General features: G+C 35.4%; 2 protein-coding genes across 3 annotated transcripts; both read left to right on the top strand.

The window, feature by feature from the left end:
• Positions 1-15,747: 15,747 nt before the first annotated feature.
• LOC149786472 (uncharacterized) lies at positions 15,748-26,266 on the top strand. Of its 2 annotated transcripts, none has more exons than XM_089976927.1 (4): positions 15,748-15,870; positions 19,202-19,905; positions 20,385-20,529; positions 22,305-26,266. In XM_089976927.1, exons 1-4 carry the CDS (start codon positions 15,824-15,826, stop codon positions 22,480-22,482), a joined length of 1,074 nt encoding a protein of 357 aa, XP_089833053.1. In that variant the 5' UTR covers positions 15,748-15,823; the 3' UTR covers positions 22,483-26,266. The 2 variants fall into 2 exon arrangements, with proteins under 2 accessions (XP_089833053.1, XP_089833052.1); XM_089976926.1 differs by lacking the exon at positions 15,748-15,870 and adding an exon at positions 16,727-16,809.
• Positions 26,267-37,002: 10,736 nt separating this feature from the next.
• LOC149786471 (hexokinase-2-like) lies at positions 37,003-102,718 on the top strand. The gene is made up of 12 exons (XM_089976925.1): positions 37,003-37,399; positions 47,839-48,007; positions 49,409-49,548; positions 58,293-58,371; positions 62,363-62,502; positions 65,155-65,260; positions 71,143-71,231; positions 72,881-72,993; positions 79,482-79,637; positions 80,378-80,520; positions 88,660-88,793; positions 100,926-102,718. Exons 1-12 carry the CDS (start codon positions 37,337-37,339, stop codon positions 101,010-101,012), a joined length of 1,419 nt encoding a protein of 472 aa, XP_089833051.1. The 5' UTR covers positions 37,003-37,336; the 3' UTR covers positions 101,013-102,718.
• Positions 102,719-104,045: the final 1,327 nt, after the last annotated feature.

Here is a 104,045-nt window from a genome sequence, read left to right as displayed (position 1 = left end):
ATTGTCTGCAGATTTGTGCAGGTTTTAAAAAACAGGCGATATAATCCCTTAAGATGCCAGTCATTATCATTACAGATGTGGGGCTGATTTATCGACCTCGGCTTCTAGTACCCTCTTCATGTTGTTAGTGTCTTCAAAACAAAGTCTTTAAATCATCATTGTTTCCTTTTAAAAATCAACGATGAAGGAGCAGAAGTTGGTACCAGCAACAGTCCTTACAAGGATACGAAATCACAAAAACCCGAGTCAAATCTAAGCGATTATCTAGAATAATGCTAGCTATAGAAGCAGTAGTTGTACTATCACTCCTAATATAAGAAGCATATCCGGCCGACGAGCCACCAAAACACTGTTATATATATATATATATATATATATATATATATATATATATATATATATATATATATATATATATATATATATATGAACTCGTCCTCGCCTTTTGTCACCTATTCTCAGAGCAATTTATGTGGAATTATGGACTATCCTTTCAAGCATGCTGCGTGATTCTAATTAATTTATGCGTGTGTAACATGATAGACCTTAATGGATGATTGGATTAAATGAAAACACGCAATGTCATGAAGGAGGTAAGTTTATGAAATTAATTTATAAAAATGTGTATATACTCTATAAATTCAAAAGGATTCTTTCAAGCTCGAAACACACGACCGATTCAATTGTTTCACACAAACATTGACAAATGGAAAAACAAAATGTGATTAATATATTCTCATGTATAAAGGAAAGATTCATATAATCTCACAAAATGAAAGTATAATTCACATAATCTCATGTAATGAAAGTAAGATTCAAATAATCTCATGCAGTGAACGTGAGACTCAAAATCTCACGTAATGAAAGTGACTCAAGTGTACTCAACTCAAGCAACATAATCAATTGAAACAAACATATGACTCGTGACTCAGTCATTTGTACAGCTGTATGATTCACAACCACGTATCATTCATAAATACTTGTAAAATCTTGCAAATTGAAACATTTCGACGTGTCCATTGTCAAACCACACGGTTCTCCTGAATTCTTCGGTTGTCCCACACTTGTATTGGCCACACACACCCTTCACGGAAACACCATGCGCACAAGTTTACAAATCAGCGGTCCCGTCCTTGTATGGTCTTGATGGTCACACCTGCTTCCATCCCCATACTGACATACAGATATTCAGACCAACAGACTGATATACCCACACACACACACACACACACACACACATGCATCGACAGCCCTATGGCTGTAGAACAAAAATGGAGAACGTACACTCCTTGACTAGATCCAAAAGACCAGTGTGTCAGTTAGAGAAAACCTTGCCTTAAATCTAGAGGAGAATGAGCATTTCTAACGGTAAAATACCCATGCATACAGTGCTTTTTGTCTTTCGCGGCAAGCCATCTACGACGAGATGTTTGCTAGTTCAGTCGCTTAACTAGAAAAACAATTACCCACCCTAGGTAACGTTGTACGCGTGTACAATGAAAATTATCAAATCGTTCTAAGTTATTTCTTGCCTTATTCTGTCACAGTGTGAAATCAGCATCGGCCATCACAAAGATCAGAGACACTGATATCTGGAAGAAATGAATGCAATTTGAAATGCATGGTTGCCTTAAGCAAGTATTGGTCTATGGAGACGCTTTAGAAGATTAGAAGAAGAACAGTGAAGTGATGCCACAAAGTGTTGTCGAACTTTGGGTAAGAACTACAACGATCCTTTTCAGGGCCTCCAAATCTCTCAGAAACATATACCAGTCAATAACTGCCAAAATATTCTTTGTTTTATGTGCACCTTTATGCTTTTGCATGTCTATCACGACTAAAATTGAAACTACCATGGATACTTTAATTGTATGTGGAGTATTTCTACTCTTTTGTGTCGGATAGTATGATAATATGTCCGTGTGTATAGTGTGTGAACATTCACACTCTCATCACTGATGTTTCTCTGTGAGGACTCATGTCCTCTTCTCTTTTTTAATCCATGTATTTTAGTATATCATTATGATGGCATGTACAGTATATGTATAGAGCTACTTATATCTATATTTATTTAACTCTTGGTACCTGATTGTGTCTATACTTTGTATATTTTTGTTCATTACTGTAAATTGTAATTATAATTTATGATCAAGATATTTGATAGTTAATTTTTGTACTCGGGTATAACATTGTTTTTAAGATATTATGAGTGTAGATTGCGTAGGATCAATAAATATTTGTTGAAGTAGGTGATTATGATTATTAATAATAATATTAATAATAAATTATGTTTATAACTTTAGAGTATGTTTTCACTGACTGGTGGGGACAGATGGACTTTAGAAGAACTGAGTTATTTTCCGTTGGATGGGTTTGATCAAGTTGGTTCTTTTAAGATATGGGATACTTATAAAATGTTACGCAGCTAGTATGAGTAAAATGCGTTTTTCCCCTTGTCCTTATATACAAGTGCGTGAAAATAGACAATTTTATTATTTGGTCTTATTACTTATGTTCTTATAACTTCACCATGAAGACGTATTTATGTTGTGTTTAGATATTATTTGAGAGAAAACATTTGCTTGGATTATGTAACACAATTTTTTCCTGGGTAGTAAGTGTTATTCAGTAATTGGTTCCGCATAAAAAGTATAGAAAATGGCTATTATTCCCCACAGACTTTGCTTTTGTGACCAGGACAGTGATATATTTTAAATTTACATATTTCCAGTGAGGAAACAGACTTGTTTGTATCTTTTAGTTCACATAAAGTTAGAAGAAAAAAAAAACATATGAATAAAGATTAACACGTGTTTCTGTTAAAATAAGACATAAATGACCACAAAAGATTTATAAGTGAGTTTTTCGAGATTTATGATTATACTGTAAATCACTTTCACGAATCAGCCCCCAAATATAGCCTCCCATCATGTTCTCGTTATTCTGTCCTTGGTAGTGACATTCAAAGTCCAGTATATCCTGACAGAAGCGCTTGCCTTTCTCCTCCAAGTACGCTCCCATGTTCTCTTTGAATTTATCAAGATGAGCATCAAGGACAGGGACTTTCAGGGACATCACGCAGACCAGCTCCACATAGTTTTCAACCTTGTGACTTTCCAGAAAGTTCATAACCACTGCGGATAACCTGTTCCAAGCCGTTTTCTCCTTACTAGTGAACATCTTGGAGAATTCATTGCACAACTAAGAGTCCTTGATGCCCCCGTAGAAAACATGACATTAAATCGTTCATGGTATTATAATGTCATATCATCATGTTAGGGTCAGTCAGACTCCTGGTCATATTAAAAAACTTCAATCAAGTTCAGCAAAGAGTTGTGGAATGAAAATATCACTAAAACGAGATCAGATCACAGGTGATCGAAATAAATTATCGCTAATTGAACGTCAACTTAAACATTTCAATAGCACCAAACAATCAGAAACAGGCGTTAAACTTAACCTATACGCGGGTGCAATCAAAGACTCGATTAAAACAGGTGGTATATTTCCACTTCTCGCAGCAATACCAGCGTTAATATCCGCTGGAGCTCTAGCTCTAGCAAAATCAGCTGCACTTGGTGCTGTTGGATTTGCTGGACGTAAGTTAGCAGAAAAAGTAATTGGAAAAGGAATTAAAAAAAGGAGCGGTCTAAGATTACCAGGAACTCCACATCGATACGGACGCGGCCTGAGACTTCCAGGAACAGTTCGTTAATCTTTCCAATGTCTAACTTTGATTTACTTGACGCTACTAAACGATTAAATATCAAGCATTTTAGAAGTGTTTTATGCGTGATTCATTTACCAGAACGACCAAACAGCGTTGAAACTGTTAGCATTAATCTTGATAACAGTTCTGGTCCTGGTACTCATTGGGTTGCATATGCAATTGATCTACGTGGAATTATTTATTTTGATTCGTATGGGTTGGCTCCACGAACAAAAATTTATAAGTTACGTGAAATCAATAAAAACTCCAGTCTGGTATTCAACATTACCATCACAAACAATGACAGATCCGCCAATATGCGGCCGTGAAGAAATTGCTGTGCTCGAGGCTATATCGAGATCAACATTACCGTCTCATAAAATCGTGCATGAGTATACAAGTAGCCGTTAATCGTTTTAAACAGATCTTAAAGTATAATGGTTGATATTTACGGACGATCTTCTTCTATCAAAGACAAAAATAAAGATGATATCGATTTGTCATATTACGCGACTAAGATGAACTTGCCGACATTATGAACCTCTCTGGAGTTGACCGAGACGAAGTTGTTCTTTTCAGGATAAATACGGCGTGTTAAAGACGATTAATATTAAATGGAATGATATAGTTCGTAGAGTTCTCGGCGCTACTACAGATAATATTCCAGTATTTACCAATGATGAAAAAATCAGAGATTCAAATATATCAATGGCAACTATTAGAAATGAAATTACAAAAAGTGGTGCTAATCCTTTAAGATCTACCGGTGATACAATGACAGGTGAACTCAACATGAATGGAAATAAAATAAGATGCCGCAACAAAGCAATATGTAGACACTAACTATAATACAGTATATACTAAATTAACCACGATGAGAGCTGAGTATGACGCTCACGTAATTATGTTTACAAATCTTCGTAGACATTTTAGAAAATTAATGAAATCGCGGAGTAATTCTTTGGACGTCTGTTGACTGTTGACATAAAACTCGTTGATATTAACACAAAACTCAGCGGTATTAAAACAGCTATGTCAGACATTGAAACGATTAATAAACGGTTAGGTGTTATTAGAGATCCTAAATCAGGTTCAGAGCTAATCACGATAGCGCAGAGTAATATCGATGATATTAGAAAAAGACTAGAAGATGTTGTAAGTGGAATTCCTGATATCGTTAAAAAATGTAATCTGATTAAAATTCCCCACAAGCGTGGTATATACAGTAGCGTCTAACCATTGCGCTGAGGTTACCGGTATATCCAGGCTCTCTGCGTTATCCACTGACTCCTGGATCTATGTTATCAATGTAAGATCAAAACGACAAGGAAACATTTACTGTGGAACCCGAAGAAAACAAAACTCGACTTTATTTATTATTGGTGCTTTGAATTAGTAGCTAAATTCCCACCTAATATAAATATAATGAGTCTTCCAATCAACGTTCAGAATTTTAGGTACAATCAAGCACGTGAATGGCAAACAAAACTAAAAAATATCATTGACGAGTACGAAGTAAAAGTAAAAAGAAAATCACAGACACGTACTCGTCGTTGACATAATTATTTATTTAGCGTCTGTTGTTATTGCTGGAACCGGCGCATTATTATCAACGATAACAATGATGGCGCCAGCAGTTAGAACAGTTTGTGTTTCATCCGCCACAACAATTCTTGTGTTCTTAATATCATTGCAAAAAATATGCATGTGCACGAATACAAGATTGCACGATTATGCAGTAAAATTACATACAGCGACGTTAGCATGTTCCAAGTTATTTTCGTTGTTATCAACAAATATAAGTAATAGGAAAATATCAGATTCTGAGTTCACAGAGATGATTAAAATTTACAAGGAAGTAATGAATTTGATAGAATCCACGCCTGATTTAGAAAATCAGGATTTAAATAAGAATGTCAACTCCCAACGAGTTATTGCAACAAATTGTAAATAATACAACTCTGCCAAGAATTACGATGATATAAGTAAGCTCAACCAATCCAGAATTTAGTATTACCTTCCAACTGCGATTCGCGCGTCCGAAATAGCGTTCATGCAATTACGAATACATCATAGATGGCCAAATATCATGTCAAAATAGTTCGGTGGATTACAAGCAAAAAATTCGCTTGTATTTGCAAATAAAAATCTCGACGATGGAACTCCCGTTTGGCAAGTTGTCGGCGTACCTAAAGGTAATTATCAAATCGAATAAATCAATGATGAACTCCAGCGCAGAATAAAATACAAGATAGCTATAACAGTCCACGAACCAACATTATCAGCTGCGATTGAAATATATTTACCTGACTACGTTGTAGATATGTATCAATCATCGATTCGAAGCGTCCTAGGTTGACCTGAAGTTTCACCATAATACCATGGGCCACCACAACCACAACGAGATGAATTTCGTACACAATACGCAAAATACATAACGCATCCGGAATATTTACAAGGTTATCCATGGGTACATCATGCGGATTTACAGAAAAATATTGAAACTCATACTAAAATTACCATAGACGGGAAGAAATATCCCATGACGCCAGTTGCATTATACGACGTTGACACAGAAACTCGCAATAATATTGTTAATGAAGTTAAATTCAAAGAACTCGCTAATAAAATTAGAGAATCATCGCGACGATACATCATTTAAAACATGTTGCATTAGATATTTTGTAATAAGAGCACTTATGATATAGGAGGACACGGAATAAAAAAATATTAGGCAAGTATGCATTGATCGTTATAAAATAACAGAGGAATACTTATCATATTTTATACTACCAACATTTGACATTGATGTGTTTAAGAAATCAGTTAACGACCATATCGAATAATATTTCCCCAAAGTACTCAAGTCATGGAGAAAAATAGCCCCACCACCGGCTATTCTGAAACACAACAATGATCGTACGGTGGCGGCAGACATATTTCACCGGGAATTTTAAATATAAATTCAACGATTGGTGTCAATCTTGTATGCGATACAATTTATGGATCTGACATAATCTTTCTTAATTGTCTAACACGAGCATTTATAATCTTTTTCCTTTGTATTCATGAGACAATTCTGACCTAATTTATTCGATCGCGTGTCAAAGGGAGACGAATTTATCAACTTCCGTTTCCTCCACCTGAGCCAAAGGGTGAAACATAGCTCTCTGAATTAGCTTCATTAATCTGTATTCTGCGGATAGTGTATCTTTATTTTAAAATTTTCGTTGTTGTATTTATTCAAAATCATTAATTATTTTTTCAGGATTTAGTTCATCAGATACTTTTATACCGTCATATTTTTTAATTTAAGAAATAATAGTTCATTACATAACAAATAAATATATTTAAATATTACTGTATTAAACTAGTTACAGCGTAGCATATTTACAGCATTTTAGTAACCTATTTACAGCGTAGCGTATTTACAGCGTAGCTAAGCATATTGACATCACTATATACAATCTTAATTCGAGGACGGCACAACACATATACTACATATTTACAGCATTGTATTAAGTTATTTACAGCATATTATATACAATCTTAATTCTAAGGACGGTAAAACACATACAGTACATCTTTACAGCATTGTATCAAGCTATTTACATCATTATATACAATCTTAATTCTAATTACGGCCCCAATTATTTCAAGCTATTTACAGCACTATATACAATCTTAATTTCAAAGATGACACAACATATATCAAACTATTTACAGCACTATATACAATCTTCTCTACGTTAAACAGATTTTTTGAACACACACACACACACACACACACAATAATCAACCCCGGGAGATTGCAAAAGATAATCCTCAACGTCGTGACATCGTGACATTGTGGGGAGTGTGTTTTTTCTTTTGAGGTTCGAGCTTGGGGTTGGACCCCTACTTATTAATGAAATATATTTTATGAAAAATTACGAAATATCCACCCGTCGACAGTTAGCAGTCACATGATTTGATCGTCGGAACTCGAGTATAAGAGTTCTGCGCTTTAGCAATGCGCTACGTTCCAAACTTACAGATATACGTTTCAGAAATTAGTATCAAGTTACATATGCTGGATTGGCACAGATGATTATACAAACTGCAGAGGGGATTTATTTTGATGTTTAAGTCGACAGTGCCTGATGATACCATCACGAGATGCCTCGTAATTCGTTATGATAGGATACCTCACTAATTCTTTTCCCTCCATTTGTATAATGATATCATTTGTTTAAATAATGATTTGTCTAAATTATTATTTTTAAAATCTAGCTTGATAATCTTTCACATTTCTTATAATTTTATCATTATTATCGGCGTTATTTTTTTTAATCATAATAACTTTTCAGCTCTCTGTATTTTTTACCACCACATTACACACACAACTGCGTTTCACCTCTAACTCCAACACCAAACTTCAAACATGGTTTGGTCCTAAACTCCCTCTCTCCGTACACGTTGTAAATGATATCCGCAGAATTCATTTACACAAGACTAGTCACAAGGAGTTGTAGAACCTATTATAAACCACCTTCATTTATTTTTTGTTTGAAACATTATATATACACACTGATTCAAATTTAAATATATATTTGTCTTAATTATAATATGGAAGAATTAACAAAGATTAAGATAAAGTCTACTAAATATAAATGTAATATTGACAGATTATTCCTTGATTTACCGATGCAAATTCTGGTTGATCCGACGAATAAAAGTTTGATTAATAATATTTATGATGCCAAGAAAGAATTTAGTAATGATGGGGAATCTCATGTGTGGTCGACATTTAAAATCAGACGCAACACCGATGGCGATATCGATGCTACAATGAACTACAAACAAGTGGCAACGATTATTAATTATCTCGACAATCGAAGATATTTTTTCAGAGTGAAGTTTATTATATTAGCAGAAAAAAATAATGATACTTATATTATCAGTGACAAACGTGACCCTGTCCTTCATAATGAAAAAAACAATGCCGTATTAAGTAAACATTCCAAACCAGGAATGTTGACTGGTATTGACAAACCGTATTATGAAAGAGCGTATCCTGCAACCGCGTTTATTCATGGAATTTATCCGATAAATGATAAACCCAGCATTAATAATCTAAAACCGCAGAAATTAAAAAAAAAAATTGTGTAGCCGAACAAGTAACGGAACGTTTCACAAACGCGATACGTGGAAACGGTTTAACGGACAAAAGAAGTAAAACAAATAAACGAACGGGGAGAAGTAGTTAAAGATAATGGAGAACCATATACGAATCAAAGTATTAATCGAAAGGAGATTTGATTGAAATTATTGATCATAATGCGCATGCGTGGACTAATGCAGTAACACTATTTCCACGAAATCGAACTGTTAAATTTTACCAAGGAGATATATTTGATTTTATTAACGAAATAAGTAAGAATGATGCTTTCTCTGCGTTGCTGTTTCAAAGTTCAGGTAATGGAAACTGCTCAGTTTTTACGGCCTAATGGAGATGTTTATCGTACAGAATCTCTCCATGAAAAAATGAAGACTCTTGCGTTGAAATATACCCATGACCCTCACGATGTAAAAGCTGAACAATTACTGAGTAATTGTTTTACCGTTCCATCAGTTGCTGCTCATTTTGCTATAGAGAAAAATTCGTGGAAACCAACACGACTGGATTTTCTTGAAGAAATACAACGCAGTTATGTCGAATACGGACGGTGGATTATGGAATAATAAATACAACTATAGGGATGTTATTTCAGTTGATAGTGTCGCATGTTATCCGGGATGTTTTGTGTTTTTTTAGTATGGGAGATAGTTCTAAGTATTTTGAGCGATTTGGACATCACACACTCGAAATGACCAGAGTATCGCTAAATGGACCATTAGCGGATTTTGACCTGACTGGGTTTGCTTGTATCAAACCATTTTAGTTTGCTGAAAATCTTCATCCGATTTGTTATGTCTGGTTTGGTAAACATGTTTCAGAAAAAATGTGGGTACCAACAGTATTATTACGTTATATGCTGGATGTAAAAATTGTAAGTGAAGCAATTATATCGTATCGTCCGCAGAAAGAAGTTTGGTTACCACAACAAAAGAAATATTCTGATGACGAAAATCCTGATATGACTGATTTTTTAAAATAAAATCACAAAAGATCTTGGCAGAAAATAATCGGTAAATTAACCCAAGGAGGATCGTATGATCATAAAAGACATTGCACAAGACTGATTGTAGATGATGCTGAACTCGATTTTATATTTGCTGATGCAACGAGAAGAAACGTATTTATAAGTCGAAGTATTGCTAATTTATCAGACGGAACTAAATTAGGTAAAATTGTTTGGATGGTGAGTCAGCACGCTTTTCTCATTTAAGGTCTTCAGTGCTCGCGTATGTTTCGATAAATCTATTATCGATGATAAATACGGTTTCCAAGTTCGCTGTCAGAGTCTCTACGGATTCATTTTATATCAACAATAATACAGGATTGCTAGAACAACTACATCTCAGCACGTGTGCTTCATGGGGTGAATGGAGAATAAAACAAGAAAATATGTGATGTGATGTGATGTGATTTGGATTTTTAACGAAACTTTAACAATTTGTCAGTCATATCGCTACGATGTCTGCAATGTGGCAGTTTATAGTGATGTCTAGCACTGGGGCATCATGCTGCAGACATGTAGCATGATGTCCCACCCAGTCACATTATCCTGACACCAGGTCGACCAGTCCTAACACTAACTTCTTAATGCTGAGCGCCAAGCGAGGCAGCTGTTATTATCATTTTTGTAAGTCTTTGGTATGACTCGGCCGGGGATCGAACCCACGACCTCCCGCATCGGAGGCGGACGTTCTAATCATTAGGCTACCGAAGTGGTTCAAGAAAATATGCACAATTATTCTGAATCCGCCGACGTTGAAATTAAGGGCATTCATTGCCAAAAAAATAAATATCAAAATTATCATCTGCACCTTCGGTATTTGATCCTGTAGCTAGACATAAAACAGTTTACCTTAATGGGCCTTGGGTTCTGGTAAAACAACTCGTGTGATCGAATTATTTAGGAATTTGGCATAATTGTATTAACACATACACACAGACTCGTTAGAGAAATGAGGGAAAGAAATATTAAATCATGAACTTACCATAAATTCTTTCGATGGCAGGGAGATACATGGACTTCCTCGCGAATGGGAGAAAAATATATTGCAAGAATTATTGTTTGGGATGAAATATGCACCGTTTCATTAGAAACGTTAAAAATATTTCCTGGTTGGTTATTGACAAAAGATACTGCTGTAATAATGTGTGGCGATAACTGTCAACCACCACCTTTTGTTGGATTATCTCCACATGAATGGCTGAGGAATGTTCTAGATTATTATGAAGAAATAACTGATGATCATAGAGCGCTTGATCCAGAATTAAGAGAGTTTAAGAAATTAATCAGACTACAACCGAATAAAATTCAGTGTGAAATAATGCGTGAAATAATTTCAGAAACTCTTATTAACAATTTTTGGAATTTATGGAGACCAAATGATTTGATAGTTGCAAGTAGAAAGATAGTTCGTGATACACTTCAACAACAGTTATTTATGCTACATAAAGAAAAGTTTTCAAATCTACCCGTACCATTATGTTATCGACCAGCAGATACACGACGACAACATATCGACGTTGATATACCAGATTCGTCAGAGAAACAAAATCTTGTATTAAATGATATTTTCTTAGTTCCTGTCAATGCTGTTGGGAGCGCGTTAAATATGGGGGGAAAAAAACCTCCATGGACGCTAGGATACGCAATGACAATTCATTCATCACAAGGATTAACCATCTCTGATACAAAAGTTTGGATCGTAGATGATCGTATCGAAAGGTCAAACTTAGTTTATCTCGCAGTGTCTCGAGTCAGAAAAATATTTCAGCTGCAGAGAATTGCCATAGACTTCACAGAAAATAATAATCAAACTGCTGGCAATGACAATGATATAGTAAGAACAAAATACTTAGTTATAAACAGTGTGACAAAAAAAAATAAATAAGCGCGCCTTTGATCTCGATGCTGAATTTATAATAACATCGAAACAACAGAATAATCACTGTGCGAGCTGTAACACAGTAATGTTGTGGCAGTATTCAAAATATAATCCAAGACAATTCACCGTTGACAGAATTAATAGTAGTCTTGGTCATACGCGCGAAAATGTGATGCTGACCTGTCTTGAATTTAATCGACGTCGATGTGCTAGTTCACAAAAGAAAATAGGTGGAAATTGTGTGTCTTCAGGAATTACATGTAATCGCTCGCGTACAAATCCACATTGAGGAGCAGTTGAATCTAATCCGCAGATTGCAGATCTACCCTTACATCTTACCATGCTAGAAACGTTATGTGTTGTAATACTCCAAAGAGGATCAGTCGCTCTTTTTTTAAAACCGTTTTCAAGTTCACCAGGTTCATATAAATACCTAACAGTAACATTACCTAATACTGATTGTTTTTAAAAGTCACGTCGTTGTATTTGTATATTTTTTGTTGTTGTTGTTAATAATCGCATTAACGGGTTTCATGGCAGTTGTTCGAGTAATTTCATTTTTTACGGCAGCTATCACATTTGGTAATATTGTAACACATTCGCGAGATCTTATATTTCTCTGAATTATTTCCTTCGCTTATTGATATCCAAATAACCGCTCCGCAAGTGTTCGAATAGATCGTTCAACAATTGCCTGATCACGATGAATTGCGGTATTTCCTCGTCTGATTTTGACATTGTGTTGCTTCATCAACGATAATACTGCAACAAGAAATTCATTGCCTGGATCAACCTGTAATAGTCGTGGCCATCGTAAAGGTCCTCGTTGATAAATTCATTCAAGCGCAGATGAAACTTCAGTTGCTGTTTTAGTTTATAACGGCTCTCCTTCCAACTATCTACTTGCAACGTCAACGACAGCTAACGCGTATTTGTATTTTAATTGACGTCTTCCAATTTTAATAGTATAATGTGCTAAAAATAAAATATCTGCTTGATGAAATTTATTAGCAGTGCTGACTTCAAAATGTGCATGCTGATTTTTTTAAGGTGGTGGTAGTTAATTTGCTATATTGCCTGTCGTGCTAACCATATTGCAGCAACATAACCTGTAACATTTGCTGCATCAGCGAATTTACTAATATCTGCTCTACCTTTCCAATATCCCCTTGGGCTATAATAAATCGATTCCATCATTTTATAATAATCGGTTGATTGATTACCAGTTCCGAATAATAATTTACCTTTCATCGCAGATCTTACCAACCTATTAGCTAATGATTTTCTGAAAGATTTTTGTTATATAGAATTTAATGCATGAATCAACTTCACATCTGCAATATGTAGTTGTTCTAAATTTTTACTTTTATAAGCTACATCATGAATATGACATGCTTTATCAGTCGCGTTTGTTGGATGTTCATCAGGTTTTGGTTGATCTTGCTCATCAAGCCGAATATCAAGTCGAGTTCCAGGACTGCAATAATTATATCCTGGAAGATGTTTTTTCTCCTGGGTATTTAGCCGATGGAGTTCCTGGTAATTTTCCTAATGAAGTAGCGATATCTAAACCAATTTTATTATTATAAATAAATTTTTATTTACTTGTACTACATTTTACATATTTCCCTGTAAGTGTACGCTTTTTTGTGTTGTTATTACTGTTGTTTATTCGCGCGTGGGGGCGGATGTTATACATCGAACACAATATCGATTCATATTGTTTATTGTATCTGTATAATGTATGTTATTGATTTCTCAGCGACACGAAAACAAGAGCTAGTAAAACATATTTAATATTACCGAATTCTTTCAGAATGATAATAATAGGTCCATCTGGGTCTGGTAAAACGCAGTTATTACTTATTTTGATAATGAGATGGATCAAATGGAATAAGTTATATTTAGTGGCTATGTCAGCTGATGATCAGAGATGTTACGATGTACTTAAACATTTTAATCAAATTGCAAAGTTATTAAATGAAGATGGCGATATTATTAATTTTATTACAGATATTAATGAAGAACCGTCCGTAGATGAATTAGACAGATTTATGAATAGTTTAGTTGTTTATGATGATGTTATGCTTGATAAAGAAACAAATCCAGCAAGAATATTTTCTCGCGGAAGGCATACTAATACAGATATTATATATGTTACTCAGAGATATGTACAAATACCTAAATTGATCAGAGATAACTGTAATATTTTAGTTGTGTTTAATGGAGCTGATACAAATACTCTGCGACATATTCATCAGACTTGATGTAGTGGGTATATGGACATGATTAATTTCAAAAACTTTTTTTCAAAGGCACAATCTGCTCCGCATGGATTTATAATAATAAATGTACACGATTCCCGAACACAATATCGTATAGGTCTTGATAAAATCTTTGGAGGAAAGACTGATAATTATAGCAGCAGAGGAGGTGCGACCTCAATAAAACGTCCGGCAGGTAAACGAAAACGCGCATACTTTTTAAAAAACACTAACGACAAAAGTAAAGCAAGAAAATAAACTAACCCAATTAGAAAAACTCTCGGTAAGTTAGAGGTTTTGGTTTGGCGTTGATGACTTTTTTATTTTCATTTTCGTAGGAAGCTTTATTTTTCAAAAATGACGTTCCAGCAAAAGGTTTGTTCATCTCTTCTGCTGCTTTACCAGAATCATCAAAAATATTGTTATTGACAGAATTAGATGAAAAATATATATGAATAGAATTAGATGAAGAATCTTTATTAATAGAAAATATTCACTTATATGAAAATTGTTTCAATGTATGATCCTGATAACTAGAAGTCATTTTTTATTATGTTAAAACTCTTAAGTTCGGTCGCGATGCGTCAATTTCAGAATTTCATTCGATTGTAGTTTAAGATATAATGTATTTTATGCACTAACATTCAATAAAACCTTTTGACTATGAGCCCCCCTCCCCGAAAAATAATCTATATTGATATTGATGGACGATACGTGGACATGATGTCACCTGTTCATTAAAATGTGCAATTTTGCTGCATGCAGATCTTTCAGGAACAAACTTGCGTACACTTTAGTCACATACCGGTAATTGTTAACTGCCATATCTAGCTCGAATTCAAAATGGCCACATTATAGATGGTTGTGCTATTCCATGTGGATTTACAAGTCATCAAACAGGATTTGCTCTGGAAATATTATGTATATTTCACCAAAAGAATCATTCAGCTGACGGCGGCTCCACAACCGCGAGAAGTACTGGTAATTATATAAAATGTACACCGATGAATGCAGCCAAAATTGATGCAAATAAGTGCATATCAGCCTTATTATCACGGGTGAGATGTAGTCCTATAACTTAAAACGTATCACATGTTATTTGTGTATTAGTGCTACCAAAACAAACATATCGGGTGATGTGTCTTACGTTGTAGGACTTTGGTGAGGGGCTGATTTATTGACCCCAATATAACTGTTAATTGGGAGTAGAGGAGGGTGTTACCAGTAGTTTTCCCCTTTTACGTATCGAAACAAATGCTTATGCGTTTCAGAGTGATTTTAATTTTTTTTTTTTTACCAAGCTTTTGCATTTTTTCCTCGCTGTTACAATATACTAGTCACAGGCACTTGACTCATGTGCACACTTTTTGTTTCATCAACCATGACTAAGAGCTCAAGAATTTGTTGAATGTCGGTTTGGTTGACTTACTTCTTCTCGTTTCACTGCAGCACGAATTTACAGTTTTAATTGTACACTAGTCAATGTAATATGCTTCACGTGCTTTCCTTTGTGCGAGATTAAGCCGATAAATGTGCCCCTGGCCCGTGATGATATTGATTTCGGTTTAGGGAATGATATCACATATTCATTAAAACCTGCAAATATCCGCAGCAAATTTTGTCGGCACATATCGGTGTACATTCTATACACTTACCGGTATCTCTCGCAGCTATGGAGCTTCCGTCAGCTGAAGGTTGTTTTTTTTTTTGGGGGGGGGGGGGGCGGTGACATGTACATTATATTTCGGAGCAAATCCTATGCTTGGTGACTTGGAGATCTACGTGGAATCTCACAACCCTCTGTCATATGGCCATTTTGAATTTCGCGCAAGATATGGCTACTACCAATCACCGGTAATCGTCGAAAGTGTACGCAGATTTGTTCCGGAAAGATTTGCATGCAGCAACATTTCACATTATAATGAACAGGTGGCATTAGACCCACATATTGTAAATCATTATCAACACATATGGGGGAGGGGGATTATTGGGCTAGGGCAAGGCTGGATAGCTTAAACAAGGTACAAAATAAATTCCGTTAAGGGCTATAAACAGGCACCATTTATTCACGTCTTGATTTCGTGTGATTATCAGAATATAACACGTGGTTTGAAGATATAAATATTGTTGCTTTCAAACTAGTCAGTAAATGAATGACTCTATTTACCTACATGGCAAAATGACCCCAAACTATATTAATAAACAGTATTATTTGACAAGCAGAATGTTTTACAAATGAAGCAACGTTGTCACATAAGACGGTGTCCATTTTAAACCGTTGTTCCAATATGAGCATTTAGTGTATTATATTGATGCTAAAAGTTCCCTTTAAACGTATTTAACATCTTGGAGATGATGATGAGTTGCTGTTTTAGATCATGCCGAGGTTAAATAAATCAACAGAAGTCTGAAGTTTTATCAATAAAGTACGGCGAAATCTCTGACCGATAAGGTGATTTCATGTTGTCAGATATTTCACCGTACTTTATTGATAAAACGTCAGACTCCTGTGATATATTTTATCGTGTGGTACCGGCACCACCTGCGCGTTAATTTTGGCCTGGGAACGGGCCATTACTACAGCCTCAGGATGCGCATGTCCGGTAACTACCCAATCGGAATATCATTGGCATTTTCTATCGCATGCAAGTAAATAAGGCAACTGACATAGGAAAGATACGAAAGTATTCCGTATGGTAACTATCGCGCTGCTTCCGCAAACACAAAGATGTCTACTCTTGTAATGAATCCAGACGAAGACTTTATTTTACATGGCCAAAGTACATCTTTTTGGTAATAAATACAAAGGAATTATATAATTCAAGATAATACTCAACGAAATTAATATGATGCAGAACTTTTAACAGTTGCAAAATATATTTAAAAAACGAAACAGTGAACTACTTCCTAATTTCGATAATGTTTAAACATTCGGTGCTATATCGGTTGCAACGTCTTAGTGACATTATTGCACAGTGTAAAATCAATAACGGGGTTTCAAAATTCATTGTCGTAATAAGTTTTGAAAGGCATTGTTTGCTTTATGTTCCCTTTAAAACCCCAATGCCGCCGTGTAGCATAAATTTAACTATCCAACCTAACCAATGCTGGAAAGATAGAAATGATTTGATAAAATAGATATCTGACATAAACCGTTTTTTGAAATAATAAAGATGTTAGGTTTAAACGACGTTGAAATATTCAGTTAAGAATTATGAGGTGCCACCAGTTAATGCAATCCACAAAGTCACTCATAATTACGTTCTTTTACGGGAGTGCTCAAAACTTGTGATATGATACATTCCACAAACTCCGTTAGTGACTAAACTAATAATAACAACATTCATATGTGGCACAACTTTGATTTTTGTTTACAATGGTAAGATCAGTAACATGGCTTGTTTACCCATTATTTGCTTCAACGCTATTGTGGTGTTTTTGGGGTACATTTAAAAAACGAGTCAACCCGTGGTGTTTTGTGTGGTTGTGCATCTCAAAAAAACATTATTTTGCTTGGTTATCTTGGTTACTAGGTTGGACAAATGTTGTGCAGCCAAGTTTGCTAAGCTGATGTTTGAAAGATGCTGTGTTTCATAGCAAATTAAATGATTCTTACAAGACTAATGATTACATGCTCTGCCTACAAATCAAAGCATCAACTGACATTTGTATAGTTGACGAAGGAGGATGGGTACTAATATTAGTATTTTACCTGTCTGCGAACAAATGTCAGATTGGGAAAACATCAAATGAGGTTGAAGAAGGAGGATGGGTTCTAATAGACTTCAGATTGGGGAAAACATCAAATGAGGCTGAAGAAGTAGGATGGGTAATAATAGACAAATGTCAGATTGGGGAAAACATCAAATGAGGCTGAAGAAGGAGGATGGGTACTAATAGACAAATGTCAGATTGGGGAAAACATCAAATGAGGCTGAAGAAGGAGGATGGGTTCTAACAGACAAATGTCAGATTGGGAAAAACATCAAAGGAGGATGATATGTACATGATAAAGTTGTAAAGAGAAATTTGGTGGAAAATTAATTGATCAGAGACACAAATATGATAAGTGTTCAACTCTTAAATAGTTAAATAATATTCTTAAGATTTATTTGAAATAAATTAATAACTAACATACACTGTTATTCTGACACCAGGCTGACCAGTCCTAACACTAACCTCTTAATGCTGAGCTCCAAGCGAGGCAGCTGTTAGTACCATTTTTGTAAGTCTTTGGTATGACTCAGTTGGGGATCAAACCCACGACCTCCCGCATCGAGGCATATTTATTAAGAGAAAGAGCTACAAAATGTATAAAGCAAAACACATCAACAATTTGCAAGAAATCGGGATGACATGGTAAATGTTAACAGAAAATGTAATTGAATATATTTCAGATATCAAAAATAAAACTAATGCAGTACAACCATGAACTATAAAGTAGTCCATCAGCCATATACAGTGTAAATACTAATGCAGACAGCCATGAATTGGAAAGTAGCCCATCAGCCATATATAATGCAGTATGGCCACAAATTGGAAAGTAGCCCATCAGCATTATATAATGCAGTACAGCCATGAATTGAAAAGTAGCCCATCAGCCATATACTGTATAATGCAGTACAGCTAGCCCATCACCCAAATGCCTGTGCAAATATGCACAAATGAGGTTTGTCCATCAGCAAACAGTTGTTTAACCCATGAAATTAGTTGTAGCATCTCCAATTAATGGACAATAATTGGCAAGTCGTTCAGAATAAACAAATCAGACATTACCAAGACATCATAACTGCTCTGGTGGCCTAGTAGTTAAAGCATCATCCTCAGAAGAGAAAGGTCATGGGTTCGATCCCTGGCCCAATCACATCAAAGACTTACAAAAATGGTACTAACAGCTGCCTCACTAGGCGCACAGCATTAAGATGTCATTCTTAGGATTGGTTGGCTGGGTGTGCTAGACATCACTATAAACTGCCACACTGCAGACATCGTAGCGATATGAATGAAAACTTGTTAAAGCTACGTTAAAAATCCAAATCACATCACATCTTAATAAATATGATACTGCAGCAATTTTCATGAATTTATTATTATTATTGATATTATTATTATTTCTTGTTCTCAAAAATGAATTGACACCATTTTGACCCTGTAATATGAATTGTTTTCTTTTGTTTTTCATTAGGGAGAAACCTGAATATTTAAACAACTCACAGCTGACTACTACAACAGATAGATTATGTCAACACACCCTGTTCAACCCTACTAACTACAAAGAAAAATATTCAAGATCCATTTCCAGTTTTGACAGTTTGAGTAAAGATCAGAAAAACAGCCTGAATCGGAGTGTTACTTTCAGTGATGATCATCACGACAAATATTCAGCCTCCAATTATGGTCAGCAGAAATTGCTAGATGTTCCAACAAGAAGAAACCATGATGAAGTATTGTATAGATCATATAATGAAGATCGGAACAGATTAAATAGCACACCTTGGTCACCACGGGAGTCAGAATGGTATGTAAGACCCAAGCATTTATCATCCACAAAGGAATATCCTTCTCTTGAGAGTGCAGGAATGTCACGTTGGGCTGGCAAATCACACAGCAGATCAACAGGGACTATAGGAGCAGCCATTGCTTCAGAAATAAAACAGAAGGGCAAAGTCTATGATTCAGAGGAGGATTTGAGATTATCGATGACTTATTTTCCTGTGACATTGGGAGCACCATATGAACTGGAACCTTTTGGAAAGCTAGCACAGTCTACAGCTCTTTCAGAGCTAACAAGACGTTCAAAATCTGCAAAGTCATGGAGGAGTGAGAAATTTGATAGCTCAAAAGAAATGAATAAGTTATTCTTTAGAACTGCAGAGGCTCCCAAAACAGGTAAGGTTTGACCACAAGTAAGCATCTTTTTATAGATTGGCATGAATATTACATACTTTTTAACATGAATTCAGAATGCATTTGAGAGTGAGTTCAGTAATAAAACTGTGAATTTGATTTAAGTCAATGAACATTTATGGGAACTAAATAACAATAATGCCATCTGTGTTAACCTGAAACACAAAGCTTTAATTTGTGTATATTAAAGGTTGATGTTAACAAACACATTTGCTGAGTCTCTTTCAATAATATAGTCTGAATGTTTCTGTTTAGGTGGATGGATGGGATCCTTGAGGTTTGAAATTTAACCCCGTGTAAATTCAGATTATATCCAAATTCCAAATAAAATGTTAATCTACTTACAAGCAGCCCTTAAGGATCCATAAGTGCTCCTTAAAACAATTCCTTGAAAAGAAAGATCAACATTTTTTTCAACCTTAAATGATTAATATCATAAAATATTTTTGTTAAATACATAGGTAGTGCCTCAGTGCTCATGACTTCACCCTATGTGTCAAAACTGGCTAAATTGAGGATGGAAAAATTACGCATTGAAGAAGACCTACTGCTTGAAGCCAAAAGATTAGAGGAGCTTGAAAGAATTAGAGGGCCAAGACCTAGTTGGTAATTCATAGTCCCTTTCTTCTTACACTTTTTGCTAACTACTGTGTATTTGATCCAGCATGACTGTGCATGTGTTACTGAATGCATATATAATATATCAGAGTTAATTTATTGAAAATTTTATGTTTGAATAATTTCATGCACCTTGTAAGGTAGAGATTTCAAAGATTGGATTTTTTTTTTTTTTTTGAAATTGTGCACATCAGTCTCAAAATTTGATCATTTACCTGGGTTTAATTGGGATATGTAAACAGAATATTCACAGACTGGTTCACTATGTTTGTCATGATGCACTTTCTGTCATAAATACAAGGTCAGATGATTAATGATTCATTAATTTGTTTTAATGAAAGTCATAGATTTATACAAGATAATCCATTGTCATTGGTTAAAATGATTATAAATTACTGTGACATTCTAATTTAACTGAGTTAGATAAACATACTTCTGCAACTTTTTTTATTGTTTAAATACAGTCAGTACATTTTGTCCTACTTTGCATGTGTGTATTAATCATTATGTTCAAATCTCACACAGAACTATGGTTCTGAATCATATAATTTGACATATTTCCAAGGTTGTATTAAAGTTGATTTGCCTTTAAAGATTATATTGGGTATGCACTGAAAGCAGTATCAACTCCTGTTTAAATCCTGATTTTCCTGGATCAGTTACTCCATCCATTGATTTGTTCATCCATCCACCTGTCTATGCTTGTTCATCCATAAATCATCTTCATAAATAAAGCTGAGTAATATAACTAAATACATTTTCATACTTGTTTAAATTTTAACACAATTACAACATTATACCCCACCCCTTTGCAATATGTGAAGCAGACAGTATATGGGACAGTGAAGCAGACATTATATGGGATTCACTTTGTCCATATGTCCATTCATCCTTACAGCCTCATTGGTCATTCTACAAGTCCACCACTACTTTATCCATTAAAGGAAAACTTGCACCATGGGTGCCTCTAAGAATAGAACAATGTGTGTAATCAAACTTAGCTGCAATGACCTACTTTTTATGTTTTATGAAGAAAACAAATTAAATTTCATGTCCAGGCCCTAATATATTCTCACCTATAAATTACCACTAAACTTACACATATGGTATATCTTAGAATGGCCGAAGATGTGTAATGTAATTAAACTATGTCACTTTGACCTACTTTCTAGGATTTGTGAATATACACATAACTATTTATATATCCTTCCTGTTGGATAGTGACTTTGATACTTCTACACATACTGACATCAAACTTACACTGTGTATACATCTTGACATTAACATAGCGGTGCACCAAACCTTGATCTTTTTGAGCTAATTTCCAAATGTATGAAACTCGCTATAAAAAATTGTGCTCAGCATCCCTATCAGGAATATACCTTCTTAAGTACTGGACATATTGACTAAAAAATTACGGTGTGCATTTGTGGGATGAGTGAATGTGTTGCACCAAATCTGGGTCACTGTGATTTTCTCTCTAGGAATAATAGTAATTGTTTGTTATTGTGTATTGCTTAAAATTCTTCTGTAGCTGGCCATCTGTTGATAAAGCCTACAATTAGACTGCATCTTAGGACGATATCATTTTATGCAGCAAAACTAGATAAATGTGACCAATACAACAAGCAGGGGCATCTTGTAAACTCCTACTATGTGAGAAGTCCAGTTTATATGTATTATTTCTCCTTTAATGTGAGCCTTGATTTTGGATATTCATGTCTTACATACTTTCAGTCTATATTCTTCATGCTTTTTTACAGGTATGAATCAACAGGACCAGATTTTCACTACGAATCTCATAAGAACACAGAATTATTAAAACTGCAGAAAAACTGGCAGGATCTGATGGACTACAGAGAAGATTTGCTAAGATCTTCCAAAGATTTAGCACGTAGCTATGAGAGAAAGGATCATAGAGAAATTCTAGATGCATACTAATTATTCAAGTTTGAAGTTTGATCACGAAATTAACAAATAGTTTTTCGTTTAATATTAATTAATGTTATCATGACTAGTCAGAGAGTTAGCAGAGCTTATGTATATATCTCTGGCATACATATCCCACCTTGGAGACCTGTTGTTTATGTCTGTATAAATTTCAGTTATCATTCTGGGTGGGTGGAGCTTTTTTTGCAGGAATATTGTTAATTACTGGTACATCAATGTTTTAACCAGGAACGTATCACATTTTGACTCCTGATAGGGTATTTTAGGGTCTAAAAATGTGTATATGTACAAATGAATGTGACTTAGTCTCAGGTTCAAGTTCAAGGGAAAGTTCTTTTTATATTTATATGAACTTGTACTGTCATCATAACTCCACGTTATGATGTGTACTTTCACCATATCTCCAAGTTATGATGTGTACTTTCACCATACCTCAAAGTTATGTGTACTTTCACCAGATCTCCAAGTTATGATGTGTACTTTCACCATATCTCCAAGTTATGATGTGTACTTTCACAATATCTCCAACTTATGATGTGTACTTTCACCATATCTCCAAGTCCTGATGTGTACTTTCACCATATCTCCAAGTCCTGATGTGTACTCTCACCAGATCTCAAAGTCATGATGTGTACTCTCACCATATCTCTAAGTTATGATGTGTACTCTTTTCATGGCTGTTACATATTAACATTGATTTAAATATAATGGAACATGCTGCAACTTCAACGAGTGGGTTTGGATTTTGGAAGAAGGATGACAGTTTGGGGGTCAAAGGTCAGTGGTTAAAGTCTCTGTAAAGGAAAGAAAAAATATGGTTTCATTTCAGTTCTTCACCAAATTTTGTGGGGGACTTGCATGTTGGTTAAGACGGAAGCCTATCGATTTTAGGGTTAAAAAGTAAAAGTTATGGTAACTGATTGGAAGAGAAATAAGGTCATTTTAGTTTTACATACAGACCTGTACTAAACTTTGTGGATGGCTTGCATTGGAGTAAGGAAGAAGCCTATTGATTGTGGGGTAATAAGGTGAAGACCACAGTGACTCAAAGAAAAAACTTTTGATTTCATAATAATTTTAGTTCCAGACCTGGCACCAGTTTTGATCAAAGTTTGTAAGAGCTTTCACTTAAGACAGAGGTAGAAATATCCATTGCATGTGAACCTGAGAAACTACATAAATTGAATGCCAGGCAGACTTGTTTTCACCCAAATAGAAAATATTTTAAAAATTAGAATGGAATTTTATTTATTTTCCAGCAGCACACATTTGATCCTGACATTTTCTCTCTGGATGCCTACATGAGGATGTCTGAATGAATTATCTCCATATAATTCATTTTGGGTGATCGCTGTACATAAGAAATAACATCAATCCAAATGTGTCAGTTACTCATTTGATTAAGTAATCATAGTCCATAGTAACAGCCCTCTTTGTGAGCTCTTAAAAGAACAAGACTAGTGAATGTTTGTCATTTGTCAACACACCACCAGTGGGTAGTGGTTTCTTCAGCTTGACACACTGAATGCCTGTGATCTAGTATTAAACTTTTTTATTGTTCAATTGAAGAAATGGACACAGATAGCATGTGACAGTGGCTGGAGGAGGCTAACATGAGCTAATGGAGTATGGCAAAGAATATGGAAAGTTAAAATAATTAAACCAATCCCAATTTGTTTATTATATTGGCTTGTGAGGTAATTGCTAAACAAAAATCTCATGTGGAAAGCTTACTGATCCCCATTAATTTAAGCACAGTTTTAATAATGGATTAATGATAATGTGAACCAGATAGAAATAAAATATGGATAAGTTTTTGGTTAGGGTTTGCCAACTACTAGAAGGCTGACAGACAACAAGACAGCGTGGAACAAAATTTGTAAAAAAATATTATTTATTAGCTGATCTCAAATAGGTTTTATATGTGTGTGACACTTTGCACTAGTAGGACTGATGATATAAAGTATTAATGTGTCATTAGGACTAACAGTCTTAAGGGACAACTGCAATAATTTACTGGGCAAGTAGAAGAATCTGTTGGGCAACCATATTTGCAGAGCTGGTTGCCCAGGCACAATCATAGATCGTATAAATTTGTGTACCCCTGTTTAAGGTACAGAAGGGGATTATTGATTTGGGGATGGGGTCAAAGACAAATGGAGTTTGCAGAAAAACCTTTATTCTAGAATAAGTTCTTTGACCAAACTCTGTGGTTGGCTTGCACTTAAGTTAATGAAGCAACCTATAAATTCTGTGGACTAGAAATCAGAGGTTATGGCAACCCAAATAAGAACAAAATGCTTTCTATGAAGTAACTTTAGTTCAGGAACAAAGGTAAAGGTCACTAATTGAAATAGCCCTTAAATTATTGATTTATGGAATAATACAAAAAATATGAACATTTTATCATTTTAATAAAATTATGGTATTGGCTTGTCTGGGTTTTGTCTACTTCTTGGTTTCCATAATAGATTTATGTTGAGCTGGTCAGAGTACCTTTAACACTTAATATGCCCATGTTCATTTATACAAAACACCTCCAAAATGTTGCTTTTCGGTTACATCATTGTCTAGAAATCTTCAACAAATGAAAACACAATGACGGTGAAAGGGACAGTCAGCTTTTTAAATGCTCAAATAATTAGCACTTAGGCATTAAATGGAATCATCATATTCTTGGCTAAGCTTAGATTTAAAACAGGAAAGGCAAAAATCACATTTATTGAACTTCATGTCATGTCATCTTACAGAAAGAGAAAAGATTCCTGTGCCACAACCTGATATAAAAAACAAGGAACCATTGAATACCATTGGATTTGGAACTTCATTTTCTGAAAATGAACTGGAGGTCATTTTCTAAGTTTATTTAATGAACTTCTGAACATTTCCATTAGGTCATCAGTATTTACTGCAGTACGTCATATTTTCTTACACCTTACTGAAAATTGGTCTCACTTTTGGAAAACTATTGACTGTCTTCCTGAAAAGGTTTGTTAGGGTCGGCAGGTCTGCAATGCTTCAAGTAGATATGATATATGCTTAATAAGTGTTAAGACAGTTCTTCAAGACTTATTATAATGCCCTTTTGCTAAACCACCAGATATGTCACTTACAGACTTGATTTACTACTTTTCTTGATCCTCCAGCATTGATTTGACACTTCAATACTTACATTGCTAATATTGTATTTTCACTATTGTGGGGAGCCACAGTAGTTCAGTTTGTAATGCGTTAGACACATATTTAAAGAGTTACCAGTTTGATACACACTCTGGCCAGCCTGAGTCAGCTGCCACAGTTTGTCCCTGATAACGGCACTTATTAACCATTTCCACTGCATGATATAACTAAAAATGTGCTGAAAGTGCCTTTACAAACTAATGAATTTGTCCCTGGTAATAGGACTTAGTGGCCACACTCGCTGCACGATATAAGTAAAAATATTTTGAAAGTGCCATTACAAAATAACCAGATAACTAACCAATCCATTATTACCACTCCTGATCATACAACAGTAAAAAAAAATTAATTTCTGGCTCAAGAATAAAAAAGTATTACATTGTTGTAATACTTTTGAATAATGATGCTGAATTTGGTGAGGAGCTGGTAATTGGAATGAGTTTTGTGTAAACTGGATTGGTACTCTATACTATACATGGTTAAATTCAGACTGACTATGGTTGGATGGGGCTTGAGATTTTAAAGGAAGGCATCTGAACATAATTCTACAAATGAATAGGAAACCTGAAAGAAAATGCTGACAGCCACACAGATGGAGGTCTATCTCGGGTTCTGTAGGATAGGTCTTTGTATTTGGAGTGATACCCCGCTGAATCTGGAGGAATTGGAGGAAATATTTATCACATTACTGTATCTCATGGTCTTGATGGCTGCCAGGTGAGAAGCATAAATTTGATATCTCTAAAGCCTTTTCATTTAATGTTATCAAAGTTTAGGGAAATTTTCTATGTGGCATGTTCTAGTCACTGTTGTATCTTATAGTCTCCATAGCAATCGTTTGTTTTTGCATCAACCAGTTGGAAAACATATTCTGACATTTTTAAAACTACTATGGTAATTTAAAGAAATCTTTATAAATTCAAATTGTTAAAAATCTTTTTTTATTTTATTATACATTTTTCTACAATAGTTGTCTATCTTTGGAAGCCTATAAACTGTTTGCAAGTTAAATGCAACCAGGTCAAAATGTCTTTGAACCTGTTTTAACCTGCAAATTAATATTATATTTGATTTGGAGATGAATCTAAGTCTAGTCAGCTATCTCACACACTTGGGCCTCTTAGCTCTAATTTGTGGACCTAGACACATGCTTGGGCATCTTAACCTTGATTTTTAGGTCTACTCATCAGTCTTGCACACACTTGGGCCTCTTAGCCTTGATTTTTAGCCTAATCAGCCGACAAACACTTGGGCCTCATAGGGGCCATCCATTTAGTACGTACGCAAGAATCTGACAAAGCTTGACCCCTCCTCCTACACATGCGTACTTTTTTTACCCCCCCCCCCCCCGCGTACGTATGCTTGACCCCGCCCCCCCAATTCAATAGAACGTTCTATATTTAATCCACGCAGAAATGATCAAGGATTAATAATATTAACGTCTTTAATAAAACAGATAGTCCACAGACGTTGACTGTCTGGCTGCTTCAAAGAAATAAGCTGCGTAAGTTTGTCTAGTGTCCGCTAAAATTCAAACGCCAACTTAACCTAGTCAAACAGGTTACGTATTAGACAAATTATTATCGAGCCCCAGCCCCCTCCCCCCGTTTCCTATGCGTGCGTACATTATCAGTAGACACCCCCGCCATACGCAAGCGTATGCATTTGGGTTACCCTCCCCATCCATGCGTACGTACTAAACGGACGACCTTGATTTGTAAGCCTAGTCAGCTATCTTACACATGCTTGGGCCTCATAGCCTTGATTTTTAGGTCTAGTCAGCTATCTTATACACGCATGCTTGGGCCTCTTAGCCTTGATTTTTAGGCATAGTCAGCTATCTTATACACGCATGCTTGCGCCACTTAGCCTTGATTTCTAGGCTTAGTCAGCTAACTTACACACACCTGGGCCTCTTAGCCTTGATTTCTAGGCATAGTCAGCTGTCTTATACACGCATGCTTGGGCCTCTTAGCCTTGATTTTTAGGTCGAGTCAGCTATCTTATACATGCATGCTTGGGCCTCTTAGCCTTGATTTCTAGGCTTAGTCAGCTAACTTACACACACCTGGGCCTCTAAGCCTTGATTTCTAGGCCTAGTCAGCTATCTTATACACGCACGCTTAGGCCTCTTGGCCTTGATTTTTAGGCCTAGTTAGCTATCTTATACACGCATGCTTGCGCCACTTAGCCTTGATTTCTAGGCTTAGTCAGCTAACTTACACACACTTGGGCCTCTTAGCCTTGATTTCTAGGCTTAGTCAGCTAAATGACACACACTTGGGCCTCTTAGCCAAGATTTTTGGGCCTAAGTCAGCTATCGTATACATGCATGATTGGGCGTCTTAGCCTTGATTTTTAGGCTTAGTCAGCTATCTCACACGTGCTTGAGCCTCTTAACCATAAGTTTACTTCAGTTTTGAGAAAGAAGCAACCATGAAAAAATGGTCATTATTCAAGAGTTGCATCAGTTTCATAATATTTTCTTTTTATTGTCATGCCAGTGAGGAAGAGGTATATAGGATTCACTTTGTTCATCCTTCTGTCTTCCTTACTGATGCTGTAACTCATATAAAGCATTATTTATTAATATTAATTTGTACTGTGTGTGGACATGGAGTAAGCGTGTCTTGTTCACCAAAACTGGGTCACTGTAACCTACTTTCTAGGATTTACTGCGCAACTGATGGTTAAAAATTGTGTGCGGGTTCTCATTCCACAACAGTTTTAACTAATGCTACCAAACTTGTTCTAAAGGTGCAGCTTACAATTGCTGTGTGTTGCTTACCAGAGCTGGTGACAGTCACCTAATTTCCCAGACGTCAAAATTTATAAACTTTGTGTCCATCCTTCCCATCTGGGCCATAACTCCTACAAATTAAAACATATTTACATAAACCTTTAACTGTGTGTGCATATTGGGCTGAACATGCTACACACAAAAACATGTTACTCTACGTTCCAGAAACTATTACCAAATGCCTCAGACCGCTCCAGTGGCCTAGTGGTTAGAGCGTCCACCTCGGATGAGGGAAGTCGTGGGTTCGATCCCCGGCCAAGTCATACCACAGACTTACAAAAATGGTACTAACAGTTGCCTCGCTTGGCGCTCAGCATTAAGAGGTTAGTGTTAGGACTGATCGGTCTGACTGGTCGGTATGGTGTCAGGATAATGTGACTGTGTGGGGCATCATGCTACATGTCTGCGGCATGATGCCCCGGTGATAGACATTACTATAAAACTGCCACACTGCAGACATGGTAACGATATGACTGCAAAATTATTAAAGCTACATTAAAATTCCAACACACTCACACACAAACATACACACACTGACTCAAAATGTGTATCCATGGTATAATGTTAACACACAGTCTATTGTAACCAAACATATTCTGGAAGTACAACATAGGATGGACATGTTTCACACCAAAACTGGGTTACTATATAGAACTTTTCAAGCTCTGTTTCAAAATTGCTTTTTATTTTTAAAAAGTGTCCATCCTCCTTATCAGTTCTTCAGATTTTCAGACCACTGCATCTATTGTCATTAACTTTACCATTCTGTGTATCTTGTGATGGGATGGCATGTGGTGCACACCAACACTAGGTCACTACTATTTAGCACAAAAATGTTGACGATTGGTTCTTCGTTCCATGACTTTTTCATCTATTGTTATAAAAATTACTCTAAAAATTCACCTTAGACTGAAAACATTTCACATTAAAAACAAAACAACGTAAAGCATCATAGATATAAAAATATACAATGACTTAGTCATTTCATTCATCAAAATATATTTATAATTTGATTGTCTCCAAGTAGCCCCTATACAGTATTAAAATTCCAATTTTAAAAATGAACAAATAAAAGGTGTAACGATTGTGTTCACATCTTCAAATGGATTTTACTTACAAAGTAACGGAAATTTACGGAATTATGAAGAACTCATTGAAGATGGCGAACAACACCACGTCTGTTTAAAAAAATAGATTCGTCTAGAAAATATAGTGACCGTTGAACTAAAGAAACTCCCGAGTGGAATAAACTGACTAAGGAAGGAATTCTCCTTTGCCTTTCCGTTTAGTACAAAACGAGTTTCTGTCTGGAAGTCTGTTATTGATCCAGATTATTATGTTTATACCTTTTTCCGGATCGGCGAAAGGTGGTTTCTACACTGTGATTAATGTTTTAAACGCAATTTTTAGGCTTCCGTCTTTGTTTGGATACACTGATTCCACAGCCATATTCAGTAGATATGATAGCGGCACGCTATGTAAAATAGGTTGACGACCCCTGTAGTAGAATAATAATTGGGATTTTGCACATTCAGTGCAGTTATTATTAGTGCCCTAGAGAGCAGTACCAGTCTGGGATCCTGTCGGTGTTGCCTGATCTTTGATTTGGTTTGTTACCATTTAAATACACAGCATGTATAGCGGAGTGCTACACTGCTGGATTCATCAACGTCTAAGTAAGTGAAAATGAATTGATCAGACAATCACCTCCACTCGTACTCTTTAACGTAACTTTGGTATTGTAGTGAAACTGGTACAGAATGGAATTGTCCACTGGGTCTTGATTATGTGTTCATAAATCTCAATTCAACCTATATACAAAAACGTGAATACACTTAAAACAACATGCCCGGGTTAAAACCCGGTAAAACAACATAATCTCTGCAGCTTTGTGATGTGGCTCCTGAATTTCACACATGTGTATTACATTCGATATTGGTAACACCGCGACATTTCTTGTGTGGACCCCTGGATATTACATTTGTCAGTTGCGTATTGGAATTTCAAAGATGTTAATGCTCCCATGATGAAAGTGGTGACTGCCATTTTGCTTTTCAGAATCAAGCAAAGCAATGTTTACATGAAGTTTTAAGTAAAATAGCATTTAATAGTTGAATAAGTTAAGAAAATGGAATAGTTCACGATGATTTCCGATTTACATTTATGTAACGAGTCGTTTAGGTATAATGAACGTCTTCTTCGTCACAGATAACCGTTATTCTCATTGCATAGAATAAGATCGAAACATGTAAATTATTACATTATCTCCAATATGCATTATATTTATGTTATTCATTTGAAAGATATTCTACTACAAAAAGAATATTTTATGATTCTATTTCGCATAAAGTGTTCCATTTCGTTCCATGTCGAAAAAAATACTCCATTGCATATTTAGATCGGAATATCTCTCAGCCATTTCCACAGGTCGTAGCATAAACCTCCGAGCTAATTCATTGCCTATGAAACTATTATTTTGAACTACTTTCGTTTACATGGAGCACTATGAGGGCGGAAGGAGACCAGGTGACAATCGGAACTGTGACGGACGTTGTTATTATAAGATATGTGGTGCTCTCCGCCCAGGGTGAATCATCTAACACTTTCCGATGTTATTGCATTATTTGACGAAAATGGTCCCGCCTACCCACCGAAAGCTTTCGCAATATTCAGAATATCATATTTTTGTTCCGATTCATATTCGGATACATTGGCTATTCATGCGACACAAGATTATGTATCCAGTGAAATATCGATAGTCGGCTAGTAAGCAGAGCTATCCGTTTATAGCAGTAGACACATTGGTTCAAGACTAGTAGAATATCCCCAAAACTGCCTGGATGACAACTATTTTGTATTTCATCAAGCTATTAAATGAACAATGTTTACGAAAAAAAAATCCGCTTACTGCTTACGATTGGTGTAACAATTTCGGGAGGCTGAAATTGTTCGTTGTTTGCATGACTGCCACTCTTTTATAGAACTGGGACAAAATGATTGGCAGTCCACGTTTTGGACCATTTCTGCTCCATAATATGGTAAGCGGTGCATTGTTTTTGATATCTTCTGTAGACAATACTTTAGTCAACACTTAATGAGTTTTGTCCAACGGACCATTCATTCTAGGATACAGAGTCTTAACTGGTAAACCTCCTACAGCCGAAAGGGTCATTATAGTCTATATTGATCAATGTCCACCATCTGTGCAGCATGAAATGAGGGATTCCTCATAGGAGGGAGAATAGTCCATTAACTGGTCGAAGTCAGATCGTGACTTGTCAGTTTCAGATATGCGCAACCTCAGTTCTGACGCAAAACTTCACTCCCCGTCAACGCAATTCATACACAGTTGAAAAGGCAGTTGCCGTCGCCAGTAGATAGCGAAGGTACACCGAAAGAAGACAAACCACATTTGTTCATAATTTCTTGTGCGTTTTGATCTATTTTCACAAAATCAGACGGGATGACCTTTTCCCCCAGAACTGAAAGGACTCAAGGAACTGTCCCTCTCTTGTTGCTGCGAAGCTGTAACTGTCAACACCGTAACAAGACACCTGTGCTAAGCGGCATAATCCTTGATTGTAGTTGTTAGTTGAAGTCCCCATCTCTAATGTGAAGCAGTTGTTGCATACATATGGTACTTTATCGTTTTGATAAAAGATATTAAATTATTCTGTAGATAACTGCTAACATTTGGAATGATTCCATTGTTTGCAAGAGTTGCAAAGTATGCAGCCAGACGTACATTTTAAACGACATGAACCGCAGGGCCAAAATGCTGCTCTTTTGTAGCGATACTATTATGCTTTTTCGAAGACATTGTAGATTTAAAAATCTAGACTGAACTGATAAAGATTTTAGTATATGAACCGACAAGCAGATATAAACTGCAATAAAATTACCGACGTTTATATACAAACCAAGTAACGAAATGTTTATAATGAATGTATCAGAGCTAAGTATGCACTTTTCTGCGCAAGCAAAACAAACACTTTTTGTACTGATTAATTAATTTGGCGGCTCATTAATCAAGCAAATTAGTGCCAGGATATCGTCCATTTTGTCCAATGACGGCATCCTTTTAGGTTTCCCTTAATACATTAATTGGATTAAACTCCCCTGCGAGTCGTCAATAACACTGTAGTCGTTAAGAAGATTAAATTCACGAGTCTTACAATTTGCCAAACAAGTCACCTTTGATTTGCTATACATCTTTGATACTATGATAATTATGCTTTCCAATGCGCAAGCACAACAAAACAAATAAAAATAATTTTGATACTGGTTAATTGTTGTCAAACAATGACACACTTTTCGTTTCTCCTTTAATTAGTTATTTAATTGGCATATTGATTTATTTGTCAAAATTAAAAGTTATAATCGGTTTTGTAAACACAATAAAATAAACTTGGGGTCTTTGCTTTGGCGATGACCGACAAAGGAAAAACTCTACTGATTTTACTCGATACTTATACAATGCATAGTTATACTGATTACTATTTTTGTTTTAATTGTATAAATGTATACTGGTTAGATAACAAGATGGCCGCTATCGCTTAACTGGCTTGAAGCAGCTGTTCTGTATTTTTGTGCCGTTTTTCATGATATATGTGCTTGTTGCCTGTCTTCGTCTACGTTATTGTGTTCATCATGCAATGGCTGTTCAGTTCGTATGTGTTTCCTCATCTCTTTATTTTGGAAACGAGAAAATTAGACTTTTTCTCAGCTGTCTTGCTCCACTGCTACAACTTCTTTTGTTGTTGAACAAACCTCCATCATGTGATACTCGCCAGTCAACCCGTTTATGCTATGATGGACCCTCATTAATTGCTTTACATGACCACTCCTTGGCTCTTCACACTACACTGTGCTCTAGACTAAACGAACAGGGACTACATTCATTATTACTTAAATGTAAACAGAAGCGAAAAAAAAGAAACGTTGTTTCAAAGCTGGCCGGCGTAGAACAGGACGAAGAATTCCAGTTATCTCCCTTATGCCTTTTCCTGCTCAACAATTTAAAAATGCGACCGTTAACTTAGATAACCTAATTCAAATCCATATTAAATCGTCAACCTTTGTGTCAACTATCCAAGAGATACTTTTGCGTATTGCATTATTCAATGCCCAATCAGTAGGACCACCGGAAAAGCGCACAGTCAGAATATCGACGTCTTTTTCCTGACAGAAACATGGCTAAAAACATCAGGCGATGAGCCTAAGTGCGCGGATCTAACACCCACCGGTTACTCCATCAAGTCGTTCCCCGGCCAATCTCGCGGAGGTGGAACTGCTGTCATCACAAAGAATTCAATGATCAAACGTCTTAACCACACCACAACTTTTAATTTATACTACACATCGTTTGAACTAGTCCAAACCACACTTACACAGGCACATTTTTTTCTGCCTATACCGCCCTCCTCCTAGTAGAAAAAACAAGCTGACCGAATCTCTTTTTGGAGCAGTTTCCGAATCTCCTGGAGCATCGAAATTCGATAGGTGGCAACCTGATTATTCTTGGAGATTTCAACTTTTACTTTGACTGTCCCGGAAACCCAAACCGATCAAAACTCCTAGATTCCATTAATATTTGTAACCTCAAACAGTCAGTTAACCATCCACCCATAAACATGGTTACATTTTAGACTGGATTCTTCTTAGACCTGATGATAATATTCTACGTTCCTCCCTGGTATCCCACGAACTTGCATCAGATCACCTCTGCATTATATGCCATCTTGACGTATCAGTCCCTAACCCTCCACCTTTATTTGCTACTAAGAGAAACCTCCGTATGATAAATAGAACCAAACTAATGCATGAGATCCAAGCAAACGTAACAACTTGCCTACCTCATAAAGCAGAACAACTCGATAAATGCCTCCGTTCTTTGCTCAACAAACATGCCCCAGCCACCAAGTGCAGAGTATCAATTCAAAAGTGTTCGCCATGGTATAGCAGTGTTAGGGACCAGCTTAGCACTGCTAACAGAGACCGCCGTAAAGCTGAGAGGCTTTGGCTTTCCACCAGACTCACTATTCATAAGCAAATCTATGAAGCCGCTAAGAAGAACGTCACAAACATAGTCCATGTAGCAAAACCAGCCCACTACAGTACTAAGATCATGGAAAGTTACAGCTGCAAAGAGCTCTTCGAGATTACTAACAAGCTAATGTCAAGGAACAAATGTATACCACTTCCAACTACCTTCTCTCTAGTCGACCTTCCGGACCTGTTTGCCGATTTCTTCCGTGACAAAGTACAAACCATTAGAGATAAGCTTGACAAGACAATTTCAATTGACTCGTCGTCACCATACAGTTGGGATACAGAATTTGAGCGGCAACCATTAGCAGCATTTGAACCCGTCTCTATGGATTTAGTACGTAGAATCGTGATGAAGAGTGTACTAAAGTCATGTGAACTTGATCCAGTTCCAACATCACTGCTGCTTGAGTGCTTAGATCCAGTATTGTCTTCACTAACTGATATTATTAATACCTTTCTCTCATCCGGGGAATTCCCATCATTTTTAAAACCTCCATTATAAAGCCTCGGCTGAGGAAACCAACACTCGACCATAACGATTTAAAGAACTACCGCCCAGTTTCTAATCTTCCATTCATATAAAAAATCTTAGAAAAGGTTGTTCTATCCCAACTTGTATCTCATCTGAATGTACAATATGCATATCGCCCTTGCCACAGTACTGAAACTACTCTTCTAAAAGTAGTTAATGACATTTCTCTCTGCTTTGGATAGCGGAAAGATTACAGTCCTCACCCTTCTTGACTTGTCTGAAACATCTGACACAATAGACCATTATATATTACTTCACCGTCTCCAGGATGTATTTGACATTCATGATACAGCCTTACTGTGGTTCAAGTCCTACTTGGTCAACAGGACACAACTTGTGTCTGCAAATGGAATGCACTCCAGCCCAGTTAATCTATGTTGTGGTGTTCCACAGGGGTCTGTTCCTGGACCTGTTCTCTTCATTCTATATACTCAGCCACTCTCAAGTGTCATAGATCATCACCATTTGTACGCTGACGACACCCAAATATACAAATCTAGCCACCCAACTGAAGTTGATGCTACCATTCAAGGCGTAGAGAGGTGCATTTCTGATGTGAAATCATGGATGGCATGTAACAAGCTACAGATGAATGATGATAAAACTGAGGCCATTCCGATCACAACACAAAGCCTTTATCAGTCACATCCTTTACCTCAAACAATAAATATCAGTAACACCAACATTAAATTCACACAGTCAGTACGAAAAATAGGTGTCATTCTGGACAGTACTCTCACGTTGCACCAACATGTCATGAACATATGCAAGGCTGCATGTCTTGAGCTGAGACGCATCAGCTCCATTCGCAAATATCTTTCAGTTGATGCAACTAAAACACTTGTATGTTCATTAGTACTTTCAAGACTGGACTATTGTAACTCAATTATGTATGGTTCATCTCAATATATACTTCAGAAACTTCAAAAAGTTCAAAACACAGCTGCTCGGATCAGACTTAGAATACCACGATCAGAGCACACCTCCCCGCTGCTCTGTACCCTACACTGGCTATCCATTCGGTTGCAGAATCAAAACAAAATTTGTTATCTGTGCAACGTTTCCCTAAAGGACTCCAGTCCAACATACCTATCCGACCTCACCCATGTGTACACACCAGCAAGATACTTACACTCCTCTTCTGACAACAGTATACTCATTATTCCCACTACGAAAACGAAGTCATATGGACAACGTTCTTTTGCATACCAGGGTCCACAACGTGGAATGAATTGCCCACTGAACTTAGACACAAAGACACAGTGATCCCATTCAAGAGTGCTCTTAAAACTCACTTATTTCGACTGCAAGAACAAGCTTAAAGACCTAATAATGTTCCCGACCTTAAATATTTACAGCATGTTTTTATGTTTTCTAATTTCATGGTGTTTGTTTTCTGTAATAATATCATTATATATGTTTTTTTATGTTATAAGTGTTGTCTCATGTTGTAAAGCGCTTAGAGCTTCTACATATTAGGCGCTGTACAGAGTCCTCATTATTATTATTATTATTATTATTATTATTAGGCGAGAGTGTTTATGGGCATTCTTGTGGTCTCTTGGGTAGTCTTTCCGTTGGCGATAACTGACAAAGGAAAAAAGTCAATAATTATATAATGCGTAATTATATGACTTACCTTTTTTTTTTTTTAAATAGTATATATGTATACTGGTTAGGTGAGAGTGTTTATGGACAGTCTTAGAGTCTCTTGGTGTAGTCTTTGGGTTCTTTGGGCCTTTCCGTTGGCGATGACCGACAAGGGAAAACTCTACCGACGTTACTCGATAATTATGCAGTGCATAATAATACTGATTATTCTTTTTTCTGATTTTTTTAAAAATTGTATATATGCATACCGGGTAATGCTTTGGGACAGTCTTGGGGTGATTAGTCGTCCCCGTGACAGTCATTACAGCGTCTTCCGTAGATACGGTTAATCGACTCTGCATGTCCAATGTCTTAGCATATACACCGTGTGTTATTTTATCCTGTTTTTAACTTGTACAAAGAGCAGACCTTCACTTATGTACACAGTTCACCACAGTGCGACCATGCCTGTATATAGGCCAAGCACTTATTTGGTAGAAGAAGACTTGAACTACATTCGTGCTGTGCACCGAGTCTAGATTCGAGGTATGATCCGTAGGACTGACCTCCAAGTTGCGAGTGGGTAGCTTGAGGATAAGCATAATACTGCTGGAAACAGACTTGTACTTTCCACCCGACATAGGAGGTACTGGCAATACAGTGCTGGGAATAGAACGAATCACCTGTCAAGGATGGAACCGCTGTGGAAAAATGAAAAGTTGGCACTTATTTCCGATGTCGAAAAACGGAAAAAGGTGTTTTATTTACAATGTCGGTATCCTGTTTTCGATAATGTTAATATTTTCATCGGATTAGATAAAGCAGTTGTTTTAATATCCTAAATTGACTAAAGTAGGAACAATTGTCGTCGCGTGTTTGGACCAGGTTTATTCGGACCAAATTATGGGCTGATCAAGTACTGTTAAATTGTGTGTCCTATTTACATGTTTACAGCTGTTTCAGATATATTTCACATTATTGTCATGCAAAGTATTAACACCTGAAAAGATCGCTTATGCATTTACATTTGTTGTCATATATTCATGCTTTTATCCTGCGAGATGGATAAATTTTAAGGCAAATTGTAGGCAAATTTATGAAAGGATAAATGTTTCATACTCCGACTGCTTTTGGACACTGCCGTGCAGCCGTGCAAATATATGGGGTCCTACTAAATACTGCTAAGCCTGACAAAGCCATGCAAAGTCAAATAAAAAAAAATTGTATTTATATTGTTAATTATATTGATGAATAAATTGACCAAGCCGAAAGACTAGTTTTCAACATATTTATGCATAATTAAATGACCGAAAATTGGGAGACCGATTACAAAAAAAATAGAATAATGACAAAGTAATAACAGAGTCTACAAAAATCATACAAAAACTGTTTATTACTTTATAAATTGTTCATTTAACTTATTATCAAAAGAAAAAGAATTTTTTTTTGCAATATAGCCTATTCACACAAAGTCAGACAAAGTAATACAATTCCTTATCCTCACAAAGCCTGACAGTCATAAAAGTCGTATTAGACAAGTGTATTTATATTGCAAATTATATTGACAAATAAATTAAACAAACTGAAGGATTAGTTTTCAACATAATTATGCCAATACAATTTGGCACCAGTGTTTGAATTTGAATAATAAAAAAATTGTATGTAAAATGTATTTTATTTGATACATTGTTCATTTGAATGATTATCAAAAGAAAATGCAACATTTCAAAATGTTCCAATTATACAGTGCCTGATAAAGTCCTACAAAGCTCCACAAAGCCACACAAAGTCTAACAGAGTTGTGTGAAGTCATATTAGAAAAATGTGTATTATAAATTAATTTGATGAATAAATTAACCAAACAGAAGGACTAGTTTTCAACATAATTGTCAATAATGATAAAGTCTGAAGAATTTTAAAAAAAAATTGTTATTTTATAAACTGGTCATTTGACTGATTATCGAAACATAGGTTGACAAACTCAAGAAGCCTTTCAATGTTTCATAAGAGAGGCATACACAGCCTTACAAAGTCATACAAAGTGATGATAAAACTGTACTTTATGAAAGGATAAATGTATCATACTCCAACTGCTTTTGGACACTGCCGTGCTGCCGTGCAAATATATGGGGTCCTACTAAATACTGCTAAGCCTGACAAAGCCATGCAAAGTCAAATAAAAATGTGTATTTATATTTTTTAATTATATTGATGAATAAATTGACCAAGTCGAAAGACTAGTATTCAATGGTTGTATAGTGTTTTTGCCACATAAATTACAAAGAAAAATGTTGGATTTACTATGCACACCATAATGAATGACTGGTAATTGAAAGACAAATTCCAAATTCACTCCATCTCAAAAACGGTATACAGAGTCTGACAAAGTCTTAACTGAAATGTATTATTTTAAAATGTCTGTATATGATAAACTATAGACTTAATTGGTTATTTTTCACACAGGCACACAATGTCATAAAATGGCATGATAAAAATGTGTTGATTGAGTTAAAGGCAGCACGGTCCTACTCACCTATTTGTGATTTTAACAGGCATTGATGCGTGTTAATGTATATCATACAGTAGCACTTAACTACCATATGCTGTAAAGTTTATATCAACAGTAAATAATTTCCATTATTGTAAGTTTAAAAATGTTTATATCCTTGTACTGTGTTAAATAGATAATAAAAAAAATAATGATCATAGAGAAAGCAAACATTTTCTAATTCTGTTATACTTAAAATAATTATCTTGAGAAAAAGAAAAAAAAATATTTCATCTAAAAAGATGATCATGGTCCTGAGAGAGAAAAATAAATTGGGCTGGATAAAAAATATTGAAATTGCACCAAGTAACCAACAAGATACTCATCATAATGGTATGTGTACACTTCCTTTGGGACCTATCTAAAGTGTTTATATAATCAATGATACAGAGTTGCAATGCCAGTTGACACAGTAAGGTAAATGTCATGGTTACAGGGCACACATATGTAGTGTATTTAAGGCTTTGTTGGTGTTGCTGTATCTTAAACCTATTATATGGTTATAAAAATCAATTATTATTAATTAAATTTTAAAATATACAAAAGTGTTTCACGCTCTCTCTCTCTGTGTTGACAAAAAATATAAAGATAAATGCGAAAATCCATGAAAACATGATAATAGAGGAATTTCGCATGTGAAATACTACAATATCTCTGGACCTATTAAGGGTAATGGTAAATGTTAAGTCAAACCAACCAGAGAGAGAGAGAATTTTTGGTTGGTATTAATGTTAATTAAGGCAGAATAATGACTTAGATCAGCTTTAAATATATTAAATTATTTTAATTACCTATTGTTGACTCGTTGTTTTGCTTAGATTCTATTCCATGCTAATATCCAAGGGCCTGCACGTTAGTGCATTGATGAGCGATCATTATTCAAGAATCTTTGTTTATAGTGCTCTACTTTCTTCATAAAACCATCTTTCATGTATAAATCATAAGTGTGACTTATATTGATTTAATCAATGTGAATAAAAATAGAAACTCAAAAATGTAAACAATCAGCTTACAATATGCAGAGGTGATTGTGAATAGGCACAAAAAGACAATACATTTTGTAGTGGACACAATTGGCTGGGATGTGAGTTCATGGACTCGGTCAATACACAGTTGCCCATAGTCAGTCTAAACTCCATTGCAAAGGCAAATATGTGTATTTGTATGTGATATAAATAAAATATATGCATAGTATGTAAGCTGTATCCATAACATACCACTCATTGTGCAAGCCTTGTTTCCTTTTAATGAAAAATTTACACATTTCATGGCATATCATTCATACAGCATACATAATATACATAAATTATGCTAATACACCCTTATTCTGGTTATAAATTTGTGTCTTTAAATTGTGAGTCTGAGAAAGGCCTGGTAAAGTGTTCGCCATTTGTCAGGTTAGAAGTCCGTGAGAGAGTGGAATATATATTAGAAACTGAATTTTCTTTCGATAATCAGTCGAAAGAACAATTTATCAAATAATAACAAACATTTCCAACATGATTGTGTAATACTTTATCAATACTTTATGATTGTTTAAAATTTGAATTTTGTCACCCAATTTTCGGTCATTTAAATCTACTTAAATATGTTGAAAACTAGTCTTTCGGCTAGGTTAATTGATTCATCAATATAATTAACAATATGAACACTCTTTTTTTAATCTGACTTTGCATGGCTTTGTGGGGCTTTTTGTGGCTTTGTTGGGTTTTGTGGGGCTTTGTGTGGCCTTGTCAGGCTTTGTGTGGTTTAGTGTGGCTTTGTCAGGCTTTGTTGGGTTTTGTGGGGCTTTGTGGGGCTTTTTGTGGCTTTGTTGGGTTTTGTGGAGCTTTGTGTGGCTTTGTCAGGCTTAGCAGTATTTAGTAGGACCGAATATATACAAATGTAGGATCATGTCTCTGGGTCGGAGGTCAATTTTGTATATGTATAACATTAGCATTGAGATTTGGCCACAAATATTGGTCACACACAAGAAACAGTTACAGAAATTAAGATTTTTTTTTTATCCAACCAGATCATTTGGGGTAATTCCATCAAGATAATGGAACATTCTGTCCTCAGCACTTGGCTAGTTCTGACTAGTAGGCTGATAAATCAACCCTTCACCACATGTTGTCCATCAGTATCATCAGATTTCACGTGTTGATTTATTGGAATAAGTTCTGACCACAGGAGAGTAATTCTGACCAGTGTGCATTTGGGGAATTCCTATGACTATCCATTAAATTTTTTTAAATCCATTTACCTTTAGTTCCATTATTTTATTACTTTCTGATTAATGTCTTGACATATCATTTTTCTTTAAATTATTCTAGATAGTTCCAAAAGTATATATATATATTTTTTTACTTAGCTCATAATAGCAAAGATGGTTTATACTAGCTCCAGACCCCCCCCCAAAGCTAGACTTTCAATAGATTATGTAAAGTAACAATATTTTCCACAACAGTTAAAGAAAGAAATATAAGAAGGAAATAAAATTGTTTTTTTTTTCATAGACAGAAAAATATGAGCCTATCATTGTTGGTGATTTGGTTGATGTGGTATTTACATTTGTCTAATTGTGTTGTTTTGCCATACCTATATGTTTTAACTATATTTTTAATTTTGTGTGCATTTATTTATATTCTATTGCCATATGTCTTGTATGGTGAGAAAGGTGATATTATTATTATTATTATTATTATTATTATTAAAGTAGATCTAATTTGAAGTATATTTTGACTGTTAATTAATCCAGCAGGAAAATTTAGCAAATTGACCAAAATGGAAAGGATATCACATGTCAGACTTCTTCAGTAAACTGGCATCCCCGCAAAGAGAGCCATATAATTTTAAGTGCTAAATACTTTGATTTTCATTTGGACTTTGCCTTGCCCCCTTCTTTTCCTTCTTCTTCATTATAGACCAAAAAAATAACTGATGATCATATTGTAAAGTTGTACTATCCAAATTCATGTCTGAGCAGGTGATATATGGAGAATGCAGAATGTGTTAAACTCTCTCACCAGGTACCCCAACTAAAACAACTCCCTATTGCAGAGGTTTTGTTTTTGTTGCATCAGTGGAATGCTGATATGACACTGAGGCTGCTATTACTTTTATGACAGATTTTGTTATGTACTTGGGAAAATTACACGAGATGAATTTGTTGAATTACTTGGGTTTTGGCTGTTTTCTACTGATTGAACATAATGTTGATTCTGACCTATCATATTGTTATGTATATTTAATTTATATTCTAATGTTGACTTTTTTCTGTGATTGAGGGTTGTGGATGAAGTTTTTGCATACATCAGGTAGGCACTGAACTCAAATTCAAGTAAACATCTTGTTTATTGACCACATACAATCATGACAAAAATCAGTTTTGTCATGATTGTACGTGGTCAATAAAGAAGATGTTTACTTGAATTTGAGTTCAATGCCTAACCTTGTTTATGAGTTGGTGGAATTTGCTATTAAAATGTCTACAGTGTCTTAGGTCAAGTGGGGATATATATATATATATATATATATATATATATATATATATATATATATATGGGTATAGTAAACAATTATTAATTTCAGTTTTAAGATCAGTCTGTAGAATCATTTGTGTCAAGATATAATTTGAGAGGAATTATTTATTTAAATTATTCATTTGAATTACTTAGTGCTCACTAGCTTTAGCCTAACACATTATTTTGGAATTACTGAGAACTCATTCAAAGATAGTATCTCACAATGGTGAGAAAACTTTACTTGCACATGCAGTGTCTAGTTATGTAGGTTTATGTACATTCATGAAAAATGAGGAAATCTCAGATGATGGGTGATAAAGGATTGTAGCAGATGATTCCCCTATAGCTTACAACAATGTCATACAGACAGATTGATACAGGTATTTCAACAGTGTTTGGACAAAACTGTTACAGTCAGTGGTAATCTTTAAATTGAATCCTGTCTTATCAAGTTTCCCTGCCACATAAAAACAACCCACCCTGTAGATGATTATATTTGTAATGGTTCAAGATGCCAGCTAGGACAGCTTACCATGAGACTAAATACAGTACAGACAACTGATAAGTGGGTTCTTGTGTGCTACATCAGTCTAAGCTGTAGATGCCTTGGATTCTAAGATCCTAGGGAATGCTTTTAAACCTAGATAAGGTGCATCTAGAATATAGAATCTCAGATCAGTAAGAAAACTGATAGAGTTTAAGAGGGTATTGTTATATTTATCACTAGGTTCTTCTTTAAGTCCGTGGACGATGTGGAAATCACTAATAGGGAAAAAAGGTGACCTGTCAGCCCAAAAAGCTATGCTGTTTACTTATTGTCAGCTAGATTGAGCCCTTTGTCTTTTGTTTTTATTTCTACTGAAATGCTGACTTACTTGGTACTCAATTTAATCAGTGTTATATATACTAATGAAGTCAAGCTCTTTTCTTTTTCATTATAAGCATCAGTTTCAGCTAGGACAGGTTGATATCTGGGAAATAAAACAATCCATTTATCAACAGCACTTCTCATTCAAGAGTACCTAGTTCACTCATTCAGTTAAATGCAACATTTAGCAGGTCGTGCTTGTTTTAAATTACTGCACTCCATTGTTTCCAGTAATTTATTTTCCTTTCATTATCTCCAGTCATGTTTTAAAAGATCTTTTTTATATATGACTGTGAGTTATAATTTTTGAAAAGTATATTTTATGGGTGACTGACAAAATGATCTTTCTGTATTTGAGAAAATGATTTTTCCCTTGCAGCCTGTGTTTCAGAACATCAAACAAGGAATGTGATGAATGGTTAAAATATGACCAATAAAGTAGTTTAACTTGAAATCAAAATACTCTGGCTTTTTGGTTGGAGGTACATTGTCTTGTTCAGTGTGGTCACACTGGGAAGATCTGTTGTTAGCTCATCTGAATGCAAGGCCTGTGAAGTGTCAGTTTATGGTATGGACTTTGTCCATTGCATGTTGTCCGGGTATGTGGATACTTTTCTTTGATGAAATATATTTTAAGTTTTGAATTTGTATTGAAATTTGTGTTTCTGCCTTCTGTGCTTTAATTTGTTCTGAAATATGCAATCTCTACAGAAGTACTCATTCAGAGCAACTCGTGACAGAATCTGGAAATAGAAAACTGGAAACAAAGGCGTTTTAATGGGACCACTGTGCAGAGATACATGTTACCATGATCAGTCACTTGCACTCATTGTTACTTGTGGATTAAATTAAAATGTTATTTTTTTTTCCCACACTATGAAATTAATATCTAGTACTTAGACAGGAAAAGGAAACATTCTCTTCTGTATTTACAGTATATATTGGGACATGATAAAATAGTTTTTTTTTCTGTTCCAGAACTTAAGGAGAAACTTCTTTTCACCTAGGTCAAGTGTCTCAAGACTTGAGAACCTCAACAAATTGGTGTTGAATTTGTGCCCCTCCCCCTGACCCTGCACGTTGCAGTAACATAAACAAAAACACTTTTTTGAAAATAAACTGAAAGAAACTAACCATATATTGTTATCATATATTTCTCTTTGTTCCTCATGAGCAGTTTATTAAAGAAAAAAATATATCCACAAACTCCGTATATGTATCCATACTGCGGTGTGTATTGCTTATGTCAGACACGACATGAAAAATTATAGCCAAAAAGACGGCTTCCTTGCTCTTGATAATTCATGATCATTAGTTTTTGTTATTGGTGTGGTAGGGTTTAATGTCATTTTTCAGCGCAAAATAGGCTATACATGGCGGCCAGTATAAATGGTGGAGGAAGAACCTGGGAAAACCCAAGAAAGAACCACTGACACATGAGAGTTAGTTGTTGTTATAGGGTTTTACACCATTTTTCAGTACAGGATATGCTATACATGACGGCCAGTATAAATGGTTGAGGAAGAACCCAGGAAAACACTGGAAAGAACCACTGACCCACGAGAAGCTACCCGTAAGCTTTCTCACATACCCACATTTACCTAGCCCAAGATTTGAACCTATGCAGACAGAGGTGAGATGGCAGTGATCCATAATGGTGAGCGTTTTAGACCACTTGGCCACTCAGGGCACAAATGAACATTATTAATTTCCCTTACTCAGAGTATACATATCTTAAGATTTTGACATTTTTGGATGGAGGCAGTGAGATATTGCCTAAGATACAAATGCTCAGAGTACAGGACATTAACTAATTAACACGACACATTGTTTATTGACATGAATATAGAGAAATGAATCATGTTTGGTTCTACTACAGGGTTTAAATATGTTATCAGACTGAAAATTGGATCTACAAAATCACAAAGAAGAGAGGTAAATGTCAATTGATTCTTTGAGGCCCCTGCCATTCACACATGACACGGTGTAAGGTACAAAATAACCAATTGTATTATATCCAGGTTAACTATATGATAGTATCTTGCACAAAAAAAATCATTATTTGAAAATACATTTACTATGTGTGCAAATAGCATGGGTTACAAAATGTATTATAAAAGCAAGTTATTGCTATGTATACTATTTACCTTGCAGACATCAATGCACGTCTGTACCAATTATGATTACAGATAGCAAGCAATAGAAATCCAGGTGGTGAATAAACACAACCGGCAGAGAAACAATAAACTCATTGTTTGAACTTGCTGAAAGGATATCAAATACAAAGGTTACTTTATTATAAAGCAAGCTGACCGCAGAAGATGACTTTTGATTCTTCTAAGCATGCTGACTTTTGTTTTAAATACCAAGTCGGCCAACGTACGTAAACCAACTTCAGTTCCTTTTTACTTGTATTTACAGGAATTGTTGAAAATAATTGAATCAATGGAACAGTTTTTTAAAGTGACACAATCTAGTGCTTTGTGCATGGACATTGATGACCAGCATTTCTCAGAAGATATGGAGAAGAAAATAAAAATAAAAGCATTCAGTGAATTTGTGACGGCCAGAAGAGATGATGATTTCGCAGACAATATGATATATAAGATGGATGAAACTCCAGTGTATGTTCAGTTCTTTCCTGGATCGACTGTCAATAAGAAGAGGGTTGAAAGTTCAAGAATTTGAATGACTGGTGCAGATAAATAAATCTTACTTTAGTCCCTGTAGTTTCTGATTCAGGAAATGTGTTGACGCCAATGATAATTTTTCATGGCTTGAGGAACTTAAAAATATATTCATGTGTAAGTATGGATCACATGTGTGCCAGAGAACAGCTGGGTTGATGAGAAGATGCTGCAGTGAATTAAAGTGTTTTATCTCAAGTACACACTTTAATGTTTTTTAAAAATAAAATGTAGGTTTTAGTTCATCGTCTGACATGTAATTTTTGAATGATTTAAAATGTGTCCCTCAACTTACAACAAGAAAATCACTGACATGTCTCAGAACATACAGTACACAAAAAATTAGTTGAAAAATTAATTGATTGTGTCTCAACAAATAAGGTGTCCCAATATATATGGTACATATGGTATATATAACACATAAGTTTTGATTGTAATGGATTTGAATGATTGAAACAATATATGTTTGGATATAGACAAAATGATTCTTGATGTTTGGAGAGCCCTGCATAGCATTGTACCGAATGTAGAATCTGGCAGTATCCAATTACAGTATGTGCCATTTGTCTGAAAGCAATGGTTTGTGATGATGATAATCTATTGTATATTGTCTAAAATTTCTTTTTCACTCTGATACTATCCCAGTCTGGCGTGGGGATGTAGAATAGGCCCAGTGGGCCCCTCAGCCTGCTGTAAGAGATAACCAGTGGAGGCAGGAGCTGCAGTGACACACTGGCTAGAGTGCCAAACTTGGGACCAAAAGGTTGTGGGTTTGGATCCTACAATTGGATCAATCCAGATTGGTGACCATATGTGTCATTATGCAAGGAACTTAACTCCAGTTGCTGTACCACAATTTAGTACCAAAGCAGTGCTATCCTGATCATCAGCTGCATTGAATCTTTTTTTTTTCTTCCAGGGAGAAATCATTTCATGTTGATAATTTTTGATATCCAAAATGTGAATTAGGCAGAAATTTTAAATTAAAAGCTAAATATTCATTGTTTTATATCAAATGTTTTAATTTTTATATCAAAATATTAATGATATTAAACAAATACAGAGTAAATAGTAACAGCATATAGGAAGAGCTTAACATGTATAAAGACAAGAATAGTACATTTAATATAGTCCAGTTATGTAGATAATGGGTGAAGAATAAAACTTGATAAGATCACAATCTGGGCTCTTATTGGAAAATTTCATGGTGCAACCTCTATTGTACACTAAATAATAGAACCAGTCACTATTTTTAAGTGCAAAATATGGGACAGGAAATTCTAGTACTGTACACTAATCTAGAAATATGGTGACAGGGAAATTCTAGCACTGTACACTAATCTAGAAATATGGTGACAGGGAAATTCTAGCACTGTACACTAATCTAGAAATATGGTGACAGTTAGGGAAATTCTAGCACTGTACGCTGATCTAGACATAGGAGATGAAAAAGGTATGAAATAAATTAAAAATATCCTGCTTTCCCAAAAATTTAAAGATTATTGTGATCTTTATTTTCTAATCAAGGCAGATACAGTAGTAGCAATAGTTGTTTAGGTTTTAATTACTGTCAATTATATTGCAGGTTGACAAAATCTTGAGCTGTCTCCTAATAGATGATGTAAAGATCCAGAAATTTATCTCTACATTTGAAGACCAGATTAGGCTTGCCAACAGTCCTGATGAAAATCTTAGAAAGCTGACAAATTTATTCTGGGAGAACACATATGTTCGGAGGCTTTTGGATGGAAATGGTGATTTTTAATCAAGTAGCAGTTTGGTTATTGGTATTGTGAAGGACAGGCAAGTGGGAAAGGTGTAAGCTTTTCCTAATTGATGGAAGTAATGGCTAATCAAATCTGCGTACTTTCCATAAGATGAAACTTATTGATCAAAATATTGGCTAATCAAGTCTGCATACTTTCCATAAAACGAGACTTGATAAGAGCTATAAAACCTGTCAGGGTTGACTTAAGTACCTAATAATGGAACACCCCTTGCCCACCATCTGTTCATTGACTTCCATGTCTATGCTGTTAGACTAGGGTCTACATTTCTTATCAAATTATACTAAATTTAACATGACAAAGTGTCTCCATAGTAAACAACAACATTTATTAATGTTTGTTTTATCTTTCTGTCACAAAGTTTGCAACATATTTTCAGAGATCCTTCATGTTTTGTCACTTGAGCCATTATTTCCTGACTTTTTTCTGCTTCATATTTTGGCATGCAAGTACACTTACCACAGACTGTGACTCACATGTTTTGTCATGTTTATTTGGCAGTTGCTTAGATGCGACACTTTTATCAGGAACCTGTTATCACTTATCTAGTTCTTTTATTTAAGGCATGTGTCGAGGAACAAGAACTCATTCCAGATTGTTTGTTCCTTGGACAAGTAACTTAGTTATTATGCAAACCATGTCTACACAAAGCTTGTGACGTTCATTAGAATGTGAATTTATAAAAGCTTGTAAGTCAGACTTTCTTTGAAATACATGCTTTGTACTAACATAGAATAATAAATGAACATATTTGTTTATTTTTTTAAAGTAATACCATTTTAAACACCAAAACACACTCAACATATTAGTTTAAAACTTTACAAGTAATTTGTTGAGGCAGTTTTTTTTCCATGGGACAAGTATATTAAAATATAAAAATTTAACCCTGCAATGATTTCAGGATGCTGTTTAATTTTTGTCATTACAATAAGTCTTTAGTAAACCTCTTTTTCTTCAGAGTAAATTCTTTGATATCAGAGCATCCAGTCATAGCTTTTTATCCTCGTATAAGATGGTCTTCAAGATGGAGTCATGGTTGCTGCAGGAATGCCCCATTCCACCATTTACCAGATGAGGCCTCAATTTGTAATGCAGAAATTACAGATATAATCAATTACATTGAAACCTCACAAAGAAACAAATTTCATCATATTTTGGGAATCGCTTACCACACTGGAAACTTTACAAAACCTTACTTATATTTGACAACCCCTTAAAGATCAGTTCATTGTATATACAACCTATATTATATGAGCAATTTTGAACTTTACTTTTTGTGTTTGTTCATATTCTGGTGTCTTTCATGAAGCAATAGAGCTGACAAAAACATCTTTCTTTTATTTCATTTACACTTGTGTTTTCTTTCAGAAAATGGTGTCTTTCTTGGTATGGACTTGGGAGGAACTAATTTTAGAATTGTCCTTGTCAGATTCATGGATGGTTGTGCAGAAACAACCACAAAGTACTATAACTTGGAGAAGGAGCTTCTGTCTGGCCCCTCTAGTGGGGTAAGTGACTGATATTTTTGCCAGAACTTAATTATTCTCTTTCTTTCCTCTGTTGCCCCCAGGTAGTAAATTTCTACAATAATTGAGTACCATTTTAAAAACTACAATCATATTGCAAGGTTAGACATATAAGAAGCTGGAATGTTTGCTTGAAATTACTAATACTTTTACATTCTGCATACAGCTTTGCATGCTTGCGTGCATGGATGAACAGTACTTGTGCATAATGCATATGGCTTTGCATGCTTCTATGCATGGACAATCAATGTATGGATAATTTCCTAGATACGGCTTGAGAAGATTATTGAAAAACTTCATTAACAAAGATGGCAAAATATCCATTGACCAGGAAACATATTTTTGTGTTCTTTGTTTTTCAGAAGTTTTTTTTTGGTGTATAATGCCACTTTTAGCCCATGATAGGCTGAAAAATGGTATTAAAGCCCACAAAACCAAATCAAATCATTTCAATGTCAATAAGAAGTATTGAAAATTCTCTTGTTGATCAATAGCCTTATGTCAGCACCAATATGCAATACATCATCCCATTTAAAATTACTAAGGGTATTTATAGCTTTCATCAAAATAGTATACAAAAGTTTAAAAAATTTCACATTACTATACAGTCAGTAACATGAATTATTACTATTATTTTTCGATTTTATTATTATTATTATTATTATTGCAATATTTCTGTCATAACAAGATGATTCTTGTGTATGAATGGCTGGATTGATTGTCAGAGTTCACGATAGCTTAGATCAGTAGGTGTAAAATTATATATAATGCTGATTCTAAAGAACTTCATACGTTCTTATTGAGACTTACATTATAGAATTCAAACATCATAGTATTCAAGTAAACTGCAAACATTTGTACTAATGCAAACTTTCATGCTAAGGTTTGCCCTAGAAAATGTTGATTCTTACAGAATCTAAACTTCCAGGGTAATTGTGAGGTTCACTGTATAGAGTACTGATTGTTAAGAATGACATTGTGAGGTTCACTGTATAGAGGACTGATTATTAAGAATGACATTGTAAGGTTCACTGTATAGAGTACTGATTGTTAAGAATGACATTGTGAAGTTCACTATATAGAGTACTGCTTGTTAAGAATGACATTGTGAGGTTCACTATATAGAGTACTGATTGTAAAGAATGACATTGTGAGGTTCACTGTATAGAGTACTGATTGTTAAGAATGACATTGTGAGGTTCACTGTATAGAGTACTGATTGTTAAGAATGACATTGTGAGGTTCACTATATAGAGTACTGATTGTAAAGAATGATATTGTGAGATTCACTGTATAGAGTACTGCTTGTTAAGAATAACATTGTGAGATTCACTGTATAGAGTACTGATTGATAAGAATAACATTGTGAGGTTCACTGTATAGAGTACTGATTGATAAGAATGACATGGTGAGGTTCATTGTATAGTGTACGTATTATTAGGAATGACATTGTGAGGTTCACTGTATAGAGTACTGATTGATAAGAATGACATTGTGAGGTTCACTGTATAGAGTACTGATTGTTAAGAATGACATTGTGAGGTTCACTGTATAGAGTACTTATTGTTAAGAATGACAAACTTTGATTGTGACATTCATTGTATAGACTAAGGAATTCTGAAGAATGACAATATTTCATTGTGTGGTTCACTTTATAGACTACTGTTTTTTAAGAATGACAAACTTTGATGGTGAGGCTCCTGTATATATTACTGATTCTTAAGAATGATGAACTTTCAAAACAAGGCTCACTGTATATAGATTACTGATTCTTAAGAATGATTTAATGATTGCTTGATTATGGTTTTAAGGCACACCAGCACTGTAAGGCTATTTAATGCCATAGAAAGGGTTGTATGTTATATTATTTACAGTTGTTAATAGGTTGATTATAGACCAGCAATAATAAAATCATCCATTTTAAAGCAGAATGATGAGATGGTGAGGTTCCCGATCAATAGGTAATATAAATGATGTGTGTCCATGAATAATTAGATATATAAAGGTACTTGACATCAAAATAGTCTATCATAAAGTGCTTCACAGTAATTGGTTTATTGTAATAAATGCACTTAGGTGATTGTTAAGAATTACAAACTTTCATTGTGAGTTCACTGTGTAGAATACTGATTGTTCAGAATGACAAACTTTCATTGTGAGTTCACTGTGTAGAATACTGATTGTTCAGAATGACAAACTTTCATTGTGAGTTCACTGTGTAGAATACTGATTGTTCAGAATGACAAACTTTCATTGTGAGGTTCTTTGTTGAGAGTACTGATTCTTAAAAATTACAGACTTTCATACAAGGTCTGCACAGTCATTAAAGATCATTGAAAGTCATTAAGAAACAAATACCTCAATTCAAGGCCTTGATAGTCATTGATATTTCACCTAGGTCATTGAAAGTCATTGATATTTCACCTACTAGGTCATTGAAAGTCATTGATTTTTACTTTTAAAAATATGTGATAGACATTAGATCCTTAGAGTCATTTATTTTATGCTGTGTGAGGATTGGTTTGATTTTCCATCTCACCTTAGTGATTCCTCCATAGTCAGAATATACAGGAAGTAATTGGATATCATGCATAGCACCCTTTTCACATGACGTCATTGATGCATGCACACTCTTTCACTTCAGTTTTTAAATTTTTTGCCAAGCAAGGATGGTTCATTTGTGAGTCTGGAAAATGTGCATTCAGTAATAGTTGTTTAGAAGAAAAAGACTTTTTTAAGTGTGAAATGCAAGATGTAACCATAGAGCACGGCGTGCTTTGTTTAGTGTGCAAAAAAAACATAGATTATGCAAGAAACAACATTACTGCTTAAAGTAGCCATGCAAAGGGAAAGAAACGTTATTACTGACTTTGATTTCAGCATTCAGCACAAAAAGCATCCAGTTCTTTGTCATCACTGTCATCTACATCAGAAAGGCTGGTTTAAACTTCGTCAATGAGTTCGATGACTGACAGTAGGGGTGCAGTTTCATCGGTAGGTTTTATGCAGAGCAGTGCTGTGCAAAAGCTGAAGTGTTATGGACTTCAAAAGTAGTAAACAGTCATTACAGTTTCACTTCGTGCAGTGACAGTGTTGTTTTTTTTTTTTTTGTCATTGTTTACAGATATAAAAATTAATCAGCAGTACAGTTGCAGTGACAGGAAGAATGCCTACCTTACAACTTTTGGCACTGCCCCTTACATCAAAAACCCAGCTTAAAAAGAAAGAGAAGGTGCTAATTATGTATTACTCCTTGATGAGAGCTTGTCTGAACAGAGATCTACAGGAGAACCAGATGGCTTTATACTAATATGAGATTTAGAAACAGTCTCCTCTCATTCTGTGACTCTGTTTTGGGGGTGGGGGCATGCTGTAACAGATGACATTTGTAGTATTCATACACCCTGCCATTTGTTTGTACTCCCCCATGGTAAAAACGGAAAGCATCAAACAAATTGTACAAAATATAGTTTTTTCAGTTGTTGATTTGTAATTTCTAACCCAACTTTGCCAAGAGATCCCGAACACTGTTGACTTATTGGCGTTTTATAACAAATGGAAGCTCTTAATGTAGACAAGCAGACAGACTACTCACTGTCCTTTTATGGTTTCTAGAACAGTTGATTTTAGTAAAAACTGCCATTTGTGTCCAGTATTTGCAATGTCTAGTTTTAATATTTCTAAAACTAATTGTATAGATAAATAGGGGAACTCTTTGTTTACATGTGTTCAAATAGATGTAGTTCCAACATTTATGAAATTATTGAAATTTTCAAAGCGTTTGAACTACAGCCCATTTAAATGTGGCCGCTATGTTACTAAAGAAGCTCCTGTTTGATTCAAAACATCAACAGGTTGATAGTTTTTGGGACCTCCTGGTGACAGTCAGTTTAGAATCTATAAATCAGTGAATGAAATGACTAAGTTTTGTGCATTTTTTATATCCTTGATGCTTTTTGTTTTTAAAATTGGCAGTGAGTACAAGCAAGTGGAAGAGTATGCAACCAGTTTGTATCAGTATTTAAAGACCAGGGATACAGAAACCTTTCTCAGCATTCACTGATTCACTGGATGGCCCAGATGTAAACTGGCATGTGTACAGATCCATGCAATCAGGGATTGAAAGCTCGCAGCTGACAAACTGGCAAATGCAGCAGAAGAGAAAGGGACACTCACACTAATATCTCAGTCCAGTGGAGAAGAAAAGGGGAAAAGGAAAAGAAAAAGAAGAGCAGATGAAAGCACTGAAGTTGCAGCTGGAGGAGAGAGTACAGATGCAAAAGAGCAGTTGTTAGATCCCCAGTGCTGCTGTTAGGTGCAAAGGTTATATACACCAAATCATCTGAATAATACTGAATCTTAAAAGATATTTGTCCTAAACATCGTTGGGTTCCATTAAAACCAGATAATATTGATATTTCATCAAATCATGAGCCATGTAATTTCTCCCTTAAACTTTGACAATTTTTACATGTGCCAATTAATCCAATGTTGATTGGCGACATTCATGGGTCAACTGTTTGCAGTCAAAAGCTGGAACACAGGATTTGATGATGTCACTGTTGTAAACATAAGAAGACACCAGCATACAATGTAAGATTGTCTTCAGCCCAAGTTCACCTTTCAAATTATTCCAGCATCCAATTATTCCAGCTTCCTACCTAATCACCAACATTCACTCGAGTGTTATTTTTATTGAATGCACAATTTTCCTTCTCAGATCCACTTTAAAAAAAAGGGGCTTGCCTGTTTTCATTCCCTCAAATAAATTTGTTCACCACATGTAAATTTTGTTCTTAGATTAGTCACTAACGAAATTTGTCAGATGTATACATCACTGCTCTTGGAGCACTCCAGAAAAGAATGGAATGTGAAGCGATTTTGTTGACTAAATTAAGTAGTAATACCTCTAAATTCTAAACTGAATTTTTGAAGATCGTTTAAACCTTACATCTTGATTATTTCAAACAGTGGTTTATATCAGATAGCTTTTTTAACAAATCATTTCCTTCCTTCCAAACTTTAGTTTAATTGGAAGAATGGTGAAATTTATGATAAACGATTATAAATATTATTTCCCTTTAATATTTCATTACATTTGTTATTTCTGTATTGTTTCTTGTATTTAAATTAGGAACTGAAGTAGAACACTTGATAACATGAGCAGTCATTGAAAATTGAAAGTTAGTTATTGAACATTCATTGAATTTCTGTTCGCCTGATTGGTATGTACTTTGTTCGTGGTGTTGTTTACTGTTTAGAGTTCTGATTCTTAAGTAAAAAAATTTATAGTGAGGTTCATTGTGTAGAATACTGATTATGTAGAATACTGATTCATAAGAAGTACGATACTTTATAATGAGGTTCACTGTGTAGAGTTCTGATTCTGAAGAAGTACAAAATTTTATAGTGAGGTTCACTGTGTAGAATACTGATTCTTAAGAATTAAAAACTTGTATTGTGAGGTTAACTGTAGAGTACTGATTCTTAAGAAGTACACAATTTTATAGTGAGGTTCACTGTTTGGAGTACTGATTCTTAAGAAGTACAACATTGTGAGGTTCACTGTGTAGAGTATTGATTCTTAAGAAGTACAAACATTCATTGTGAATTTCATTTTGTAGAGTACTGATTCTTAAGAAGTACAAACATTCATTGTGAGGTTCACTTTATAGAGTACTGATTCTAAAGAAGTACACAATTTTATAGTGAGGTTCACTGTGTGGAGTACTGATTCTTAAGAAGTACAAACGTTCATTGTGCGGTTCACTTTGTAGAGTACTGATTCTTAAGAAGTATACAAACATACATTGTGAAAGTTCACTTTGTAGTATAAGATATTTTATGGCTAAAAATAATGTTAAGGTTGAATAAGTTTTAATTTATTTTGAGGCTAGATTAATGACCAAGCAGATGAAATTTACGTAAATACACAATTTATCATTTATTGGACAATTTATTAATTTGAAAAGAAAAGTTGTTAAAAAACATGTTTTTTTTTATTATAATAAATGGTGGCAGACAGTGAGTGAACATTAAAGTAATATGAGAACAAGATTCTGAACGGAAAATTCTATTTTATTGCAATAATTCTGTTTTGTAGCTCATGTCAGGTTAACCAAATATTCGAAAAATGTTGACGCTTTCATGAGTTACTTGAGCACAAGGTGAAATTTTTATTGCAATAATTGTAAGTGTTCAAGGAAAATATGATAGTACATTGCAGATGATAAAGTTAAGGTGGCAAAACTGTTGGAGTAAAATGATTATCAAATTTTTGCACAGCTAGTGCCTTATGTGCTATTATTTTTCATTGTCCCTTTAAAATGTTGTGCATCCCACAGATTTGAAGGGTGAGGGATCTTCGGTGCAGCACTGCAATGTTGATTATGTAGGGTTGAGAAGATAGAGAATCCATGAAAATCATATAGGAATGAGTAATTTAACTGTGTACTTCGGAGCTTCCTACTGTGGAGAAATTGCACCTTGGTTGTGATGATGTTTGCATGGTGTTGCGATTTTGTATTGCTGTCCACTTGAATATATGGAATAATTTGTTATTATTGTTATTAAATCATGTCTATTAAATTGTAACTTAAGATAATCAATTTATGACCATACTATTGATGACTGATTAATTTTAAATATAATCAAAATAACCTTCCTCAGCTGTGCATAAAATGTAATATACAGTGTGACCCTGCTATAGCATGCTCCATTATAACACAAATTCAGATATAACATGGTCGTGGTGTGGCTCCAGAAATTTCACATTCATGTATTTTTCTTGTACACAAAAAAAATCTTTCTTAAAAGTACGAAAAAACTAAAAAGTTTATTATCATTTTGGGGAAGAGATCTTGTATGAATATTACAAGACAATTGTAGATGATGAAGTAGTTTGTTTCTACTTAAAAGTACAAAAAATAACGTATAAAATGTTTATATTGGGATCGCGTGGGGCTTCGCCAATCTCGCAAACTTGGATTTTTTTCCTTATTGGCAGAAAAATATATCGTCTGGTGATTTCTTTTTATTGGCGACATTGTTGGCTGTTCAAAGTTAAATATACAACCAATTGGTTTGGAGTGGAGAAATTCAGAGGCCCAGTGATAGGAAGCTGCAAACTGGATATAAAATGTGCTGAAATTTATCTATTGTTACATCAACAAATTCTTTGTCCATATTGACAAACCATCTAAACAGTGCATTGTTATATCATAATCCGCTTATCTTGACATCTAGCATAAGCACTGTGTGTTGTGAGATATCCACTTTATTGTTGTTGACATTTCTGGTAACGGGGATCAACTGGATGAGGCATTAAATCGTAATCTATCTTTTGTCGGATTGTAGGCTATTTGCTAGTAATTAATATATTTACAAAGACTGACATTTGTATGTGGATGGTAAGTAAAATTCCTCTTTTCACTCAGAATTAAATTCTTCAGAACACTTATATTTTCTGTAATAATCCCTGTCATCAGACCAAAACACCTGCGTCTCTGTCATTAATTGACCCTTTGCTAAATTTCTGATACATGTGTGAAGGCAGCATTACACTGCTAGCACAAATGTAAAAAGTAAAAAAAAAGTATAAAAAAATACACATCTTATGTATTGGTTTATTCATTGGACAGGGAGGAACAGTAACTAGACTAGTCCAAATGATGGCAATTCCTTTTTAAAACTGTACCCAGATAAAATAGTTTGCTGAAATTTCAAAGGAAACAGATTACCTTTGAAGCACTGATTGTTATGAAAATGTGCTCAGCAAATGGGAATACAGAATCAGTCTCAGTCATGCAATGCAATTATTTGATGTTGCTGCCACAATAAGAATTGGGCATTTGTTTGGTTCTCTAAAGCTGGCCTTTAGTGGTGACTTCAATAATGCATCCACCCTTCATCAAAGAGAGCTAACTACAATCTTCAATAAAAACCAAGAATTTTTCCTCAAAGGAAGTCAGTACCAAACTTAAATAAAAGTAATGGAATATGATATATTTTTGCATTTTACAAAGTGACTGGAACATGTTAACTGTGCTGTGAAAGTTTCCATTTTGCATGGAAAAAGTTTATGCTTACGAATGCTACCAACAGCGGCTTAAAACGCAAACTAACTTTTACCAACTTGGGACGTACTGAAAAGTAAATGTGCTTCATCATTCATTACGTGATTATGTTATGTTTTTCCACTGAATTCAGACCAATATGACCTGTGACAAAATTATTGAATATTTTAAATCTGTTGTGTGCATATTTTAGATGGAATCACTTGTATTATGGAATAATTGTTCATGTATATGTTGAGATTTGCGGGTGAGTACACGGTGTTGATACTCTGTTCATGATATACTTTAGACATGTATATATAAACAGTATTCACATATCTGTACCAATTCTTGGTTCTCTAAATAAAGTGAACTATTATATATGCCTTCTCTGTTTTCACTACAGGTGTATTTATCATTTAATATGCATCGATTTAAAATGGTAACTGTTCAGACGAAGCGCATATTTTACCGCCCTTTTTTTATTTATTATTTATTACCTCCTCCCCCAGCAATTTTTTGGGGTACATGCATCATTTTCTTCAGCTAACTGACCTGGTTTCTTATAACACAGTTCGGCCTATAACACGGTCGGGTTCTATGGCTCCCAACTACCGTGTTACACTGTATGTGATATGTAACATTAAATTTTAATTTGCTGTTTGCTTTCAGATTTTTGAACATATTGCTGTTAGTCTGCAGTCTTTTCTGCAAGAGGAAAAGCTTCCAAAGAATGAGAAGGTTTTATTAGGTAAGCATTTCTTGGCAGTGATTTTATTAGGTAATGTTAATTAGGCAGTGGTGTGTAGGCTTTTTAAAATTAATATCAAGTTTTAAAAAAAACATAATTTTTCTCAAGTCCATGTAAGTAGTAAGGTAAGACACAGGTAACTTTCAAAATAACATTATTAGCTGTTCGTTCACTTTGGCAAGAGAGTTTATGGTATTTCCTGTATTCATCCTGCATTGTGCATGAGTAAACAATTCTTGCAGTTGTTTACTTTATTTATAATTATTGCATTTGTGCATATTTTTAATCCAGTTTCAGTCAGACATGGGATATGGGTTTGTATCATCAAATTCTCAGATAAGTCCAATTATGCGTGAGATCCATGACACAAATGAGGTGAACATGGATCAGATTGTCAGCTGACTTGAGATATATGCTTATTATATCTCTGATAGGTTTCATAATGAGTGAGATCCATGCATACTAAATAGATGATCTTGCATCAGATTAGCTGAGCTTATTAAAGCCATATTTCTTTTCTGATTTTGATTAAAATTAAAGTATGGTCTTTTGTATTGAAAATTAATGAAAGAAATCCATGCATATTAATGAAGTAATCTTGCATCTGTTTGGCTGACCTTTCTATCTCTATGGAGGTCAAAGTAAAACTTGACGTATTAAAGCAAGGGATGTAACCCATGATCAAGTATATTGAAAAATTGCAGGTTATGAAGAGAGTTCTCCCCACCTAAAATGTTTTCACACTTTAAAAATTAATTTAATGATATAGGATTCATAAAGTTCATGTGTGTGTGTGTGTGTGTGTGCATGTGTATGCCGTGCCTGGAAACTACATAGGTAATGTTTGTGCATTTCTGATGCAAAATTAAAATATCTGCATCTTCTATAGTAAGTAAGCTGGACTACTGTATTTGGGATTTGAGAAAAACAACTTCATTTGGGTGTTGCCCAGTAGAACCACGTGTTGACCATATGTCTGCAAAAACACCAATAAAAACTTTTCCCAACAAAACTTACAAACTACTAACAATTTTAAATAGCATTGGTATATTAAAATGCCTGGAATTTGTTCTTTTTATGTTATCTTCCAATATGTTTTATGTTATCTTCCAATATGTTTTATGTTATCTTCAAATATGTTTTATGTTATCACACATTATTTTTGAAAACATTTTGATTTTCCTCAGACTGTGTTTATGCAGGATAACCAGTTTCATTTCATATCCTTTATTACATACTCAGCTTTAAATAACTCTTGTTGACACAGTGGAGGATGATTTCATAACAATAAATCTTTAAGGAATAAAAGACGAAGGTTGTGAGGTGCAGTCAGTTTGAATAAGAATATGTACCCCATAGCAACATTATGCTAGTTACTGGTGGTCTTGATAGTGTTGCATCTTGCTGAACTAGCTTTTTGCCAATAATCATCATGCTCTGATTGCTTTGTTCTTTTATTCCCACTTTTACCTGCCATCTTTACCATCCACCATCTGTTAAGCATAATTTGTTTTTGCAGAGAGAGAATGTGTTTCACATCACATTTCTTCTAATAGAGATGTGAATTGTCCTGACTTGTCTGTAAGAATAACAAAATAGGGATAAAAATGACCAGCTTACATTAAATGTATTAGATGATGTAGTGACAAAGTGGATGCTTTCAATCATCAAGTGGGAAAGAAAAATCCTTGTCATGGATGTAACAATTGATACAAATTTTTTAATTACTGTCAAAAATATTTACCCACCAACACCACCAGAGAGCAGGACAAGGATGTAAACAATTTAATGTCACCTAATTGTTAATGATTATTCATTTGGAGATGTCTAATTTATAATTGATATCAAACTTAGTGTACTGCTACATCTCCATCTAATTAATGATTACATTTTTCATGTACTGATCCTTACATTTAATATAGTAGGTATGACCGGCTCTTTGACGTCTCCATTATCACATAATCACAGCATCAGTTGCCTATTTGTAATGATATTGTTGAACAAAGATCCATCTACTGTCTTTTGTTATTTGCTGAATACAAAATGTCAAATTTGTACACTTTTTTTGTGGAACTATCTCCATTCATATAGAAATAATTTGCTCCATATCTGGTATTTCAGAATTAAGTAATAGGAGCAGTTTGTATTAATTATGAAATTTTGGAAAACTTTGAGATATACCATGATATTTTTGTGACAAAATTCAGTACAATATCCTGGTTTATGAAAGGAAAATTGTCAAATATCCCATTATTACTTCTGGTGGGAAGTGCCAAATGTATTCGGAGAATGCAAAATGCCCCCAAAATTTTTATACATAATGTTTTTTGTTTACTGCCAATAGATAGTGAAATAAATATATACATGTAAATGCTACCTTCAGCTGATTTATTGCACATGCAGAAAATATACTGGATTGCACTTTTTCATCCTTCTGTTCATCCTATAGTATCTGAGATATTTCTGTGTGATAAAATTTCTGTCCTGTCCATTTTGATACATTTCATCCAAACCTATCACAATTCCTACAGAGTTAATGGACTCTGAGGTCAAAATAATATATTATGAGGGTGCAAATAAAATTCAATTATGGAAAAAGTAATATTTTGAACTTTGTCATGTCACAAGTGATATCTTGATTACAAGGTCCTAAATTTGTCATTTCACATGTGGTGTTTCCATTGTAGGGTCCTAAATTTGTCAATTTACACGTGATGTTTCCATTGTAGGGTCCTAAATTTGTCATTTCACAAGTGATGTTTTCATTGCAGGGTCCTAAATTTGTCATTTTATTAGTGACATTTCCATTGTAGGGTCCTAAATTTGTCATTTCACAAGTGACATCTCAATTCTGGGTCTTAAATTTGCCATTTCACAAGTGATGTCTTGATTGTAGGTCCTAAATTTTTCATTTCACAAGTGATGTCTTGATTGTAGGTCCTAAATTTTTCATTTCACAAGTGATGTCTCAATTGTAGGGTCCTAAATTTTTCATTTCAGAAGTGATGTCTCAATTGTAGGATCCTAAATTTGTCATTTCACAAGAGATGTCTTGATTACAAGGTCCTAAATTTGTCATTTCACATGTGGTGTTTCCATTGTAGGGTCCTAAATTCTTCATTTCACAAGTGGTGTCTTGATTGTAGGGTCCTAAATTTGTCATTTCACAAGTGATGTCTCAGTTGTAGGATCCTAATTGTGTGTAATTAGGTCCTTCATGTTAAGTTTTCAATGCAATCAGTTCCTTGAGGTTTTCGATGCATTACCTTGGAACTCAGCTCTTTAAGGTTTCCAGTGCATTGCTTTGGAACTCAGCAACTTCAAGTTTTCATTGCATTGCCTTGGCAATCAGTTCCTTGAGGTTTTCAATGCATTGCCTTGGAACTCAGCTCTTTAAGGTTTCCAGTGCATTGCTTTGGAACTCAGCTTGTTTGTTGCAGAGGTAATGTTGCTATGTATGATGCACTATGAGGGCACTAAGTGAATTTTTTAAAGAAAAAATAAGTAATTTTTATTAAGTGACCATTCCACTGTAGGTCCTTTAGTATTGTGAACTGACTCTAGTATTCTTTATACAGTTATTAGTAGACTTAGTGAAGATGACCCATTTTGTATTTCATTAACAAAATTTTGAAAACTTTTATTGTTTTCAGTGCTTTTACAAATTTACTTTAATTCTCATTTAATCATTATGGCTTCACAGTCTATGCTACCATTAAAATTTTGTTAATAATAGAAGCATTTGTTTTTTTTATCAGTGTAAATGTTCTTAGAAATGGATATACATAAATGTATATAAAATTTATGACCAATTGGCACATTTCTTGTTGACAATCCTTTGGCCATGGTATGGGAATAGGAGAACACTTTATTTGGAACAAACCATCACAGTTCTCAAATTTATCCTTGATTTCAAGTATCTTGAATTGTTTTTGGATAGCATTTTTAAAGAGTAAAAATATTTTATATAAAATTTATTTTTTATTTACAGGATTCACCTTTTCTTTCCCATCTGTCCAGAAAAGTTTAAAGGAAAGTACTATCCAGACATGGACAAAAAGTATTAAGTGCACCGATGGACCTGGTCTGGACTCAGTGAAACTCCTGGAAGAAGCAATAGAGAAAAAGGGGGTTTGTATTCTACTGCAGGGTTTTTATGCCTTGACTGTAGTTATAGTAGGGCCATCTGGATTTGCTCATATCCATTTGTCCACCTGCACATCTATTCATCCTGGCCTTACAGGCATTCATCTTGGCTTTGCATGCATTAATCCTGGCCTTACAGGCATTCATCCTATCCTTGCAGGCATTCATCCTTGCCTAGAAGGCATTTATCCTGGCCTTGCAGGCATTTGTCCTGGCCTAGAAGGCATTTATCCTGGGTTTGCAGACATTCATCCTGGCCTTGCAGTGATTCATCCTGACCATGCAGGCATTCATCCTGGTTTAGAAGGCATTTATCCTGGCCTTCCAGGCATTCATCCTTGCCTTGCAAGCATGTATCCTGGCCTTGCAGGGTTTCATCATGACCTTGCAGGCATTTATCTTGGCCATGCAGGCATTTATCCTGGCCATGCAGGCATTCATCTTGGCCTTACATGCATTCATCCTGGCCTAGAAGGCTCAATAGTACAGAAGCTTCTAACCAAAATACAGTGTTTTTCATTGTTTTGACTTTGACTCCATTTTGATGAAACCATGAGAGTATAATTATAAAACAAAACCACTTGACTTCGGTCAGTGAAAACAACCTGATCTAAGCCAGTGAAAACCACTTGATCTAGGTCAGTTAAAGCCATTTGAACTTAATGTTTTTTTTGTGACAGCCATGTGATGATACTAACTGCTTGTCAGTGTGCAACAGAATTATACATATTTGAAATAAACATAAAAAATAACATTAAAATTAAACATTTATTGAATGTTTGAATAATTTATTTCAGTCTAATCCTGTTTATTGACTAATGATGAGAATAACAGCTCTTGTTATAGAGGTTTTTTTAAAAACTAAAACTAATTACCTTGTGGCCCTCTGTTATTTATACATTTAAAGGAATACTCATCATTCTTATTGTTGTGTTCAGTTTTTATTTGGGTGGATTTATTTATTCAGATTATTAGTCACTGGAAATACAAAGTGCTCATCAATAATATTCTTGGACTTGAACATTAATTTAGAATTATTATGTATTCAAAGAAGAACATTTTGGATTATATTATTGTGATACATCAAGAGATAATCACCACATCACCCCATTCTCAGGCCACTAGCACATTAGCATGTTGGAGACTAAGGCACATCAACACATTCAGTATTGAAACTTATTTGGAATACCACTGGAATTCAGTTGGAACTTCATACATTTGGATTTGTGATAAATTTTTAGGACTATTTGAGATTTAATTCACAATGCTGTAAATTCTTTCTAAATTTTCACTTTTGCATTCCAGGGAAATAAATTGTTTGTTATATTTTACAAAACTTGTTGCTTTTTGCTCTTTTCTGTTACTTAGTTTTATTACCATATAGCCGTAACAGTATATAATTTATAGACAGAGTAGTTTTAGTACAAAATATAATTCCAATGCTATCATTTGTTCATTCAGCCATCATTGATCTATCCCATAATTTCAGTGTGCTTAAGGCAACTTGAAAGCACTTTGAGCAAAATGTTAAGATGAAATGCTGATTGCGTTGGACATTACTCATAAAAGCATAAACAGTGACATTTCTTGATCAAAGCATACTGGAGATGTGTGGCACATAACAACATTATGCTAGTTACTGGTGGTCTTGATAGTGTTGCATCTTGCTGAACTAGCTTTTTGCCAATAATCATCATGCTCTGATTGCTTTGTTCTTTTATTCCCACTTTTACCTGCCATCTTTACCATCCACCATCTGTTAAGCATAATTTGTTTTTGACCTAGGAGACTCCTAACCAGGTGCACTTGATAGCAACTTTTATCCCCCAACCTAGCTTTTTGCTTGGCTTTGATTTGACTGCTCTGTTAAGGGGATTCCCAGCCAGGTGCACTTGATTAGCAACTGTTATCCCCCATGGCAATGAATGGTGTGATCAGAAGGGGATTCTCAGCCGGGTGCACTTGATTAGTAACTATTATTCCACATTGCAATGTCTGGTTTGTGATCAGAAGTTTCTTCCCAATTGTCTGTTTAAGAAATTATAGTTACTGCCGAACATTATTGATCATTGTTGACTGAATAAACTCGTTAATATAGCAGTTAATTAAAGCCAAATAAATGGGACACATTTCACTGCATATGTGAACATATTGTACAAGCAGTGTCTAATTGGTCTGTAACTTTATGTGGGACTAAAAGTGCACACTATGGTCATCATGTGGTAGTGTATCTGCATGCATATTTCTTCTAAGTGATCCATTTATGGATTTTGTTTTTATTGAAGCCCAAAAATGTACAATAATGACAAGAGCAACAAACTAGATTCTTATAGTAATGTGCATGTATACCAAACATAATTTGCTAATACTACAGTAGAACCATGATCTTTCGCTACTCTCGATTACCCACCATTTCCCTGCTTGTTTGTATAGAGGTAAGATATCGAGGCAGCAAATCAAATGTTTGTTTCTTTTTTTTTATACTTATTTGAAATATGTTGACCTTCACCTTAATAAGGTTAACACAAGTACATGTATAGTTTATCAGTTTTGAAACTTTGGTTACAGCAAACTGTAGATACTCTGTGCTAATTTATTAGTTTGTACTAATGACTTGTTTTGCCATCCATACTTCAGGGTTTACCAGTGCCTGTTGATGTAGTGGCCAGAATAAGTGATACAACAGGAACTCTGCTGGCAGGGAACTATCTGGACAAGAATTGCAGAATTGGACTAATATTGGGTATTTCAGTTTTGCCATAATGGCATTTTTATCTTGCATACAAACCATAGGGATGACATGGGTATAACCTGTCCAACAGTGTTGATTTTACATTGTCTTAGGCATCACTGTCAAGTTTTTACATTGCATTAGGCATCACTGTCAAGTTTTTACATTGTCTTAGGCATCACTGTCAAGTTTTTACATTGTCTTAGGCATCACTGTCAAGTTTTTACATTGCATTAGGCATCACTGTCAAGTTTTTACATTGTCTTAGGCATCACTGTCAAGTTTTTACATTGTCTTAGGAATCACTGTCAAGTTTTTACATTGTCTTAGGCATCACTGTCAAGTTTTTACATTGTCTTAGGCATCACTGTCAAGTTTTTACATTGTCTTAGGCATCACTGTCAAGTTTTTACATTGTCTTAGGCATGACTGTCAAGTTTTTACATTGTCATAGGCATCACTGTCAAGTTTTTACATTGTCTTAGGCATCACTGTCAAGTTTTTGCATTTACCTCAGTTTCGTTAATACTTTTGAATTTACACATACAAAATCTGATGGTTGTATTCATCAGGGAGGGTACTGCTTATCGTAGGTGAAAAGAGGTTACAGTGACCCACATTTATGCTACAATGATTATGTTAAGATTTTGCATTTAGCTCATTTTTTATACACTATTGCATGTCCAGTCATGAAACTTGATGGGTGCATTTGTCTTAAGGGATACTTATCACCCTGCGAAGAGCTGTTTGCAGTGGCCTGTTTTTCTGGGTCTAGTTTCTTCACCTGGTTTGTAGATTCTGCCATTGTGGAATAGCAAGGACCTAGCATTCTTTGGATTTATTTTATTTTACACATGTCTACCTACACATGGGTTGGCCCTATTAGTCATCTCTACATCACTGAGAGAACTTCACTGAATAAGCTTAGCACACTTACAACCCAACTTTTTGATTGGCTTTGATTTGACTGGTTTGTTAAACCTGGTGACCTGGCTGCTGCTGACTGGCTTCAGAAACTTTACCCTTTAGTTAATTTGATTGTATTTCCACTGTGTTTCCACAGGCAGACCATTTCATTTCATATCAGTAAGTGCTTTTGTAGAGTTATCTTTCATATTTAGGAACATAATAAAAATATTATAATCAGCATTGTGCTGCTTCGGTGGACTAGTGGTTAGAGCAACTGCCTCAGATGCGGGAGGTTAAGGGTTCGATCCCCGGTCAAGTCATAGCAAAGACTTAAAACATGATAATAACAGCTGCCTCGCTTGGCACTCAGATTAAGAGGTTAGTGTTAGGACTGGTTGGTCTGGTGTCAGGATAATGTGACTGGGTGGGACATTGTGCCACATGTCAGCGGCATGATGCCCCAGTGCTTGACATCACTATAAACTGCCACACTGCAGACATCATAGCGATATGATTGAAATATTGTTAAAAGTTATGTTAAAAATCCAAATCACACACACACATATAATCAGCGTTATTGAGACTCATAAGTATTGCAGTTTTGTAATAGATATATTCACAGTGAGCTTTGAATCAATTTAAAAGTGAAATATAGTTAGAGATTAGAATATTATGTAAAGCCATTGTAATTATAAATGCTTAAGAAAGGAATATTTAATGTGGTATGACTTTCTGAATAGTATGCATATGAAAATCTTTAAAATAGTGATAATGGTATGCAATGCAGTTTGTCCATATATTTCATATAAGAGTTTCACAATGGATACCTCTGTAAGACATTAATAATGCAGACTATTAAATGCCTCAGTAGTTATTATGTGGTGTGATTAAGGGATGTAACTTTGGAAATTGTAGTAATTGATAAACTGTGGATTAAAGTACCTTTGGATGCCTCTACCCCACTCTCATGGAAATGCCTTTGGATGCCTCTACCCGATTTGCATGGAAGCGAATATTGACACCTCTGCACCATTCTCATGGAAGCATGTTTGGATGCCCACTGTAAACATTAGCCATTTTGAGCTGGTTTTCATAGGGCCACCTTAGGGAAAACCCCACTATTAGATACTTCATTCATTGATGTGAATGACTGTTATGTCAGATCATGTGGTCCATGTCTAAGCTCTAGTCATAATCTGCTATTTAAAGTAACTGGGTCAGATTTTCCACTCTCCAAAATGGAGGCTGCAGATTTTGTTCAATAATTTCTGGAGTTTGAACAGTTAGAATCACGACTATTAAAGCTACAATAAGATAAGTAAAGGCTCTGATGCTGATATAGGCATCAATGAGTTCTTATAATTTATCAAATTCAGGTGATGTAGATGTAGACAAAATATGAATGGGTAAATTTCAAATATGAGAAATGGCAGCTATAGTTGGTCACATGGCTTCACTAAAGCACATAAAATATTCTTCCATGAAAAATAATTATACAACTATAACGATCAGATTTACTCCATAATCTTTCAGTAGGTAATAGATGTGTACTGAAAATGTAAAATGGTTAAAATTGATGTTGAACATAACATTTACTACACTACTGTAACAGTTTACTGGCAGTCCTATGTGTATGGAGTCAGTAGGTAACAGGTGTTCATCTTATAGTGCATGGCGCTGTGTAACTTTGGTATATGCAAATCAACTGCCTACAAAGCAGTATGCTCAGTGAGGTAAAGGGAATCCACATGAATATCAGAACAGGTAGATGAATATATCTTTTTCACAATATTTACAGTGTGACACTATGTACACTGGAACCTCGATATCACAGGATAATTGGGGTCCAAAAAATTGGATCATGTTAATAGTGGGGTCGTGTTAATGCGGGGTTTTACAAGTATTTTACTTTTTTCAGAGAACAACTCATTGGCACATGTACGTGTTTTCGTGTCTAATGTATATGATGAATAGGGTGTCAACACCATTTACTATCTTGCCGTCGTGGCATGCAGTTCATCCATAATGCATGTAATTCCATTGAAAAATTGCACACAGATTTACAATATTCAGTAATTTTGTCCCAGGTCATTGTGTCTTAATTCAGTGTCTAATATGTAGCATGAATAGAGTATTAACACCGTTTACTTGCCATCTGATATCATACCATCGGGGCTTGCAACTAATCCATAATACATGTAATTCCATTGCAAAAATTGCATGCATATTTAAACTATTCAGTAATTTTGTTACATATCATCATGTGTCTGAATTCAATGGGAAAAATTAACAGCAAAATTAGGTTAAGAAAGACGAAGCATGTGTACCTTTCATTACGTTCCAGGGTCTATGAATGGTGTCTGTACAAATTTCATACGGCTAAAATTTTCTCATGCGTTTCCGTGTACATTTATCCATTGTAAATTTCCAATAATGAATGCTTGTACGCCTATTCGTTTGAACAACTACAGCAAGATTGATTAACAATCAACACATACTTTCAGTGTGCATATAACTTTTACTTCAGAGTCTCTGAATATCAAAAGAAACATGTGAAAACTACTATACTGATCATTGTGCAAAGTGCAGAGAACGACTTGCATTTGTGAACTTGCATTTCCATAACGGTAAAATATTTTTATAAAAAATAGGAAATTAATAATGAGTTCATAAGCAAACACCATACACATGTAAATCCCGAGAACTAAGTGCAGTAGGCGTGCAATGGTCATGAGTCACTTTTATAAAAAATTTTAAGGAGAACACATGTGCAATTTCATACCTTTTCAATTTCCAGCTAATAAAGCGGGCATTAATTACTGGTTAACTGATTGCATCTAATAACACATCCAAGCCCAGCAAATATGTTGGGCAGCTTTCATTTTTTATGTATATTAAATTGATCAACCACTGCATTGTCTGCTGCTTGGTTGTGTATGCATTTAAAGAAGAAACACATGTTGGCTATTGTTTGAGCAACGATTGTATACAGAATTAATTGAAGACAATCACAAAGACAACATTCTGGCTTTACTCATGGATCAGTAATAAGTAACATTTCCGATAATGTTTATTTTGGCACAAAACTTTAACTGGTGAAATTGTTAAATTTCATAAGCTATGCCATGATCATATTATGTTCAAATTCATACACAGACTCTTCCCCAAAATGATAATAGACATTTTACACACTATTTCTCGTACTTAACAAAAGCAGTTTTTCCTGGTACGAGAAAAATACATGTACATGTATTTCAAATTTCAGGAACCACACCACAATTATATTATATTCAAATTCATTTGTGATCTCTTCCCCAAAATGATAATAAATTTTGTATACACTATTTCACATACTTTTAAAAAAAATATTTTTTCTTGTGTGAAGGGCTATACAAAATTTTATGGAACCATGCCACAACTGCGTTATATCCGAATTACGTTATCGTGGGGCACATTATGGTGGGGTCACACTGTGTAATACATGCAAAATGAAACTAAACAAATTTATAATTTCTGATTTGTAAGCCTGATCAGACTGATTTAGTCAGAGATGGAAACACATTTCATTACTGTGATAAACTAGCCATGCTGGTAACTAGAGATACTGTTTGCTGTTATAGGTAACTCTCAACAGGTTTACAATTTGTTGGATAGCCAGTGTGCATATTTGGTGTCTAATCCTTTAGAAAAAATATTGGCAAAATGTAAGAATGAGTTTCCATCAATATTTTAAAACGATTCCACTTTAAATTTGAGAGAGAATGCTGTTATATTTATTTCATGACTTCTTTTGCCTTTTTCATACCATGGAATGACCCAATTTTCTTGCAGTGTTATTTGCAAATGGCTTACACTTGGGATAAGGCTGGTTGGTTGTTATGGGTTTAACACCATTTTTCAGCACATGGTAGACTATACATGACAGCCATTATATTTGGTGGATGAATAAACTGTGAAAATACTGGGAAGAACCACTGACCCACAGTAAAATTACTACCAAGCTTTCTCACATACCCATGTTGGGCAAGCCTAGATTTGAACTCATCTAGACAGAGGTGAGATGTTAGTGATCTGTCAAGGTGTGTGCCCTAAACCACTCAACTACAAGAGGCCCCCCATGGGGTGAAAAGAACCCTATTGATTTCAGAGTCAAAAGCTCAGAGTTCAAGGTAACTTTCTAGAAAGCACAAAGGTTTCTACAGAATATATTCTTCATCATCTTCAGTCAGTATTTAGCCAGTAGGGTAAGTTATCCAGGTGTCTAACCATTAGGATAAGTTATCCAGGTGTCTAACCATTAATGTAAGTTATCCAGGTGTCTAATCATTAGGGTAAGTTATCCAGGTGTCTATCCATTAAAGGTAATTTATCCAGGTGTATAACCATTAATGTAAGTTATCCAGGTGTCTAATCATTAGGGTAAGTTATCCAGGTGTCTATCCATTAAAGGTAATTTATCCAGGTGTATAACCATTAATGTAAGTTATCCAGGTGTCTAATCATTAGGGTAAGTTATCCAGGTGTCTCTCCATTAAAGGTAATTTATCCAGGTGTGTAACCATTAATGTAAGTTATCCAGGTGTCTGAACAGTAGGGTAAGTTATCCAGGTGTCTAACCATTAGGCTTGCTGACCAGGTATTTAATCATTAAGGTAAGTTATCCATGTGTCTAACCATCTGGGTACATTATCCAAGTGTCTAACCTTTAGGACATACTATCAGTGTCTAACCATTATGGCAGCAGACATCATTTTAGACAAGCTTAGCACAACTTGTGTCATTACATAATAAATTAACACATTTCTCAATAGATGAGATTAGCTTGTGATCAGTTGGGTTTTCAAATGAGCAACACTTGACTGACACTTGGTGGCGGATACTGGAGTTTTGCGATTCATAGATTGTCCATACCAAATTCATTTTGATCATAATGATTTCATATATCCTAGGTTTAAAAAACTATTGCTTCATTTTGCTTCCTGCAGGCACTGGGTCCAATGCAGCTTTTGTGGAGCACGTCAGTAACATAGAGAAGTGGGATTCTTGTTACAAGGATAATGAGGACTCTTCTCTGGTAAGCCTCCATAAATTGGGATTCCTGGATGTAACAAGCTTAAGTAACAGGATAATATAGTAGTTAGCTTCAGAGAATAAGGGTAAAGTATATACTTCTCTTGGCATTGTCGTCAGTGTCCATTTCCTGTCTTGATAAAAGGTTTTGGGCAACAGCCAAATAACTCATTTTTTTAATGGTTAATTTTCAGTAGGAAAATGTTCATTATTAGTTCTTGTTTTCTCCAGGCCATTTTGGGATGGTGCTGAAACATGCCATTCTTATTCCACTAAAATGTTCATTATTAGTTCTTGTTTTCTCCAGGCCATTTTGGGATGGTGCTGAAACATGCCATTCTTATTCCACTAAAATGTTCATTATTAGTTCTTGTTTTCTCCAGGCCATTTTGGGATGGTGCTGAAACATGCCATTCTTATTCCACTAAAATGTTCATTATTAGTTCTTGTTTTCTCCAGGCCATTTTGGGATGGTGCTGAAACATGCCATTCTTATTCCACTAAAATGTTCATTATTAGTTCTTGTTTTCTCCAGGCCATTTTGGGATGGTGCTGAAACATGCCATTCTTATTCCACTAATTTTACCTATTTTCCAACAGCTTGCCCATTGTTAAGATTTACTGGTCATAGACTAGAAGAGCTTATGGGATGACTGTTGTCCATTTTTTGTTTTTTGGCCATCATATATCCATCAGTTAGCACAAGTCTGTTATCACTACCCCATTTGATCTACTTCTAAGATTGTCATGACACTATACCTGCATTTATCGTGGTTGGTAATTCTTTTTTGGATAGTTGGTTCTTAGTCTGTGCCATCAAGTGACATTTGTCTTTTAACCTGTGATACCACTGCTACAGTTTATCTGTTTATAAGAAAACATAGCTTAATTTCTGAACAATGGAGTGTCCATATTATGATACACAATATATTCATTTAACTCCAAAGAGGGGCATAACTCTTGATAAACAGTGATGGCAGAACAACATGAGTACATTGACTTTGTGCCTGAATTGTCCACTAAGCTAAAGGCATCCCATCAAAAGCTTTGGGACTAATTACACATGCAAGATTTATGATATATATGTTTTCAAGATGGTGCATGAGAGTAGTTAAACATATGAATGTATAGTGTACTTGCATGATACACACATGTATAGGATGGGCAGACAAGCCTTATGTAATATGCTGCTTCCATAGCAGAGGTATATGAATTCAGGTTTTTGAGACAACTTTCCAGTAATCATTAATGCCCTGCCAAGATGGCAATATCTGAATCATTGCCCTTGCTAGATCTCGATATATTTCTATGCCACAATACACTTAATGCATCTGATCAGAGTAAAGTATATTTTCTTCCAGAAACTTCTGATGCGGAGTTTAAAATAAATACAATCTTTAAACATTATAACAGTGAGCTGTTGTCAGACAAGATTTTTACATAAGCAGCTATAAAATATTAGCAAATTTTAAGATGTCATATATTTGCTTTTGGGTAAAACATATTTGTCATATTTTCATTGGTTTTATTATCAGTAAGACAGTAATAACTATGGAATCTTTGTTCGTTACAGTTTGAAGTAAGTGCCATTCTTTTAGATTTTGAGATTTATTTTTCATTTCTTTTTTTACTTTAAATGCTATCTTCTGTTAGGTTGTCATCAACTGTGAGTTTGGTGCCCTAGGAGACAATGGATGTATGGATTTCATCAAGACAGAGTTTGATAGAGAGTTGGATCAGCATTCAAATCATGTGGGATCTTACACGTAGGTTATGTAATTAACCTTTTCATTTTGTTTTGAAATCAAGGCTAAGCCAGTACAACAACATAACAATAAAATCCCATTACAATTAGAGTTTTGTAAAAGAAAATGTCTGAGCTGGAAAGTAGATGGTAATTTAGCAAGCAGCCAGTTGATAGTGAGAAGGCTGTGAATTCCATATTTTTGGGAAATCTCATCCTGGGTTTATGTTTTTAAAAAAATATAATGCCAGCACTATTTCAAGATAGATTTTGATCCCTATCCAAATTGCAGTGTGTTTCATTAGCTCAATCATGCTACTTAAAAATCTTAGTCTGATAAAATAAACTCTTCTTTATATATGTCACCCAATCATAATACCTTCAGAGAACTACTACCACCTCGCAAATGCAGCCCTCCTAGATATTACTTTTAACTAAAGGAAACTAAAAGTTGTCATCTGACCTATGTGGCAGTCATGCAGAGTGATCTCCCCTTGGTGTAAGAGTTGGCGGAAATGTTTAAGAACCTCCCAGTTACTACTGGAGCAGAAGTCATGCTCAGTATGGAAGTAACTGCTGGGAGGCTGGGGGTGTGTAGTGTATTATTTGATATTGAATACATGTTTTGAAACTGGGTTATCATTCTTTTTGCAAATGTCCTGGTGGTGTTCCTTGATTGTCGTTTGAAATTCCTTATTGATATCACCTATATGTTTTCTATACTGCATGTTTGATAGGTGTGTAAAATATACAGTGTTATGTTTGGTACCATAACCTCTTGATTTGAAATATAATTGAGGTTTGTATAAATACTTTTAGACATTTTGGAGTTTTCCATTTGCAAGTCAATACTTTATTTGCAAATGATTTTCCCCAAGAAGCTTTGAGGTTTTCTTGCCTTTTGAAAGGCCATTTCCTAATCATCTGTCTTGTTGAGTGTGTGGGTACCATCTTGTTACAACAGTTCCTTCTTCCTAGGCCCTAAGGAATAGTTAGAAGCCACACTTTCTGTGTATGGTTTGAGGGAGCTAGTTTTGTACATGTATACTATTTGTACATTCTTGGATAAGTTTCTGCATTTAGCTTAGTCTTTTGCATCTGTGTGCATACTGTTATACCTTGAATAGTGAAACTTAAGCAGGCGATGCTTCTTAAGAAGTCTTACACCCGTGTCACAAAAGTAGATTTCAGGGATCCACTGATTTCACACTTCACAGAATTTGGTTAAATTTTATATTTTTGGTTTATTTCTCAAGCACTGTTTATGCTGCAGTGATCACATTAGTAACGAAAAAGCTGTAAATGATTTTTCAGAATTCACTGAACAGACTTTCATCAGATTTGACAGGAAGCATCCAGGCTGGACAACTTTTACATTTGTACAAATGATGCCAATGCATCTTCAGATATTTGTCTGTTACTAAAAGTAGAGAAGCCATTGTAAAAAAAAACTAGAAAAGCATTTAAATAACATTTTTAGAAAGTTACCAAACTTGTCAGAAAGGATCAAGGTGAGCTTTCAAGTCTGTACTAATGACACTGATCCACCATCAAAGATGACCACCATTACTTATTATAGAAAAACCTTTAAACTGCTTCATCTCCATAACTGCTACAAAAAATTTGATTAAACTTAACAGAAGGCATCCTGGCATGAAGACCTTTCAGCTTCAAATGTTTTTACCATTATTCTGTCAAATTTGGTCCCTGTTGCTAAAAATAGAAAAATTAAATGCCCTACTTCTCAAAAATTAAAATACTTCTTAACAGAATTTAACCAAATTTTGACAGAAAGTATACTGACTTCTAGGGCTTAATAGTGTTGATCAGCCCTCAACTATGGCTGCCATTATTAAAAATAGAAAGTAATGTATTTGCCAGTTTCACTGTTAAAGCAAGGGCAGTAACCAATGAAGAGGACTATTCACAATCACATGTTTAGGTTTTGCAGACTTCTCTCCATTAAAACAGATCTTTAAAAGTTATATTAGAACACAGGATTTGTAAATTCTAATGAAACAGGTTAATTTATTGAGCAAAATAACATAGCTTAGAGATTCAATTCAGCAATCTGCAATTCGAAGCTGAAGAAAATTATTAAATAGAAATATAACCAATAATACCTCAAGTAGGATGAGATTAACTTGGAAAACAGTGAAGTGTATGCAGTTTTCATAGCTGCCAACCCTCATGATTTCAGCATGAATTTCACAACTTTCTACAGCTTATCACAGATTCATGCCGCATGCCAAAAAAATCACAAATTTCCCAATTCTCAGTTATTTTAAATTTTCCTGTTAAGTGCTAGTCATGATATTGGCAGTTGCCAAAATGGTCGGGTGCTGCAAGTTGCAATATTAGTAAACTGTACCCTATTGGTACAGTTGGTATGGTAGCAAGCATTTTAACGTATTTTAATCTATATGTATAACAGTAATTTTACAAATGCTTTTGAAAGAAACCAGGACGTAACCAGAATTTTTCTCCATGCATGTGTCGCCAACACTGATTGGAATTACCATTTGGTGTTGCAGCTTGAAAATGTCTTCACCACCAAGGGAAAAGAAATGTATTGCACACAAAGTGAAGTTTTGTCTGGAATATACCAGAATTTGGCCATACATTCAGCCATCAAATACTGATATACATCATGCTTTTTGCACACAGTTACCACAAATTTTAGCATAGTGCATGGTGGCAGGGACGATGCGAGGAAGCACATTGGTAGCAAAAAGCACACAGAGGTTGGGAAACTACATGAAGACAGGATTTTCTAGCGATGGAATTTTTTAGATTGAAAGATTAGCATATATCTTAATTTGCTTGAGTTCACAGTTTTCTGCACATGCACTGACACCACCCATCGTTCACTGTTCGATGTTACATCTTTTGGATTAATATCATTTCATAATTAAGCTACACTGCAGTTAAAATGTTTTCACCTCCAAGGAAAAGATTGTATTCCACAAAAGTGAAGTATTCATTGGAGTCAGCAAAATTTGGCCTAGCATTCAGCCATCAAACATCAGTGTACAATATGTGTTTTGCTTAGCAGTGTGCCACAAATTTTACAGTCGGGAATTTGCACAAGGGCTGGTATTGTTGCTTACAATTTACCTGTCAGAAATGTACCATGCAGTAATGTTATATAGTATATGTATGACAGATAATTTGTAAGCAACGATATGAGCCCCTGTGGGCATGTGGCAGAATGATGTGAAAAAACACACTGCTATAGTACCCCCAGCAGATTTCAGTTTTGGCTTACTTTATACCACCTACTCAAGTCCTGTATGTTACCAGTGCTGAAGCATTGTTTGTGAGCTTTCTTGTTGAACATGACCTGTCTTTCTCAGTTGGGGATCAGCACCAATGACAATGAAAAATTATTTCCTGTTGTAAGAAAAAATAAGACAAACTTTATTGCCTCCTTGGGTGCTGAAAATTTGCAACAATTTTAGTCACCAAGAGTAACCAGCAGGCAAGAAGCCTGAAATGTTTTGAAAACGAATTTACCATAGCCCAGTTGAGGAAGTTCAAGACTGCCACATCATCTTATCATGACAAATAGGATGAAGTTTGTGTATATCAGTAAATCTGGCTGCAAATAAAGTAGTACATGTAATCAGTGTAAATAATGTTTTATTTTTATTTTGGGGTTTTCATATAATGCAGTTGTTGTTGTTGTAGGGTTTAACGCCATTTTTCAGCAATATAATGCAGTACGTACTGACCATCAAAGTAGATGGAGTTAGTGTCATGGTATAATTTTTCACTAATTGTGTTCAAAATTCACTAATTTGTATCCCACTTTTCACTAATTGCGAGTCTGGAGGCTTGGCAGCTCTGAGTCTTGGGAAGGAGTTTGCTGTATTGTATCCTTTGGCTTTCTCTTCACAATGAACTAAACTATTGCTCTGATTTCTGCAAACAATGAAAGACCATTTCATGAGTCAACAAAAATCAGATGCCTTTTGGGAAAATACTACCAAGATGGCTCAGCCCAAACAAACTGTTTGCAATGTGTTGATTGCAAAAAGACACAAAACAATAACACTTTTGTCTAGTGCAAACATGTGATGGCCCTGCTTCAACTTTATTTTACTTAAATTTTAATTGAAAGGAGGAATTAAACATGTAGGGGATCATAAGGAACTCCACTCCATTTAGAACATATGCTGCATTTAAACATATTTATAGTTATAAAGGTTTCGATTACCTGCTGTACAAAGACAAAAAATTTGGTTTATCGAATTATTTACTCATATTTAGCTGCACTGGTCACATGCCAGAAGAACTTATCAAATGGCATGTTGTCCATTGTCATTTGTATGTCCTAAGTCAGGTGTTCTTCACCCGTTCATTTGTACAAATTAGTTATTACTTCTCCTCCAGTAATTACTCTACACACACACATTCATCCCCAGGTCTAGTTGGTCCTAAAATTTAAAAAAAATGGTACAGTAGTATGGCCACCTGAATAGCAATGTTGTAAAGATTGTTATCATTACTACTTTGGAATGGGTGATCATATCAACATGGGGTTTACACAGAAGGGCTGATGTCCAGTATGTTTTTCCTAAATGAAAATGGTGTGAATCTGACATCTAATATGGGTGCTAAATCATTTATCTTGAAAATATTTAATTGCTACTGCTCCTGAATGGAAAATCTAATTAAATATGTGGGTTTCACCAGTATACTTCTTATGTCTAATTGGTGCTAAATGAAAATGGTTCTTGCTTTACATTCGGTATGTCCACAGCAACAGTTATCTTGAAAATCTTGTTATTAATACATCTTCTGAATAGATGGTCATATCAGCATGGGGATTTACACAAAAAGACTTCTATGATGTCTAGTTGGTTGTAAATGAAAATGGTGATGATATGATTTCCAATATGACCATCACAGCAGCCATCTCGAAAGCATTATTGCTTCACCATCTGAATGGAAAGTTATACTGGCATGTGGTTTTCACCGAAAGACTTAACATGATGTTTAGTTGTTCTAAATGAAAATGGTTCTGCTTGAACATCCAATATCGCTGCCATAGTAGCCATGTCGTAAATTTTGTAATTGCCACTATGAAAATTTGAGTATATCAGTATGTGGGTTTTCACCATTATACTTTGTTTGATGTGTAATTGGTCCTAAATCAAAATAGTTCAATTCTGACATCCACTTTGGTCACCATAGCAGCCATCTTTTCTGAACAGAAAGTTGTATTGGCATAGGGTTTTCACCAAAAGACCTTTCTTATGTTGTTGTTGTTTTTTTGTTTTGGGGCTTAACGCCATTTGTCAGCACACGATAGGCTATACATGGCGGCCAGTATTAATGATGGAGGAAGAACCCAGGAAAACCCCGGAAAGAACCACCGACCCACGAGAAGCTACTGGCAAGCTTTCTCACATACCCACATTGGCTGAATCCTAGACTCGAACCGCCGCAGACAGAGGTGAGATGGCAGTGATCCGTAACGGAGAGTGCTTTAGACCACTCGGCCACTCGGGGCCCCTTTCTTATGTTGTCTAGTTGGTCCTAAATGAAAATACTGACACACAAACATCCACCGTGGCAGGCATCTTGAGATCTACTTATTTCATCCTGAATGGTTGGTCATATCATAATGGGGTTTTCACCAGAAGATTTTTTTAAAAAGCATCTACTTTCTTTCTGAAATAAAAATAGTGCCAATCTGATATCCAAAATGGCCATCATGATGGTTGTCTTGAAAATCCTGTCACTACTACTCCTAGATAAAGAGTCATATCTGCAATGGATTTTCTGCAGTTGAATTATGATGTCATAGTTGGTACTAAATGAAAATGGTGCCAATCTGAAATACAGTAAGACCACGATGGCAGCCATCTTCAAATCTTGTTAATGCTGCTTCTCCTAAAAAGACAGTCATATCAACATGGAGTTTTCACCTTAAGATTAATTTTGATATCTGTTTGACCCTGAATGAAATGGTACTGATCCAACCTCAAATATGACTGCTACAATGAACATATAAAAAATCTTATCATTAACTCTCCTGAAGAGATGGTCATATCAATTTAGGGTTTTCAACAAGAATGTTCTAATGTTGTTTAGTTTAGTTTGCTCAGAATGAAAATGGTTCTGATCTTTCATCCAGTATAATTTCTGCCACAGATTAATTCCAAAATCGTATTTCTCAAGTATGTCAGAGAATGTTTCATACTCAGCATTTAAAAATAAGAATTGGCTTTATTTTCAAATCCTGGATTGTCTTTCTGGCCAGTGGAGCATTAATTATTTCAAGGGACTCTTGTTTGTATGGCCTGTATACATGACAGTATACTTATTATTAAAAAAATCACAGACAGTTATTGATTTAACTTGCAACTGTTTAGATTTCACCCAGTATATGTGATTTCTTGTGGAAGGTACCCACATTTTGCGGTAACATAAACAAATCAGAGGTTTACTCAAGATGGATTATGTGGATGTCATGATTATTTAAACGATTCTTTACAACAGGTTTGAAAAGCTGTATGCCGGTCATTACTTGGGGGAGCTGGTGAGACTGGTTCTAGTGAAGATGATTAGGGAAGGAGTGCTGTTCAAAGGGAAAGAGTCAGACAAGCTGTTTGAAAGATGGAAGTTCACCACAGCACATGTTACTGCTATAGAAAGGTAATACAAACTTGATCTAAACACATTAAACCACTTTTACTTTGTGTGCAAAAGTATACAAGTCAAAGGGATATTTTTCTTGGTAATGATGGTAGCAGCGAACAATCAGATATGCAAGAAACTAAACAGAAAAGTTTTACAATAAGTTGCCTTGCCTGAAATAAGCATCTGAATTCCTATTGTGTACAGAATAGACTGACACCATAGTTAAAGAATTTTTGACAGACAAACACTGTAGCCGTGTACATAGAATTTTACAGTAACCAAATAGGGTGGTGCATGTACCCTTATCCTTGGACATTTTTTGGTGGCCCTAAGCTAACAACTCACACCTGATTGATGGGAACATGAGAAATTAAAAATCTTCAGGAATTATCTTTCTTATATACTCTTGGAAACATTTATGATTGCAATCCTCAACAAATGTAAACAGTGAAATTCATGACTCTTGAGAAATAAGAGGTAAAATGTAAATACATTTGGGTTACAGGATGTTTCATGATAAATCTGTATGGATAGAATAATTTGGATTTTGTCTTACTTTTGTAAATGACATGTAAAACAAGTAAAACATTAATCTTAAGTTTTGTTTAGTTTAAAAAAAGTTTACATTCTAGTAAAGTTAATACTTTTCTGATTGTTTAAACAAAATGTTAGCTCTGATACCTATTTATCTCAGCTTACGCCTACAATTTTTTAAAATTTTCTCTCAAATAAAAATTCATATTTTTCTGCTGCAGTGACAAAGGCACGGATTCCAGCAAAACAATGCAAGTGTTGGAGGAGTTTGATTTGCTTTCTGCTGCTACAGAAGAAGATGTGATGCTAGTCAGGGAGGTCTGTGCTATAATGTCGCAACGGGGAGCTTTCATTGTAGCTTCAGGTATGTTGCCCTATTCTAAACATGAAATTTCTATTGGGATCAACATTTGATTTTTGCATTCACTATTATCTTGTTGAGTACTGTTCATTAAAATAAAAAAGCAATGACCTATATTTTACACTCCACTGATTATATTAATCAGAAGATTAAGATGTATTTTCATCATTGAAGTTGTTAATTAAATAGATGTGGATGCACTGTTAAATCATTTGACTTATCACATGCTTCATCTAGTAACATTTGGAAACAGTGGCCATTAGAAGCAAGTGATCCCAGTTGTTTGCATTGGAACCCTTGACTGAATGTTTAGGTTACACAGATGTGTTACGTGTTTAGGCTGGAATAACAGCAACACAAGAAAGAGTGAAAACAACAAGCTTTGAATAATATAACAAATAATTTATCTCCCTGGAAAAATACTGTAAAAATGAAAAAAATATAAACTTAAGGTTTTAAGAATCAAATCCAAAAATAATCCAAGAATAATCCATGAATAAAATTTTAGAATTCCTAATAATAAAATGATCTAATGAATTCAAGTTCGAGTCCCAACAAAGAAACTAAGATGTAAGACTATGATGTGTGCTGTATCCTGTTCAGTGATGTTGTCTACAGTTCATTGTAGAAACTCAAGAAATAATCCGGTGTTTGAAATCCGAATAAGATTTTTACGAAATGTCTTTGTTCAAGAATTCTGTATGTGCACAATAATATTTCCAAAGAAATGAATTAAACAAACAAAAATGCTGAAGTGAATAAAAGTATATAGCAAACACAACACTAAAGGCAGTTTTGAAAATACGATTTGCAACCCTTCTCTACCAGCCAAGGCTTTGATATGATAACTATTTCTTCACCTTGGCATATGGAACAGATATTTCTGTACTTTGGGTATGTGAATTTCATTGGATGCAGTGACAAGCCAGTGCATCCAATCAAAATTAAGTTGTTCAAATTTTAACACTGTTCATACATGATTGAGACAAGGGGAGTACACATCTTGAATGGACTGAAAAATAAGCAATTTTCCACTGCCTGTCTGTGTTTGTACAAATACCTTTCACTAAAATACACTTATAATGGCTTCCATATAGTTCATAGTCATACTTTCAATGTAAAACTTACAAAGTATCCTTTTGAATTAATTGTCTTCATCATTTCCAGCAGATGTACAATGCACCGCTGTTTCATGCTATTGGTTAGTTGACATTACATACAAAAGGAGGCAACTCATGAAATCCAATAGATGTTGCTCAGACAAAAAAACCCCACAATTTTCTACTCCCAAATATGCCCCCCCCCCCAACATACTTGTGTTGTGAAAAACATAATTTATAGTTATCTTAGTGAAGAAATAGAAAAAGAGAGAGAGATCTTTCTGGACGTCACAATATAAGCCCATAAGCTGTATAAACAGTAAACCAGCATGCCTATTGCTTATGGAAAACTAAGGGCAGTTTATACATTTGATTGTCATCGATCATGATCAAAAGATAAATTGGTCAAAGATAAAGAAACCCCTTACTGAATTTATTGTTAATGTTTGTGTGACTAGAATTTTTAACATAGCTTTAACAATTTTTCAGTCATATCACAATGATATCTGCAGTGTGGCAGTTTATATTGATGTCTAGCAATGGGGCAACATGCCGCAGACATGTAGCATGCTGTCCCACCCAGTCACATTATCCTGACACCAGGCCGACCAGTCCTAACACTAACCTCTTAATGCTGAGTGTCTAGTGAGGCAGCTGTTAGTAACATTTTTGAAAGTCTTTGGTATGACTCGGCCAGGGTTTGAACCCATGACCTACCGCTTCCGAGACTGACGCTCTTAACCACTAGGCCACCGGAGCGGTAAAATTTATTGTCAGTCACTATGGTGATGTTGTATTATGAATCCTTTGAACAAGCATCCATTCAGTGTCGCAACACGTTCATTTAAAACAAATTAAAGACATTTTGAAAAATCAATTTATTGTTCATAACTTTTAATGATAATATTTAAACTATCTTTATTAAAGATTATTGGCTCATTTATGATCAGATCAGTGGTAATGTTTCTTTGAAGTAAACACCGCTCCGGTGGCCTAGTGGTTAGAGCATCCGCCTTGGATGCAGGAGGTCGTGGGTTTGATCCCCAGCCAAGTCATACCAAAGACTTACAAAAATGGTACTAACAGCTGCCTCGCTTGGTGCTCAGCCTTAAGAGGTTAGTGTTAGGACTGGTCGGCCCGGTGTCAGGATAATGTGATTGGGTGGGACATCATGCTACATGTCTGCGGCATGATGCCCTAGTGCTAGACATCACTATAAACTGCCACATTGCAGACATCGTAGCGATATGACTGAAAAATTGTTAAAACTACGTTAAAAATCCAAATCACATCACATCACAACACATCTTTGAAGTAATATTTTGCTCTATATATTATTTCAATAGTGTGGAAGTATTAATTTTCAAAGGCAAAAAGTCAAATTGCATCTGTTACTCTCGGAAGGATGAGCCATTGACAATGTGAGTAAAATGAGCAAAGTCAGGCAAAACAATTTTAGAACTTCTGGTTGATGCAGTTTGACTTTGTGAAGTGCAGCAACATGGAGAGCAATTTAATCTTTGCAAACACTGCAAACACAGTAAAGATGTTCATCTTTCTTGAATGTACAAATTCTATCACCATGGCAATACCACCAGAATCAGGACAATGCATGAAAGGAAAGCTCAATCCTAAAAGTAACTAACATGTTTCAACATTCCAACTACTGTGACCATTGCATGTTTAACACTCCTCATAGCAATTTTAATACAGTATTTAATATTCTACCACACTTACACTGGTTCCATGGATTATAAAATAATTAGTTATATGTGACTGTATATACTATTTAGATGATATATTTTCATTTGTAAGTCAAGTCCAACTGTGAACAACATATACCCTAATCTGTTGTTGCATTATCATTATGCACAGGATGATCTGGGTCAATTTTGTTTGTTCTTATTATTCCTAAGAAACTGCAAAGACCTAGTTCTCTTGATGCAGCTGATTTTTGTTCTGTGTAGTTTGCAGCTGGACTCAACTCACAGGGAAGTATATACAGTACCTGGGCTAAATATAATCTGGGTGTGCTGGTTGTTAGCCAGGGACAGTTTGCCTTGGAAATATGCAAGCTGACTTATCGTCATAATGGACTGTATTTATTGGGGTTGCATAACGACTCTTCAGTACAACATTTTGTAGCAATTAGAATTCCCATGTGCAAATATTTGTTTTTGGAGTTTAGGAAATAGATGGTAATGTTCAGTCAAACTCATGCATTGCACAGTGCCAAACAAGGGTCTGCAAAACTAATTTATTGATCTCTGTTATCATGCTTTAATAAATGTGTGTTAACACAGTTTTTAAAATGAAGAAGTATCCTTCTGTCTTGAATTTGTAAAGACGTACTCTCTGCAGCACGCAAGCCAAAATTAGAGGTTATCAACCCAATGTTAGAGGATGTCATTGATCAGACATCATCCCAGGGGGACATATTTCAATCAGCCGCAGACACTGCCTCTCTATTTCTGAAACCTGACATCTCATTGGCATGTTGATGGATGGCAACCCTTAATATCTTCAGCCAATGAAATATCACATTTCCAATAATTGGGAAAACCTAATTCAGAGCTTTTGTTTGCAATTAGAGAACATATGGCATTGCAGACAGACAGATTACCAGAATTGCAGACAGATGGTGTCACAATATCTTGATTCTATCACAGAGATTTATTTTAGAGAATGTTAACAGGAAAATGGTTCACTTGTGGACAATTGCTTGAACATTTTGTCAAACTTGATTATGTTAAAGTGACAACATTGTTTTGACAAAAAAATCCTTAGTTATGAAAATATTGATATATATTGGTATAGGTCAACAAGACCAGTCTGTTTAACACTTTGTTAGAATGCAGATTAGGGCCAAGTCAACCTGAGAAACAGGTGGTGTATATGTCCCTAAAACTAGTCTATTTAACTTATCTATTGCAAAAATATTAGGACCTAGTCAGCTTGAGAGGAAGACATAGATCAACATGTCCAGAGTGTTGAACATTTAGATAGAATACAGGTCGGGCCTAGTTCACTTGGGAGAAAGTTACAGGTCAATAAGAACAGTCTATCTAATGCTTTATTAGACTACAGCTAAGGGCCTAGTCCACTTGAAAAAAAAAAGGGTTACTGGTGTGCTTGCTTGCCAATATCTGTGATGTGAGTGAATTGACTCTCAAAAATAATCCACTGAAAGGTCAAACAGAAAGTTCTTTCATGTTAAATTTAAATTTGTCACAAGATACCAGCACAAAAAATTCTTATAAAACAATTTTTGCCTTTAATTATATGAACTATATCATCTGCTGATACATTTTAATTTCTCCAGTTTTTTGTATGGTACTTTTAGTACTTTGATTCCAACTTTGGTGTTGCTCTAATTCCACATGTCTAGGGGAGATGCAAATCATGAGGTTTGGATGACCACTCATGAGATGAAAAAAGTCCTACTGTGGTACTATAGCCATTCCCAGTCATTCACAGTGGACTTACTGCAACGATTCCATCAGACTATATTCTGAAGCTTCCAATAAGGTTTTCAAGTCATTCATTATTTAAAATTGTACAGTGTGACCCCGCTATAACATGGTATGTGGGAGCCATAGAATCCAACCGTGTTATAGACTGAACTGTGTTATAAGCAACCAGGTCAGTTAGCTGAAGAAAATGATGCATATACCCCCAAAAAATTGCGGGGGTAGGGGGGTAGGTAATAAATGTGGGTGGTAAAATACGTGCTTCATCGGCAGTTACCATCTTAAATCAATGCATATTAAATGAGAAATACACCTGTAGTGAAAACAGAGAAGGCATATATAATAGTTTATTTAGAGAACCATGAATTGGTACATATACGGGAATACTGTTTATATATATATATACATGTCTAATATATAGCATAAATAGAGTATCGACACTGTGTACTTACCCGTGAATCTCATCATATACATTGAATCCACAATACAAGTGATTCCATCAAAAATATGCACACACAGAGATTTCAGATATTCAATAATTTTGTCACAGGTCATATTGGTCTAAATTCAGTGGTAAAACATAGCACAATCACATAGGAATGACGAAGCACATTTACTTTTCAGTATGTCCCAAGTCGGTAAAAGTTAATTAGCGTTTTAAGCCGCCATTGGTAGCATACATAAGAATAAACTTTTTCCCTGCAGAAAGGAAACTTTCATGGCACAGTTAACGTGTTCCATTCACATTGGAAAATGCAAATATCCATCAGATTCCATTACTTTTATTTAAGTTTGGTACTGACATCCTTTTAAGAAAGATTCATTCTTTGATGAAGGGTGCATGTATTCTTGAAGTCATCACTAAGGACAGATTTGGGAACCAAATAAATTCCCTTTTCATATTGTGTCGGCAAAATCAAATAATTGTATTGCATGATTGAGACTGATATTTTTTCCATTTGCCAAGTACGTTTTCCTAACAATTGGTGCTTGAAAGGTAATCTGTTTCCTTTGAAATTTCAGCAAACTATTTTATCGGGGTACATAAATTTAAAAAGGAATTGGCCATCATTTGGTCTATTCTAGCTACTGTTCCTCCCTGCCTATTGAATAAACCAATAAGTAAAATGTGTTTTTATTATTATTATTATTATTTCTACATTTGTGATAGCAGTGTGATGCTGCCTTCCATGCACGAGTCAGAAATTTAACAAAGGGGTGTTCTGAAGGATTTAATTCTGACTGAAAAGAAGAGGAATTTTACTTACCATCCACATACAAATGTCATTCTTTGTAAATATATTAATTACTAACAAGCGGCCGAAAATTCGACGAGAGATAGATTACGAGATAATGCCTCGTCCGGTTGATACCAGAAATGTCAACAACAAAAAAGTGGATATTTGCAACATACAGTACTCATGGTAGATGTCAATTATAAGCGGATTATGATATAACAATGCATTGTTTAGATGGTTTGTCAATATGGACAAAGAATTTGTTTATGTAACAATAGATAAATTTCACTGCATTTTATATCCAGTTTGCGGCTTCCTTTCATGGGGCTCTGAATTTCACCATTCCAAACCAATGGTTGTATATACAAGTTTAAATAGCACAACAATGTCGCCAATAAAAAAGTTTGCCGAATGGTATATTTTGCCACCAATAAGTTTGCAACATTGGCGAAGCCCTACGTGATCCAAGAATAAACTTTTTACGTTATTTTTCGTACTTTTAAGAAGAAAAAAAACCTCCTTTTTCGTGTTTGAGAAAAATGCATATAAAATGGCAGGAGCCACTCCATAATTGTCTTGTATTATTCATATGCGATCTCTTCGCCAAAATGATAATAAACTTTTAATGTTTTTTTCTCTCGTACTTTTAAGAAATAATTATTTTTTTTGTATACAAGAAAAATACATCTGTATGAAATTTTGGGAGCCACACCACGACCGTGTTATATCCAGATTCATGTTATAACAGAGTGTGCTGTTGTGGGGTGACACTGTACAAATTAAATGACTTTAGACTTTTGTTATGACTTGGTTATATGTGTACTGTCAACTTTGAATTTAATATCTCATTGATCTTGGCTGAAAGGATGGGACTGATTTTTGCATTCATCAATTGCGAAGTGGGTGAAATAAGTTACTGGCAGGATAATTAAAAGTGATCATTTTCTAGTTTATTTTATTCGCTACAAACTGATATGATTAACACTGTCAGTGCTACGATTTTTAACTCTTTGGTGCTGACCAGTTCAAAATTCCTTTGTATTTCAAATTGTATTTTAATAAAGCTGCAGTCTGGAATCTAGAACCAAGCTGCAATAGTCCTATATAGCAATCATTATTTCATATGTCCATCTAACCATCTTTCTGTCTGTCCATCTGTATGTCTGTTCATATTTCATGTAACCAACAGAGCTCTGAAACTATTATACATAATTGGATGTCACTTGATAGGTGAATTGCTTTTTGTTGGTAGATGATAGATACACTTTGTAGATGTTTCATTTTTGTTCAGATTCAATTTTGACAGAGAGACTGCCCATTTGTCATCATTTTTAAATCTACAGTGTATCCTTGTAGCCAGAATAGCACAGGAACTCATTAACATACTCAGATGCCATTTTTTTGTGTATATTGTTTGATGGAGCTAAATGTGCCTTTCATGGGGTTTGTGTTATCAACTCCATTTTGGATAGAGTTATGGCTCTTGATGTTGACTTTAATATCTTCAAATGGGATATTCTTTGTAACAGGCACAGCTCAAGAGCTATGCAGTATATTATGATGTAACATTATGGTTTTAGTCTTTTCAACTCCATTTTGGATAGAGTTATGGCCCTTGATATTTACTTTTAATATCTTCACATTAGGTATTCTTTGTAACATGCAAAGATCAAGAGCCATGCAGTATGCACTGATGTAACATTATGGTTTTAGTCTTTTTCAACTCCATTTTGGTTAGAGTTATGACCCTTGTTATTGAATTTAATATCTTCACATTGGATATTCTTTGTAAGAGGCACAGCTTAAGAGCCATGCAGTGTACTCTGATGTAACATTATGCTTTTAGTCTTTTCACATCCATTTTTGATAGAGCTGTGCCCCAATTACCTGTTTTTAACAGAAAAAACTTAATCTTCTATATTTTAATTGATCTTTCTGAATTCAGAAAAACACTTTCAGAGTCAGAAACTGAGACTGACTTACATGTAGGGTAGAACCATTCCATAATATTTTGTAAATGTGTATTAAATAATTGGTTACTTTAGGTTGGGTAATCATGAGTAGATTCTGTCAGAAAAATATCTGGTCAGTGTAATAACAGTGTCTATATATTCAGGAACATTTTATTGAAATATCCAGACCATTTGTAACATGGTAGAATCTTATTTATCTGAATATTTTTCATCCAGACAATTGGTTTATCTAACTTCTTGTCAGATTTCGACTTTAAGCTTGTTTATCCTTTCCATTTTTTTGAATGGGTTATATGTCTTGCTGGATATTTTGATAACACGGCTTTACTGTATTAAGGTGTCAATTCCATATTTCTTTCAGCCATGGTGGTTTTGCTACATCATATCAACTTGCCAGAGGTGACAATAGCTGTTGATGGGTCACTATATGAAAATCACCCAAAGTACCACAGCCATATGATGGAGGTCATTAGCAAATGGGCACCGAAAACAACGGTAGGAATGATCATAGCAAAACATTTTAACCAGTTTAAAAAGAGAAAAGATTTTTACAGTAAATATATCACACAGGTTGACAGCAAAAATGAAATAAAAGCAACAAATGGCAATCATCATCTTTGTGAATATGGAACAAGAATTTATTTATTTATTTAAGAAATTGATATTGATTCATTGATTGGAAATTATAAAAATTATAATCTTTGCAAAAGTCACAGTCTAATTTATCACTATGAAGTGACATGCATGTGAGTTGTCTCACAAACTAATTTATTCTCTGATAGTGTTAATGCCAGCCAAATTCATATGATCTAGTTCTATAGGTGTTAATGTCTGCCAAATTCATATGATCTAGTTCTATAGGTGTTAATGTCTGCCAAATTCATATGATCTAGTTCTATATTTGTTATTGTCAGCCAAATTCATATGAGCTAGTTATATATATCTGTTAATGCCAGCAAATTCATATGAACTAATTCTGTAGGTGTTAATGCCAGCCAAAGTCATATGAACTAGTTCTATATGTGTTAATGCCAGCAAATTCATATGAACTAGTTCTATAGGTGTTAGTGCCAGCCAAATTCATATGAACTAGTTCTATAGGTGTTAGTGCCAGCCAAATTCATATGAACTAGTTCTATAGGTGTTAATGCCAGCCAAATGCATATGAACTAGTTCTATAGGTGTTAATGCCAGCAAATTCATATGAACTAGTTCTATAGGTGTTAATGCAAGCCAAATTCTTATGAACTAGTTCTATAGGTGTTAATGCCAGCCAAATGCATATGAACTAGTTCTGTAGGTGTTAATGCCAGCCAAATGCATATGAACTAGTTCTATAGGTGTTAATGCCAGCAAATTCACATGATCTAGTTCTGTAGGTGTTAATGCCAGCCAAATTCATATGAACTAGTTCTATAGGTGTTAATGCCAGCCAAATGCATATGAACTAGTTCTATAGGTGTTAGTGCCAGCAAAGTCATACTAGCTAACCATGATGTTGTTAATGTCAACCAAATTCATATGAACTAGTTCTGTAGGTGTTAATGTCAGCTAAATTCATATGAGCTAGTTATATAGGTGTTAATGCCAGCAAATTCATATGAGCTTGATCTATAGGTGTTAATGCCAGCAAAGTCATACTAGCTGACCCTGATGTTGTTAATGTCAGCCAAATTCATATGAGCTAGTTCTGTAGGTGTTAATGCCAGCCAAATTCATATGAGCTAGTTCTATATGTGTTAATGCCAGCAAATTCATACTAGGTAACCCAGATAGTGTTATGCCAGCAAATTCATATGAGCTTGATCTATAGGTGTTAATGCCAGCAAAGTCATACTAGCTAACCATGATGTTGTTAATGCCAGCAAATTCATAAATAACTAGTTTTAATGGTCTTAATGCTAACCAAATTCATACTTGCTAACCCTGATGGTGTTAATGCCAGTCCAATTCACATGATCTAGTTACAATGGTGTCATTGCCAGCAAATTCATACTTCCTAGCCCTGATGGTGTTAATGCCAGTCCAATCCATGCTAGCTAACCCTGATGGTGTTAATGCCAGTCAAATTCATACTAACTAACCCTGGTGGTGTTAATGTCATCCAAATTCATGAGCTAGTTATAGCGGTGTTATTGCCAGCAAATTCATACTAGCTAGTTCTAATGGTGCTAATGCCATCCAAATTTATACTAGCTAACCCTGATGGTGTTAATTGCAGCCAAATTGATATGAGCTAGTTCTATTGGTGTTAATGCCAGAAAATTCATACTAGCTAGCTATGATGGTGTTAGTGCAATGGACTATTGTTCCAGTGTGAATATTAAATACAACATGTCTGATACATTAAAATTTTAGTACATAAAGATGGAGTTTCCCATTACAGGAGAAGGTCAAATGTAACATCTATATTTTTTATACTTTAGTTAGCTTATGAATGCAAGTACTAGTGCAAATACCATCTTGATCAAATTTTCTATGCAGTTGCATTTGAACAAGATAACGGACTTGCTGATCATCCGATTTCAAGTTTCAAATGTCAATGGCCATGATGTTGGGCTGTGAATGTTATGACTGGCCTACAAAATAATATGCGTCCGCATCGGAAGCGGGAGGTTGTGGGTTCAAACCCCGGCTGAGACATACCAAAGACTTACAAAAATGGTACTAACAGCTGCCTCGCTAGGTGCTTGGCATTAAGAGGTTAGTGTTAGGACTGGTTGGCCTGGTGTCAGAATAATGTGACTGGGTGGGACAGCATACTACATGTCTGCGGCACGATGCCCCAGTGTTAGACTTCACTATAAACTGCCACACTGCAGACATCGTAGCGATATGACTGAAAAATTGTTAAAGCTATGTTAAAAATCCTAATCACAAACACACACACAAAATAATACAAAGTATGGATGGATCTGAAGAATGCAGTGAATTCTCAGATGACCTTGAAATCATGGTCATGGGTTTAAATACTGTAATGATTTCTGAATATAATTCTTGAAACAAATTGGCATGTTATGTAAATGCTACATGATAATTTTGTTTAATTGACTCTGTATACAGATATCTTGCAATTATTGTATTGAATTTGTGTACTATAATGACTTCTGAACACAATACTTCAAAAAATTGTATTAATGGAATTTTTAAACAAGCTTTGTATTTTCCATTAAGTATGAACAGTACATACTGATTTCCTTGCAGTATCTCTATTTGCATCAAAATATATTTTCTTTTCCATAAATAAGATGAAATGGCTCAGTTAAGAAGATAGTTTGAATGTTATATATTTGAGATTGGTTTGGTTTGGTATTTCTATGGTACAGCAACATTAAGAAGTTATTCAGTGCCAAGGCAATTGAAGTAAAATGGTAGCTGAACTTAGCTATTCCAATGGTAGGATTCAAACCCACACCCTTTAACTTGTAAGTCTGGCACACTAACAACTGAGCCACCATGGCTCATGCCTCCATTAATTGCCGCATGTGATATGCAGGAGAGCACCCTGGAGCTGTTCTTCATCCCACAGGATCTTATGTTACATGTTTAGGCTCTAATAAACAGTAACAAAAGAAAGAGCAAAAACAACAACTTTGATTAATTTAACAAATAATTTTTTTCCTTGGAAAAACAATGGAAAAATGGAAAAAAGAAAACAAAGAACACACGGTTTTAAGAATCAAATCTAAGAATAATCCAAGAATAATCCACGACTTAAATTTTAGAAGGCCTAGTAATGAAATGTTCTAATGAATTCAAGTTCGAGTTCTGACGAAAAATCCAAAATGGAAGACTATGACGTATGCAGATGTGTCTACAGTTCTTTGCCAATTCACAAACAATCTTCCAGTGTTTGAATTTCTGAATAAAATTTAAAGAAATCTCTTTCTCCAAGAATTCTGTATGAGCACTCAAATATTTCCAGGAAAAAGAATTAATCTTTTAGAATCCAAATAATTTGAATAAAAATTAAAATGTAACTCCAAACTTGTCACAACAGAACTAACACTTTACGACAAAGTGTTTAGAAGCCCGTCTAACTAATTTATGTATAAACCAAAGTTATACAGTCAAATAATGTGCAAAACAAATGCCCGAATGAGGGTCACGTGATCACATTCCAGAATGGTTTCAGAACTATTTACATGTGTACGGTCATGTTTTCCAGTACAGCCTCAATCTCACTCTATGTATCCCACAATAAAAATAAATTAGAAAAAGGAAGTTGTTTACTTGATTCTCAATCAGTGCCAGGAACTAGGTCAACAAAAGATACAAAGTTCTGTGTTTACGACTAAACAATCAGGTCAAACTATTTTCTGGAAAATATCAAATTCCTAGTAAACAAAATTACTTTACTTTGACATGTAATGAAATTAAAAATAAAAAGATTTGAAAACTTACAAACAGATAAATCAATCAAATATTTTAACAAGGGGGTAAAATATATCTTGAAGCATATATGAATCAACATCATATCAACGGACATAAATAACTCCCACTTTTTACCAGAAATCCACTTTTTCTCCTTTTAATACATTCCCCAATCACATTATGTTAGGAATATTAGCCTGCTGCCTCGCGAATCCAATCCTAGTTAAAGACGAAAATAGTCTAATTTTTTTTTTTAGATTTAAAAGGAGCAGTAACTCTTGCTCATTACTTCCCTTGATATCACCAAGTGTCGCAAGTTTTAACTATACTGTGTTCTGAGAAACATGCAGTGCAATTACCTCTGACAATCCAGCCCATTTCTGTGTTCCTATGGACCCAGTCAACATTCATTTTGCATTTATAATGAAGATTTATCGATCAACTATAGGTTGTATACCTTATTTTACAATTTCTGCCAGTATTTTGAGATTTTTCACTTGTTGGGACTTTGTTTTGTAGGACCACCATCCCACCATGCTATCGTTGACCTTACTCAAGGTTATTATGGGGTTAGCATACATTTGACTTTATTCGCTTACTCCATCCACTGCGGAGCTCTTAATAGCGAATTCTGAAGTGCTGCTTGATAATTATGCTCAATTTATCCATATTTCATACTGGTTTGAATTATTATTAACCAAGCATGCAACGTAAGTTTTAAACCGGACCATAGGTTTCTGATATGACACTTCACCAATCTTTTAGTTATGACAGTGTTTTTAGCGACCTAGTAATTTCACACATTACTAGTTTCTTCTTTAGTTTATGTTTATTGTGTCGTTTTAGCATATATCAACTAAACATTCTACGGGAGTTTACCATGACTCCTGTTTTGTTTATGTTACGTATACATGGTTTCTGTTACGCAGTGTCTATAACATGTGGTTACAAAAGTGTTTTTCGTTTCAGCAACCTAGTAATTTCAGCGTATTACTAGTTTCTGCTTAGGTGTGTTTCTTGTATTAGCACGTGGTAGCCTACCATGACTCTGGTTTGGCTTATAGTTGTACACATTGTCCCTTTTCTATTAACTATGCATTGTACTAAAGCTTGATATAGGACATATGTTTATGATATGACACGGTTACTGATCTGTTCATTACGGCAGTGTTTTAGCGACCTAGTAATTCCAACCCTTTACTAGAGTTTGCTTTAGTTTGTGTCTTTTGTGTCATTTTAACAGAATATTTATTTAATTGATCTATATGCAATTTTCATAGCATGGAAGTCTGCCATGACTCAGGCTTTGTTATGTTATGTTTACATTGTTTCTGATATACAGCATCTTTTTAATATGGGCTGCTGAGTTGGATGGTTTATTCTATTAGCTGGTTAGTCACATACTAATTTGCTAATTTATGCTTTGTTTTCTCTCATCTGATGTTGTTTTAAGAGGAGTGTTTACTACACGCATAACATGCACGTGCACAAAGATCACCCTGTTCAGCATTGAAGGGAAGGAGCTAATTATGCAGTGTTTGGTCAGAAAACACATGCTGTGCTGTACTTCAGAAAGTGGCAAAGGGGAAAGAGAGACGGTCGAGTTCACAACAGAATACCTCTGACATCCATAGTCTCCACCACAAATCAGCGTCAGTAGCAAGCCTTGTGGGGGGGTCACTGGAATCCCTCCCCCTGGTTAAAATTTGTTGCACAGAACTAGCACATTCCATTACATCTAGGGATGGAGAGCATAAAGCATCGGACCATCCGTCGCTGGAAAAGAGTGTCAATCGGTACAGCCATCAAAGGCACACTCTCTTCAATCTGAGCAATATATTAGGAGTATATTTCCCATTTTTAGGCAACCCAGATGGGATAAGCCTCCACATGTCAGCTTGGCCTTTGGGCCAGTAAGTCAGAATGCATGGGATTTACAATTGAACAGCTGGACCCAAATAATATAATAAGACTATCACACTGACACCAGCCATTCAGCCGAAACCAGCAATCGCCCCATCATTACCAGCAATCCAGCTGTCCCAGCATGAAGACCTCTTGGCCGGAATGGGCCAACTACACAATGTTTATTGGAATCTTAGTGATAGATCCATCCATCTAGCTGGGCAGTTGGCAACATATTATTATTTCACCGGCAATTTTGATGAGAAATCTGTGCGTTCAGCCACGGCTTTGGAGCAGTTTGCACAGGTGCGTGCTGGACTGATATATATGCAGTGATGGTGCTGGAAAGACAGGTAGTGCATTGATGCCAACAGTGCAGGAAAAGATGGTAATGCAGTGATGCCAGCAGTGCTGTCTTTACTGGCGATGCCAGATATTAGAGTACTCACAGCTTATACTCAAGGGAGAGCCTGCGTCTTGCACCGATATGACCGAGTGAAGTCATCAAGGCCACCCGCTTGATTTGTGTTGTTTTTGAAGCCAAGCCAGATGATAACCCGGCATACAGTAAGGGTGATGAGTCATCGATAGTCACATGTACACCCACATCAACCCTTATATAGCAATAGTACAGTGGCTGTATGAAACCGATTTGAGCTCACTGGACCTCCTTCTTCCCTATGGGGTGGGGGGGGCTGATCCAGGTCAGTCGGAGGGGCTTCAGGTTTCATTCATAAACAACCCCCTCACCCCTCCACACAATACACGGTTTGATCGGGAGATGGATGCCTTTCGATAACAGAGGATGTGGTCGCTCGTATAAGACGTGGGAGCTTGTGTTCAGGACACATTCCTCAGTGAGTTACTTAAGACTTGCTTTGTCATGCAAACAGCAGGTGGAGACTGTAGTCTCCTTACCATATTCAAGATGAGGAAGGCAATGTCATTCCGCCTCCCCATCAGATGGGGCAATTATGCCATTAGTCTCAATATGACAGATGTATACTTCCATGTCCCTATCCACCCTGTCTTTTGCTAGTTTCCATATTTACTGCCACACCGTTATCAATTTGCCATTCTTCCCTTCGGCCCTCATCAACCATTGGGCTTTCACTCACACTATGGATTCTGCTGTCTTCCTGTTCTGGGTCTCGTCATCTACATTGACAGCAGAGTACCTGGGCAGCATCTCAAAAGAAACACATGGTAAGTTTTATCCTACTCCAAGGTAGAATGATATCCCTTCTCTTCTAGATCATCCAGGCCTTTTCACGAACTGAGAAGTTCTGACCGCCATATATTCCAGAATTTTGTCCATTTGGGCATGGACTTCTTAACACATTAGTCCCTGGAGCTTTTTGTCATTTTCGCCTGAAAATCGAGTAGGAAACACATTTTGAAAGCTATTTCTGAATAGACTCGAAAACACCAAATCCCCGGTGATCTTTCAATACATACTGCCTAGTTGTGTTAGAAACATTGTTTTTCATTGACTATTTGACTTGCGCATGAGCAGAAGGGTAAAGGTTGGAGTTCTTTTTTTTTTCTTTTTTTTCTGCTAAACGGAGCCATTATTTTTGTATGGAGACCACTCTTTATTCCAAATACCCATCTTATCCTACTTTTTGCAAAGGCTTGTCTGTCTGTTTGCAGTTCATACCTGTTTGCCTTAGATCTGAGTCCAAAAAGTCTAAAATCCAGACACAAAATCGGATTCGGACCACGGGTGAATTTGGGGTAGAAAAAAGTCGGGTCCAAAAAATGAGGTTTTTTTATCTCTATTTTGTAGTGCAACTAGATATTCCAGATTATTTGGTATCATTGTAGAGCTACATCTGTCTACCTTTCCATAATACCACCCACTTTAGTGTATCATGCATGACCATGACACTACAGAGCTCGGCAGTAGGCTACTACCTCCTTTCCCCGTTAAGTCGTCGCTAGGGGTTAATGTGTTAACAAACCAGAATCTGGCATTTCCCCTTGTGTTTGCGCTTCCAGAATTGTCAAACTCGTTGAGTCCGTTTCCATCAAGATTTCATCAGAAGAGTTCTTGCAATTTCTAGGTTATTATATGGAGGCTTACTTGTCCCCACTCAGCCGTCTCATTATGTGGGCCTTGCCATCACATTGGCTTCCCACTTTACATCCTCTTAATCAAGCAGTCATGATCACACCCAAAATTAGATAATTCCTACATCAGTGGGGTAACCTGTTGCTGACTTTCACTACCATTAGTGACACCTGAGAAATGGCCTCTATGCATCAATATCCCAGAAAGGAAGGCTGTCATCAATACCTTTCATTTCTGTAATGATTGATCCTGGGGTTAGAAGTGGTCATCTTTTGATCCAACAAGACTGTAGTGTTGACCTATATCCTCAAACAGGGAGGTACCAGACCACTTGTCTGGTGTTCTGATTTGGCATTTTTCTACATGGGTGTAACAATCCCCATATCAACATACAATTTAGACACCCTCAGGCTGCATCAGTGGCTTCACCGAGAATCAGTCCAGAAGGGGTCATGTCCTTCACACAGAATGTCCCCACCATCAGTTGGTCATCACTCAGATTCACACACTTCAAGGGCATCTGATGATTGACTGTTTGGCGACGAGGTGGAATCAACAGTTACCCACCAAGTTCAAGACACAGCAGCTTGAGCTGTGAGATGCACTATCAGCCATCTGGGAGGGGTCATGGGTCTGTGACACCCCTCCTATGAAGCTACAATTACAGGTTCAGAATGGCAAGATGATAGCCCCTCTTTGAGGGCACAAGCCCTGTATCAACGATCTAATTTTCCGAACGATAATACACCCAGGAAGATTCTGGCCAACCTGAATCGACCATCCTCTTCTACATGCTTAGCCTTTACCATTACAGCCTTGCAAGTCAAACAATTTAAACTTCATTTGTGCAGAGAATCTCAAGACTAGCCATCTTTATCGCCCATCTGCGTGCCTCTATCCCTCATCTGGCTGACTTTCCTTAGCTCTGTTCTTGGAGTAGAAACAGTTGGACCCCAGTCATTACCAAAGGTTACCACCCTATGATACTGGATAAATTCCAGCATCATGTCACCTTGTTTGTGTGAGATAGAGACCTATTGGTTCATTTAGACAATAATGGTCTCCTGGACCAGTATCCCTTATTTGTTTCCAAATGGATCCAATCAGGTTTTTTTAGCATTGCTAGATTCGAACCCCATTGAACTTCTGGCCTACACATTGTTTACTGATAGCTTTAGCTTCAACATGCAGGGTAAGAGGGCTGCATCCCCCTTTGTGTTCATCGGATTCTCTTCAGTTCAGATTGGAGGGTTTGGTGGTTCTCAAGATGCCATCGGGATTTGTTGCCCAGAACAGATTATGATCTGTTGGTAGTCGACCAGTGTCCCTGCTCACTTCCAGTTCTTCTGTTCAGTTCGGATCTTTCGGTAGTCCTCCTTACACAACCAGGCCTAGTTGCCAAGAATCAGTTGCCATCTGTAGGTAACCGATGAGTCATCATTTGTCCTCTCTTTTCCATAGACAAGTCTAGAGAGGCAGCCATGCAAGATCCTGTCTGAACCCTCAAGCACTACTTGAAACACACAGAGACAAGACATCGCATGAGCAACATCTCTTCTCACATGGCTTCTCAGGAAGTTTCGAACAATCTCTGTGAAACAGAACGCAGTATATCACACTTCATTCATTCCTGGCTGAAGGGGATCATATGCTTGGTGTACTCTGACATCTCACCAGATCAGAGTATCCTGATGTCTGGGCCCTCAACACTACTTGAGACACATAGAGACAAGTCGTGTCATGCGCAAATATTACTTCCTCCTGGTCAAGGTTGGAAAACAAGGCATCACCTGCAAGCCCTTGCTTTTATGGTTGAAATGGGTTATATGCTCGGTGTACTCTGAGATATCTTAAGATCAGAGTCGCCTCATGAAGATTATGGCTCATGAGATTAAACCCATTTCTGTGAGCCTCTCTTTCGAATGCAATGTTTTGTTTCAAGGCATTATAGAAGATGTTGGCTGGCATGCAGAGTCAACCATCTTGAGTTTTTTACCTCAGAGATTTAGCGTCGCAGAGACAAGCGTTGGATCTGGTAGGGCTGGTGGCAGCAGCACAGATGGCCACCAGACCCTACTAGACCAATTAACACAGATCATTAGCCTCACTGGATTTGCCAGTGAAAATTGTGGTAGGTGAGAAGATTTCAACTTCATCTTCTCAGCCATGTGTATATATATATATATATATATATATATATATATATATATATATATAGAGAGAGAGAGAGAGAGAGAGAGAGAGAGAGAGAGACAGACAGAGAGAGAGAGAGACAGAGAGAGAGTACCAGATCAAGGGATCAAGGGCTGTGTTGCTTACGTCATTAGGAGAATGGGTTACCCAAGGTAGAGGCCGGATACTCAGCATCCCCTCCTCCTATTACTTATTCTCCTAACATGATGTGATTGTGGAACGTATTTAAAGGGGAAAGCAAATTTGTAAAGTAAATTATCTTTCTCCAAAAATACTTTCCCAATCACATTACTTAAAACCCCTCCCAACCACCCTGCCATGTGAGCATCCGTATTAATGTCTTGCTCAGCTAAAAACTGGCAACACCTGGTGGTATCAAAGGAGGTAATGGGCAAGAGTTTCTGCCCTTTGTCTATCTAAAAATAGACAATATGATGATTTTTGTCTTTTAGTAGGGCTGGATTCACTATATAGCAGGCTAATATTCCTAACATAATGTGATTGGAAAACTATTCTTGGAGAAATATAATTTACTTTAAAAATTTGCTTTCTTTCGGGTGAATAGGTAACTTCTGACATCACTGTAAATTTGAGGTGAATGGTTGATAAGTGTGAAGGGTGGGAATAATCATGAAGAGCATTGTCATAAATTAGGAGTTGGTTACTGTGTTTACTTAATCCGATCCCCCACATATGGCATATTTTATAGGTTAGGGACACAGAATGTTATAAATGAATTTGCCATCAGAGTAGCTATGTTGTTTTCAGAATGCTTATTTGATTAGATAATAGTCATAGATCAGCCAATAGAATTGACGGTTGCCTGAATGTTACATCATCTGATATAGTGTTTGCAAATATGGTACCAAATAGTGGATTGTAACTCAATTTCAGATCAGTTATACCTTGAGACAGCAAAAGTACTCAACAGAAAGAACATCCCTCAGTTGAAAGAGAAATAAACTGATGTATCAGATATATTTAGGTGGAACCTGTTAAAGCAAAGACTTACAATTACCTGGATATTCCGACAAATGCTTTGTAGTGATGCTGTATGTTACAGTGTAAGAGGTGGGAAGGCTGTAGAAAGTTATATCATAAATTTTAAGTTTATTTTCATGTGGGTCAGTTATGAATACATGAAGGGACAAAATGCAGATTGGTAATTGATAAGTATAAATATAGTTACTAACATTAGGTTTAAAATAATGCTAAATAAATGTCTGGAATAGCTGCTTTTAGGACTTTACCATTGACAAAATTTATTTTATGTTGGGGACAACTTGGGTTGTGCCCATGGACCCTGACTGGGTGCGTATGTAGCCTCACATCCTCAGACTATTTCAGCTGTTGTCAGGCTTCCTGGTTGTAATGTCTGTGTCAGTTAAAACTGTATTCCCTTGAGAGAGAAAGAATTAATTTAGAATAACATGACATGAATGTTCTTTGTAACTCATAACTTTTTCAAATGATTGTCTCACCGCCAGAATTGTCAAGTAGGTTTTAACCGTGCAGCTTACTGGACATAGTATTGATTACATTTAGCAATATTAAGGTTTTAATAACGAGACTGAATTTCATCAGTCTGTAATCATGCAATGTGGTCTGGCAAATGTTTTATGGTTGATTGGGTCATTCAGTACTTTTATCTTGGGCAGAGCAAGTTGTCTAATAGCAACACTGAGAGTGAGAGTGTGTATGGTACAGTTTGCTGTGCCATGTACAATTCTATGTGTGATACTGACCATTCAAGTCATATGTATACTTCATGAACAACAGCTTCTTTACATGTTTCCATGTCCACCCAGCTGTACAGGTATCCCACCCCCATTAATTTGACTGTACATTTTTTAAAATATTTTTATTATCATTTTGTAGAGTTGCAAAATCACATGCCATTATTATAATTTCTGATTTTTTGTGAGGGAATGCAGCTGTCATTCGGATTATTGCATAAAGTCTTGGGCATGTCAAACATTTTCAGCTGGCTTATGAAAAAGAAAATTCAGTTTATTTCATCATTGCTTATGTATAACATTGATCATGTCTTTAAAATATTTTTTTTTCTTTTTCTTCCCCAGACAAAGATGATGCTAGTGAAGGATGGAAGTGGGCAGGGAGGAGCAATAGTTGCCTCCATTGAGAGCAAAAAATGTTCATCCTGTTGATGAAGCTTGTGTCCTACTTGACAGCAATGATGTTCACACTCTGCATGTAGCTAGGGTGGCATTTTTTAATTAGTTTAGGTACTGTGTTTTCTGATATGCCATCCCAACCATTCTGGACTTTGTAGAATTATTTCAAAATATTAAAATACCACATTCTGAATTCTCTTTGCAGAAATCTGAAAAATGATGATTTTAATGGGTAAAAGTTTGAACATGCTTTATTGATTTTTTATATTGACTCTGGAATGGAAATATGTACTTCAGCACCAGTACATAGAATATAGCTCGTCAAGGTAAAATAACAGTATAAATTGGTACATAGAATGTAGCTCTTCAAGGTAAAATAACAGTATAAATTGGTACATAGAATATAGCTCTTCAAGGTAAAATAACAGTATAAATTGGTACATAAATATAGTTCTTCAGTGTAAGACGCATTATGCACTGTAACAAAACCAGTAGATGAAACTGAAAATTATTACAAAATGGCAGAAGATACTGAGAAGAAGACACAAAGATGCATATAATTTCTGAGAGATACTAATATTTATAGTTATTGTTTTGGCAAAAACAAAATCTTAAAGATATGCAGGCTTCTGAAATTGTAGGAATGGATACACCATTTATTCACATTGTTACTGATTATTGTACAGGTATTTATTGGCTTGAAGACAAATTATCACTGCTAAAGTTTGTTCTTTTACCAAACAAATCAGTGATTAAATTTGACACATTTTGTCGTTGACATTGAGTAGATGTCTTGATTAGATTTTCAAGCCATGACAGCAATATTTATACTCTGCCATTTTGATGAATTATCTGTCCATGTGTCCATTTAATTTACCTTCTTTGGACAATAACTTCAATTCTGCCTTCATTTACCTTGCCCAGACTTTGTGGATAGTTTGCACTTTGGGTAAGGAAGAAACTCAGTGAATTTTGGAATGAAAAGGTCAGAGTTCAAGATCACTGACAGTTATAAGAAAAATGATTTCCACACAAAAACATTAGTTATATGTCATCTACCAGGAACAAAATGTGTTGATGTCACGCCTTTGAAGTTAGAAAGAAGACCTTTGATTTTTGGTCAAAAGGTCAAAGATCAAATTTACTGTGACAGAAAGAAGAAAAATGGTTTAGGCATAATAAAATTAGTTCTCATTTAACAACTGAGACCAAACTTTATGGATAGGTTGCACCATGGGTAAGGTATAAGCATATTTAAGGTCAAGGCCATTGACTGACAGAAAAAACTTTTGGTCATAAAATGTTTACTTCTAGACCACATACCTAGAGTTGCATCTGGGATTGCTACAATTGGACATCTGGGATTAATACAGTTGGACATCTGGATTACTGCAATTGCACATTTGGGATTACTACAGTTGCACATTTGGGATTACTACAGTTGCACATCTGGGATTACTACAATTGCACATCTGGGATTACCATATTTCATGTTATTTTTCGTACATGAAAAAATAATCATTAATTTCAGTGTCCGAAAAATTATATGTAAAATAAATAATTATCATTTAGTGGTACTGACCATGTACGAAAAATAAAGGGATCATACCTGAACAAGTTCTACGGAACACTTGCTACTCAACAACCTAACAGTACAAACGTACAAAGTAAACATACATATTCATTCTCATTCTGCTCTCGGCTCAAGAATCTTAATACAATAAAAAAATGAACTCCAAGATTTTTGTTGTTATTAGTGAACGAGAGAGAGAGGGTGGATGGGAGAGGATTATGTCTCATTGTGTAAGCTCGTCTGAATTTAGAGTATATGTAGCTTTTATGTTGTGTAATGTTGGCAAAATGATTAAGATGGTTTGAACATGTATTAGTTATGGGTATTATTTATTGGTAAGTTGTACGCAATGATATGAGACCACATTGTCAAGAAATTGGGTGCAACTTGTATTTTTACATTAACAAAAAACTCGTCAAATTGCAATAACTTAAAATTATGTTTTAGTTAATGAGAGCGAGCGCACATGCGTATTTGTGTATGTGAGAGAGAAAGAGATGAAACAAAATTTTACCAGTGTACAAGACCGTATTTATTCAGGGTGGTTTTTATTTTTAGCATTTGCAATGAGAAAAAAAGACTGTTACCGGACGATTGTGATAATCCTCATGTATTAACGACCCTACTTTATTCCATTATCAATAAACACCGCGAAATCAACAATTCATTCTTGTTTTAATTACGATGTACATTGTCACAACAACCACATGGCTATGCAGTGTTATTTACACAGTAATTAAACATGCTTAGCGTTCGGGTTATTCCAGTTGAAATCAGATTGAGTGCAAGAATCGACAGAAGAGGTCAAATCAGCGAGGCTGCCAGTAGGGAAATGAGGTTCTCTAGGGAAATGAAAAACTGTCACTGTGCTATTGAAGCCGTTGTTCACACAGCAGATGTTATAAGGAAAAGCGATCATATTCATTACTTGTTATTTGAACTCGCCAGTAAAGATAATAGTGGGGTATATCGTAGAATAGATTTGCAAAAAGATGTTAATTATATCCAAGTCAAAACAGAACGAGTACTTAGAAGATAGTATATGTATATATACAAATCGACTTAACGGAGTCCGTTACTTTCATATTTACGATAGAATATGACAAGGTTTTTATATTTTATGTTTGTATGACTATAATGAAACAATAAGACTAGTTGACCAATGGTCTGTGGTCTTCACTTTAGCGTGTACTGAGATGTAATTTTTGTTGGATAAGAAAACATCAAAGGTCTTCCGAACTAATTTTAAAATGCACGTGGTGTTTTGTTATGGTGACTGACTTAATAAGCAGAACTAATTAACGATAATATTTAAAGGTATGGTCTGTGAAGTCCTTTGTCAATTTGTTAATAAATACCAGTAGATATTGTAATGACAATAAGAGAGCTTATACACTCGGGCATCCGCAATGTATTTTTGCAGTGGGGGGGCAATTAGTCATGGCTAGGAGAGTTAGTATAGTAAGCAGTCTGAAACTAAAGCTAATATTTAC

The sequence above is a fragment of the Sinohyriopsis cumingii genome, chromosome 12 (assembly GCF_028554795.1).
Source record: "Sinohyriopsis cumingii isolate HCF-2022 chromosome 12, ASM2855479v2, whole genome shotgun sequence".
In the NCBI taxonomy this organism is placed as follows: Eukaryota; Metazoa; Mollusca; class Bivalvia; order Unionida; family Unionidae; genus Sinohyriopsis; species Sinohyriopsis cumingii.
Note: the sequence above shows the minus strand (reverse complement) of the source record. Positions and strands in the feature narration are given on the sequence as shown.

Coding starts and splice junctions, on each gene's coding strand:
- LOC149786471 (XM_089976925.1), top strand. CDS start 37,337: ATGGAACCGCTGTGGAAAAATGAAAAGTTGGCACTTATTTCCGATGTC. Junction 65,261..71,142: donor CAGAATTGGACTAATATTGG/GTATTTCAGTTT, acceptor TGCTTCCTGCAG/GCACTGGGTCCAATGCAGCT. Junction 80,521..88,659: donor AGCTTTCATTGTAGCTTCAG/GTATGTTGCCCT, acceptor TATTTCTTTCAG/CCATGGTGGTTTTGCTACAT.
- LOC149786472 (XM_089976926.1), top strand. CDS start 16,745: ATGTCTACTCTTGTAATGAATCCAGACGAAGACTTTATTTTACATGGC. Junction 16,810..19,201: donor GGCCAAAGTACATCTTTTTG/GTAATAAATACA, acceptor GTTTTTCATTAG/GGAGAAACCTGAATATTTAA. Junction 19,906..20,384: donor TGCAGAGGCTCCCAAAACAG/GTAAGGTTTGAC, acceptor TTAAATACATAG/GTAGTGCCTCAGTGCTCATG.